General features: G+C 43.0%; 3 protein-coding genes across 9 annotated transcripts; 2 read left to right on the top strand and 1 right to left on the bottom strand.

The window, feature by feature from the left end:
- Positions 1-18887: 18887 nt before the first annotated feature.
- LOC115161328 (zinc finger protein 239) lies at positions 18888-26126 on the top strand. Its single transcript, XM_029712232.1, has 3 exons — positions 18888-19067; positions 19246-19330; positions 24661-26126. Exons 1-3 carry the CDS (start codon positions 19056-19058, stop codon positions 25614-25616), a joined length of 1053 nt encoding a protein of 350 aa, XP_029568092.1. The 5' UTR covers positions 18888-19055; the 3' UTR covers positions 25617-26126.
- A 9158-nt stretch (positions 26127-35284) lies between these two features.
- Positions 35285-55228, top strand: coasy (CoA synthase). Of its 6 annotated transcripts, none has more exons than XM_029712243.1 (10): positions 35285-35461; positions 37681-38440; positions 39310-39524; positions 40035-40166; positions 41280-41478; positions 41610-41674; positions 49754-49838; positions 50061-50158; positions 50527-50673; positions 52654-55228. In XM_029712243.1, exons 2-10 carry the CDS (start codon positions 37729-37731, stop codon positions 52723-52725), a joined length of 1725 nt encoding a protein of 574 aa, XP_029568103.1. In that variant the 5' UTR covers positions 35285-35461; positions 37681-37728; the 3' UTR covers positions 52726-55228. The 6 variants fall into 6 exon arrangements, with proteins under 6 accessions (XP_029568103.1, XP_029568119.1, XP_029568109.1 ...); XM_029712259.1 differs by having other exon boundaries at positions 41280-41472; XM_029712249.1 differs by having other exon boundaries at positions 41283-41478.
- A 2864-nt stretch (positions 55229-58092) lies between these two features.
- Positions 58093-76189, bottom strand: LOC115161360 (myosin light chain kinase, smooth muscle). Of its 2 annotated transcripts, none has more exons than XM_029712297.1 (15): positions 76041-76189; positions 75409-75615; positions 71341-71376; positions 70980-71110; positions 70587-70743; positions 69473-69784; positions 69176-69272; positions 68630-68833; positions 67989-68206; positions 61323-61446; positions 60937-61089; positions 60404-60533; positions 60005-60086; positions 59697-59837; positions 58093-59206 (listed from the first exon to the last, which is right to left on the bottom strand). In XM_029712297.1, coding segments are annotated over exons 1-15 (2193 nt in total). In that variant the 5' UTR covers positions 76042-76189; the 3' UTR covers positions 58093-59006. The 2 variants fall into 2 exon arrangements, with proteins under 2 accessions (XP_029568157.1, XP_029568166.1); XM_029712306.1 differs by having other exon boundaries at positions 75409-75596; positions 76041-76188.
- Positions 76190-104500: the final 28311 nt, after the last annotated feature.

Genomic DNA, 104500 nt, shown 5'->3' on the forward strand with positions numbered 1-104500 from the left:
AGGGCTGGTTGAATAAAAAAGAAATCAATACCTTAAACAAATCCATAAATGTATAATTTGTGTGCAATTTATATCTATAAGCTACATTGTTTTTCTTTCATTATTTATTTAGGCTATTAGTGTGTAAGCCTGTTTCGTTCCAGAACCTATTTGGCCGGATCCGGTACCTCTCATGACATGAAAAATAATTGTCACTTATTGCAATGTAGAAATGAGAATAAATCATTTTATTGGTGTGGCGAAATGCTTGTGTTCCTAGCTCCGACAGTGCAGTAGTATATAACAATACACATCTAAAAGTAAAAGAATGGAATTTATAAATATTAGGACGAGCAATGTCGGAGTGGCATTGACTAAATACAGTAGAATAGAATACAGTATATACATATGAGATGAGTAAAGTAGTATGTAAACATTATTAAAGTGACTAGTGTTCCATTATTTAAAGTGGCCAGTGATTCCACAGTATGAATATAGATAGGGCAGCAGCCTCTAAGGTGCAGGGTTGAGTAGCCGGCTAGTGATGGCTATTTAACAGTCTGATGGCCTTGAGATAGAAGCTGTTTTTCAGTCTCTCGGTCCCTGCTTTGATGCACCTGTACTGACCTCGCCTTCTGGATGATAGCGGGGTGAAAAGGCAGTGGCTCGGGTGGTTGTTGTCCTTGATGATCTTTATGGCCTTCCTGTGACATCGGGTGGTGTAGGTGTCCAGGAGGGCAGGTAGTTTACCCCCAGTGATGCGTTGTGCAGACCTCACTACCCCATGGATAGCCTTACGGTTGTGGGCGGAGCAGTTGCCGTACCAGGCGGTGATGCAGCCCGACAGGATGCTCTCGATTGTGCATCTGTAAAAGTTTGTCAGTGCTTTTGGTGACAAGCCGAATTTCTTCAGCCTCCTGAGGTTGAAGAGGTGCTGCTGCGCCTTCTTCACCACGCTGTCTGTGTGGGTGGACCAATTCAGTTTGTCCGTGATGTGTACGCCGAGGAACTTAAAACTTCCACCTTTTCCACTACTGTCCCGTTGATGTGGATGGGGGGGTGCTCCCTCTGCTGTTTCCTGAAGTCAACGATCATCTCCTTTGTTTTGTTGACGTTGAGTGTAAGGTTATTTTCCTGACACCATACTCTGAGGGCCCTCACCTACTCCCTGTAGGCCGTCTCATCGTTGTTGGTAATCAAGCCTACCACTGTAGTGTCGTCTGCAAACTTGATGATTGAGTTGGAGGCGTGCATAGCCACGCAGTTGTGGGTGAACAGGGAGTACAGGAGAGGGCTCAGAACCATCTGTGGGGCCCCAGTGTTGAGGGTCAGCGGGGTGGAGATGTTGTTACCTACCCTCACCACCTGGGGGTGGCCCGTCAGGAAGTCCAGTACCCAGTTGCACAGGGCGGGGTCGAGACCCAGGGTCTCGAGCTTAATGACGAGTTTGGAGGGTACTATGGTGTTAAATGCTGAGCTGTAGTCGATAAACAGCATTCTCACATATGTATTCCTCTTGTCCAGATGGGTTAGGGCAGTGTGGTTGCGATTGCGTCGTCTGTGGACCTATTGGGGCGGTAAGCAAATTGGAGTGGGTCTAGAGTGCCAGGTAGGGTGGAGGTGATATGGTCCTTGACTAGTCTCTCAAAGCACTTCATGATGACGGAAGTGAGTGCTACGGGGCGGTAGTCATTTAGCTCAGTGACCTTAACTTTCTTGGGAACAGGAACAATGGTGGCTCTCTTGAAGCATGTGGGAACAGCAGACTGGGATAAGGATTGATTGAATATGTCCGTAAACACACCAGCCAGCTGGTCTGCGCATGCTCTGAGGATGCGGCTGGGGATGCCGTCTGGGCCTGCAGCCTTGCAAGGGTTAACACGTTTAAATGTTTTACTCACGTCGACTGCAGTGAAGGAGAGTCCGCAGGTTTTGGTAGCGGGCCGTGCCAGTGGCACTGTATTGTCCCCAAAGCGAGCAAAGAAGTTGTTTAGTCTGTCTGGGAGCAAGACATCCTGGTCCGCGACAGGGCTGGTTTGCTTTTTGTAATCCGTGATTGACTGTAGACCCTGCCACATACCTCTTGTGTCTGAGCCGTTGAATTGCGACTCTACTTTGTCTCTATACTGACGCTTAGCTTGTTTGATTGCCTTGCGGAGGGAATAGCTACACTGTTTGTATTCGGTCATGTTTCCGGTCACCTTGCTCTGATTTTAAAAGCAGTGGTTCACACTTTCAGTTTTGCGGGAATGCTGCCATCAATCCATGGTTTCTGGTTTGGGAATGTTTTAATAGTTGCTGTGGGTACGACATCGCCGATGCACTTGCTAATAAACTCGCTCACCGAATCAGCGTATTCGTCAATGTTGTTGTTTGACGCAATGCGAAACATCCCAGTCCACGTGATTGAAGCAATCTTGAAGCGTGGAATCAGATTGGTCGGACCAGCGTTGAACAGACCCGAGCGCGGGAGCTTCCTGTTTTAGTTTCTGTCTATAGGCTGGGAGCAACAAAATGGAGTTGTGGTCAGCTTTTCCGAAAGGAGGGTGGGGGAGGGCCTCATATGCGTCGCGGAAGTTAAAATAACAATGATCCAGGGTTTTACCAGCCCTGGTTGCACAATTGATATGCTGATAGAATTTATGGGAGTCTTGTTTTCAGATTAGCCTTGTTAAAATCCCCAGCTACAATGAATGCAGCCTCAGGATATGTGGTTTCCAGTTTACATAGAATCAAATGAAGTTCGTTCAGGGCCATCGATGTGTTTGCTTGGGGGGGAATATATGCGGCTGTGATTATAATCGAAGAGAATTCTCTTGGTAGATAATGCGGTCGACATTTGATTGTGAGGAATTCTAAGTCAGGTGAACAAAAGGACTTGAGTTCCTGTATGTTGTTATGATCACACCACGTCTCGTTAATCATAAGGCATACACCCCGCCCTTCTTCTTACCAGAAAGATGCTTGTTTCTGTCGGCGCGATGCGTGAAGAAACCAGCTGGCTGTACTGACTCCGATAGCGTGTCTCGAGTGAGCCATGTTTCCGTGAAGCAAAGAACGTTAGTCTCATATGTCTCTCTGGAATGCTACCCTTGCTCGGATTTCATCTACCTTGCTGTCAAGACACTGGACATTGGCGAGTAGTATGCTTGGGAGCGATGTGCCCGTCTCCGGAGCCTGACCAGAAGACCGCTTCGTCTGCCCCTTTTACGGCGTCGTTGTTTTGGTTCGCCGGCTGGGATCTGATCCATTGTCCTGGGTGGTGGTCCAAACAGAGGTTCCGCTTCGGGAAAGTCGTATTCCTGGTCGTAATGATGGTGAGTTGACGTTGCTCTTATATCCAATAGTTCCTCCCGACTGTATGTAAAAAATCCTAAGATTACCTGGGGTACCAATGTAAGAAATAACACGTAAAAAAAAAAAATACTGCATAGTTTCCTAGGAACGCGAAGCGAGGTGGCCATCTCCGTCGGCGCCTAACACGTAACATCTGACCTGTTCAACAAAGGATAGGAAATATCTGACACAAACGGGTACAAACTGCCATTTGTAAAAGAACAGTGACACTGTGTGTATGTGTTCACAGAAACATGTATGGAGCCAGCACATGGAGACTTGCAAGATGATGTGATGAAGTCCAGACTGACAGATGGGCTTGATACTGATGCCTCCGAATAGAGACCTGGCACTCTGCATAAACATTTTACTAGAGACTTGTATTGTCTTTTTTTTTTAATTATTGAATGGAATGGTATCAGTTGTGGTGGTCATGAAATCATGCAAAAAGACTGCTGGTATCTTGTTAATTGGCCGTTAACACTTTTAGAATCCCCAAGCCTCCATGCACACGAGCTGCTGATGCGTGCCTTTTGGAACATCTACATATAAAAATATATATTTAATATTCACTACACGACAAAGTATGTGGACATCTGCTCATCGAACTTCTTATTCCAAAATCATGGCCATTAATATGGAGTTGGTCACCCCTTTGCTGCTATAACAGCCTCCACTTCTGGGAAGGCTTTCCACTAGATGTGGGGACTTGCTTCCATTCAGCCACAAGAGCATTAGTGAGGTCAGGCCACTGATGCTGTGCGATTAGGCCTGGCTCGCAGTCGGTGTTCAAATTCATCAAAAAGGTGTTGGATGGGGTTGAGGTCATGGCTCTGTGGCCAGTGAAGTTCTTCCACACCGATCTCAACAAACCATTTCTGTATGGACCTCACTTTGTGCACTGGGGAATTGTCATGCTGAAACAGGAAATGGCCTTCCTCAAACTGTTGCCACAAAGTTGGAAGAACAGAATCGTCTAGAATGTCATTGTACAGTATACTGTAGCGTTAAGATTCCCCTTCACTGGAACTAAGGGGCCTAGCCCGAACCATGAAAACAGCCCCAGACTGTTATTCCTCCTCCACCAAACTTTACAGTTGGCACTATGCATTCGGGTAGGTCGCGTTCGCCTGGCATCCGCCAAACGTGTTTCCACTACTCCAGAGTCCAATGGCGGTGAGCTTTACACCACTCCAGCCAGCGCTTGTCATTGCGCATGGTGCAACCGAGGACAGACTATTTTTATGCGCTACACGCTTCTGCACTCGGTGGTCCCGTTCTGTGAGCTTGTGTGGCATACCACTTCACGGCTGAGCCGTTGTTGCTCCTTCAGTAAGCAAAAATTTTTTGACATAAACTGTGCAAACACCAGGAAATCAGTTCCAAGTGATTTCAATTTGGGAAATCTGTTCAAGTATTTCCACGCATAAGAGAGACACGTGATCATATACAAATGTAAGCAAGGTTTGACATTATTACGTTTTAGTTAAATATTATCTGTTTGGGCATATTGCTGTCAATTTGCAGTCTACAATTTATTTGTAACTATGCTATGGCCCCCTGAGCATCATCTGAATTAAAAAAAATTTTAAAAAAATAATTCCTGTGGCTGAATCTAGTTGATGATCCCTGAAAGGGTTGTTTATTCTACATGGACCCCTTACTACATTTGAAAGTGATCGAAACACTTCAGCAATACATTCTTTTCATATTACTCTGTAGGCTACTGACTTATTCAAAGCTTCCTCCGGCATCTCACCATATTGAGGAGGTTTCTTTGTTGTGATTGAGTGGTGGGAAAACAGCTGCGGGCATGCTTCTGAAAGATGGGTGTGTCTTGGTGGTGGCAAGGACACACCCACGAAAACCCAGATCAAACCCCACCCCCAAGCCAACTCACGTTTGGCTTCTGTCATGGCCGCCAGCATTTCCCCTGAGGACAACGAGGGTCATGCACTTACGGTCTCCACGGAGGACGTGTGTAAGTCATTCAAACGTGTTAACCCTCGCAAAGCTTCCGGCTCAGACGGCATCCCTAGCCACACTCGGAGCATGTGCAGACCAGCTGGCTGTTGTGTTTGACATTTTAAGGCCGGTATCCCCACTTGCTTCGATGTTCACTATCATCCTGTGCCCAAGAAAGGGAAAGGAACTGAATGACTCCCGACCCGTAGCACTCGCTTCTGTCATCATGAAGTGCTTCTAGAGGCTAGTCAAAGAGCATATCACTTACTCCCTCCCCGACACATTCAACCTTCTTCAATTCACCTACCGCCCTGACAGATCCACGAACTACGCAATCGCTATTGCACTGTACACTGCCCCACCCACCTGGACAAAAGGAATGCATATGTGAGGATGCTCTTCATCGACTACAGCTCGGTCTTCAATACCATAGTGCTCACTACAAAGTCTCTGGGACTGAATTCCTCCATATGCAACTGGGTCCTGGACTTCCTGACGAGCCTCCACCAGGTAGAAGGTAGGCAACATTACCTCCGACACTGATTCTCAACACGGGTGCCCCACAAGGGTGCGTCCTCATCCCCTCCTGTACTTCTTGTATACCCACGACTGCGTGGCCTCACACAGTTCCAACTCCATCAAGTTTGCTGACGACACAACAGTAGTAGGCCTGATTACCTACAGGGAGGAGGTAGGCACTCTGACGGCATGGTGCCAGGTAAACAACCGATCCGTCAACGTCAGTAAAACAAAGTAACTGATTGTGGACTTCAGGAAAAACCAGACTGGGCACGCCTCCATCCTCATCAACGGGGCCGCTGTGGAGACGGTCAAAAACGTCATGTTCCACTGCGTTCAGAGGAGCTGAAATGGTAAAACCACACGGACACCGTGGTGAAGGCGGCACGACAGCAACCCTTCAACCTCCGGATGCTGAAGAAATCCGGCCTGTCCCCGAGGGCCCAACAGGAGCACCATCGAGAGCATACTGTCGGGCTGCATCACAGCCTGGTATGGCAACTCCACTGCCACGGAGTGCAAGGCGCTACAGAGGGTGGTACGCTCAGCCAAACACACCATTGGGTGCACACTGCCTGCCCTCCAGGACACCTACAACACCAGGTGTCGCGGTAAGGCCAAGAAGATTATCAGTGACCCCAGCCACGGCCTGTTCCCGTTTCCATCACTTAGACGCTGGCAGTTTCGGAGCATCATGGCAAAGACTGTAAGACTGGCCCATAGCTTCTACCCCCAGACCATCAGGCTGCTGAATAGCCACCACTTATCAGCTACCTGCTCCCCCCCGAAAAGAAACACAAAGATTATGATTGATCTAATAACATTCTAATTTTCCAGTGCCGAATAATCAAGGAGGAAATACAGAGAATGCTGTCATATATGGGCTGGGCAATATGGCTAAAATATCTTATCTGGTATTTTTCACATTTTTGGTGGTATTTTATGTTTTTTATTAATAAAAGTTCTACATTTGCTTTATCTGAGTAGTGTGTGACCCTATGGTGGCAACACAAATATATTCTAAATTATTTAAATGGGTCTTTCTTCATTTGGATTGTTTAATACTGTTCAATTCAACTTCAACCTAAAATAATTTCCTGCATTTCCATCAGTTTCTGCATTTCCTGCACTAATTTGAGATAATTTCCACACTGCCACGATATGGGCAAAAAAACGAGGCCTTATTTTTAACCAAATGTTGCAATTGCGATTTAGATCAAAACACTTGGGTGAACTTTTGGAATCATGGAAATTGAATGTCTATTCTAATTCTATAGTTAGAATATAAATAATAATGGGAACTTTGAATACAGTGTTTGGAATGAAAATGCCACGGACGAGTTATTGTGACAGGGTAGGAACCAAAGTGATGTTTCCTAGGGGACCCTATAATCTTTGGTAGCATTAAATCTGTATTCATGCTGCATCTATTCCTCTTTGATTTAGAAGTTACTGTTGCACAAAGAACATGCTGATTTAGGCCTCCAGCAGCACTGGTATCAGGCTGTATTAGCTAGCTATGTTTGCTCTGACTCAGTACTTTTAGTTGCTAGTTAGCTAGCCAGCTAACTAGTGATTAGCATTAGTGGCTAACACGATTTAGCTTAACTTGCCAAGAAAATACAAACTAGCTGCAGATGTAAGAAACACAAACTAATATTGTAATTATACAATGCTTGTGGATTTCTGTTAAGATCAAAGTGGAAACATCGTTGTCAACATGGTTGCATGTGCTGCACTGACCATGCAGACTGGACAACAACCGATGCGTTCCTTGAGTGACAGGGGGTGGGACTAAGTCTGTATGGAAAGCCGCATGGGGGGAGAGAGAGCGGAGAGGGATGGCTCAAGTAGCGGAGTAAACTACAAAGGGACGTTACACACGGCGTATCACATTTAACAAACCAAACATTCAAATACCGTTATAGAAGGTAAAGTAAAAACCCAAGCCGGTCCGTGCATCAATACCGGTATATAGTAAAATACGGTATACTACTCGACCGGTGTCAGTACTGTCTATTGGTGCAGTCAACTTTGTGTTGCAGCACATGGTATGGAGGTGTGTAAGACCCCACTCGTGGGCCATTTTTTTTTTCAGCTAAGTGTAAAGGTCTGTCCATTTTTCTTTAGTCCTGGTCAGTATTCCGTTTCGCTGTGAGGAAGGCGTGCCTCTGAGTTCAGAGGCCGTTTCCTAAAGTTCTGTTTCAGTTCAAGGCTGACAACTCTGTCATGCTTACACTCCTCTCTCCCTCTTGCAAGATGTCTCTCCTCAAAGTCAATTTAATTCTCCATTAGTCTGTGTAGTTGGGAAGCCGTAGCATGGCCCCGCCTGAACAGACCCTCTGTTTTTAGTCTATTCTTATTCGACAGGTATTTTCCCAGGCTCCTGTCTGTCGGTCTTTCGGCTGAGTTTATCTCCATTTACAACGGCCAGGAGGCAGTTTTTATTACGGTGGGTGTGACTCTTACGATGGCCTCAGATCATGGGGGATGGAGTTAAAAATCAATACTTAATCTTTTGTCTGTGTTATGAAAGTTATTGTGAGAGGGAGTTGGGTGTTTTCATGTCCAACATCATGGGATGTTGAACAAGGAAACCTTTATTAGACACACCACATGACCTCGGTCGTGGCTCCTGAGGGACAGATTTCAAACTTTTCCTTTGAGCTGGTGTGACTGCTTCCTTTTGTTGATACATCTTAGTGAACACTCTGTCAGCAATATCTCGGAAGAGCAGGAAGACAAGTCAGCTGTCTGTCTGATTCCATCTGCCTATAATTATTCCTGGTTGGCCAGAAACAACAGTCCCTTCCCTGATTCCTGAAAGGTTTATGACTTATGATATATGAGGGTTGGGCGAGGGTCTTTGGGGGTGAACATAGAGAGAGATCACCCCGTCTCATGACAATCACACTATGGGAATGTGTTCCCATGACCCCTAGAGTTATAACACCCCTCCCTACTCAAACTACTCCCAGACAGTTCCAGAACAATTCTTGCTTGAGAAATTGCTATTTGCTGTGAAGCGATTTAAAAAAAAAAATGGCTGATTTCGCCTCAAATAGGAAATGTGATGAAAATATGAGATTTGTGTCTTGAAGGGCTGCATTGATGTAGCTTTTGTGCACGTCGTCGCACGTGGGATGCATTCAAACGTTCACTCTTTATTTTTTTATTTTCATTTCACCTGTATTTAACCAGGTAGGCCAGTTGAGAACAAGTTCTCATTTACAACTGCGACCTGGCCAAGTTAAAGCAAAGCAGTGCGACAAAAACAACAGAGTTACACATCGGATAAACAAATGTACAGTCAATAACACAATAGAAAAAAAGTCTGTGTGTGCAAATATAGTAAGATTAGGGAGGTAATAAATAGGCCATAGTGGCGAAATAATTACAATTCAGCATTAACCCTGGAGTGATAGATGTGCAGATGATGATGTGCAAGTAGACATACTGGGGTGCAAAAATAGATAATTTGGGGAATGTTGGGTGGGCTATTTACAGATGAGCTGTGTACAGGTGCAATGAAAGGTAAGCTGCTCTGACAGCTGATTCTTAAAGTTAGTGATGGAGATATGTCCCTAGCTTCAGTGATTTTTGCAATTCGTTCCAGTCATTGGCAGCAGAGAACTGGAAGGAAAGACGGCCAAAGGAGGAGTTGGCTTTGAGGGTGACCAGTGAAACATACCTGCTGGAGGGCGTGCTAAGGGTGGGTGTTTCTATGGTGACCAGTGAGCTGAGATAAGGCGGGGCTTTACCTAGCAAATACTTATAGATGACCTGGAGCCAGCCAACGGCGACGAATATGAAGCGAGGGCCAGCCAACGAGAGCATACAGGTCGCAGTGGTGGGTAGTATATGGGGCTTTGGTGACAAAACGGATGGCACTGTGATTGACTACATCTAATTTGCTAAGTAGAGTGTTGGAGGCTATTTTGTAAATGACATCGCTGAAGTCAAGGATCGGTAGGATAGTCAGTTTTACGAGGGTCTATATACAGATTACACACAAAATATTATAATGTCAAAGTGGAAGAAAATGTTGGTAACTTCATTTTAAGGGGTCCTTATTAAAGTGTAATTACTATAATACACTAACAATATTTCTAACGTAGAACGTGTGGAATGGTCAGAGGCGATCTATAGAACACTAGTGATGTCATTAATGTTATAAAGGAAATACTTTAGTAATATGTAACTGGTGGTAATTCCAGTCTAAGTACAGGGGTGTAACAACAAATGCCTGTTACCATACTGGTGGACAAGTTTCCAATAGCATCCCAATGCACTGTATTTCAGCCTGCACAAACCACGTGATCAGTGTTAGCCAATTGAAAACTGACCACCTCATTGCCACAACTTAGCAATAAAGATCTGCAGTCTGATGCCCAGGCCCAATGGCAAAAACGGGTTAACAAATGGTTCACATAAAAAAAAACATACTTGTTGAATCATTTAATGGTGCATTTGACAATGGGTCAATTACTTTAACAATTTTTTTTATTACAATAATAAACAGTTATGGTTGAAATTGGGTAATTCATGCTTGCCAAATTGTAAGCCTATTAAGCTTGGCTGAATAATGGTTTATAAATACACTTAATGGTCAACACAAACGTATTCCATTATGTAACCTTGCAAGGGTTTCAATATTGAGGAACAGTCTCACTTTTGGATAGGATGCATTGGTGCAATTTATTTATCCGCAACACACTCAAAATAACGACGCCCGCGAACGTGCCCATATGTGTTGACACTGATGTCATGTAACAGTGCTCAAAAAACGAGGTTGAGAACAAGGTCAGTGTTCAAAATCCAGACATGAAAGATCGTTGCAAAAGAAACCATGTCAAAAACATCAACACAGGAGAGAACGTAAGTTTGTGCTTAACAAGTCACAAAAATAAACAGACATTGAATATCCCTTTGAGCATGGTGAAGATATACATTTTACTTGATGGTGTATCAATTGTCATGTCTGACCACGAGAATCCAAATAGCTCAGATCAGGTTTGCAATGAATAACTTCCACCAGACCCCCTCTCGGCCGTAGACGGGGAAGGAAAGAACTAGTGGGGATTAACAATTCACGTCCTGTTGTAAATCAAGGGTTAAGATCCAGGCCTGTGCTCTCCAAATTCAACAAAGGAATGTGCTTTGTCTCAACAGACCCTTTTTCCCACTGAAACTCTAACACTTTCAAAAGCGAATACTGGAACAATATTTCTAACGTAGAACGTGTGGAATGGTCAGAGGCGATCTATAGAACACTAGTGATGTCATTAATGTTATAAAGGAAATACTGTAACTTGAAAAGTATAACCACTACATAGATGAAGTTTCCATGCTATGGGTTGTGCATGCCTCCTTCTTTCCACTCCTCTCCTCTTTTGACCTCACCCTCTCACCTTCCCCCCCTACTCACAAGGCAGGCAATACGCTTGACCTCATCTTTACTAGATGCTGTTCTTCCACTAATCTAATTGCAACTCCCCTCCAAATCTCCGACCACTACCTTGTATCCTTTTCCCTCTCGCTCTCATCCAACACTTCTCACTCTGCCCCTACTCGGATGGTATTGCGCCGTCCCAACCTTCGCTCTCTCTCTCTCCCGCTACTCTCTCCTCTTCCATCCTATCATCTCTTCCCTCTGCTCAAACCTTCTCCAACCTTCTCCAACCTTCTCCAACCTATCTCCTGATTCTGCCTCCTCAACCCTCCTCTCCTCCCTTTCTGCATCCTTTGATTTTCTCTGTCCCCTATCCTCCAGGCCGGCTCGGTCCTCCCCTCCTGCTCCGTGGCTCGACGACTCACTGCGAGCTCACAGAACAGGGCTCCGGGCAGCCGAGCGGAAATGGAGGAAAACTCGCCTCCCTGCGGACCTGGCATCCTTTCACTCCCTCGTCTCTACATTCTCCTCTTCTGTCTCTGCTGCTAAAGCCACTTTCTACCACTCTAAATTCCAAGCATCTCCCTCTAACCCTAGGAAGCTCTTTGCCACCTTCTCCTCCCTCCTGAATCCTCCTCCCCCTCCCCCCCCCCTCCTCCCTCTCCCCCCCCCTCCTCCCTCTCTGCGGATGACTTCGTCAACCATTTTGAAAAGAAGGTTGACGATATCCGATCCTCGTTTGCTAAGTCAAACGACACCGCTGGTCCTGCTCACACTGCCCTACCCTGTGCTTTGACCTCTTTCTCCCCTCTCTCTCCAGATGAAATCTCGCGTCTTGTGACGGCCGGCCGCCCAACAACCTGCCCACTTGACCCTATCCCCTCCTCTCTTCTCCAGACCATTTCCGGAGACCTTCTCCCCTACCTCACCTCGCTCATCAACTCATCCTTGACCGCTGGCTACGTCCCTTCCTTCTTCAAGAGAGCGAGAGTTGCACCCCTTCTGAAAAAACCTACACTTGATCCCTCCCATGTCAACAACTACAGACCAGTATCCCTTTCTTTTCTCTCCAAAACTCTTGAACGTGCCGTCCTTGGCCAGCTCTCCTGCTATCTCTCTCAGAATGACCTTCTTGATCCTAATCAGTCAGGTTTCAAGACTGGGCATTCAACTGAGACTGCTCTTCTCTGTGTCACAGAGGCTCTCCGCACTACTAAAGCTAACTCTCTCTCCTCTGCTCTCATCCTTCTAGACCTATCTGCTGCCTTTGATACTGTGAACCATCAGATCCTCCTCTCCACCCTCTCCGAGTTGGGCATCTCCGGCGCGGCCCACGCTTGGATTGCGTCCTACCTGACAGGTCGCTCCTACCAGGTGGCGTGGCGAGAATCTGTCTCCGCACCACTCGCTCTCACCACTGGTGTCCCCCAGGGCTCTGTTCTAGGCCCTCTCCTATTCTCGCTATACACCAAGTCACTTGGCTCTGTCATATCCTCACATGGTCTCTCCTATCATTGCTATGCAGACGACACACAATTAATCTTCTCCTTTCCCCCTTCTGATAACCAGGCGGCGAATCGCATCTCTGCATGTCTGGCAGACATATCCGTGTGGATGACGGATCACCACCTCAAGCTGAACCTCGGCAAGACGGAGCTGCTCTTCCTCCCGGGGAAGGACTGCCCGTTCCATGATCTCGCCATCACGGTTGACAACTCCCTTGTGTCCTCCTCCCAGAGTGCTAAGAACCTTGGCGTGATCCTGGACAACACCCTGTCGTTCTCCACTAACATCAAGGCAGTGACCCAATCCTGTAGGTTCATGCTCTACAACATTCGCAGAGTACGACCCTGCCTCACACAGGAAGCGACGCAGGTCCTAATCCAGGCACTTGTCATCTCCCGTCTGGATTACTGCAACTCGCTGTTGGCTGGGCTCCCTGCCTGTGCCATTAAACCCCTACAACTCATCCAGAACGCCGCAGCCCGTCTGGTATTCAACCTTCCCAAGTTCTCTCACGTCACCCCGCTCCTCCGCTCTCTCCACTGGCTTCCAGTTGAAGCTCGCATCCGCTACAAGACCATGGTGCTTGCCTACGGAGCTGTGAGGGGAACGGCACCTCCATACCTTCAGGCTCTGATCAGGCCCTACACCCAAACAAGGGCACTGCGTTCATCCACCTCTGGCCTGCTGGCCCCCCTACCTCTGTGGAAGCACGGTTCCCGCTCAGCCCAGTCCAAACTGTTCGCTGCTCTGGCACCCCAATGGTGGAACAAGCTCCCTCACGACGCCAGGACAGCGGAGTCAATCACCACCTTCCGGAGACACCTGAAACCCCACCTCTTTAAGGAATACCTGGGATAGGATAAAGTAATCCTTCTAACCCCCCCCCCCCCTTAAAAGATTTAGATGCACTATTGTAAAGTGGTTGTTCCACTGGATATCATAAGGTGAATGCACCAATTTGTAAGTCGCTCTGGATAAGAGCGTCTGCTAAATGACTTAAATGTAAATGTAATATGAAACATTCTAAGTGTTTTTGTTAAGAGGGATGTGATTTTGAGAAGTTAAGAGAATTTCTTTCCCATAACTTTGCACAGTGAGTAATCACCGCCCCGAAGTGAGGTCAGGAATCGCCCCTTTCGAGCAAAATGATGCGTTACGAATTAACACAGTAGACCAGAAAAGTGTGAACCTGCAGCTGCGAGTTTAAAATGGTTTGAACTTTGAATCTCAACACAAGGTGGAGACTATAAACTCACCTCTCGGACAATCACTGGTACAGCTGATTAGCGGTCGTCAGTAAAGTATTTTCGAAAGGGAATTTAAGTAGGACCATCCTGTTACTCTGCTCAAACCGTCGTATTATGCTACTCTCATCACCCCACTGGGGAACCATCGATACGGCTGGCTAGCCTATCTTCAAAGAAGCATCTTCAAGAGCGAATGGAAGGAAAATCAACTCTGTAGTTCTATTCAGGACTGCATGACAAGTCACCGGATAACAGACAACTACGAAGAAGAACAACAGGAGAAGAGTTGTTGGAACCATTTCGGACAATCACAGCCTTACAAGCTGCCGCGAAAGGGCCCAACCCCCTTTCCAAGGCTGCCACATTCACCGAGAGATCCCCTGTCGAACCCCGGCATTTCACGTTAATACATTCATGATTTCTTGTTCAAAGCGGGAGGAGGTTCGTGTGCAAAGTATATGATTACTGTAGGTGAGTCATTTCTGAATGTGGCAATATTAAGTGTCTCTGTCCCTCGTTCTCTTCTTTAACAAGCATCCATGTTGTCATTCCGCTAGGGACCTGTTTTCACCGCATTAAGTCTCCAGTCAACCGGTCCAGAGTGTGCGTGTTTATCCTGTGTTCCCATTTTAATTAGCTAGTAAATAAATAATTCAACCAATTTGTGTAGTACTGAATCATAAGTAAGGCTCCGTTTTTTTCAGATGCAAGGAGTTTACGACTTCACAATAATGATATGATACGATGTTGTGATTAACAAGTTGACTGTTTATAGATGTGATGGGTAAAGACCTTTTTGAGTTTAATTCGGGAGATGGTAACTCATTAAAGAACCGCTCTCGTGGTGCCCCAGATCATGAGTTAATTGTTATGATTAATTTAAAATCGGGTGACAATTTAAAGAGTTATCTAATTAACTGTCTTTAGATTAATGTTAGTCACGACACAATACACCCAGTCACTACAAATATACAGGCGTACTTCCTAACTCTGTTGCCAGAGAGGAAGGAAAACACTCATGGATTTCACCATAAGGCCAATGGTGACTTTAAAACAGAGTTTAATGGCTGTGATAGGAGAAAACTGAGGATGGATCAACAACATTGTAGTTACTCCACAATACTAACCCAATTGACAGAGTGAAAAGAAGGAAGCCTGTACAGAATACAAATATTCCAAAACATGCATCATGTTTGCAACAAGGCAATAAAGTAATACTGCAAAACATTTGGCTTAGCAATTAACTTTTTGTCCTGAATACAAAAGTTTATGTTTGGGGCAAATCCAATCCAACACATTACTGAGTACCACTCTCCATATTTTCAAGCATAGTAGTGGCTGCGTCATGTTATGGGTGTGCTTGTAATTTCTAAAGACGGAGGTTTTTCAGGATGGAAAAAAAAGACGGAATGGAGCTAAGCACAGGCAAAATCCTAGAGGAAACCTCGTTGCCTGCTTTCCACCAGACACTGGGAAATTAATTCACTGTTCAGCAGGACAATAACCTAAAACACAAGGTCAAATCTACACTGGAGTTGCTTACCAAGAAGACAGTTAATGAGTGGCTGAGATACAGATTTGACTTAACTACAGTACTTAAATATATGTCAAGACCTGAAAAATGGTTGTCTAGCAATAATCAACAACCAATTTGACAGAGCTTGAAGAATTTTGAAAAGAGTAATGAGCAAATAAATGTTGCACAATCCAGATGTGGAAAGCTCTTAGACTTACCCAGAAAGACACAGCTGTAATAACTGCCAAAGGTTGACTCAGGGGTGTGAATACTTATGTAAATGAAATATTTCTGTATTTCATTTTCAATAAATTAGCAATTTTCAAAATACATTTTCACTTTGTCATTATGGGGTATTGTGTGTAGATGCGTGAAAAGAAATATGTAATCTATTTTGAATTCAGACTTTTTAACAAAATGTGGAATAAATCAAGGGGTATGAATACTTTCTGAAGGCACTGTATATGCCAAACTATAGAAATCTTGATAATGATAAGTTGGGGTAATGTAGAGTGTCTATGCTAAATTGTCATACATTCTACCACAGATTCCCACAAGGTCTCAGACTCCAGGATGGGAAAATGCTTACAAGAAAGAATCAAATGAAGTCAGAGAAGAGACAGAGTTGTCGATTTCCATTGTTACTTATGTTAAAGGGAAGAAAAAGACAATCCCATGTTTCTAAATTAGTTAGCTATCTCAGCTACTCCCCATACTATAGGCTACAGATTTGGGTCACCAGTAAAAGTTTGTATTATGTTATTGAGTAGGCTTAAATCTTTGTTTAATCTAACAATACAAATCCTTATTTTGTAAGAAATGTAAGTTATTTTTTACATGTTGCTATAAAGTTGACCAAAGTAGAAACTCCTCTTTTGGCTGTAGGTATTTTCACTTGGTAATGAGTAATATGTCATTATATAGTAATTGCTCATAGGCATAGCCGCGGGAAGTAGGGGTGCTGAGGGTGCTGTTGCACCACTGAAAAAACATAACATTTTATTAGAAAATATTTTCTCACAAGTTGTGCACTGAGCCTTTACTCTTCTTGTAATAGCAGACTGACATAGCGTCTGTAGTGCATGCAAAAACAATTGCAGCACCCCCAAACATCTTCCCGCACATCTTCCCGCACCCCCAAACATCTATGGTCATACGTAAATCTAAAGTTACACTTCACTTTAAATAGCTAAATACACAATAATTAAAACTAAGTATACACCTCAAGATGCACAGGATTTAGATAGTTAAAATGAAGTGTAACACCAAGTAATTACATTGTACTTATCCTCACTCGGATGACAAGGAGGTTCAGGTTGTCATAATGAGTAATGTACACATGAATTGTGTGTGTATATACAGTTCATTTGGAAAGTATTCAGACCCCTTGACTTATTCCACATTTTGTTTCGTTACAGCCTTATTCTAAAAAAAATATATATAAATTGAGGATAATCTACACACAATAACCCATAATGACAAAGCAAAAAGAGGTTAAGAAATGTTTGCAAATGTATTACAAAAAATATATATAATTTACATAAGCATTCAGACAGTTTACTCAGTACTTTGTTGAAGCACCTTTGGCAGCGAATACAGCATCGAGTCTTCTTGGGTATGACGCTACAAGCTTGGCACACCTGTATTTGGGGAGTTTCTCCCATTCTTCTCTGCAGATCCTCGCTAGCTCTGTCAGGTTGAATGGGGAGCATTGCTGCAAGGCGATATTCAGGTCTCTCCAGAGATGTTCGATTGGGTTCAAGTCCGGGCTCTGGCTGAGCCACTAAAGGACATTCAGATACTTGTCCTGAAGCCACTCCTGCATTGTCTTGGCTGTGTGCCTAGGTTTGTGGTCCTGTTGGAAGGTGAACCTTCGCCCCAGTCTGAGGTCCTGAGTGCTCTGGAGAAGGTTTTCGTCAAGGATCTTTCTGTACTTTGACCTGTTCATCTTTCCCTCGATTCTGACCAGTCTCCCCGTCCCTGCCGCTGAAAAACATCCCCTCAGCATGATGCTGCCACCACCATGGTGGCAGCATCATGCTGAGGGATGGTGACAGGTTTCCTCCAGACGTGACGCTTGGCATTCAGGCCAAACAGTTCAATATTGGTTTCATCAGACCAGAGAATCTCGTTTCTCATGGTCTGAGTCTTTGGGTGCTTCTGGCAAACTCCAAGCGGGTTGTCATGTGCCTTTTTTACTGAGGAGTGGCTTCTGTCTGGCCACTCTAACATAAAGGCCTGATTGGTGGAGTGCTGCAGAGATGGTTGTCCTTCTGGAAGTTTCTCTAATCTCCACAGAGGAACTCTGGAGCTCTGTCAGAGTGAGCATCGGGTTCTTTGTGACCTCCCTGACCAAGGCCCTTCTCCCCCAATTGCTCAGTTTGGCCAGCTCTAGGAAGAGGTGGTTACAAACTTCTTCCATTTAAGAATGGAGGCCACTCCAAAGCATCCATTATGTTTGCAATAGAGCCCCACAGTGGAGGTGTCATAATACCCATAAAACCTAGCGGTCAAACAGGGAAATGGTTCCAATCATTTTTCCACCATTCATTTTTCCCAAAGGAAAGATTTTAGAAACACTAAGGCTTTTAGAAAGACGAAGGCTGTGTTTTGTGTAGGCTTACCCTTGCGTGACGTTTTGATAACTATGTAAATCTCTCTCGGACAAGGTGACTTATCAATATATTTGGCTCTATTTCCTCTGATTCAAAAATCCTAATTAGCATCAAAGTAGACGTCAAATCCCTGCAAGCTCCTGCATGTTATCTCTAGCTGACACCTTTGCTAACGGGTACTGTCAATTTAAAACGTGCACAAGACAGTTCACAGAATTGTCCATTACATATTTTTTTTGCCAGTTTATTCATAGTTAATCCAGTTTTTTACCTTTACAAAACAGAGACCTTGAAGTGTTTCTAAAATCCTCAAATGGGAAAAATGAACGGTGGATAAACGATTGGAACCATTTCCCTATTTCATCTCCAATGTTTATTGAAAACAAACACATTTGCACAATGAGCACTTGTCTCAAATACATCATTACAGTTATTGGTTAGCTAGCTAGCCATTTTAAACCATATAGCATTGACATGAAATCAGTCAAAACACCTCAAGGCATGGTATCAAGAACGAGATTAAATGAGCCACTAACATTCCCCACATGGTAGCTTCTTGTCATTCTTGCTGGCCATCTAGAATTCTTCCGAGAACTTCACCACACCTACCACCTCACAATCTCCCTAAAATCAGCACGGACCCCTCCGGATGTAGCGCTCAACAGTGCGTCCCACTTGTAAAGCAGCTGCTTCATCTTGATGTTCTTCTTTATCAAAGGCAACCACGACGATTTCCTTTTTTTTCAAACAAGCGCGCTCTCTTTCTCCCGGATTCATCGATTTCCTGGAGCGTGACGTCCCGGCCATCTAGAATCACAACAACAAGCGGACTTCTGCCCCATGCAAGCGCTTTTACATCGTTAGTCAACGCTTTACCGGACACAGACTAGCCTACAGACTTTACATTTAACACAAAGTTTGCTCAAAATAATACCCTCTTACATAGGCTTCATTTTCTTTACTAGATTTTACGGGACGCGATGGAAGAAGAGGTAAGTTTGGTATGCCTGTTTCACCATTGCTTTGGTTAATGTCTGCTGCAACTTTGAGGCAGGAGACACACTTCACGTGGAGCGCTTGTAGGATTTTGAGCGCGATATAGGCTACTCGTGCTTTTTTTAAAAAATAAAATGCGTTCATACTTATTAATCTATACATTTATCTACACAGCCTCATGGCAGGACATCGGTGAATAAATACCAACCGACGGAGTTGAAAGTCAAAGAAGAAGACAATGGCGATTTCAGTTATCAAAGTAAGAGTGGTGGCTGGGGATTATTACTGGATAAGTGTGGTACAAAAAAATTTAATTTGCTATTTACTTTAGTTTATTCTGATGTGGAATATGAATTATGGGACTGGTTAATTGCATTTTGATTACATAGAGAAAACAAATCCGTGAATATTGGCATAATAAGTGGCCCCCACACACTATTGCAGGGGTAGGCAATCCTGTTCCTGGAATCTCACAGGTACTGCTGGATTTTGTTCCAACTAGGCCCTGACCAGGGGTGCGTTCAGTTCGCTTGAACGTTTGCTACGTTGCGGAACGTTTTCTACTGAAGGACACGTTTTCCCAAAACGTTCTTGAACAGACTTTGAGAAACGTTTGCTTCTTTCAGTGGGTGTGGCTTGAAGCAACGAGTGACGTATTTAAAGGACAGGGGTGCATTTTGAACTCGCAACCCAACCCTTCCCTGTTTTTCAACTGGTCGTTCAGTACAGCACGGCTTCTGTTCAGTTGAACATTCTATTACGTTTTTATGTACTGAACGCAGCCCTGACCAACTGAGCTAAAAATGAACACACCTGGTCTTCCAGGTCAGTTAAATCAAATACATGAAGTGCTTGCAGCACTCCAAGACCAGGGTTGCCTTCTTTCCCTCCCGTTGAAGTGAACATGTCCTTCTCTGAGAAGGGAATTCGAGAGCTACAGTACAAGGTTCTATCTGCAAAAAGATGATTCTGAGATAATTTGCTTTAAAGTTCCGAACCTTCATTGGTTTGAATTGGTGTCAGCAATTTATATCTTGTATTCTTTTGATCTTAACATGGATTGGGGGTCTTAAGAGTACTATATAGGTAGAGAACATTGAACAAAACAAGGCTATATCATTAACAAAATACTTGATTGATTAATTAATGTCACTAATTAGTAAGGAACTCCCCACACCTGGTGGTCTAGGGCTTAATTGAAAGGAAAATCTAAGAACCTGCAGACTCTGGGCCCTCCATGGAATGAGTTTGAGACCCCTGCCTTAGTCTCTCCCATTCAAGCATAACTTTCCTTTAAGATTCGTGACCCGATTCAGGAAACTAGGCGTATGTCGCAAGTCACGACTTCACAGGAGGGCCGTTTGAACTTAAAATGTATACGAAATGCATTCTCGAACATGTGAACTTTCATGTGCCTTAATATCAAACTTGTATGCCATCTGTAAATACAAATAAAATTGTTGAATTACAAGCTTAGTTGGTTTAGCCACAGAAAAAGTGGCTAAACGCGATACATTTTAAAAAAGCAGCGTTCGACACGACCTTCCCGCTAGCCATGATTGGCTGAGATAATGAGTGGGCTAGACATGCCGAGAGATGAGTTTGGATTGGTCTGCCATATAGCACGTATCTGTTTATTGGAGCTGGTCAGTATGGCTAGGTAATCGTGTTGAACGCTGCTTTTTGAAAATGTATCGCGTAGTAAAACTGCATAAATCTAATGTCAAGTTAAAGTTTACTGTTAGCCAGTTAACTTTAGCTGGAGAATGATAGCTAAGGAGATGGAGAAAATACCAGTCTGGATACATTGTCAAACTAAGAGCAACCATGTATGGCATCAGACAGGAGATGCGTCCAACCATGTATACTGACTGATAAGATAGTCTAGCTAGCTACATTTTCAGATATTACACGTTTCTAATTTTAACAGAAAGTGGTTTCATTTCAAGTGTACTGTTAGCTAACTAATGTTAGCCGGCAGGGTGGCTAGCTAACGTTATGTGTATGATCTTATTCTTTGTATCTCAGACACATTTGCTTGACTAGTTATAGACATAGAACCTGGTTGGTTAGCTAGCTGCAGATTCATGCAGGGTAGTAACGTCATGAGGTGTGATTATGGTCCATTGTTTAGCTAGCTAGATGTCTTAACAAAAGACTCCACACTAATTTTGACAAAGTATTTATATTTCAAGTTAGTGTACTGTTAGCTAGCTAGCTAACGTTAGCTGGCTGGCTTGCTAACTAACGTTACGTTATGCATTGGGTTCATTGTTTACCTAGCTAGCTATCTAGCTACATTTCTTAACAAAAGAAGCTCGTCTTAGTGTGCCAGAGCGCAGAATAACTGATTAATTTTTGAATGCTCAACACCCGTTGAATAGTTGAATATATCCGGTGTCAGTAAACATCCGAAACAAAGTGTAATTCATTGTTGCCAGCAGCACATTTAGTCACTAATGCTCTGGATAATATGAAAACAGCCTAACCAGCTCTGCTAGGGTGAGTAAAATGGTCAGAGTGGGGTGTTCTCTCATTATGCATCTGGAAGTAGCTAGCCAATTAGCTTGGGTGCTTGACTGTAGTTGAGGTCAGAGCTTTCAGAACAAGCCTACTTATTGGCCAGAGCATCCAGTGTGCTCTGAACGCAAAACGCTCTGAATTTACAAACGGACAATCTGACTGCACAGTTGCAGTCACTAACGGTCTGGATAACATAACAGCCTAACCAGCTCTGCTAGGGTAAGTAATGTTCAATGAGCTGTTCTCTCTCTCTTAGATGTCTGGAAGTAGATGGCAAGTTAGTACAGAACGGTTAGATCAACCTTTAAAGAGATGGGTGGGGCTAAGGCTTAAGAGGGTGTGAATAATGTTGAATGGGTGTAAACAAAGAAGGGTTCTCTAATAGTAGTACCAAAACATTGAAAGATGGTTTTCTCAAGAGTGAGTTTATAAGTTGATCAACATTCAAAGCCAAATTACTTATCTATTGTTTCCTGAAATGCAGTGTATGATATATCAGAGGTGTGGACGCGTCACATGACTTGGACTCGAGTCACGTATGATGATTTTAGACTCAACTTGACAAAATTGACTCAACTTGACAAAAGACTTGCAACTCGACTTTGACTTTAACACCAATGACTCGTGACTTAACTTGGACTTGAGCCTTTTGACTTGAACTGACTTGATACCCTCCCCAAGCCCAAATATAAAAAATGATGCTATTAAAAAAAGTGTGCAGCGCATCAATTCTTCATTTAAAGGATTACAGTTTGAATCAGACAGCAGCCAATCAAATTGTGCCAGCGGAGATAAAGTTGCGCGTGGTAGTGCAGAGGAACGTCGGCAGGTGAATTCAGACGGAGCCCTTGGAAAGATGATATTCCCAAATTATTATTTTCGGATATAAAGACTACGCTGTAGTCAACAAAAAACATATTGCAATTTGGAAAACATGCGAGAAGAAAATTACAGACTGCGGAGCAACAACTTCCAACTTTGCTTGACATTTGAAGCTGCACAAAGAACAGTAAGTCGTGGCTAATATAGCCGACAGCTATATCTAACTTTGCTAGTGTAGCATGTAGGCTAATAACGTTAAATCAATGAGCCCCCACACAGTCAGTCAGTGCGGGAACGTGATCATTGCACCCAAGATTGAGCTACAACTGGCTAGGCAGTTGGTGGCCTAAATCCTGCCTGATGTTACGGCTGTTCCTAAAACCATTGACATACATTAGCTTACTGTAACCACACACCGAGAGAGTGTGTGTGTGTGTGGGTTAAGGTTGGGCGATTGTGTACAAGCCAGCCTCGATAGTCGATCGCTATGGCGGTGGGGGACGGGGGGTGGACGGTGCTACTGCTGCCTCAATTATTTTTGACAGACTTTTATCGAATTAGATCTTTTGCAAATGCAAAGCGTTATAGGGCCCAGAGATAAGAGAAAAAACGAAACTGTTTGTGCATCACACACACGTAGTCTCCAAGTTAAGGTTTTATCTCCCATCTTTGGGATCTGTATTTTTTTCTCAGACATTCAGGCCAGTGTTCAAATTGTAGGCCTACTTGAAGTTCAGTAGCAGTTGTTTTGATGTACCTTTTAAGATCTGCCCCTTTTTTCCAATTTTCGCCTAAAATGACATACCCAAATCTAATTGTCTGTAGCTCAGGCCCTGAAGCAAGGATATGCATATTTTTGCTACTATTTGAAAGGAAACACTTTGAAGTTTGTGGAAATGTGAAAGGAATGTAGGAGAATATAACACAATAGATCTGGTAAAAGATAATACAAAGAAAAAAACAACCGTTCTTTTGTATTTTTTTTGTACCTATGAACTGCAAGAGAGGCCATAATGTATTTTTCCAGCCCAGGTGCAATTTAGATTTTGGCCACTTGATGGCAGCAGTGTGTAAAGTTTGACTGATCCAATTAACCATTTTATTTCTGTTCTAAATGTTGTATCAAATGTGCCTAATTTGTTTATTAATAACTTTTCATGTTCAAAAATTGTGCACTCCTCAAACAATAGCATGGAATTATTTCACTGTAATAGCTACTGTAAATTGGACAGTGCAGTTAGATTAACAACAATTTAAGCTTCCTGCCAGATATATCATATGTCTATGTCCTGGGAAATGTTCTTGTTACTTACAACCTCATGCTAATTAAACTAGCCTACGTTAGCACAACCATCCCATTGAAGGGACACCGATCCCGTAGAAGTTATTAAATTATTGTAACTTTATGGCAGGTTTGTTTTAGGTGTCTAGAGTATATCTGGAGAGAGAGGGCACTAGAATATTAGTTTTGTTTCATTGATGTTTCTCTCATGGCTACCCATATATTTTCATGAAAATAGGAAGTTTATTTGGAAAGTAATAAATATATATATTTTTAAAAGCATTCATGATTTGCGTAAATTTAATATACTAACTATTACTCTTGTTAAAAATATGAAATTCTATTCAATTTGGTGAAGAGCACATGACTTAAGGACTCAACTCAATGTTCAGGAGTTGAGACTTGACTTGGGATTTGTCGGTTTTGACTTGGGACTTGAGTGCTAAGACTTGAGACGTACTTGTGACTTATAAAAAGGGTGCGACGCAATGGTGGAGGCATGCAGAGGCCAAATTGAGTTCCGAACCACATCGCCATGTGCATCCCAAATTTTGTAACAATGCGGAGGTTCTGTATAGCTCTGCATTGACATGTTTGGTTGATGGTAGGTGGGGGGGGGGGGGGAGTTCCTGTATAAACACAAACTCACTTCCATGACAACAGCTCTGCTTCGCGAAGCACAAGAAGTGTGAGCGTAAATACTGCACGGCCAATGCAGACGTTGGATTGACTATGCAGCGCCTTTTACCCGGCAAGGTCCAGAGTAATGCTGGTTTTCTGTTCTACCAGATAATGAATTGTTCCCACCTGTTGTCCCAGGTCTAAATCAGTCCCCTACACTAACTTAAACCTAGGAATAGGGAGTCTAGAGCCCTGATTTGGATTGGTCACATGACAATTTATCATGTGGAGATTTACTAAGCTCTATTTGTCTAACTCAAGATCTTGTTTGTTTTTGCCAGGGCCAGGAGGGAGCCCAAACTCACACTCCGACAGTGGGAAGACTTCCTCGGAGTCAGGGGAATCAGACAGAGAGCTGCCCAAATCAGACAGACCGTACAACTGCTCTCTGTGCGGAAAGGGATTTTCCCAATTGGGACATCTGAAATTACACAATAAAACACATACAGGAGAGAAACGCTATGGCTGTATTCAATGCGGGAAGAGTTTTGCAAGGTCAGACTATTTAAAAAAACATGCGAAAATTCACAGTGTAGAGAAACCATACAAATGCTCTGTGTGCGGGAAGTTATTTGCTAGGTCAGACATCTTAACCATACACAAGAGAGTTCACACTTCAGAGAGGGTGCAGCACCCCACCAAAGAGAAACTCTATCCCTGCTCTCAGTGCGGAAAGCGGTTCTCTCAATTGGGAAACCTCAAATCGCACGAGAGCACTGTGCATGCAGGAAAGAAGCCTTTCAACTGTCCTGAATGCGGAAAGGGGTTCTCACATTTTGGCAACATGCAAAAACACCAGCGGGTGCACACCGGAGAGAAACCCTTCAAGTGCCCTGATTGTGGGACAGGCTTTTCCAGATCACATCACCTCAAAACACATCAGCAAATTCATAAAGGGGAGAAGCCTCACTTATGCACTGAATGTGGGAAGGGTTTTGCTAGGGCAGACTCTTTAACGGCACATCAGCGAGTGCACAGGCTAGACAACAAGCCTTACGGCTGTTCTGACTGTGGCAAAGCCTTCTCTTCATTCGGAAACTTAACACAGCATCAGAGAATTCACACCGGAGAGAAACCATATCAGTGCTCTCAGTGCGAGAGAAGCTTTGCTTTTTCAACAGATTTGAAAAATCACCAGAGGAGACACACTGGAATGAAACCATACTATTGCTCGGACTGTGGGAGAAGTTTCACAACGGCATCTTCCCTAAAATCACACCATAAAATACACAAATGATAAAAGTCATGATCTCCGTGTGGTAGAAGTGTCTACATTGTCAAACACTAGCAAAATGCTGCTGATGGGGAAACCTTGAGGAGGCTCACATTTTGCTTAGGAATACTAGAGGCACAATTTTGTCAAATGGTTTAACCCTTGGTTAAAAACAGCATGGAAATTGATGCCATCTGCAATGTTTTGTTTTTAATACAGTGACTGGTTAATTGGATGGTTATTTTTACAATGAAACTACCTGAATTGTATTAGTTTGTTTTTTTTTACCCAGAAATCTCTTAAAATGTTTGAATGTGTTTACTAGATAGCTCCAGTTGTGTGTGAATTTTTTTCTATGTATGTTGATAATGACAAGCAAAAAAACATGACTAGGGAACAAGAATCTCCTGCAAATTATGTTAACTTTTTGTTGTATAAACCTGCATTTGTCATAAGAGGGTCAGGACACATTACATTGCAATCACAAAACATATGCAATGTCATAAGCTATACTGACAAACGTTTGCAAACTCATTTGAAGCATTTATGCTTTTATTTAGTCCTCTGACTGTAGCTCAGTTGGTAGAGATAAGAGCGTCTGCTAAATGGCATACTGACTGGCTGCATCACTGCTTGGTATGGCAATAGCACCCCCCTCGATCACATGGCGCTACAAAGGGCTGTGCAGACAGCTAAGGACATCACTGGGGCTGAGCTCCCTGCCATCCAGGACCTCTATCAGGCGGTTGACTTGACAGCTCATGCAGTTTCAGTGTTCTGATTACAGAGATCTGATCATGGAATTCCGAACACCATGTTTCTACACCTACACAGTTGCACGTTAAAAAAAACTGGCATACTCTGAAATAGACAAGGTCAAATCATGACATCGGTGATCTTCAGGTCGGAAAGTTGGAAAGTCTAGAAAGAAGCCCGAGTTCCCGAGTTGGAATTCCGAGTTTGATGACTGTTCAAATCGATTTTTCCCAATCGGAGCTCGGGTGGCTGGTCTCAGACGATCCCGCAGGCGAAGAAGCCGGATGTGGAGGGCCTGGGCTGGTGTGGTTTAACGTGGTCTGCGGTTGTGAGGCCGGCTGTACGTACTACCAAATTCTCGTTGGAGGCGTCTTAATGTAAAGAAATTGACATTCAATTATCTGGCAACAGCTCTGGTGGATGTTCCTGCAGTCAGCATGCCAATTGCATGCTCCCTCAACTTTTTATTTATTTTTAGTGTGTAGATCAGCTTTAATATTGCAGATTGTGGCTTTGACCAACACAATTGTCTGCATTATTTCCAATCCCCCATATTTTTTTTGTAAATATATACAGTGCCAGTCAAAAGTTTGGACACACCTACAAATCTTTTGGGTTTTAATTTATTTGTACTATTTTCTACATTGTAGAATAATAGTGAAGACATCCAAACTAACGCATATAGAATCATGTAGTAACCAAAAAAGTGTTTAACAAATCAAAATATATTTGAGAATCTTCATAGTAGGCACCCTTTGCCTTGATGACAGCTTTGCACACTCTTGGCATTCTCTCAACCAGCTTCATAAGGTACTCATCTGGAATGCATTTAAATTAACAGGTATGCCTTGTTAGAAGTTAATTTGTGGAATTTCTTTCCTTAATGGGTTTGAGCCAATCAGTTGTCAGATGACCTGGCCTCAACCCAATTGAGATGGTTTGGAATGAGTTGGACCGCAGAGAGAAGGAAAAGCAGCCAACAAGTGCTCAGCATGTCGGAACTCCTTCAAGACTGTTGGAAAAGCATTCCAGGTGAAGCTGGTTGAGAGAAAGCCAGGAGTGTGCAAAGCTGTCAAGGCAAGGGGTGGCTCCTTTGAAGAATCTAAATTATATTTGGATTTGTTTAACACTATTAATCTACAATTTAGAAAATAGTAAAAATAAAGAAAATCCCTTGAATGAGTAGCTGTGTCCAAACTTTTGCCTGGTACTGTAAAAAACAAGTCACTAGGTGTAGGCAAGGCCATAAGCAAATAGGTAAACTGGTATTATGACTAAAGAGTTAATCATGGTGATTTTTCCCCAAATAGACTGGTATTTTCCTTTCCATGGTAACAAGAGCTTATCTATTTTTGCCAACTTTCTATTAAAATGTATTGTAATGAGAAGAATATTTTTTCTTTTCGGGATATGAATACTAAGTGTCCACTTCACCGTCAGAATATTTGATTGGTAAACTACACGGAAATGTAAAAGTTTTTTGGGGATGCAATACGTAATATCATAATTTGGTTGTAATCCAGAGGTTAGAAAAAGTATCTAGGTCATCTATGAGGTTGTGGAGGGATCCAAATTGTGGATTTGAAAGAAAATATGAATCTGCGTACAATGACGTCTTTTGTTTTCAAACCATTGATTTCTAGGCCTTTGATATTATTGTTGGATCTGATTTTAATAGCTAGCAATTCGATGACCGTAATAATAATTAGATATACCGATAGTGGATAACCTTGTTTTACTCCTCTTGACAGTTCAAGACTTTCTGAGAAGTAGCCATGATTTACTATTTTACACCTAGAGTTACTATACATAGTTGCAGTCGAAAGTTTACATACACCTTAGCCAAATATATTTCAACTCAGTTTTTCACAATTCCTGACATTTAATCCTAGTAAAAATTCCCTGTTTTAGGTCAGTTAGGATCACCCCTTTATTTTAATAATGTGAAATGTCAGAATAATAGTAGAGAGAATGATTTATTTCAGCTTTTCTTTCATCACATTCCCAGTGGGTCAGAAGTTTACATGCACTCAGTTAATATTTGGTAGCATTGCCTTTAAATTGTTTAACTTGGGTCAAACGTTTCTGATAGCCTTCCACAAGCTTCCCACAATAAATTGGGTGAATTTTGGCCCATTCCTCCTGACAGAGCTGGTGTAACTGAGTCAGGTTTGTAGGCCTCCTTGCTCGCACACACTTTTTCAGTTCTGCCCCCAAATTGTCTATAGGGTTGAGGTCAGGGCTTTGATGGCCACTCCAGTACCTTGACTTGTTGTCCTTAAGCCATTTTGCCACAACTTTGGAAGTATGCTTGGAGTCATTGTCTATTTGGAAGACCCATTTGCGACCAAGCTTTAACTTCCTGACTGGTGTCTTGAGATGTTGCTTCAATATATCCACATCATTTTCCTATCTAATGATGCCATCTATTTTGTGAAGTGCACCAGTCCCTCCTGCAGCAAAGCACCCCCACAACATGATGCTGCCACCCCCGTGCTTCACGGTTGGAATGGTGTTATTTGGCTTGCAAGCCTCCCCCTTTTTCCTCCAAACATAACGATGGTCATTATGGCCAAACAGTTCTATTTTTGTTTCATCAGACCAGAGGACATTTCTCCAAAAAGTACTATCTTTGTCCCCATGTGCAGTTGCAAACCGTAGTCTGGCTTTTTATAGTGGTTTTGGAGCAGTGGCTTCTTCCTTGCTGAGCGGCCTTTCAGGTTATGTCGATATAGGACTCGTTTTACTGTGGATATAGATAATTTTGTATCAGTTTCCTCCAGCATCTTCACAAGGTCCTTTCCTGCTGTTCTGGGATTGATTTGCACTTTTCGCACCAAAGTACGTTCATCTCTAGGAGACAGAACGCGTCTCCTTCCTGAGCGGTATGACGGCTGCGTGGTCCCATGGTGTTTATACTTGCATACTATTGTTTGTACAGATTAACGTGGTACCTTCAGGCGTTTCGAAATTGCTCCCAAGGATGAACCAGACTTGTGGAGGTCTACAATTGTTTTCTGAGGTATTGGCTGATTTCTTTTGATTTTCCCATGATGTCAAGCAAAGAGGCACTGCGTTTGAAGGTAGGCCTTGAAATACATCCACAGGTACACTTCCAATAGGCTAATTGACATCATTTGAGTCAATCAGAAGCTTCTAAATCCATGACATAATTTTCTGGAATTTTCCAAGCTGTTTAAAGGCACAGTCAACTTAGTGTATGTAAACTTCCGACTTCTACTGTAAATTTGACCCATTTGTATAAGAGATTCTCTAATATTGAAATATTCCATTCGTACTTTATCAAAAGCCTTTTCAAAGTCAGCTATGAATACCAGGCCTGATTTTTCATAGTGTTCTGTTGTTTCCAGTGCTTGTCTTATATTATCTTGATCTTATATATTATCTTGATACACTTGATCTTTCTTGAATAAGTTCCTCCATTTCTTTTTGTATTTCCTTTAACGTATTCTGTACCTCTATGGTACAGAGTCTAAAATTGCATGGCCTCTAAAGGCACATTTAAAAGAGTCCCATACAATAAGGGGATCTGCTGTACCTATGATATGTAGGGAAAAGTCAGTTATGAATTATTCTGTCCTGGTTAAAAACAAGTTGTCATCAAATAGGCTTTGATTAAATTTCCAATATCCTCGCCCACGTGGAAATTCTGTAAGAGTGATATATTATGCTAATGTAACCGATGTGAAATGGCTAGTTAGCGGTGGTGCGCGCTAATAGCATTTCAATCAGTGACGTCACTCGCTCTGAGACTTGAAGTAGGGTTTCCCCTTGCGTTGCAAGGGCCGCGGCTTTTGTGGCGCGATGGGTAACGATGCTTTGTGGGGTGTCAGTTGTTGATGTGTGCAAGGGTCTCTGGTTCGAGCCCGGGTTGGGGCGAAGAGAGTGACGGAACCTACACTGTACACTAATGATTTGATGGCCTGACCGCCAATTGCACGCTCCCTCAAAACTTAAGACATCTGTGGCATTGTGTTTTGTGAGAACTGCACATTTTAGTGTGGCCTTTTATTTTCCCTAGCACAAGGTGCACCTGTGTAATGATCATGCTGTTTAATCAGCTTATTTTTATGCCACATGTTGGGTGGATGGATTATCTTGGCAAAGGAGAGATGCTCACTAACAGGGATGTAAACAAATATGTGCACAACATTTGAGAGAAACCTTTTGTGCATATGGGAAATTAATGGGATCTTTTATTTCTGCTCATGAAACATGGGACTAACACTTTACATGTTGCGTTTATAGTTTTGTTCAGTATATGTTTAAGAATGTTGAAACTAGTTTTCATTTGGAAGGTAAATAAAGTGTTTTTATCAAAGCAATCACCTTTGCATGTGAAAACACAGAATTCTACTCATTACTCCACGTGCTTAACCTATGTCACTTTTGTATTCCGAACAGAGCACCGGGCTCACGAGGCAGCCCAGTTCCAACACTAGTGCAATCAACTTTGACTAGGGCCAGGCCTTAGCCATTAATAGAATCCCCTCTATGCTAGGTGTAGCTAACAGTGTTCAGCCAATTAGGTGATCCTTAACAAAGAGTCATGCTCTGGTCCATTTGTACAATGTGCAGTGTTGTACCTGCTGGCTCAAGGGCCGAATAAATGTGCTAGCCGACGTAGCCTACGATGTGCGTCCAGATGATAGTGGACCCGTCAAAAGACAGGTAAATGGCGACCACTAGCGGCTGTCCAGGCTGTGTTGTTTGGTCCTCCCTTTAGGATTTGTAAAAGCTGTTTATTAGGCTACAGATTACATACATTATGGTGAACTTCACAGGGAGGTGAAAGTGCATGGTGATGATCTTGATGCTCATTTCCAATAAATGTATTTCTATAACCATATTGCACTTTGCTAAGATTTTTTTTCTTCACAAGCAGGAAGCACAGGATATACTGCGAACACCCGACAAGGCCGACATACCCGTTATTGGCAAGAGAAAGAGACGCAGGTACAGAGGACACAGAGCCGGATGCCTCATAAAAATCAGGAGAAGGCGAGTGGGAAACCTGCCATTACCGTCAATATTACTCGGCAATTTACAATCATTGGACAATAAATTAGATGAGGTACGATCACGAATATCCTACCAACGGGACATAAACTGTAACATCTTATGTTTCACGGAATCGTGGCTGAATGATGACATGGATATTCAGCTAGCAAGATATACGCTGCACCGGCTAGATAGAACAGCACACACCGGTAAGACGAGGGGGGGCGGTCTGTGCATATTTGTAAACAGCTAGTGCACGAAATCTAAGGAAGTCTCTAGATTTTGGAGTATAGTAAGTAGAGAGTATCTTATGATAAACTGCAGACCACACTATTTGCCAAGAGAGTTTATCTATACTTTTCGTGGCTGTTTATTTACCACCACAGACGGACACTGGCACTAAGACCGCACTCAGTCAGCTGTAATAAGGAAATAAGCAAACAGGAAACCGCTCACCCAGAGGCGGCGCTCCTAGTGGCCGAAGACTTTAATGCAGGGAAACTTAAATCAGTTTTACCTCATTTCGATCAACATGTTAAATGTGCAACCAGAGGTAAAACAATTCTAGATCACCTGTACTCCACACACACAGATGCGTACAAAGCTCTCCTTCGCCCTCCATTTCGTAAATCTGACCACAATTCTATCCTCCTAATTCCTGCTTACAAACAAAAATTAGAGCAGGAAACACCAGTGACTCAGTCTATAAAAAAGTGGTCAGATGAAGCAGATGCTAAGCTACAGGACTATTTTGCTAGCACCGACTGGAATATGTTCCGGGATTCTTCCGATTGCATTGAGGAGTACACCACAAGTCACTGGCTTTATCAATAATTGCATCGAGGATGTTGTCCCCACAGTAACTGTACGTACATACCCCAACCGGAAGCCATGGATTACAGGCAACATTCGCACTGAGCTAAAGGGTAGAGCTGCCGCTTTCAAGGTGCGTGACTCTAACCCGGAAGCGTATAAGAAATCCTGCTATGCCCTCCGACAAACCAACAAACAGGCAAAGCACCAATACAGGGCTAAGATTGAATTGTACTACACCGGCTCCGATGCTCGTCTTATGTGACAGGGCTTGCAAACTATTACAGACTACAAAGGGACGCACAGCCACGAGCTGCCCAGTGACAAGCCTACCAGACAAGCTAAATCACTTTTATGCTCACTTCGAGGCAAGCAACACTGAGGCATGCATGAGAGCATCAGCTGTTCCGGATGACAGTGTGATCACGCTCTCCGTAGCCGACGTGAGTAAGACCTTTTAAACGGGTCAACATTCACAAGGCCGCGGGGCCAGACGGATTACCAGGACATGTGCTGACCAACTGGCAGTCTTCACTGACATTTTCAGCATGTCCCTGTCTGAGTCTGTAATACCAACATATTTCAAGCAGACCACCATAGTCCCTGTGTCCAAGAACACTAAGGCAACCTGCCTAAATGACTACAGACCCATAGCACTCACGTCCGTAGCCATGAAGTGCTTTGAAAGGCTGGTAATGGCTCACATCAACACCATTATCCCAGAACCCTAGACCCACTCCAATTTGCATACCGCCCAAACAGATCCACAGATGATGCAATCTCTACTGCACTCCACACTGCACTTTCCCACTGGACAAAAGGAACACCTACGTGTAAATGCTATTCATTGACTACAGCTCAGCGTTCAACACCATAGTACCCTCAAAGCTCATCACTAAGCTAAGGATCCTGGGACTAAACACCTCTCTCTGCAACTGGATCCTGGACTTACTGACGGGCTGCCCCCAGGTGGTGAGGGTAGGTAGCAACACGTCTGCCACGCTGATCCTCAACACTGGAGCCCCTCAGGGGTGCGTGCTCAGTCCCCTCCTGTACTCCCTGTTCACCCACGACTGCGTGGCCAGGTATGACTCCAATTTTGCAGACAACACAACAGTGGTAGGTCTGATCACTGACAACGCTGAGACAGCCTATAGGGAGGAGGTCGGAGACCTGGCCCGGGTAGTGCCAGAATAACAACCTATCCCTCAACGTAACCAAGACTAAGGAGATGATTGTGGACTACAGGAAAAGGAGGACCAAGCACGCCCCCATTCTCATCGACAGGGCTGTAGTGGAGCAGGTTGAGAACGTCAAGTTCCTTGGTGTCCACATCACCAACAAACTAACATGGTCCAAACACACTAACACAGTTGTGAAGAGGGCACGACAAAGCCTATTCCCCCTCAGGAAACTAAAAAGATTTGGCATGGGTCCTCAGATCTTCAAAAGTTTCTACAGCTGCAACATCGAGAGCATCCTGACTGGTTGCATCACTGCCTGGTACGGCAACTGCTCGGCCTCCGACCGCAAGGCACTACAGAGTGTACGGTGTCAGAGGAAGGCCCTAAAAATTGTCAAAGATCCCACCCACCCCAGTCATAGACTGTTCTCACTACTACCGCATGGCAAGTGGTACCGGAGCGCCAAGTCTAGGACTAAAAGGCTTCTCAACAGCTTTTACCCCCAAGCCATAAGACTCCTGAACACGTAATCAAATGGCTACCCGGACTATTTGCATTGTGTCGTCCCCCCCTCTTTTACACTGCTGCTACTCTCTGTTTATCATTTATGCATAGCCACTTTAACTATACATTTCATGTACATTCTACCTCAATTAGCCCGACTAACCGGTGCCCCTGCAGATTGGCTACCCGGACTATATGCATTGTGTCCTGCCACCGACCACCCGCCAACCCCTCTTTTATGCAACTGCTACTCTCTGTTTATCATATATGCATAGTCACTTTAACCATACCTACATGTACATACTACCTCAATTAGCCCGACTAACCGGTGCCTGTATATAGCCTCGCCACTGTATATAGCCTCGCTACTGTTATTATTCACTGTCTTTCTACTGTTTTTTTATTTCCTTACTTATCTATTGTTCACCTAATACCAATTGTTTTTACTTAAACATTGCACTGATGGTTAGTAAGCATTTCACTGTAAGGTGTTGTATTCGGCGCACGTAACAAACTTTGATTTGATCGGTTATCTTTGTACAATGGATAAAGGCCATGATTTCTTATCTGCAGCAGAAATAAGGACTGAGACACAGGTGAGACGGGTGCGTATAAAGCTTCTCAGAGCGGTAGTGCTGATCTAGGCTCAGGTTCTACCTTTTTTCAATATGACTTAAAAGGTCAAACTGATCCTAGATCTGCACTCCTACCCAATTTGTAAGTTGCTCTGGATAAGAGCGTCTGCTAAATGACGTAAATGTACTCTTAGATGCTTTGTGATTATGAGCCTGGTGCAATTTATAAATGTTGAACTAAAGTTTGGACACTGATCTGTTTTTAAAAAAACATTATAGTTTGATGGTGGGATTCGCAACATGACTGGGTTTGAGGTTCATTACAAAGTGCATTGCTGAGATGCCAAGCTGGTTTTACAGGTGGTCAGTCTACTGTGCATTTCCTGTCTGTGATTGTATTCTTTCTTTCTCCAGAGTTGTGCAGCGGTTTAAGGCACTGCATCTCAGTGCTAGAGGTGTCACTACAGACCCTGGTTCGATTCCAGGCTGTATCACCACCAGCCGTGATTGGGAGTCCCATCGGGCGGCGCAGAATTGGCCCAGCGTCGTCCAGGTTAGGGTTTGGCCGAAGTAGGCCGTCATTGTAAATAAGAATTTGTTCTTGACTGACTTGCCTGGTTAAATGACACTCTCTTGTGTGATGCAATAAGATAGGTAGCCTACAAATAAATAAATAAATTGTATAATGAACCAGATTTATTCTATCAATAGCACCAACATATCAACGTCCCAACATATCAATAGTGACCTCTGTCGGCTGATTATGAAATGGAAATGAATAGCTAGATATTTTCGCTGACTACATTACCCAGATGTCCCCAAATCAATTTATCAACCAATGAATGTTGTCCATGTGCAACCGGTAGCTAGCTAGGTCAAATGACCTGTCTCTTTATCGAAAGAATAATAACAATATTGGACAGTGGTACAACAATGTAGTTAGCCATTGGGAATAGCCAGTTACAGACGAGATTTAAACTTAACTCACGTTACCTTGCTACAGCATTTGCACAAGGTAAAGTAACTATTGTCACTCTTCATGTTGTTATTTCTACGCACGAACGCAAGTGTCCGTGCTAGCTAGCTTACTAGCTACGTTAGCTTGCTCGGTTTTAGTCAGCGACATACTTCAATGATAGCTATGGGTTGTGTATGTCATGGTAGTACATTCAATGTGTAGAATTCTGACAATATTCCGGGGTGTACGTCGTTGCCAAGTAAAACTGAACTCAAATGGAAACTAGCTAGCTACGCCACAACGCGGAGTTGAGGTTGACTTGTTGGCTCTCCGGGGTGTTGCAAATGTCTTGATCATAACCAGCTAACGTTAACGTAGCTAGCTAGTTCACGTTAGCTACTTGCCTATCCAGCTAGCTGCAAGTACCAGAAACTAACTAACAAAAACAAGTAAAGCTAAGTAGCAAAGCTAACTAAACACATTTCCTCGAATTTTCCCTTTTCTTTAGCGAAGGTCAATGTGTCTTATAGTTAACTTAGCTAGCTATAGTAATAAGAAATCATTCGTCTTCATCCGTTTGTTTAGTCGTTATTGATTTACCAGACGCAGCTACCTACGGTTTAGTCTTTGGTAAAAGGCCAGGGTGACAGCTTTCCTTTAACTAGGTCGTTATCAATAAAACGTCATAAGGTGCAGACCCCCCCCAGCTCCGCTAAAAGCATTGACAACTGCCTGCGGTTTTCAAGGGATTGTTAAATACATGTCAACTATTTGGTTGCAATATCATCACCTCTTCAAGAACATAGCCAGAACTACACATTTCTTATTATTCCATGCAAAACAATTGCGAACATTTAGCGCTATCAGAGTTATACCGCAATTAACTTTTTTCATGGTCAGTACACGTAAATTCATCATGTCATTTCAGATACGTGAGTGTAGCCTCACGATATCTCTCAATATTGGCCACAATTAATTGGATATTTGAGTGATATAAAAGTGAACTATACCTGACGGGTATGAGCGGTTTAGGTTCATTTCCCATCCTTTATTAAGAGAAATACATTAGGTCTACTTACCCATATGTTTAACCAATTGCGCAACGTTTCTACCAGTAGACATAATTGCAAAGTAGTTTCTACTTTGCAATTATATCTACTGGTAGAACATTTTCAGTTGGTTGAAAATATTGGTAAGTAGACCTAAAAGTAATTTTTTTCTCCAACGTAACGTTAAGCCTACCCAGCTTAGTTACCCACCATGATCCCCTTTTCATTGTTTTTAAGAGTGTTTAATCAAGATTGCAGCTGACAAACATGATAGGCTATGTGTCAAATTTTCTTGCTAGCATATTAGGGATAGCTTGTTACATTAACGTTATCTTTCAGGGGATAAACTAGATGGCTATATTTGCTCGCCATCTATAGTGCTGAAGACAGTAGTCCGATTTACAACTTTACCAAGAGGTGGAGGATTTACCCATGTAAAGCTCTTTCCAAAAGCTTAATCTCTGATGAAGCAAACTAAATGACACGCTAAGTACAGTACATGCCAATAGGTGAGGGTAGCTTATCCAATCTGAAAATAGATGCTCAATTGATGTTTACTGATTATATAGTTAAATTATAGGAAATGTGTATTTCTGACTATGCTCTTCAAGAGGTGATGATATTAAAGCCAAATAGATCACATTTGTTTAGCAATCCCTTGAAAACGGCATGTAGTTGTCAAATCTTCATTGACCTATCAAAGGCTTTCTATACTGTTGATCACTCCCCGCTAATTCAGAGGCTTTTCTCAAATGGCCTAGACCAGGCTGCATGTAACTGGTTTAAAAATTACTTGACAGATAGAACTCAATGTGTATCTACTGATGGTGTTAAATCAGGTTTCCTGAATATTACGAAAGGTGTCCCACAGGGGTCGATTCTAAGTATATGTTGTATATGTTCTCAAGAGCGCATAGAAATAACAATGATTTAAGCATATGTACTTTGAAAGGTGTCCATATTAGTACCAACGTATATACTTTGAAAGGTGTCCATTCCTGCTTACAGATATCTGGATAGATGAAAAAATAACTCCTTGATAAAATAAAGGTTAAATAAATACAAATGTCAGCGGCGCTGGGGGTCTCCTTGCTCCCCAGCAGCCAAATTGAACGCTCTGCACGGTATTGTGACGTTTTATTGATAACGAACTTTAGCTTAGGTAACTAATTGGTTTTCTCAATGTTTTTTTGTAATGGTGTGACTCTGCCTTTTGCTCTACCCCAGACATTGTGCCAAGTGTGTGTCCCTGCTCCTGTGACACATCTGGCCAACATGTCCATGTTCAGCACGGGCATCCTGGTGCTCACCTCTCCCCTCCACACCCTCCCCCTGCGCATTGCCCCTGTACTCAGCTCAGCTGCCCAGGTGGTGGAGCGCACCCTCTACGTCCATCTCCATCCAGGCCTGAACCTGGGTACAGGCGGGGGCCAGCCCAGGCCCGTCTTCATCCCGCCCGTGGTGGATCTGTCCAGCCTTATCACCGGGCTCTACAGCAATGCTGCCAATGTGTGCGGCCACCTGGACGTACGAGTGCTCCTCACCAACGTCCGCGCCCAGCCCAACAACGCCTCCAGCCCAGAGACAGGTGGGACAGGGGTAGCATGTAACCCCTTCCCTTCCCCACAGTCCCTCTCCCACTCCCCCGAGGTGGTGCTAACAGACTTCGCCCTGCAGGACCCAGGCCAGTCCCCGCTGGTGGCCCAGTGTCTGCAGAGGTACACGGGCCGCTGTTACGTCTGCACTCCCGGCTTGGCCTCGGTGCTGCTCCACCCGCAGCTGCAGAAGCTGGAGGAAGAGGTAGAGAAGGAGGGCCAAAAGGACGACTGGGATAGTAGCTCGGAGCGCATGGAGACTTACAGTGAGGTGGTGGTAGGTGGAACGTTCGACCGCCTCCACGGGGCGCACAAGACGCTGCTGAACATCTCTTGCCTCTTGGCGAACAAGCGGTTCCTTATCGGGGTGTGTGACCAAGAACTTCTAAAAAGTAAGTGGAATGATGAGAAAGGACAATGGTTGCTGTGTAAACAGGTTTCTTTGGGCATTATTAGGTCTCCTTGTCTTCTATCCATACACAAGGTATTGTGTTCCTTACCCCATAATGGGCTATATAATCTGATCTGGATTGCCATTGTTAAAAGGACTTTGGAATTCACTGTGCTTCAGGGTTTTTTTCTGGATCAAAAAGGGTTTCAGGTGGTGGGCAGGGGGTGCGGACCATCGGCGGTGCAAAATTTGAGGTCCCCCATCTTGACAATGTAGAGACATTTTTGAATTTAAGGCAATTTCTTGTTATTCAAATTCTTGGAGCTGAGAGAAAATAGTGCCGTTTTAAAGTTAATTTCCTATGCATTTTGCCATGGCTAATGCTGTGTTTTGCTCAAACATAATAACAAAATCAATACTGTTAAATTCATTGTTTTTGGTATTTTAAATTCTCCCTGATTGTCTAGTTTTTATTTTGGGGTTGTTAATTCTCAAAGATGATATTATTGAAAAACATAGAGGTCCATTATCTTTTCTACATGTTTTATGTCGTTTAAGTTAACACTGAAAGCGTTTTTCCATCACAAATGTATAAAGTTTGTTTTATTATTATATATTTCTGTACACTGTTTGGATTTAGGAGACCCGAAAAAAATGCTTAGGCGGCCTGCCCAAGGATTATAATGGTAGAAAATTCCCTGCACTCAACCTTGACATTGAAGAATGTGGATTTACGAATATGTTTGCACAATAGCGGAATAAAACGTTTGATGTCCCCTACCCTGCCATTTTCCTTGCCTCTTATTCTTCGTTCTCTTCTTCCTCTTTCTCCACCTTCTCTTTTTCTTCTCTTTCTCTGCCTATCCTCAGAGAAGGTGCTAAAGGAGCTAATCGAGCCATATGCCCTGCGGGTGCAGCGGCTCCGAGAGTTCCTGCAGGACGTCAAGCCCTCGCTGCAGTACGAGATCGTGCCCCTTTCGGACCCCTTTGGACCCTCCGTTATTGATGCCCAGCTGCAATGCATTGTGGTCAGCGAGGAGACCCGCAGGGGAGGCGAGGCTGTGAACAAGAAGCGCCTCGAAAACGTAAGTGCTTTGGGTTTAATCGTCTTCTCGCGCCAAACTGCGCATGTGCAGGCTGTCAAAACAAAAGCACTCCTTCGATATAATTTAAAACATTTTAGTTTGTCACTTTGAGGTTGGAGTAATAACAACTAAAGATATTTGAACTAAAGATATTGGCTCAAATCCAGGTTGTGACTTTAGATTTCAAGACAATTAACTAAGGAAGAATTCTTCACTTCTCTAATTGACTTCTCAAACCCCAAATTCAGGCCTGGTCTTTTTCGCAAGCGTTCCCGGAAGTCTCGTGATGTTGCGTCTCTGGGTTTAGAAACATACAGTACAATTTGAACAAGCTTCAATGGTGTCTAATAGCTGGCAAAGACAGTCATAGTGTTGTGAGTGGGCCTCTTGATACAGCACAGGCTGAGGGATGGCTGGCTATGTATTGTTTGTGTTACGTCTGGCTGAACATAGCCTATATATTCTCTTTGTTATGTCTGGTGTCTTGTCATCAACTGTCTGCCCTATTAGGGTCTTCCAGGACTGGTGCTGCACGAGATCCAGCTGCTGAAGGATGCCCACCACACTGAGATGGAGGAGGAGAAGATCAGCTCCTCCAGCCTCCGCTCACGCCTCCTGGGGACCCTCCTCACAGACCCGAAAGTACACACATTCCCCCTCTTCCCTTCCAGCCTGCTCATGGGTGTCACACATACCATACTAATTTCTACTTGGTATTTGAGACAGAAGGGGATTTTGTGTACCCCTGAGTAGTTTCAGTCGCTGACACCGGCAAAAGATGGGGCTAATTTTAGTATTTTTGATCTCTATGCAAATAACAGGGACTGTGTCCCAAATGGCACCTTATTCCCCATATCTGGGTTACCCAACCGGCAGGCTGAATTTCACCCTCAGGTGGTTTTATTTGGCCCCCCAATTTTCATTGTTGGACATAAAAGACCAAAAACACCAGGAAATCAGCCTCCAAGTGATTTTAATTTTGGAAATCTGTTCCCACGTATTTCCATGCATAATAGAGAGACATGTCATCGTAGACAAATGTAAGCAAGATTTGAAATGATTGTTTTTGTCAAATATTATGTTTTAGTCATATTATCTGTTTGTGCTGCTTGCTGTCTATTTGCAGTTTACTAATTATCTGTAATCATGTTCCAGCCCCCCGATTATCCACTCAAGAAAAAAATTGACCAGCGGCTTAATTTAGTTGGTGATTCCTGCCCTACATAGTGCACTTCTTTTGACTAGGGCTCTGGTCAAAAGTAGTGCACCATATAAGAAAAAAGGGGGCCATTAGGGACGCAGACAGGGCTTTTTCAGATCAACTGATAGTTACTCCAGCAAGGTTACCAGGGTAGAGAAGGCTATATTCAGGGACTCTGTTTCTCCTCAAGCAGAATAAACATACTATTCATCCAGCCTCGCTAACCGTAAATGATCTTTCAGTGGCAATGGCAGTCACACAATAGACTACTATTCACTAATTGCCAGCGAGTGCTTTGTCAAGCACGTTGTTGGGATGCATCAGGTATCACAAGACCTGATTTTTCAGTTTCAGTTTCTCTTTATCTCATTGTAGTCTAATTGGACCTGAGCCTTAAGTTAGTATATGATTGAATTATGTGTATAGTCAGTATCGTAGCTATATGTCAGACATTTAGTTTGATTATGTACCACTTACACACAAGCCCCCTTATGACTGCCAATGCATTTTGATGCCCCGTTCACCTTTACCCCTCTTGCCTATCCCCTGTGAAGCAGGACAAGTCCCATCTCCCCCTGGTGCCCTACGTGATTGGCCTGACCGGGGGCAGTGGCAGCGGGAAGAGCTCCATTGCCCGGCAGTTGGAGACCCTGGGTGCGGTCAGCATCAACAGCGACCAGCTGGGCCACGAGACCTACCGGCCGGGGGAGGTTGCCTACAACAGGGTACTGGAGGAGTTTGGATCAGGTGCGGGTGGGTCTTCCGTCCACATAGCTGACAGAAGCTGTCGTAATATTCTGTATAGTGGAGAATTGATTTAACAGATACAATGTAAGGCTTTACCCAAAGCATCTGTTTCAATGAATGACTCTTATCATTTGCAGATCTTATTAATGAGGACAAAACTATCAACAGACGCGCACTAGGCAGGAAGGTTTTTGGAAACAAGGTAATGTTTGTGTATGGCATGTGTGAAATACAGCCCGATAATATTCGAGAGAACATAATATTTTATAGAAATGGGAAGGGATGTAAAAAATGTAATGTTGGTTTATTTAGTTGTATTTAGCGTTTTCTTTTCAAATATCAATGGAATGGACTATATCAGCAGAGATATAGTGCCTTCAGAAAGTATTCACACCCCTTGACTTGTTAAAGCTTAAATTTGTCACTTGCCAAGGCTACTCCATTATGTCAAAGTGGAATTATGTTTTTATACATTTTTATAAATTAATTAAAGATGAAAAGCTGAAATGTCTTGAGTCAATAAGTATTCCACCGTTTTGTTATGGCAAGCCTAAATAAGTTCAGGAGCAAACATTTGCTTAACAGGTCACAAAAGTTGCATGGACTCACTCTCTGTGCAATAAGTGTTTAACATGATTTTTGACTGACTACCTCATCTCTGTAAGGTCCCTCAGTCAAGCAGTGAATTTCAAACACTGATTCAACCACAAATACCAGGGAGGTTTTCCGATACCTCGCAAAGGGCACCAATTGGTAGATGGGTAAAAATAAATAATATGCCTTTAAGCATGGTGAAGTTATTTAATTACACTTTGGATGTAGTATCAATACATTCAGCCACTACAAAGATACAGGTGTCCTTCCAAACTCAGTTGCTGGAGAAGAAACTGCTCAGGGATTTCACCATGACTTTGGTGACTTTAAAACAGTTATTTTAATGGCTATGGTAGGAGAAAATTGAGGATGGATCAACTACATTCTCGTTAGTACACAATACTAACCTAAATGACAGAGTGAAAAGAAGGAAGTCTGTACAGAATACAAATATTCCAAAACATGCATCCTGTTTGAAATAAGGCACTAAAGTAAAACTGCAAAAAATTAGCAAAGAAATTAACTGGGGCAAGTCCAACACCAACTGAGTACCATATTTTCAAGCTTGGTGGTGGCTGCATCGTGTTATGGGTATGCTTGTCATCGGCAAGAGCTAGGGAGTTTTTTTTTTATGATTAAAAAGAAATGGAATAGGCCTCCCGAGTGGCGCAGGGGTCTAAGGCACCGCAGTGCCAGTGCTAGCTGTGCCACTAGTGATTCTGGGTTGGAGTCCAGGCTCTGTTGCAGCTGGCCGCAACCCGGGAGACACATTTGGCCCAGCGTCGTCCGGGTTAGGGGAGGGTTTGGCCGGCAGGCATGTCCTTGTCCCATCACGCACTAGTGACTCTTGTGGCGGGCGGGGCGCAGTACATGCTGACACGGTCGCCAGGTGCACGGTGTTTCCTCCGACACATTGGTGCGGCTGGCTTCCGGGTTAAGTGGGCATTGTGTCAAGAAGCAGTGTGGTTGGGTTGTGTTTCGGAGGAAGCACGGCTCTTGACCTTCGCCTCTCCTGAGTCCATACAGTAGTTGCAGCGTTGAGACAAGACTGTAACTACCAATTGGATACCACAAAATTGGGGAGAAAACCGGGTAAAGAAAAAAATAAGAAATGGAATAAAGGTAAGCACAGGCAAAATTCTAGAGGAAAACCTGGTTGTCTGCTTTCCAACAGACACCGGGAGACAAATTCACCTTTCAGCAGGACAATAGCCGAAAACACAAGGCCAAATATACTCTGGAGTTGCTTACCAAGATGATATTGAATGTTCCTAAGTGGCCTAGTTACAGTTTTGAATTAAATGGCAACACTTGAAAATGGCTGTCTAGCAATGATCAACAACCAACTTGACGAAATTAAAAGAATAATGTGCAAATATTGTCCCCAAATACATTTCTCAACCGATGAATGTTGTCCATGTCCAACTGCTAGCCATCTAGGATTTCTTTATCGATAGAATAATAACAATATAGCACAGTGGTACTACAATAGTGTGGTTAGCCATTGGAAGTACCCAGTTACAGACGAGATTAGCAAGGTAACGTCAGTTAAGTGGCAAAGTATTTTTACAAGGTAAAGTAGCTAGCTATTGTCACTCTTCGTGTTTGTTGTTATTTCCACGCACGAACGCTAGTGTCCGTCCTAGCTAGCTTACAGCAACCTACCTTGCTAGTTAGCAAGCTTGCTCATGGCTCAGTTTATTTTGTCAACTAGGGATATACTTCAATGATAGCTATGGTTTGTGTATGTTATGGTAGTCATTTCAATGTGTAGTCTGACTACTCCGGGGTATACGTCGTTAGCCAAGTAAAACTCAACTCCACATCAACGCGGAGTTGAGCTGTACTTGTTGGCTATCCGGCGTGTTGCAAATGTGATTTATCATAGCTTACTATCTAACGTTAGGCCAGATAAAATTGTTTCACTGTTTAACGGATTTTCCCCCCAGAAAAGTGAAGCGAGCGAGCGAGGGAGGGGGAAAAATCATTAGGTGGATAAGGAATAACAGTACTTTACCACATTGTCCTAGGCTATATGGACATTAACAATTGGCAAAATATTCCATTTGACAGATTTTCAGATTATTATTAATATAGAAATTAACATTATTCACATAGGATGTATAATAAACGAATGCAATATTCTATCATATTCAAAAATTATTGAAAAGTTGTGAATGTATGATCAGTTCATTAATCTACTTAATTGTTAAGCCTAACAAATTCAAGAATGATTGACAATAAATAATTGTAATCAAATTAAAATGTTGATGTATAATAATGAGTTCATTACCTGAATGCGTCTCTATAACCTAGGCGTTAACAAAATATTCATACAAATATGATTAGGCCTCTCATAGACTAGAGGTCTTGTAGAAAGAGGGTCAATCAAGTTAGGTCTGCCAAATTAATTTAGCATTACAAAAAAATACAGAAATCCAGCCATAGAGTATAACCTTTAATCATTAAAATTAAAAATGTTTAACATGCACAATTAGAAGCATCAATCTAATTTCGAGCCCAGTAACTTTGCTCACCGCATCCTCCTTCGATTGTCTCACCTGGCTGCCACGAAAAGCCCCACCTGCTGATCTACACGAAGTATGTGCGTGTCACTGGGGATGTACTTTGCTGGACATGCTAGCTGTTCTCGGCGGCGCATCATCACTTCAAACGCATTCCGTCGTGGTATCGGTTGGCCTACTACTACTGGTAGTACCGGTAAAATGTAAGTTATGAATCGCAAATCACCGTAGAGCTGACACTGCGATTTCATCAATAATTCTGATTTAGTATTTTGGACAAGCAAATTTATCAGCTTGCATTGCGTCTTTGCTGATGAATGCCCTGCTCTCTAGCCAATCAATTGGTTAAATTACGTTGTTTCGTCTATTCATCGCTTCTAATAGATCTGTAAATGATGCAATAACCATTCATTTCACCAACTTTTTGTTTATAATGAGGGACGTCCCACGTTTAACCTGGACACACAAATAGTAGGAATTTTCGCTGGCTTCAGCCATGACGACATGAGAGAAATGAAACATCTGCAGGTGCGAGCGTTTGTGTGTCACTTTCCAATCCGACGCTCGAACAGATCTGAGCACTTGATCTGAGACTGGTCTCTTGGGCATCAATTTGGGAGAGCGGACAATGCATTATAAACTAAGAGCCGCATATATTGGGTGTGTGGAGAAAAGTGAGGCGGGGCATCCGTGAAATAGTAATTAAACTTTGTCCGGCCTTAGCTAGTTGGCTGCAATTAACTAGCTAACAAAGAAGTAACTTCGGCTAGCTAGTTAAACACATTTCCTCGAATTGTCCTACTTATATAACTATAAGACACCTTCATCTTTGCTAACGTTAGCTAGCAAATAAGAAACCAAACTCTGTCTTCATCCGTTTAGTTGTTATTGATTTACCAGATGTAGCTAGAGGTCGACCGATTTATGATTTTTCAACGCCGATACCAATTATTGGAGGACGAAAAAAAGCAGATACCAATTAATCGGGCGATTTTTAAAAATAAAAATATTTATAAAAATATATATTACATTTTTTTGCTTTATTTATTTGTAATAATGACAATTACAACAATACTGAATGAACACTTATTTTAACTTAATAAAATACATTAATGCAATCAATTTAGCCTCAAATAAATAAATAATGAAACATGTTCAATTTGGTTTAAATAATGCAAAAACAAAGTGTTGAAGAAAGTAAAAGTGCAATATGTGCCATGTAAAAAAGCTAACATTTAAGTTCCTTGCTCAGAACAAATGAAATCTGGTGGTTCCTTTTAACATGAGTCTTCAATATTCCCAGGTAAGAAGTTTTAGGTTGTAGTTATTATAGGAATTATAGGACTATTTCTCTCTATACCATTTGTATTTCATATACCTTTGACTATTGGATGTTCTTATAGGCACTTTAGTATTGCCAGTGTAATAGTATAGCTTCCATTTTTACATTTGACATTTTAGTCATTTAGCAGACGCTCTTATCCAGAGCGACTTACAGTAGTGAATGCATACATTTCTTTTTTTTCGTCCCTCTCCTCGCCGCTATCTGGGCTCGAACCAGGAACACATCGACAACAGCCACCCTCGAAGCATCGTTACCCATCGCTCCACAAAAGCCGCGGCCCTTGCAGAGCAAGGGGAACAACTACTCCAAGTCTCAGAGCGAGTGACGTTTGAAACGCTATTAGCGCGCACCCCGCTAACTAGCTAGTCATTTCACATCGGTTACACCAGCCTAATCTCAGGAGTTGATAGGCTTGAAGTCATAAACAGCTCAACGCTTGAAGCACAGCGAAGAGCTGCTGGCAAACGCACAAAAGTGCTGTTTGAATTAATGCTTACGAGCCTGCTGCTGCCTACCATCGCTCAGTCAGACTGCTCTATCAAATATCAAATCATATAATTAAGTCTAACATAATAACACACAGAAATACAAGCCTTAGGTCATTAATATGGTCGAATCCAGAAACTATAATTTCGAAAACAAAACGTTTATTCTTTCAGTGAAATACGGAACCGTTCCGTATTTTATCTAACGGATGGCATCCCTAAGTGTAAATATTGCTGTTATATTTTACAACCTTCAATGTTATGTCATAATTATGTACAATTCTGGCAAATGAATTACGGTCTTTGTTAGGAATAAATGGACTTCACACAGTTCACAACGAGCCAGGCGGCCCAAACTGCTGCATATACCCTGACTGCTTGCACGGAACGCAAGAGAAGTGACAATTTCCCTAGTTATAAGAAATTCATGTTAGCAGGCAATATTAACTAAATATGCAGGTTTAAAAATATACTTGTGTATTGATTTTAAAGAAAGACATTGATGTTTATGGTTAGGTACACATTGGTGCAACGACTGCTTTTTTTGCGAAATACGCTTGTTAAATCATCACCCGTTTGGCGAAGTAGGCAGTGATTCGCTGAGAGAATAACAGGCACCACATCGAATATATGCAACGCAGGACACACTAGATAAACTAGTAATATCATCAACCATGTGTAGTTAACTAGTGATTGTTAAGATTGATTGATTGTTTTTTATAAGAGAAGTTTAATGCTAGCTAGCAACTTGCCTTGGCTTCTTGCTGCCCTCGCGTAACAGGTAGTCAGCCTGCCACGCAGGCTTCTCCTGGAGTGCAATGTAAGGCAGGTGGTTAGTGTTGGACTAGTAACCAGAAGGTTGCAAAAACGAGTCCCCGAGCTGACAAGGTAAAAATCTGTCGCTCTGCCCCTGAACATGGCAGTTAACCCACCGTTCCTAGGCCGTCATTGAAAATAAGAATGTGTTCTTAACTGACTTGCCTAGTTAAATAAAGGTGTAAAAAAAAAAAAAAAAAGATCCGCCACATTCGGTGTCCAAAAATATCGATTACCGATTGTTATGAAAACTTGAAATCGTCCCTAATTAATTGGCCGTTCCGATTAATCGGTCGACCTCTAGTAGCTACCTACTGTACCGTTAAGTCCTTTGTAAGTTCCAGGGGGACAGCTTTCCCTTCAGTAGTTTATCAGTAAAACGTCACCAAGGTGCAGAGCATTCGCTTTACCTTCTGGGGGGCAAGGATACCCCAGCTCCGCTAAAAACATTGACTGCGATTTTCATGGGATTGTAAATAAATGTTAACTATTTGGTTGTTATGTCATCACCTCTTGAAGAGCATAGTCAGAACTTCATATTTCTGATTATTCCATGCAAAACAATTGCGCACAATTAGCACTGTCATCAGTTAAACAGCAATTAACTGATTTTTATGATCAGTAAACATCAATTGATGATGTAATTTGAGATATGTAGGGTAGCCTCACGATATCGCTCAGTATTGGTCACCTGGATATTTGAGTGATGTAAAATAAAAGTGAACTACATTGTATTCAGACCCCTTGACTTTTTCCACATGTTACATTTACAGCCTTATTTTAAAATGGATTAAATATTTTTTTCCCCTCACCAATCTACACACAATACCCCATAATGACAAAGCATAAACAGGTTTTTAGATAAAATAAAACTTAAATATCACATTTACATAAGTATTTAGACCCTTTGGCAGTAATTACAGCCTTGAGTCTTCTTGGATATGACGCCATGAGCTTGGCACACCTGTATTTGGGGAGTTTCTCCCATTTATTCTCTGCAGATCCTCTCAAGCTCTGTCAGGTTGGATGGGTAGCGTCACTACACAGCTATTTTCAGGTCCCTCCAGAGATTGGTTGGGTTTTGAGTCCGGCTCAGCTGGGCCACTAAAGGACATTCAGAGACTTGTCCCGAAGCCACTCCTGCGTTGTCTTTGCTGTGTACTTAGGGTCGTTGTCCTGTTGGAATGTGAACCTTCGCCCCAATCTGAGGTCCTGAGCGCTCTGGAGCAGGTTTTCGTGAAGCATTTCTCTGTACTTTGCTCTGTTAATCTTTCTTGCGATCCTGACTAGTTTCCCAGTCCCTGCCTCCGAAAAACATCCCCACAGCATGATGCTGCCACCACCATGCTTCGCTGTAGGGATGGTGCCAGGTTTCCTCCAAATGTGACGCTTGGCAGTTAAGCCAAAGAGTTTAATCTTGGTTTCATCAGACCATATTATCTTGTTTCACATGGACTGAGAGTCTTTAGGTGCCTTTTGGTAAACTCCAAGCCGGCTGTCATGTGCCTTTTACTGAGGAGTAGCTTCCGTCTGGCCACTCTACCATAAAGACCTGATTGGTGGAGTGCTGCAGAGATGGTTGTCCTTCTGTAAGGTTCTCCCATCTTAAGAGGTACTCTGGAGCTCTGTCAGAGTGACCATCAGGTACTTGTTAAACCCCCCCCCCCCCAAACTTCTTCCATTTAAGAATGATGGATGCCACTGTGTTCTTGGGGACCTTCAATACTGCAGAAATATTTTGGTACCCTTCCCCAGTACCCTCTACGAACAATTCCTTCGACTTCATGGCTTGGTTTTTGCTCTGACATGCATTTTCAACTGTGGCACTTTATATAGACAGGTGTGTGCCTTTCCAAATCATGTCTAATCAATAGAATTGACCACAGGTGGACTCCTCTAATCAAGTTGTAGAAACATCTCAAGGATGATCAATGGAAACAGGATGCACCTGAGCTCAGTTTCGAGTCTCATAGCATAGGGTCTGAATACTTATGTAAATAAGGTATTTCTGTGTTTTATGTTTAATAAATTAGCAAACATTTCTAAAAACCTGTTTTCACTTTGTCATTATGGGGTATTGTGTGTAGATTGATTTTTATTTATGTAACACATTTTAGAATAAGGCTGTAACGTAACAAAATGTTGAAAAAGTCAAGGGGTCTGAATACTTTTCAAATGCACTGTATTTGATCCATTTTGAATTCCGGCTGCAACACGCATGTGGAAGAAGTCAAGGGGTATGCATACTTTCTAAAGGCACTTTGTGGGCTTCTTTCCCAAAACATTGTTATCGGGCCTGAAAATGTGTTGTCAGTTTGGCTCTGTGACTTAATGGCATCGGCTTCTGTTAATCATTATATCAACTGATATCCTCACACTATGCTTGTATGCTTTTATGATATGTTATATGTACTTGTTTTGCCTTGTAACAATTTTTATTTTATGCACATTAAGATTACTCTTGTGTAATGAAAGCGCTTTACAAATGTAATAAATGAGTATTACTATTGTTGCAGGAGAGGTTGAAAGCCCTCACCGACATTGTGTGGCCGGAGATAGCTCTACTCGTCAAGGAAAGGATCCAACAGGCCAGAGAGGAAGGTATGTTGCTGATTGATACGTGTCAGTGTTTGTGTGCTTTCACCTGTGTGTACAGACAGTGGACTTGTGTTCCCCTGTAGCTCAGTTGGTAGAGCATGGCACTTGCAACGCCAGAATAGTGGGTTCTGAACATAAAATGTAAATACGCATGACTGTAAGTCGCTTTGAATAAAAGTGTCTACTAAATGGCATGTATTATTAGTATTCTATTATTCCCCCTAGGTAAACAGGTGTGTGTGGTGGACGCGGCTGTGCTGCTGGAGGCCGGCTGGACGGACATCGTGCACGAGGTCTGGGTCACCGTCATTCCTGAGGAAGAGGTAACCCACATCTGTGCTTTGAACGTCTGAGAATAACCTCATAGATAACTGCGCAAAGGGCACTCTTTCATTTTGATGCCTTACACAACATGGAATTTAGGCATTGGGTTTATCTTAACTCCTCAACACAACCTTCTCCTCAATGTCGAAGTGAAAACATGCCAGAACATTTTCAATTGAAAATAATAAACAAAATGGTACTTAAACAGTGGTAGTTCAATTACATTAACATTTTAGTCATTTAGCAGATGCTCTTATCACAGTAACCATATGTCGACCCTTGCATAACGTCTAATGCTAAAAGACAAAACACTGATGCAGACACTTTTTCTTTATTTTTTATCCACCCCGACGCTCCTACCTCCCAGGCTGTGTCTCGGATCATGGCGAGGGACGGCGTCAGCCAAGAGGACGCTGTGCGGCGGCTGCAGAGCCAGTGGCCCAACACGCAGCAGGTGGAGCAGGCCAACGTGGTGCTCTGCACTCTGTGGGAGCCCGAGATCACCCAGAAACAGGTAAGGAGGGTAGCTGGGAGACCAGGTTCTTGTTCATTAGGAACCAAAAGGAAGAAAACAAGGAGAGGACTGGTCCATTTTCCCATCGCAAAACATTTTGTTACGGTATTCCCTAATGAACATGACCCAGGGCGAAGCCAGACACACTGACGGGGGAAAATGGCTTGATAAAGCACATTTAAAAAGTCCAGAAACCTTTACCTTCCACACATAAAGGCTTCTTGCATTTTTATAGGAACAATCATTTTTATGTATCTTAGGCTGCGTCCAGATTCTCCACCCTTCTTCTAAAGTAGGCACGCCACTTGCACACTTCCAATCATGGATTAAAAAGTATTGGATTGGTGTAAACATTGGCTGCAGAGAGTTTCCACTAAAACTTACCGTATGCTTCCCAGTCAAAACAGCTTGAATTATGACAGTTCTGTGATTTTTTTTTTGTTGTTGGTGTTGGCAGTTTTTTTTTCTCCCCCAGCTGTTCGAGCACACATGTATTTCTTGAGGCAAGCCCAAGTTCGATACCCTATGTCTACGTCCCTTCGTCGGTGATTGGTCGACAGTAGGGTTTCTTCAATTAAGTGTTAGTTGTCATTCAACAACAGACGACTAGTTTTCATGCACATTTTTTCACTTTAGAAATACTGCACTTAGATGTAAAATTGCGACTAAGACCTCAGTAAAAAAATGAATGACAGAGTTCTTGATTTATCTTTAGATTGATTCTGACTATTTTGAGGAAGTGTTACTGTATGTTGTTTCTACGGCGTCTTGAGGGGAAAAACACATTTTGCCGCTCTTTTCTTGTTTTTCAAGCGAATGTCTTTTTAAGGCTGTATGCGAGGCACTGACGCTTGCTTCACGTAGCCGAGTTTTGCTAGGAGAAAACTGAACCTAGTATGCGGACGCCTTTAGGGGTGAGTACTCGGACAAAACGAGTAAAGTAACGGATGTATATTTTGTTGTTATTTTCTATGATTAGGGAAAAAATGTGGTTTTTGTTTTTCAGCAGCCAGCACGCATCTCTCTCATTTCACTCAGTGCAAAGTACTGTGTGCTCTAAATAACTGTTTAGTTCTGCTGTCTGTAAAGACATTGGCTGTCTAGGTTGTTCCTGCTTCTACGATTTGGATAGAGCAAAGTTGTATCTCCATTCACTTGATCTTCATCAAATGGTCGCTCTTCCATGTTATGCTCTTAGATTGCTGCTGACTGCTGCTACTATGATAAATCAGCAGGCTATCTATGTGGATAATATCTAACAAGCGGAGGGAGGGTAGGAAAAAAGATGAAAGGCTGACGCACGTTCTCAGGGGTTAAAGTTCTCTGTCACTGCAACAGATCTGTCAATGATTTTGTGTTATAAATTATTGAAAAAGATTGGAATTGGTCAAACTTGCAGTTTAATGTACAAAATGATCCTCTTTCCTTAAAAGCATGATGGTCATGACATTTTTACATGGGAGGGTAACTTGGCCCTGCAGACAATCGATCTGAGATCGAGATGGGACATTTTATTTTTGTGTTTTTTAAATAATTTTTTGCTTTAACACCTGCGTTCTGACTGAGTGACAGCAAACGCATCTACCCGCTGCAAGTTTGAGAACACACGCAAGTTCGCTGCTCCTGATCTGCAGCTTCCTTGATTTATATGAAAGTGCAGGGAGACGATTAGGTATTGCCGACCTCTATTTAGGCGTTTCAAAACAGTTTTTCCAATTACGAGTATCATCCCTGTGAATTTACGGATACAAATCAGAGTATGGCAAGATCGGCACACCCCTAGTTTCCACCATTGTTAAATCCATGACAGGAAGTGTGGAAGTGCACACTTTGGGAAAAATTAAGAATCTGGACGCAGCTTACACATTAATATTTAACCAAGTATTTTCATTATATGGCTTTCAGGGAGGATATAGATACCAGTCAATGCATTGTATAAACAAACCCTTTCTCACATCTTCCTCTGCATTTAAATCCCAGGTACGGAAGGCCTGGGATCTTCTTCAGAAGCGGATCCAACAGAGTCGGGAAGGAGCCGAGCCACCGTCCTGAGTCAGACCTCCGCGCACACACACACACACACACACCACAACAACAACAGTGAACTGCACACATACCAACTGTAAGCCCTGCAAGGGACGAGGGTGGCTTCAAAACTGCCAGGGTGCAATCAGGTTGGGGACGCGTCTGCCTTAAAAAGAGCGCCACAGCGGTTGCTTTGGTGTGCCTGCAAAAGAAGCTGGAGCCGTACTTGTGAACATTAGAAACAGTTTAAATTTAAACAGTTTCTCTGTCTCAATGCGCATCAGCCAATTAAAATGAATAGAAAGTTACATTGTAGCTGGTCCCATCAGATAACCTGGCACACGTTAGCCCTATGCTAACCTCACCAGATGACAGTGATTATTTCCTGGAACAAAATCCCTCATCAGCCTATCAAAGATCTTTAGACTTTATTTCCACCAACCAATAGACATGTTGGTTGTTTAGCAACAAAACCGACAAGTACGCAATTATGGGGCAAAGCAGACAGGGTTGGCTTAGATTGTTGACAACATGTAAACTAATTTTGTCTCCAATATTTATTGAAGACATTAATACATTTGCACAACGTTGATCCATATTAGCATAGAAGTGACATCAGTCAACACCTCAAAACAAGACATTGTATCAAGAACAAGATAAAACTAGCTGAAACAAGCCACCTACAATTCCCCACATGGCAGCTTCTTGTCATTGTTGCTAGATATCTGGCCATCCAGAATCACAACAACACCGACTTCTGCCCCATTGAAGTGTGTGCGTTGTTTTCGTGACGTTGGAAGATAACCCGTCTTTGGCATATCTTAAAATAGGCCAACCCAGTCACTAAAGGGATATTTTAAACCTACAAATTTAAGGTTTACTTTTGTTCCCATTGGTCTGTAACAAGTTGTGTGCCAAAATTGCAGTGACGCATCCTTGACTAGGCTACTAGTACTAACGTTAGACAAAATGTTCACGGTTTCACATATGACAAAATCCCAAATTTTACCTGTCCATTTCACACACATTCATGTGCTTTCACAGCAGTAAAGATGTAGGAGGATTATACAACATGTACGTTTATATTCATATATCGTAAAAAAAAAGAAGACAAAAAGTAAAGACGCTATGACTAATTGGTGGTGTGATCCTCTAAGGCTGTAAGCCCAGAGACTGCAAGGTATGAAGGCCAGGAGTTCGAATCCCACTCAGGGCAAGGTTTTTATTTAAGGAAAAAAACGATCCACTATTGGTCCTCTAGTCAAATAATGCATATGTGACAAAGTAGATGATTTATAAAAATGAATATAAAATATAATCGGAGGTTAGCTTTTCAAACTGCGTGCCCGGGGACAGGGAGCGCAGCCTCGGGAGCGCACAGTGTAGGCTACCTGTGATTTTATTATCTGGTAACTTTTTTATTTCGCTGTGTAAATTCACTGGATATATTCACTGCAGTATTAAGCCTAGCATTGAGCTAATGAATTATGGCCTAATATGCATACACTTATAACTTAGGTTACACATTTCGAGCCTGTCTGTGTTCATGATTTTGTTGCGCAATTACGCACCTGGCAAACGGTGTTTGCTGTTGAATTGGTACATTTTTAAATACACGTTTTTATATTTTTCAATGTATGTACAGTGAAGTATTATTTGCGGTTGTCACTATGACAAACACTCTGAAAGCACTGAATTTTCTTATGACCTTATTAATATGTCTACAGCGTGCAGTAGAATGTGTTGATCAGACGATTGACAGGTGTGCTGTAGAACGATAAACAATTAACCTTTCCTCTAGTGTGGATGCTAGCTAACATGAGATCGAGTCCGGACTCGCGATACATCTTGAAAATAACAACATTGCCGCAATGCTGCCATCTGTAGGATGATAACGAGAGACTTTGTTAAGGACGCTCTTATGGAAAAGTATTCGTTCACGTCCATCTAGGTCAACATTTGCAATTGGCTGATGCAGAACTTGTTCCAGGAAGTAATCACTGTCGTCTGGTGTACCAGGTTATCTGATGCGACCAGCTACAATGTAATGTTCTGTCGTCTACGATTTTAATTGGCTGATGTACATTTTGATACGGAGAATCTGTTTCTAATGTTCGTAAGTATGGCCCCAGTGTGTCTGTCTGACTTTTCACACACTCGTTTAAAAATAGTTGTTTCTTTGTCATTTAGGTGGATATAGTGGGAGACGAAACATGGCCAGAGAATTAGGACTCGATTTCAATCCATATCGCAGAAGATCTGCAGTGTAACGCAATTTAAATTTAAAGGTCATTTCTGATTATGCCAAAATGTTCAGCATTTACCGTGAATGCAGTCTCTGCGAACGCAGGAAAAAACATTGCCTTTAAATTTAAATTGCGCTATACCGCAGATCTTCCGTGATATGGATTGAATCGAGCTCTTAATGTTACTACGTAGTGAATAAGTTTGTGAAGATTTGCTGTTTTTAGATTTTAACGAACAAATAAAAGTCCCTCACGACCTGGTTTTATATGGATGTTCAAATGGATCATCGGACATCAGACAATCCTTGGTATAATATACTCTAAAGACCAAACTGTACTGTAAATACAAATATTTCAGACATGAGAATGCATAAATCGAGTCAAATAGTGGTGGGCATTTTGACTACGGTTTCTTTTGTAGAGCTTAGGGTCAATCAAGTATTTGTTAATATAGCTTTAAGTAAAAAAAGTTTAAGAGTATAGTGAAAAATAATGTTTGGGATGTTTATAAGGAATTGTGGAATTAAAATGTACGAGTAATTCTGTGCTGTTTCTAGATTGAGAAAAGATAGATTAAACATGATACAGATTTAACAACATGACACTCTTGTTGACTATACAGGACAAACAGATCTGGGACCAGTTTAGGAGTGCGTAGATACAGTGCCTTCAAAGTATTCATACCCCTCGACTTATTCCAGATCTTGTGTTAGCTGGTTGAGAGAATGCCTAGTGTGCAAAGCTGTCTTCAAGGCAAAGTGTTGCTACTTTGAAGAATCTCAAGTATTAAAAAAAATCTTGATTTAACACACATGGAATTATGTAGTAACCAAAAAATTGTAATTTCATAGTTGTGATGTCGTCACTATTATTCTACAATGTAGAAAATATTACAAATAAAAAAAAACTTGAATGAGTAGGTGTCCAAACTTTTGACTGTTACTGTAAGTATTCACACCCCTGAGTCAATACATGTTAGAATCACCTTTGGCAGAGATTATAGCTGTGAGTTTTTCTGGGTAAATCTCGAAGCACTTTTCACACCTGGATTATCCAACATTTCCCCGTTTATTCTTTTCAAAGTTCTTCAAGCTCTGTCAAATTGGTTGTTGGTCATTGCTAGACAGCCATTTTCATATCTTGCCACAGATTTTCAAGCAGATATAAGTCAAAGCTGTAATTTGGCCACTCAGGAACATTCACTTTCTTCTTGGTAAGCCACTCCAGTATAGATTTGGCCTTACATTTTAGATTATTACTGCTGAAAGGTGAATTTATCTCCCAGTGTATTGTGGAAAGCAGACTGAACCAGGTTTTACTCTAGGATTTTGTCTGCTTAGCCCCATTCAGTTTCTTTTTTATCCTGAAAAACTCCCCAGTTTTTTATTATTACAAGCATACCCATAACATGATACAGACAACACAATGCTTGAAAATATGGAAAGTGGTACTCATATGTTGGGCAAATCCAATACTACTAACACTTTGTATTTAGGACAAAAAGTCAATTGCATTGTCACATTATTTTTTTTCACTATTACTTTAGTAACTTGTTGCATGTTTTGGAATATTTTTATTCTGTACAGGCTTCCTTTTTTTCACTGTCAATTAGGTTAGTATTTTGGAGTAACTACAATGTTGTTGATCCATCCTCAGTTTTCTATCTTGCAGCCATTATTTTGTAACTGTTTTAAAGTCACTATTGGCCTCGTGGTGAAATCCCTGAGTGGTTTCCTTCCTCTCCGGCAACTTACACGGAACCCAAACCGTGTGCGCCATCGTGCGCTATCGTGCATAAATGTCCCCCTTTTGTCCCCCTACACCAAGTGCGATCACGACACGCAGGTTAAAATATCAAAACAAACTCTGAACCAATGACATTAATTTGGGGACAGGTCGAAAAGCATTAAACATGTATGGAAATTTAGCTAGTTAGCTTGCACTTGCTAGCTAATTTGTCCTATTTAGATAGCTTGCTGTTGCTAGCTAATTTGTCCTTGGATATAAACATTGAGGAGTTATTTTACCTGAAATGCACAAGGTCCTCTACTCCGACAATTAATCCACGCATAAAATGGCCAAACTAATCGTTTCTAGTCATCTCTCCTCCTTCCAGGCTTTTTCATCTTTGAACTTATATGGTGATTGCATCTACACTTTCATAGTATTACCACGACGACCGGTAAAACAGTTCGTCTTTCAATCACCCATGTGGATATAACCAATGAGGAGATGGCACGTGGGTACCTGCTTCTATAAACCAATGAGGAGATGGGAGAGGCAGGACTTACAGCGCGATCTGCGTCAGAAATAGAAGTTCTATTTTAGCCCTTGGCATCGCAGACGCTCGTTGGCGCACGCGAGCAGTGTGGGTGCAATAATTGAATAACATGGATTTCTACATTTATTTTGCGACGCTCGCGCATGCGACGTGTCCGGTCTGGTCAGCATGTATTAGTTAGGAAGGACACCTGTATCTTTGTAGTGACTGGGTGTATTGATACACCATCCAAAGTTTAATACACTGTCCAAATTGTCTGCTTTTCTTTTTAACCCATCTACCAATAGTTGCCATTTGCCAGGCATTGGAAAACCTTCCTGATCTTTGTGGTTGAATCTGTTTGAAATACACTGCTTGACTGAGGAACCGTACAAAGATAACGTAGTCATTCAAAAATCATGTTAAACACTATAATTGCACACAGTGAGAGTCCATGTGACTTGTTAAGCAAAGTTTTATTCCTGAACTTATTTAGGCTTGCTATAACAAAGGGGTTGAATACTTAAGACATTTCAGCTTTTCATTAGTTTGTTAACATTTATAAAAACAGAATTCCACTGACATTATGGGGTATTGTGTGTAGTCCAGTGACAAAAATAATCTACATTTAATCCATTTTTAAATTCGGGCTGTAACAAAATGTGGAAACAGTCAAAGGGTTGGGTAAAGGATTGTACTTTGTTGGTATTGAAAGTTAGTGTATCAAATAAAATGAATGGAAAGTGGTGTGGTTTGAACTTTCTACACCCTTCGTATGCTTCTAGCTGTGAGAGGCACCAATGAGGAACAGTTTACTGTCTGGAAGTCATGAGAAAATCAACATGCAATGGTGAATTTACCCATCCTTGTGCACTTGTCATTTCTTAGTTTGCCCTTACTGTTACTTTTTTAGACCTCAGTTCAGCCCATTGTGTATTCTATTGTTTTTGAGCCACCCTTGACATCCATGGACAGTTTAACAATGACCATATCTCAAGTCTAAAGTGGCCTTCTCATCCCTCCTACATCTTGCAATGACCAGAAGTCATAGGAGATGGGAAAGAAACATGCCCGACAGTGGTCAATCTATCCCAGGGTCAAAAAAACAGAAAAAGTAACAACAAAGAAATGGCATGAAAACAGATCTCTGTACAGTGTCCTAATGAACATCCTGGAATTTGCTTTCACTGGTTCAGTTCTTCCACCTCAGAGCAGTTCACAACAATTACACATTTTAGACCAAGGTCACCTTCTAGATTGCATTGTAGTTCAATTGCTAATTAAACTATATTTTGCAGTAGCTTGGTAGTAGTTAAGCTAAATTAAAATCGTGTTAGTGGTTTCAGCAGTTAATTACTTTTTTTGCCATTTAGCTAACTACTACACTATTTATTTTTGCTAAAATATGGGTGAAGTAGGCAATTTCCTTTCTTTTTTGACATCAGACCTGTCTAATTCTCAGTTGACACGTTTGTTTTTTGTGCTTAATAGGACAAATTACACAATCATAACAAGAGTGATCGGTTCTTGCAATTTGTAGCTTAACTTCTTCCAGTGTGAAGTAATTGGTAGTTTACCAAACTATCTTTTCAGAGTAGCTTCCCCAACATTGATTGTAGGCTACATCCCGATTCCGCACCCTTCTCCCAAAGTGTACACTTCCCGTTTATGGATTCAAAACATTGGATTGGTGTTATCATCGGCTACTAGGGAGTTTCCACCATTGTTAAATCCATAACGGAAAGTGCACACTTTGGGGAAATAGGTGGAGATTAGGGATGTAGTTGTTTTGTGTTTTCAGGCTACAGTTCCACGGTAAGTTTGGCCGAGCACAGTGCCTCCCCTAGGTCGTTGGTGGCTCTGCACTTGTAAACCCCAGAGTCGGCAGGTCCCAGGTCAGTCAGGACCAGCTCACACATGCCGTCGTACCCCATGGTGACCCTCGAAGATGACTCCACGGGCTCCTCATCCTTAAACCACACCACCTCCGGCTCGGGGTAGCCTGTGACGGGGAGAGACCAGGGTTAAAATGGTGAGTGAAAGGGCGAGAAGGGTTGAAATGACAAGCCACACGGCGAGACAATGGTTCAACGGGTGAGTGACGGAAATAGGGTTAAAATGGTGAGTGACGGGTTCAAATGACGAGCGACGGAAAACTAAGGTTACAATAACAAGCAACATGAGACCAGGGTTAACATTAAACTGTTTTAGGTCACAAGGGTCACCCTGAGCACAGAGTGCTCTCATTGATCGTGTGTAGCAAATGTGGTTGAGGTCAAATCTAATTGAAGTCGCTCAAATTGGAATGATTTGAATTGAAAATTCCAAAATGGAAACACTTTTGAAAATATCTTCTCCTTTTCCATTTATTGAGAAGTCATTGGAAATAGATTACATTTTTTTCAATTATTGAATCTGTTTACTTCCTGAATTGACTTCAATTCGAATTGGCCCCAACCACTGCTCTTGATTAAGCTTCCAACCAAACGTACCCTGGACGCGACAGGCCAGGCGGGCGGTAGATCCCCGGGGCTGGCTGGTGTCCCTTAGGACCTGCTGGAAGCGGGGTTCGCTCTGCAGCTCCTGATCCAGGTTCTGGATGGCCTGCTCTGCCGCCGGGCTCCAGCTAGCCTCTGGGTGGGGTGAGGAGAGAGGGAAAATAATACTATCATCTTCCAACAAAGGTTAATAAACAGGAGCACACTACCAGGGAGAGTACCACTTTTCAGAAGGTGATTTAACATTAAAAAGGCAAAACACTGACATTGAGCCCTAGATGGTCAATGGATGTGTCTCTTACCCTCCCCAGGGCTGCCAGGAGAGTCAGGTCCGTTGGTAAGGTTGGCCATCCTCTGCAGTGCCAGGACAGCCTTGCCTGTTGTCTATAGTTATGGAGAGAGGTAAAACACCACATACATCACTGAGAACCAGGCGTCTGCCATATGAATCAATGAGACGCTATTAACAGACCCCTTGTTGGTTCTTTCACTGAGTTAGCCTGCTGGCCCAGTATGTTTGCTTTAACTCACTCCTCTGTTCATAGTCGTGCCAAAAATGTTTGTATGGCTGGACATGATAACAATTGAAGAGTTGGCTTCAGCACATACCGTATGGGGCCAGGGATGTGTTCATTAGGGCAGAAAACGTTTGAAATGGAATGAGACGTAGAATTGAATTGTGTAAGGTAATATGGATATACCTTCCATCTGCGCTTGGCCAAGAAACGTCGAATCTTGTCCTTCTTGAGGGACTTGGTGGGCCGGCGGACCAGAAGGGTAAAAGAGGCCATCCAGGGGTGGGCCAGGGCCTCGTCACACAACAGCCTGCACCTGAAGACGGGGTCAGGGTTTGGGGAGGGGCAAGAGCACACCATTATACCATTTCTCGCTTGGTTTCACACTCAGTTGCAAGCACAACACAGAATAACCTGCTCCAACTCCAGTAGTATATTGTTAGCCATTTCTTTGGATTTATACTCCACTAGATTTACTCCATAGAGGCTCTGTGACTTCACCGCAGGTCTCCACAGAATTTGGGTGCGTGTCAGAGGTCGTAGCTAAGCAAGTGTCAGTAATGTTTCGCTAAGGAGAACATTTTAGTGGAGTTTAAATCTAACCTGACAGACTAAACGTGCAGGCACGCATGTACACGTGTCCCCAGTGCATAAGACAATATGGATGCCAGCAAGCAGCAATCCAGTCAGCCAACATCTAGACAGTAGGCGACACAAACCTTGTGTCTTTCTTGAGCAGAGAGGTGATGAAGTCTTTAGCCTGGTCCGAGATGTCCTCGAAGCTTTCCTGGTCAAACTCATAGTGGGCGGCCGTCACCAGGCTCAGGGTCTCTGCGTCACTGTTACCTTGGAAGGGCAACTCACCGCTCAGCCTGGGAGGCAGCAGAGAAGCAGGGTCACATTGCCCATTGTATGTGTTTATTGAACCATTCCTATGGGGCACCATTTGTTATATTTCTATAGCCAGCAGATGGCAGTAAAGGCAAGCTTTGCCGCAAAAGAACTTACGCTTGACCATGTTCAATAAGGCACAATGTTGCAAACTGAACACGGGACCCTGGTGTACTTGAATAGAAGCAAGTCGGTGGGCCTGTTCATAACTCACAAGATGAAACAGATGACTCCGATGCTCCACATGTCAGTGGCCAGCCCTACCGGCTCGTAGCTGATCACCTCTGGGGCCACAAAATCAGGCGTCCCATGCATCACCATCAGTGGAATACCAGGCTCTGTATTGGAGAGGAAAACAGTTGAGAAACATGCTGGTCAAGGTTATTACATTGATACCGGCCATATTCCATGTTCTCTTTATTGCAGTCTCAGGAGACTGCTGTGTCATGTTAATGTGGTATTGTGAGATCTGGTCAATTGCGCAGCAAGCCTGTAATAAAGATGACCTGTAACATGCCCATTGTGTTTAAGGTTTTTCATCCATCTCTGTACAGAGCGGATCAAATCCCAATGGAATAAACTCAAAGTGAATAACACATCTAAATACAGTATACTTTACAGTAAAACAAAATACATAGACAATAATACATAAAAGGATGGCAGCATGCATCTCAAGAGTTATGCTCTCCCAATGTCCAGTAGTGAAATCCAAAAATAAAAATGGATAGTGGATATCAGAATGCAAAAAACGAAAAAGGGTAGTTGGTACTGGATAGCAGGTAGGGTAGTGCCCATGCATGCATCTGCTGACAAGCGATGCTAGCCAGTGTAGCTGCAGGATATGTGGACTACCCTTTCCTGTTTACTAACCTCTGCCCCTCTGCTGATAGTGTGTGCCCAGCAGAGTATGTGAGCGAGGAGCGGAGGGTGCCCAATTTGACTGGAGCGTGGAGCGAGATGACCGAAGGCTGGTGCATAGGCCTTCTCTCCCGCTCTGGTAACCTCAGTTCACAACTGAGCTCAGGGCATGCCCGCCCCAGCATGCATTTGTAGTCTACTTGTGTGCTGCTAATAGCCGCTTGCTTTAGCTACTGTCATGGAGTTTCATATTGAAATTGATAAAAACACACAGATGCTAAATCAAGGTGACTTACTAAGATCAAGAGCAAGAGAGTCTGTGCCCAAACAGTTCGAGCTTCCACTTTTAAAAATCCACCTTTACAGAAATAAGTCTCACAGTTGCCGCTTGTTATAGAACCCCCTAAGCCCCAGCTGTGCCCTGGACACCATATGTGAATTGTTTTCCCCCCCATCTATCTTCAGAGTTCATACTGTTAGGTAACCTAAACTGGGATATGCTTAACACCCCGACCGCCCTACAATCTAAGATAGATGCCCTCAATCTCACACAAATTATCCAAGGAACCTACCAGGTACAACCCTAAATCCGTAAACATGGGCACCCTCATAGATATCAACCTGACCAACTTGCCCTCCAAATACACCTCTGCTGTCTTCAACCAGGATCTCAGCGATCACTGCCTCATTGCCTGTGTCCGTAATGGGTCCACGGTCAAACGATCACCCCTCATCACTGTCAACCGCTCCCTAAAATACTTCAGCGAGCATGCCTTTCTAATGGACCTAGCCCGGGTATCCTGGAAGGATATTGACATCATCCCGTCAGTAGAGGATGCCTGGTTATTCTTTAAAAGTGCTTTCCTCTCCATCTTAAATAAGCATGCCCCATTCAAAAAATGTAGAACTAAGAACAGATATAGCCCCTGTTTCACTCCTGACTTGACTGCCCTTGACCAGCACAAAAACATCCTGTTGCGTATTACATTAGCATCGAATAGCCCCTGCGATATGCAACTTTTCAGGGAAGTCAGGAACCAATATACACAGTCAGTTAGGAAAGCAAAGGCTAACAATTTCAAACAGAAATTTGCATCCTGTAGCACTAATTCCAAAATGTTTTGGGACACTGTAAAGTCCATGGAGAGTAAGAGCATCTCCTCCCAGCTGCCCACTGCATTGAGGCTAGGAAACACTGTCACCACCAATAAATCCGCGATAATCGAGAATTTCAATATGCATTTTTCTACGTCCGGCCATGCTTTCCACCTAGCTACCCCTACCCCGGCCAACAGCTCTGCACCCCCTGCAGCAACATGCCCAAGTCGTCGTTGTCCCCCCCCCCCCCCACTTCTCCAACTAAATCCAGATAGATGATGTTCTGAAAGAGCTGCAAAATCTGGACCCCTACAAATCAGCTGGGCTAGACAATGTGGACCCTCTTTCTAAAATGATCCGCCACAATTGTTGCAACCCCTATTACTAGCCTGTTCAACCTCTCTTTCGTATTGTCTGAGATCCCTAAAGATTGGAAAGCTGCCGCGGTCATCCCCCTCTTCAAATGGGTAGACACTCTAGACCCAAACTGTTACAGACCTATATCCATCCTGCCCTGCCTTTCTAAAGTTTACAAACAGATCACCGATCATTTCGAATCCCACCGTACCTTCTCCGCTATGCAATCTGGTTTCCAAGCTGGTCATGGGTGCACCTCAGCCATGCTCAATGGTCCTAAACGATATCATAACCGCCATCGATAAGACAGTACTGTGCAGCCGTCTTCATCAACCTGGCCAAGGCTTTCGACTCTGTTAATCACTGCATTCTTATCGGCAGACTCAATAGCCTTGGTTTCTCAAATGACTGCCTCGCCTGATTCACCAACGACTTCTCAGATAGAGTTCAGTGCGTCAAATCGGAGGGCCAGTTGTCCGGACCTCTGGCAGTCTCTATAGGGGTGCCACACGGTTCAATTCTCGGGCCGACTCTTTTCTCTGTATATATCAATGATGTCGCTCTTGCTGCTGGTGATTCTCTGATCCAACTCTACGCAGACAACACCATTCTGTATACTTCTGGCCCTTTGGACACTGTTAACAAACCTCCAAACGAGCTTCACTGCCATACAACACTCCTTCCGCGGCCTCCAACTGCTCTTAAATGCTAGTAAAACTAAATGCATGCTCTTCAACCGATCACTGCCTGCTCCCGCCCGCCCGACTAGCATCACTACTTTGGATGGTTCTGACTTAGAATATGTGACAACTACAAATACCTACAGTTGCAGTCGGAAGTTTACATACACTTAGGTTGGAGTCATTAAAACTCGTTTTTCAACCACTCCCACATTTCTTGTTAAACTATAGTTTTGGCAAGTCGGTTAGGACATCTACTTTGTGCATGACACAAAGTAGATGCTGTTTAAAGGCACAGTCAGGCACAGTCAACTTGGTGTATGTAAACAGTACATTATAAGGGAAATGATCTGTCTGTAAACAATTGTTGGAAAAATGACTTATGTCATACACAAAGTAGATGTCCTAACCGACTTGCCCAAACTGTAGTTTGTTAACAAGAAATGTGTGGAGTGGTTGAAAAACAAGTTTTAATGACTCCAACCTAAGTGTATGTAAACTTCTGACTTCAACTGTAAATAATCATTATGGAATCTGAAAAGACACTTATCCCAAAAGTGTAGTGGTGTACATGGTGTACTTACTACGTGCACATGCAAAAAGAAATGAACGATTTGGGTAGATAACTGCATAATAGTAGCAAAGTATTTCTAAACTAAGAATCTGATCTCTTAAACGTTTCTTTCATTTTCATTCTATTATCTATACAATAGGCCATCATTTATTTTGTCCCAATTGGCCTGGCCTATCCCCACGTTCAATGAGATTTCCGTTTTGATTGGGTTATTTGGCCTAAAAACCTTTAGGCTTGCCTATATATATATTAAACAACTGCATCTCTGCCCAGCCTGGCAAGAATGGCCAAAAGGGTGTTTAGCATCCCGAGTGGACCTGCAAGTGTAGAGAGGATATTCTCTGCTCCTGGCTGGCTCTCCATGCACCATTGCATGAGCCTGAAGCCACAGTCTGGCCAAACTCGTGTTTCTAAAAATGAATTCTAAAAATGAATTCAAATGCACAAATAAGGTCATTTTTCGGTGAATTTGTATTTAATTCTAAGTAAGTCGCAGCCTATATGCGCAATTTATAGACTATAATGATTTAATACAACGAAATGGGGTTTAATGCTGCGCACTTTATGTCCCTTCCACGATATTGAGTCGCACTCGCAAATGATTCACAATGTATTTCCTTGTAGGCTATAGCCTTCAAATAATTTAAATAATATACCATAAATAATTCATTTATCGTTCCTTCTTAATCTCCCTGTCTGGCTTCTGACCTATTTATAGTGTTTATAGGCTGTTTTATATTACATGTAGCCTATTTGAAATTATGTTCGCTTCCTACATTCACATTTTCATGTTTATTCAAATACTTTTCATTCATATCCATATGGTTTGGTTTCAATACTTAAAAAACGATTGGTAGGTCCGTTAGCATTCATTCCATTCCAGCCATTACAATGAGTCTGTCATATAGCTCCTCCCACCAGCCTCCTCTGCGTGTGTCCATTACATGGGCAAGCTGTTGTCAAAAAATTCCTGTCCAGCGATTTTACATATCTAGATACAGTGCATTCGGAAAGCATTCAGACCTCTTCACTTTTTCCACATTTTGTTTCATTACAGCCTTATTCTAAAATGGTTTAAATAAAACTACTGTTCCTCAATCCACACACAATACCCCATAATGAAAACAGAGTGAGAACAAAGTGAAAACAGGTTTTGGGGAATGTTTGCAAATTTATTACAAATAAAAACAGAAAAACTTAATTTACATAAGTCCTTAGACCCTTTGCTATGAGACTCGAAATTGAGCTCAGGTGCATCCTGTTTCCATTGATCATCCTTGAGCTGTTTCTACAAATCCATCTGTGGTAAATTGAATTGATTGGACGTGATTTGGAGAGGCACACACCTGTCTATGTACACCTGTCACACCTGTCACAGTTGACAGTGCGTGTCAGAGCAAAAACCAAGTCACGAGGTCGAAGGAATTGACCGTAGAGCTCAGAGACAGGATTGTGTTGCTGCACAGATCTGGGGAAGGGTACCAAAAATGTTTGCAACATTGAAGGTCTCCAAGAACACAGTGGCTCCATTCTTAAATGGAATAAGTTTAGAACCACCAAGACTCTTCTCTGTGCAGTTTCCTTCCTCTCTGGCAACTGAGTTAGGAAGGACGCCTGTATGTTTGTAGTGACTGGGTGTATTGATACACCATCCAAAGTGGAATTAATAACTTCACCATGCTCAAAGGGATATTCAATGTCATATTTTTTATATTTTTCCCCATCTACCAATAAGTGCCCTTCTTTGCGAGGCATTGGAAAACCTGCTTAAATCTGTGTTTGAAATTCGCTGCTCGACTGAGGGACCTTATAGATAATTGAATGTGTAGTGTACAGAGATGAGGTAGTCTTTAAAAAAAGTCCTGTTGAACACTTATTGCACACAGAGTGAGTCCATGCAACCTATTATGTGACTTGTTAAGCAAATTTTTACTCCTGCACTTACTTAGGCTTGCCATAAGAAAGGGGTTGAATACTTATTGACTCAAGACATTTCAGCTTTTCATTTTTAATGACACTGAACAAATATAAACACAACATGGAACAATTTTAAAGATTTTACTGAGTTACAGTTCATATAAGAAAATCAGTCAATTGAAATACATTTATTAGGCCCTAATCTATGGATTTCACATGACTGGGAATATAGATATGCATCTGATGGTCACATATGTTAAAAATGTAGGGGCGTGGATCAGAAAACCAGTCAGTATCTGGTGTGGCCTGTGGAATGTTGTCCCACTTCTCTTCAATGGCTGTGTTAGGTTGCTGGATATCGATGCGAACTGGAACACGCTGTCGTACATGTTGATCCAGAGCATCCCAAACATGCTCAATTGGTGACATGTCTGGTAAGTATGCAGGCCATGGAAGAACTATGACATTTTCAGCATGCGACAAATCTTTGCGACATGGGGCTATGCATTATCATGCTGAAACATGGGGTGATGGCGATGGATGAATGGCACGACAATTGGCCTCAGGATCTCGTTACGGTATCTCTGTGCATACAAATTTACATTTATAAATGGTAGAGAAATGAACATTCAATTCTCTGGCAACAGCTCTAGTGGACATTCCTTCAGTTAGCATGCCAGTTGCACGCTCCCTCAAATCTTGATACATCTGTGGCATTGTGTTGTGTGGCAAAACTGCACATTTTAGAGTGACCTTTTATTGTCCTCACTGCAAGGTGCACCTGTGTAATGATCATGTTGTTTAATCAACTTTGTGATATGCCACACCTGTCAGGTGGGTGGAACATCTTGGCAAAGGAGAAACGCTCACTAACAGGGATGTTAACAAATTGCGCACAATATAAGAAATAAGCTTTTTGTGCATATGGAACCTTTCTGGGATGTTTTATTTCAGCTCATGAAACATGGGACCAACACTGTACATGTGGCGTTTATATTTTGGTTCAGTGTCATTTTTTAAAACATAATTCCACATGATGGGGTATTGTATGTAGGCCAGTGCCAAAAAACACCAAGTAATCAATTTTAAATTCAGACTGTAACACAACAAAATATGGAAAAAGTCAAGGGGTGTGATACTTTCTGAAGGCACTGTAGGTCTGTTCTACGCAAAATGTATTTTGACCTGATTTTGAACGTCCCACAACATTGTCCCCTACTGCACATGGCCCTTGTATCTGCAGGACACTATGAAGACCCTTTTTACACTACTGAGTTGAGCTCAGCCAAGCGGTACTGTGCAAACAAAATATCTGAGCCAGGAAAGTAGCAAAATAACGTTCGGGTCAGCACGATAGTTTGAAAATACTATTAGTCTCTACTCCAAACCCACTCACCCAGCTTGGCTGCCAGGCCAAAGTCGATGATCTTAATCCGCGTGCCCGTGGTGTCCACACACACAATGTTTTCTGGCTTGAGGTCCAAGTGGACAATGTTCTGCCGGTGGATGTACTGCATGCCCTCCAGGAGCTGTTGCATGTAGCGTGCGCTGGTAGGCTCCGTGTGCTCAAAGTTGTCGTCCACGATGCGCTCAAACAGTTCCCCGCCGGCAATGCTAGAGATGTATAAGGAAGACCAAGGTCCTCATGTCAAACCAATCCATAGATCCTATAGCTCTAGAGGATTGGATAGGCCTCAATGATACAAGCCCATTATTAGACTGATCCCTTGCATATGCACGTTCAATGTAAACAATGTAGATCTCTCAACAGCCGTGTAGCCTGGTCCCAGATCTGTTTGTGTGGTTTTGCCAAGTCCAAACTTGGCAATGACAAAAACCATAGGAGATCTAGGTACCAGGCTACATGCAGTGGCCCTCAATCCTATCTCCAGGAAAGTGCAGAAGAGAAGAGAAACACACTATAAACATGCACATATATTGACATGCACACATTATATTGTAATGGAAACTCAGTAAAGACATCAATGCAATTGTACTCCTAGAATAATCTTAATGATTGGAACTGGCTGTGCTTACTACTCCATCACCATGATGATTTCGGAGCGGGTGTCATAGGCCCCGAGGCACTGCACCAGCTTGGGGTGGTGGAGACAGTTCATCAGCTCGATCTCTCTGCGCGCCACAGCCTTCGCCTTGGAGCTATGGGCCCGGTAGAACTTCCCTGCACACACCTGACCTGTCTCCTTGTGACTCAGCCTGAACACCTGGCCAAACTTCCCCCTGTTGAGGTTCCAATAGGCAGTTAGCAGGGTTGTGTTCATTAGGACACACAGTAGCAAAACGTTTTAAAATGTGTCGCTACAGAAAATGAAAATCGACAAGTTCATGGTCATATTAACTAGACACCAAACAGAAGAAAACGTAACAAAACTGGTAGGGAATACCTGAACTTGTCCAATGAGAACACTCATTGTCGCTTTTCGTTTGCTATGATGAGCACAAATTAATACAACCCAGATAGTACTTCAGTTTTGGACAGTTTTGTTCCGTTTCATGCCAACTGAACACAACCCAGTTCAGCAATGAGTCAATATACTGAGTGAGTGACCATCTAATGCTTACACTCCCAGCTTCTCATGCACATTGTAATGATCCTTGACTTTGTGCGTGGTGTCAATGGTGACAGTCACATACGATTGGGATTCCTCTTTTGGCTCACCTTCAAAAGCACAGAATCAAGATTAGTCAACAAGAACTACTGTACAGTATATGTGTAGTTGAATTCAACAGAATGTAGATACGAGACATTTAAAGGATAAACCAATAGACAGACAACCAATCAGATCAACAACTGTTTTAAGAGCTAAACTTGTAGTAATCATCAAAGTCACTGTTTGGAGAAAATCAATTTCCACCAACCTCTGGTGTCCATCTTGACACAGTCTGACACCTCACTCGGCTCACTGACACCTGCCAAATTGTAGGCCCGAACGCGAAAGCGGTACTCCCCCAGGGGCTCCAGGACCGAGCGGATCCGGTACGAGGTGTTCTTGCAATGGGTCGTCACCTCAGTCCAGTCCTCAGGCTTCTCAGTGCCTTCTCGTCTCACCTCCACCGTGTAGCCTGTGACGGCAGTGCCCCCGTCATAGCTGGGCCCCGACCATGACAGGACCAGGGAGCAGGAGGAGAGCTGGGAGACCATGGGACTAGATGCCGGAGGGTGAGGCCGGTCTGAGAAGACAGGGAGACAAACACAGAGCCTGTGAGATTACATTTGCTTCCTTTTGAAAGCACTGATCTGACATGACTGGTGTGGTGGATTTGGATTCCTAAGGAAGGATGCCATTTGAAAGCATTGGAACAGGATCCAAGGTAGATGTGGTATAGAATTGGAACAGGGCCCAAGTTAGATGTGGTTTCCTAATACTTTACTTAACTCATTAGTTCAGTCATGTTAGAGCAGTAATGATACCTCAATGTAGGAAAGGAAGGAAGGAAGCCATTTAAAACTTTTGGAAGAGGACCCATGGTCAACTTTAGATGGAAGCAACTGAGCTCCGAGAGACCAAATGCATAACCTCTTTTGACGTAGTCGAGGTCAGCAGCTGTGAACTTTTCCTGCTTCACCCTGAACAAGACTATTCAAGATGAAGACACATTCCCTGAACTGTAGGGTTCGTTGACATTGAGTTTACTAGCAGGACTATTCTTGGAATTGTTACGTGTGAGTAACCATCTCGTCTTGTTCTGTGTCTTTCCAGGAGCAGAATCGAGGCTCATTGGTATTATGTTGTGGTAATGCAATCTATTAGCAATAATTGTCAATTGGGATGAGGCAGGGTCGTATTCATTAGTGTACACTGTAGCAAAATGTTTTGCAACAAAAAACTAAAACAGAGAGGGACTAGCTGGATATCAGCTAGTCCCTCTCTGTTTAAGTACGTTTTCTTTCATTTGGTGCCTAATGAATATGACCCTAGTTTATTGAACGGTTGAAACTTTAGTGATCATGAACACGCCCCAGGATACTCACCGATAACACTGAGGGTGACTGTGTGCTGAGCCAAGCCCCTGCGATTCCGCACCAATATAGTGTATGTACCCACATCGTCCGGACAAGCCTGAGATATCTCCACACTGCTGTCAGTGTCACTGCTCTCTACACGAGTCCTCGGCCTGCCTGCAACCACCTGCGTAGAGGGAGAAGAGACAGAATAAACCTATTCTTGGACTAAAATGCATTTGAGATTGGTGTTTAATCCAGGACTAGACTTAATCTGAGTCCGGTAAACTAGTCCCAGATGTTTTGAGAAGTAAAACATTTAACTTAATCTGTGAAAAGTTGTACATTTATTTAAAGTATCAACAATAGATATGATAAAGCCATACAGCCTTATTTCTGACCCCTGGCCAATTCAACCCAGACCTGCTCTCTGTTGTAGATCCAGCAGGAAGCCACAGGAACACTGCAGCTCCTGAAGGCACAGTGGAGTCTGGCCTGCCCTCCCACCCGCACTTCCAACTGCTCTTGGGGGTCAAGAAACTCCAGCAGGGGACCTGGAAGAGGCAGAGACAACGAGTGGTTAACATTACATCACTGAGCTCAACTCTTTTTGCAAAGCATGCAACCTGCCAGTTTGAAGCATATTTCAAGTTGGGTAAAGTTTGACTTGTTCTTGGTACTTTAAGTGTTCAATGAAACACATGCGAATAGGAGGGCCTTTGTCTTGATACTTGTTATTCTAAATCTGACTGGAAGCCAAGCAGTTGTCAATGGATCAACTCACCCTTTTCAGTGGAGACTCTTCTCTTTGAGTTGATATCTGAAAAGTGTCACATTACATGGGTGATTGACTATGGGAAGATAGCAATTCATATTATAACTTTTGGGGGGGGGGGGTGGAAGATCGCAATTGCCTACTTCTCACATCCTCTCTCCTGTCTCATCGTCTCCTTCTTTGGGATTTGGTTGGCGGATCGCATCCAACTTTTAGGTGCACACATCTAGGGCTGTTACGGTGACTTATTACTGTCACACTGGTGGTCATGACGGCAGTCAAATTCAACGTGACCATTTAATCCCGATAATTAGGCTTCTCCAAGCTCTGATGCTGCTGATGGTCATTAGTAGCCTACCAATCTTGCTAACTTCCTTGTACTGCCTGGTACTCAGCACTCTATTGTCACTCTAATCACTCTGACATCAATGCAAATGTAATTGAAAATCTCATCAAACACACGCTGCGAAGCAATTCAATAGGGTATGCAATTGTGTGAGAAAACAGACAGAAGGCCTCTATTAAAAATAGGAGGATCCCATCAGCTTTTTATAAGCTAGGCCTACTATATTTATTTCACAACTTTCCTAATATTAAGCACATTGCTTCTCTTTACAACAGGAGTATAGCCTACCTGGCTGGCATGAAAAGGAACCACGGGAAAAGCATCCTCTATTCACTATTTAAGTGCATAGATGAAGTAAAAATGTTTCTCCTGCCCCTGTTTCGAGACAGGTGCATGATAATGGTCCATTCTAAATCAAAACTAAAAAAAGTTAAAGTATTTACTAAAATAAACTGAAGTAAAAAAAAATAATTAAAAAACACGTAGGTGTTCCTTCTGTCCAGGTGGGAAAGGGCAGTGTGGAGTGCAATAGAGATTGCATCATCTGTGGATCTGTTGGGGCGGTATGCAAATTGGAGTGGGTCTAGAGTTTCTGGGATAATGGTGTTGATGTGAGCCATGACCAGCCTTTCAAAGCACTTCATGGCTACAGACGTGAGTGCTACGTGTCGGTAGTCATTTAGGCAGGTTACCTTGGTGTTCTTGTGCACAGAGACTATGGTGGTCTGCTCGAAACATGTTGGTATTACAGCCTTTGTCAGGGACAGGTTGAAAATGTCAGTGAAGACACTTACCAGTTGGTCAGCGCATGCTCGGAGCACACGTCCTGGTAATCCGTCTGGCCCTGCGGCCTTGTGAATGTTGACCTGTTTGAAGGTCTTACATCGGCTACAGAGAGCGTGATCACACAGTCTTCTGGAACAGCTGATGCTCTCATGCATGCTTCAGTGTTGCTAGCCTCGAAGCGAGCATAGAAGTTATTTAGCTCGTCTGGTAGGCTTGTGTCACTGGGCAGCTCGCGGCTGTGCTTACCTTTGTAGTCCATAAAAGTTTGCAAGCCCTGCCACATCCGACAAGCGTCGGAGCCGGTGTAGTACAATTCAATCTTAGCCCTGTATTGACGCTTTGCCTGTTTGATGGTTTGTTTGAGGGCATAGCGTGATTTCTTATAAGCGTCCAGATTAGTGTCCCGCTTGTCAGCTCGGGGATTCAATCTTGAAACCTTTCGGTTACAAGTCCAACGCTCTAACCACTAGGCTACCTGCCGCCCCGTATCACATCTAAAGTGGCTAATCAACTTCTTAAAATGAAGGACATTAATCCATTTTACAACGGGTGTAGAGCCTAACTGGCATACATACACAACGCATGAGTTTCAAGTTTGGGGAAGATCATTTTCACCATAAAAATGCACCTTTATAATAAAAGCATTACATGCATAATCACATTTGAGAATGGTGTTTACCTGGTAATGGAACATTTGTGCTTATAGCCTACTGCCCTGTGCGCATTGCTGTGCTTATAATGTGAAAAAATAGCCTAATAGTTTATCAACATTTTAAGCTAAACGTTCTTATCTGTTGCCTCAGCCTCATTGCTTAAAAGGTTTTTTGATGCTAGTGATTGTATTAATTTGGGATCTATCCAGTGGTGATTTTAACATGTCCATTTTGATGGGGCCAACTCCCCCAAAAATTGTGATGAATGCCATCAAAGCCACTACACAACACAACACTAAACAATACATTAATTGCACTATAAAGGTGACAAACGGTGCCCACAAACTGTTAGGGTCTACATAAAGTCCCAACAGCAGTCTGAACACCTTGCCACTGCTACACCTGGCTATCAGCTGAGCCTTGTCTGGCAGCGAAACAATTCATTCAGCCTCATTTACTGCCTTTAAAAAACATAGCTGATATGGCTGACTTGCTTAAACAAATGTGGTTTTTACTGAAAATTGAGATGTACAAACTATGGCATAAGGGGATGACGAGTGGATAAGAGGCAATCCGTAATTTTGATTAAGACATTAATGAGCGAGCTAGGACAGACATGGTCAATAGAACTATTTGTTCAGCACTTTTTAAATGTACAACGACAGAATTCTGAACGTGGGCCGTTCTTACAGTGTTCTCCCTGTACACCAAGTCAGGACCGTAGGATAAATAAAGGGGCCATATAAGCAGACAATGAAAGCTTTTAAAATATTTGATGATGACATTTCTCTAAAATAGGCTATAGGCTAAATGTGCACCACCAAGTCGGGAACAGTAGGCGAAGTTAAGAGGTGAAAATATACCTGTCACGCTGGTATAAAGGATTTGGAGACAGGTGCAGGAATACATAATCTGGGTTTTTAATACACCCAAAACAAACACATATACAAAACACTGGGATGTACCCAAACAAAAGAGCGAGGGTAAACCTCGTAGAACGACACGGGAGGAGACCCGTAATACACAATGCACAAAACATGCAGCACAGGCTGAGACACCGCATACAGTAGGTAGTCACACGACCAATGGTCAGAAGAGTAGGCTAAATTATGAGGGGAAAAGGGATCAAATTATTAGGGTGACTAATTTGGCTACTAACTGCTTACTACACAACATACACTTTGTATTACTTTCTTAGCTACAGTATACATATCTCCCTGGCATATTACATCATTTATGCAGCAGCATACAATACATTTTTGTACAACCTTGTTGTGCTGTGGTCACTTGAACAGGAAGGTGGCGCAGCGGTCCTTCGTGGGTAAATTTTGTCATCAAACTTCGTCATCAAATTCTGGGATTCTCTTGATTTATGGAGCTTTCAAGACAACTGGGAACTCAGAAAAAACAAGGTTGAATCCTGACTTCGGTGATCTTCAGGTCGGAGCTCTAGAAAGAGCCCCGAGTTCCTGACTTGGATGCCCGTTCAAAACGTATTTTCCCAGTCGGAGCTTGTTTTTTCCCCCCAAGTTCACAGTTGTCTTGAACTCACTGAAGTCAGAGATTTCCCAGTTCCGAGTTTCCAGTCGTTTTGAACGCGACAGAAGTCATGCTGGATTGACAGCATGGACGGTGTTGTTTTTTATTTTTGATAAATATTAGAAAATGTCTCTAATTTTTCTTTGTTTGTTGGGTAGATCAGCTGGGGAAAAAAACAAACAAATGTAATCCTTTTTAGATTTAAATATAAGGCAGCTTTGCTGGCTTGAACCTCTGAAGAGGTGGTATTTATTTTACGTCACCAATGTTTTGGCAATAGGCTCATGCATTCAACATGTAATAATTATAACTGGAATTATTCTAAAATGTTATGTGGTTCAGTTGTATAGATACACAAATGCCTTTGAACATGTTGATATTGTCAAATCAACAAAACAAAAAAGAGCCTTCTGGGATAATGACAACAAACATCCATAACTAGTCGAGGGGCTTGCTTACCTCAAGAGTCAGGCAAACGCCTCTGAATCATATGCTAATTAGGTCTCGGATGATCAGTGAGGGTCAGTTGCTTGTTCTTCAGGGCAAAGAGTTCAATCACTGAGATTCACATAGGACCAATGCCCAAAAACGTCCACATAACTACAAAACGGTGACTAAAATAATTACACCCATTGCTACGATAAAGCACTATGCTATTTTTAAAGAAGGTCTGAGCGTCGTTCTTCAAGAGCCAGAAATATTTGCTTGATGACAACAGTAAACTATTTAAAATAGTTCAAACGGATTCCTTACCTGTTGATATGGTTCCCTGCTTTCTGCTACCCCCCTGAGCAGTGTCCCTGTCCTCCAGCTCATTCTTGATCCCCTTCAACACAAACTGAGGGGCGGCAGGCTTAAAATCCATCCGAAAAGTGGACACGAAAGTCTTCTTGGGGCCCATGCTGCCCTTGTCCATCTTTGCCAGGTGAAAATGGACAAATCTGAAGAGGCAACCATTCACTGTTAAGCAGACACGACAAGGTTTCCGATTCGTTGTCTGTCAACGACCCCTTTTTCGCCCTCTCCTCTTATTGGCTGTCTCCTTTTATTTCTTCTTGATTTCTCTCTCTCTCACACTCTTATCTCTTTCACTTTCCATCTCTCTGCGATGTGTGAAACTCTCATGTGTTCCCTTTGGTTCACAATTCACACCTCATCTGGCATTGCTTTCACACTGCCTACAGCCACTAGCTAGCTCTCTGCCCCACCACAGGAAACCACTACATTTATCAGGTTCAATTATATGGCAAGCCAGTGGCCCGCCTCCCCCTCTCACAACACAACAGACAGAGAGAGAACATACTCACACACACACACACACACACAACAAAAACAAAGAGAGATACAGAGACATGGAGAGAATTGAACAGAGAGAGTTCACCTACTTGGTTATGTCCTTCACCAAACACAGTCACCAAACGCCTCTGCCAAGCACACCTAGCCAACTGTCACAATAAATCACATACACACACCACAAACAAAAAACAGCCTCGTCGAGCTCCTCTGTGGCATGTTGTTTGGCAATCTCTACGCCACTAACGACATCACAGGAATCTCGGAGAGCAAGTAGGACAGCTTTTTATATTTGTGTAACCCACTGTGTCAAACCACACTACAAATAGTAATCTCCCCTCTAGCTGAATGAATCTTACAGTAAGGGATTTCCCACAGAGATAGAATGTTGTGGATAGAATTGAGGTATAGGTGGTATACGTTCACTTGAATATGTTCACTTGCTTTTGGAAATCCCATGCAGGCTTGCTGTTTCTGAGAGTGTCTTGCTGTGTCTGTCATTCAAGGCGTGTTCGGTGGTTCCAGGGTTTACAGCAGTTTCGCCAGATTGGGCAGTTTTACAAACATTAGTTTTGTCATTGGGCTGGCAAAAATGTTACTTTTTTGTGCATTGGGCAGGAAAGTGTCAATAGTATCTGGCAACACTGGTACACAGTTGTCGTACAGTATGTCCCTCTGCCTGCTAGCTGGGGTTATTGCTAGACCTATCTTCTCTCATGCATATGTAAAGGACTGTGTGAAGAAGCTGACTCGCCACTCTCATCATTGGAAGGCACATTGTTTACTTCCCCTTATAAATGGTTTTGAGCGTTCATATTTTATATTTAGTTTATGTGACAAAACAAGCAAGTATAGTGTAGAGAATCATTGCACAATCAAAACCGCTCTGAAATATCTTTTACATAGCCAAAAATATGTTATTTTCAGCTCTTTGAAGCTGGTGTACAAAATCGAAAGTAAAAGCCAAAACTAAATTAAAGAGCTGGGAGCATAGAAATACCACCAATAGAAGAGAGCTAATGATTTTTAGACGTTAAATGAGAATTACAGATCTATAACACACATTTCAATGTGAATTTCGTCAGGTTGCCTGAAAACATATTGCCACTTTAATGTTTGGTCAAGTCACATTTTGGTCATTTCAGTTTCATATTTGAATGCAGTAATTTAGGTCTAACCATTTGCAATCCTCCAAGTCCATGTGATGTGCAGGTGCAAACGGACACTCGCTCTAGTCCCATGTATGTCATTCGTGTGTAATGGGAGCATGCGCAGGTGCGTGGCTCATTAGTAATACGCCTACATTTTTCAGCCTGTTGACCTACAGAACTATTATGAAGCATATATTCACTTATTAAAAGTGTTCCTGTTTTGAGATTAAGCCAGGAATGTTTAAAATGTCTACTTAGCCGGGATATGTACATTTGGGTGACTAGAGCTCCATGGGGTATGGTCCATAGGGAGGGGTCATCTGTATATATGTACCTATTTCAACAGTGTTCTTTAGTTATCCTCTAAATCAAATTAAATCAAATTTATTTATATAGCCCTTCGTACATCAGCTGAAATCTCAAAGTGCTGTACAGAAACCCAGCCTAAAACCCCAAACAGCAAGCAATGCATGTGAAAGAAGCACGGTGGCTGGGAAAAACTCCCTAGGAAAAACTCCTGAGAAAGGCCAAAAACCTAGGAAGAAACCTAGAGAGGAACCAGGCTATGAGGGGTGGCCAGTCCTCTTCTGGCTGTGCCGGGTGGATATTATAACAGAACATGGTCAAGATGTTAAAATGTTCGTAAATGACCAGCATGGTCAAATAATAATAATCATAGTAATTGTCGAGGGTGCAACAAGCACGTCCGGTGAACAGGTCAGGGTTCCGTAGCCGCAGGCAGAACAGTTGAAACTGGAGCAGCAGCATGGCCAGGTGGACTGGGGACAGCAAGGAGTCATCATGCCAGGTAGTCCTGAGGCATGGTCCTAGGGCTCAGGTCCTCCGAGAGAAAGAAAGAAAGAGAGAAAGAGAGAATTAGAGAGAGCATATTTACATTCACACAGGACACCGGATAAGACAAGAGAATACTCCAAATGTAACAGACTGACCCTAGCCCCCCGACACATAAACTACTGCAGCATAAATACTGGAGGCTGAGACAGGAGGGATCAGAAGACACTGTGGCCCCATCCGATGATACCCCCGGACAGGGCCAAACAGGCAGGATATAACCCCACCCACTTTGCCAAAGCACAGCCCCCACACCACTAGAGGGATATCTACAACCACCAACTTACCGTCCGAAGACAAGGCCGAGTATAGCCCACAAAGATCTCCGCCACGGCACAACCCAAGGGGGGGGCGCCAACCCAGACAGGAAGACCACGTCAGTGGCTCAACCTACTCAAGTGACGCACCCCTCCCATGGACGGCATGGAAGAACACCAGTAAGTCAGTGACTCAGCCCCTGTAAAAGGGTTAGAGGCAGAGAATCCCAGTGGGAAGAGGGGAACCGACAAGGCAGAGACAGCAAGGGCGGTTCGTTGCTCCAGCCTTTCCGTTCACCTTCACACTCCTGGGCCAGACTATACTTAATCATAGGACCTACTGAAGAGATAAGTCTTCAGTAAAGACTTAAAGGTTGAGACTGAGTCTGCGTCTCTCACATGGGTAGGCAGACCATTCCATAAAAATGGAGCTCTATAGGAGAAAGCCCTACCTCCAGCCGTTTGCTTAGAAATTCTAGGGACAATTAGGAGGCCTGCGTCTTGTGACCGTAGCGTACGTGTAGGTATGTACGGCAGGACCAAATCGGAAAGATAGGTAGGAGCAAGCCCATGTAATGCTTTGTAGGTTAGCAGTAAAACCTTGAAATCAGCCCTTGCCTTAACAGGAAGCCAGTGTAGGGAGGCTAGCACTGGAGTAATATGATCAAATTTTTTGGTTCTAGTCAGGATTCTAGCAGCCGTATTTAGCACTAACTGAAGTTTGTTTAGTGCTTTATCCGGGTAGCCGGAAAGTAGAGCATTGCAGTAGTCAAGCCTAGAAGTAACAAAAGCATGGATTAATTTTTCTGCGTCATTTTTGGACAGAAAGTTTCTGATTTTTGCAATGTTACGTAGATGGAAAAAAGCTGTCCTTGAAGCAGTCTTGATATGTTCTTCAAAAGAGAGATCAGGGTCCAGAGTAACGCCGAGGTCCTTCACAGTTTTATTTGAGACGACTGTACAACCATCCAGATTAATTGTCAGATTCAACAGAAGATCTCTTTGTTTCTTGGGACCTAGGACAAGCATCTCTGTTTTGTCCGAGTTTAAAAGTAGAACATTTGCAGCCATCCACTTCCTTATGTCTGAAACACAGGCTTCTAGCGAGGGCAATTTTGGGGCTTCACCATGTTTCATTGAAATGTACAGCTGTGTGTCGTCCGCATAGCAGTGAAATTTAACATTATGTTTTCGAATGACATCCCCAAGAGGTAAAATATATAGTGAAAACAATAGTGGTCCTAGAACGGAACCTTGAGGAACACCGAAATTTACAATTGATTTGTCAGAGGACGAACCATTCACAGAGACAAACTGATATCTTTCCGACAGATAAGATCTAAACCAGGCCAGAACTTGTCCATGTAGACCAATTTGGGTTTCCAATCTCTCCAAAAGAATGTGGTGATCGATGGTATCAAAAGCGGCACTAAGATCTAGGAGCATGAGGACAGATGCAGAGCCTCGGTCTGACGTCATTAAAAGGTCATTTACCACCTTCACAAGTGCAGTCTCAGTGCTATGATGGGGTCTAAAACCAGACTGAAGCGTTTCGTATACATTGTTTAGCTCATGTATGTGAGCTGTTGGGGAGGCTGTCCATAGCCTGAAGGTACAGTATACCCCAACTTGCTGTAGTTGGTTTGGCAGGGCAGGCCTGATTGAGCTTTAGGTTTTGATATCAGATTATCAAAACAAATTGTATGAGAGTCTGATTCATGTCAGGCCCGCTCATTAGGCAGGATTAGGCGGCCGCCTGTGGCAGCAGATTGACGAGGGCGGCTTTTTCTGAGCTAAACTGACCAAGATGCACCTCCAACAACATGTAAAACCTCACAATTCTGCCCTAAATAAATGGCAATTTCTCTCAACCAGTGGCATAAGGGATTTTTTGTTAGGTGAGTGTTGATGCCGCCCAGTGATAAGCAGTGCCCACTTTGTCAAAGGCAGGGATGCCTCTCCAGGGTGCTGTCAGAGGGACGCATCTCTGCGGCGCTCCACCAACGTTCCGTCAAAAAATAATCTAACATAAATCATATAGCAGATAGAGGATATGGTAGAAAGAGTATGTGGCTTTTTCTGTAGCCTACAGGCTGGAGATAAAATGGATGACAATGTAATGTATAAGGGCACAAGGCGAGAGACCCAGATACAGACACAGGAGGCAGATAGTTGGAGTCTTAGATGTTAATTAATCCAAAAAGGGGTAAGCAAGAGAATGGACATGTAACAGGCAAAAGGTCAAAACCAGTTCAGAGTCCAGTAGGTACCGAAGGGCAGGCAGGCTCGAGGTCAGGGCAGGAGGGAATGGAGTCCAGAAAACAGGCAAGGGTCAAAACCGGCAGGACTAGCAAAGGGAAGAGAAAAAGGAGTACAGGAAAAAACATGCTGGTTGACTTGACAAACATACACAACGAACTGGCACAGAGAGACAGGAAACACAGGGATAAATACATTGGGGAAAATAAGTGACACCTGGAAGGGGTGGAGACAATCACAAGGACAGGTGAAACAGATCAGGGTGTGACAGTAATGGGACGGATACGTTTTAAATCATGCAGGTTTCTCCGATCAAATAGCCTAACCTAAGACACTTTTTACCTCATGCAGGTTTCACCGATCAAATAGCCTAACCTAAATTGCGCCCAATCAAATAAAAAATGCATTGTTAGGTTAACAATGTATCCTAAAACAGGACAGGTCAAAGTAAAATGGACAATATGGAATGGACAATCACAACTGTTGTCACCCCATTGTCATGATTAGTGGTTTCAAGTTTGTATCCTTCAGTTTTTGACAAGCTGATCATAGCGAAGAAGAAAATACTTCTGCATTTCCTGCTGTGTAAACATATTGCAAATAGACTCTAGTGATGGGCATTCTCGCTCTTTTGGCTCCCAAACGTCTCTTTAAAAAATATATGTTTTGTATTTTTTCAAGTCAAACAGTTTGCGATAGTTTGACTATGATTGGTGTTAAAACAATTCTAATTAAATTATGAAAAAGAATGCTATTAAACATTTGCATTTAAAGTATAACTTTTTTTATATATATTAACAAAGTGCATATAATTCTAACCATTCAAAACAAATACAATCTGAAACGCATAATAGAATATTGCGCCATATCAAAAGAAAAATAAATAACAATTTGCAAAACTGCAGCATCCCACAAATTGAAATAAATGTAAAAAAGAAGGATGCTATTACACATGTGCATTTAAAGTATAACGTTTTTTAATGTATATAAACGTATGTATATAAATGTATATAAAGTGCATATAAATGTAACAATTCAAAACGCATACAATCTGAACAACATAATAATTGAATATTGCACCATATCAAATAAAAATAAATAACAATGTGCAAAACTGCAGCATCCCACTTTTAACATTAAACTGGTCCCTCTTTTCTCTCTCTTCTTTATTGCCATGTTATAACCAGCAGCACACAGCAATGCTGACCATATTTTGCTTTTTATGAGGGATTTGCATTCAGAAATGCAAGCTGCCTCACTTTCGAGGGGCTGATGTGGTTTCTTCTCTCATCAACTCTGTCACATGTCCTGTGGTTACATTTGCTTCTCTCTGGCGGCTGGCTATGATTCGCTGCAGACCCTTACACAGGAGTATAATTTTTAAGGCTGTCACATAGCTGAAAACAGAGAACAGTAACTTATTAGTTCAGGTTCATGTTTTGTCTACTAATACTACATTATCATCTACTGCTCATATACGTATATAATACTGGATTAAATAATGATGTAGTAATAACTGCTTACTGTACCTCTCTCCACTGATCTCCACGGTGACCTGCTCAAAGGGTTCCAGGACTCTGCACACCTCCACCACCTCCCATTCCTCTTGGGTCAGAGCATCAACAGGTGCATTGACAATGGCCAGGGTAGAGATGACGGCATCCTTTGACTCAAGAAACAGCTGCAACATATAAAATGTTGAATTCCACCTTGTAGTGCAGTTTTGTTTAGGCCTCAGCTCAGGCATCCCCATCTGGCGTTGTGTAGACTTTAGTTTTTCAGCACCTACTGTGCTCCTGTGGAAGTATTCCACAGCTGCTTTCACTTTGTCCACAGTGGGCTTCATCGCCTTCAGAGCATCTCTTACAATCAGGTTGATTGTGTGGGCAAGACATGGATGATGGGTCCATTTTAACATTTTCATGGCTTTGGTTATGTTAGCTGCATTGTCGCTAACACAACAGACCACTTTTCCATCTACTTGCCATTCTCTGGCCACTCTCAACAGTTCCTCTGCCAAGTTCTCTGAGGTGTGTCTGTCGCTGAACTCAAAGCAGTCCAGAAGACAACTAGACATCAAAAAATCTTCAATGAAGTGACAATGGGGGTCACTAGGTCAAATATGTGATACTGCAGGTATAGGCTCATTTTTACTGGATACCTCATAGTATCAATCTCTTTATAAACTTTGTTCTCTCCAACCAGCAGTCAGTGAATTATTTGAATGTATTTGGAAAAAAAAGTGAACCTCTACAATGATCGGTAATAGTAACCATAGTTACTCATGGAATAATGTTGTCAACAACTTTTAAATAAAATATGGCGGGTTGGAATTTACAGTAATAACAAAATCATCATGCATTATTACAAATGGATTAAAGAGCAACGAGAGGACAAGACGGAAAAATAGCATGACACTGGGTTACACACTTAAAGAGTTGGTGAGGCTGGTGGTAAAGTTTAGAAGCATCTGAAATGGTTTAGCAGGCAAACCACGTGGGCTAGTGAAGAAGCATGGTGATTGATGGGCCATGAGAAGGCTGTGTGAGTTAAATCCTTTCAAGATCGCCACGCTTGTTACTCTTTGATCTCTTGTGAAGGAAAGTTAGTACACCATGAAATCAGGAACGATCGAACTGTTTTGAAAGCCACGATGTGTTTTCAGTGTCACTAAATTGATTAAAACTACAGTAGGCAAAAGGTTGCAATGACGTCTTCCTGGTCAAGTTGTATACTGATTGTTAGAGGATATTTTGTCTGACTTTTTAGCAACCAGAAAATATTTCTTCATCTGGTTTTAACCTGGATATCTGACGAGAACTTAGTATGACATCTTGATATTATCACAAAAAATATTCTCAAAAGCTGGAGAAAGGATTCAGCATGGCCTATCCATAATGTAGAATTGGAAATCCTATGGTTATTTGGAATTGATTTATTAATTTATTGAGAAAAAGATGCACCGAGTACAAACCAGGGGATTCCACTTGTTTCCAATGGATGGAACACACACAATACAGCCAAAATAATGATTCTAACCTGATCTATTCTATGGACCTCATTGGTTGCGTTTACACAGGATGCCCAAATCTGATGTTTGGACTAATTATTGTTAAAAGATCTGATTGGTCATCAAAAGACCAATAATTGGGCAAAAGATCAGAATTGGGCTGCCTGTGAAAATGCAGCAATAGAGATCATGGTAATTGTCAGAATTACATAAAGGGGATAAAATCAGCATTCAAAGCCCCACGCCTTCCTGGTTCAAAACACTAATCGTTATCAGAAGGAAATTGCTCAGTTTTGACAAATTCCAAGGAATTCCAAACAGGAAAAGCACAGATGGGGAAGCTCAATCTTTTCTAACTCTGAGTGTGTATTCCAAATATGTTAACGATTCTTCATCCTGTTCCCACACGTTCCATATACATGTTTCAGTGGGACAGGGACCTTGAAAAAATCCTCCTGAAATTCCTCAACAAGCAGGTAAAGGGTGAAACTGTACCTAGACACTGATCTTGGGTCAGTTTAGCATTTTCCCCCACTAATGGTTAAGGTTAAGTTGGGGGAGGGGAAGCAGATCCTAGATCTGTATCTAGTGGAATCTTCACCCCGGAGCCAACAAGCATCACTGTTTCTGAGAGTGAGGCTATTGCCATTAAAAAGACGCTGAAAAGACATCACGTTAAAAAAAAGGTCACGCTAATTTTCAGTTCTAAGTGAAAGTTGAAAATACATCTTTTACGTATGTTGAAAAGGTGACATTTAAAAACATGTATTTGTCTGACATTGAAGACAAGTTAATTTTCAGTTCTAAGTGAAAGTTGAAAAGTCATCATATATGAAGGTTGAAAATAAGTATTTTTTTGGTCGTTATTTCTACGGCTACATTTCAACCATACATCATTTCACTTACATGTACATTGAAAAGTCATTATGTTACATTCATACATTTTATTTTCAAATAAAATATCAAATTGGAGTAAAATAGAGAACAGTTATTATTGCTACCATCTGTCACTTGCACTTACCTTAGCCTTTTCAAAAGCTTTAGAATTGGCAGTGAACATGTTCGAAGTTTTCTGACACCACCAACTGAACTCTTTAACTTCTCAGTAAGGGTTAATGTAAAAATGAACACTTGCAAAGCACCCTGGGTATTATTCAAATGAGCTCTGCCCCCAAAACAAGACCAAATTTGGCAGGTCTGGATTAACCTAATGTAGCATGGGTAAAAGAAACGCCTGAAACTAAATTACCCACATTCTCGTCAAATGTCGGGGATGGTTCTCTTCTGCACTGTTCAACCAATCCAGTAAATGTGGAGGAGGAGTTAAGATGGAGTGTCACCCTGTTAATATTCAGGATGGAAACAACTTCAGAAAGCAAGATAACAAGCATGCCATAGCTAGCTGCTGGCCAGATATTAGCTAGCGTTATCTAGCATTAATGGAATCTCTGCCAAAGACGACATCAACAAAATTGGTATGTGGTGTCTGTTGACTTTGTTTCAAGAATTCCATCTCAAAGAAAAACAGGCAATATTATATTATATTATATCAAGTTATATCTTTCATCTTTTCACACATCCAAAAGCGGAAGTCGATTCATAGTCTCTCTTCCGTTTCCCCTGAAAACCATATGTCTCCAATTTTTGCCAAATTCTGAGGCTGGGTCCGGACTGGACCAAATTTGAACCAATCATAGTCTATGTTTGGGCTAAATAAAGACAGGTCCAGATGGACCAAAAATCTAAGTCTGTAGACATTGAAATCAAGGCCATGGCAGAAGGAATAAAAATTAACCAATAGTCAATGTCCATGGATGTCCTGCGTCAATCAGTGCTCACTGGGGTATATCATTTGTCCAAATCAATTTTTGGGCCAAACCTAGGCCGGTCCAGACCAGAATCAAGGCTAGGGCGGACGAAACAAATATCAACCAATAATGCTCACTGGGGGTACGTCATTGTCTTTTTGTCTATCAAAAGTAGGCTATAACTCAAGTCAACTATTGTCTGATGAGTTCCATTTGTGAAAAGACAGAACGTTAGGCCAGAGTTTCCCAAACCTGGTCCTCGGGACCCGAAGGGGTGCATGTTTTGGTTTTTGACCTAACACTACACAGTTGATTGAAATGCTCAAAGCTTGATGATTAGTTGATTATTTGAATCAACTGTGTAGTGCTAGGGCAAAAACCAAAACGTGCACCCTTTGGGGTCCCGAGGACTGAGTTTGGGAAACCCTGCTTTAGGCGATAGTAGGATAGCGCCCTCCTCTTCGGAAGTGATTTAGTTTTATCACGGCCACTTCATTCGAGACACAGGTCCTTTTAAGTCAACATTTGGGAAAGGACAGAAGTGGAATTTGTGATTTTAGGTCATGAGTCATTGACAAGTTGCCAACCATTACACAAACCACTCTCAAACCAAACATGAAGCTTAAACTCTTTTAAGGAATGAGCCAGTGAAAAATTGTTGGATCGTGAGGTCTGATTTAAGATGTTTAGGTTAAAGGGTCTTATGATAATCCATAATTTGAAGACTGTGAGAACTAAAAATGCTTCTATTCTAGTTTGATTTCCGAAGAATAGGATATGTTAGACTTGTGAGAGAGCCAGTATCCACAATAATCCTTTTTATCTTGTCATTGTGTCATGCCTGAATTCCATTGTCAGGCAAATTAGTACATGTAGATATGTTACGTACAGTCAGGTCCAAAATAATTGCAACCTTGATATAGATGAGCAAAAAAGACTGTATAAAATAAACAATACAAATACTGAACCCTATTGTATGAAGAATTTTTTTTGAATCATATTATTTTATACTAATACAACTGCTCAGAGAAAGACATTTGTAAAAAAACACATTTAAAAAAGATAGGGGTCAAAATTATTGGCACCCCTGTTATCAATACTCCGTGGCCCTCGGCACTGAGCCTTTTTCTAAAATGTTTTATGAGATTGGTGAACACGTTTGGTGGGATCTTAGACTATCCCTCCATTCAGCATCTTTCCAGAACATTGATATCCTCTCTCTGCGCTTATGTCTGTCTGCCTTCTTCAATTGTATTAATTTATTTTATACAGTCTTTTTTGCTCATCAAGGCAACCTGCCTAAATGGCAACCTGCCTAAATGACTACAGACCCGTAGCACTCATGTCCGTAGCCATGAAGTGCTTTGAAAGGCTGGTATTGGCTCACATCAACACCATTATCCCAGAAACCCTAGACCCACTCCAATTTGCATACCGCCCAAACAAATCCACAGATGATTCCATCTCTATTGCACTCCACACTGCCCTTTCCCACCTGGACAAAAGGAACACTTATGTGAGAATGCTATTCATTGACTACAGCTCAGCGTTCAACACCATAGTACCCTCAAAGCTCATCACTAAGCTAAGGATTCTGGGACTAAACACCTCCCTCTGCAACTGGATCCTGGACTTCCTGACGGGCCGCCCCCAGGTGGTGAGGGTAGGTAGCAACACATCTGCCACGCTGATCCTCAACACTGGAGCCCCCCCAGGGGTGCGTGCTCAGTCCCCTCCTGTACTCCCTGTTCACCCACGACTGCATGGCCAGGCACGACTCCAACACCATCATTAAGTTTTCAGACGACACAACAGTGTCACGGACAACGACGAGACCGCCTATAGGGAGGAGGTCAGAGACCTAGCCGGGTGGTACCAGAATAACAACCTATCCCTCAACGCAAACAAGGCTAAAGAGATGATTGTGGACTACAGGAAAATGAGGACCGAGCACGCCCCCATTCTCATCAATGGGGCTGTAGTGGAGCAGGTTGAGAGCTTCAAGTTCCTTGGTGTCAAACCCACTGCTAGCTAGCCAACCTTTACCGACTAGCAGCACTGTAGAAACTAATACATTACAACGGAACGATTTGACTAGTGTAGTGTTAGCTAGCTACATAGTTGTCTTTGTCATAGTTTGATAATTGTGTAGTTTAGAGTAATTATCGAGGTTAGCTAGCCAGCTATTTTTCGTCCCCCGCGACGCCATTTTCCAAACCTAGCCAACTATTACCGACGAGCAGCATTGTAGAAACTAAATACATTACAAAGGAACGTCTTGATTAGTGTTATGTTAGCTAGCTACATAGTTGCCTTTGTATCATGATAAAGGTGTAGTACTGAAACTATCGAGGTTACCTAGCCAGCTACACTTTCAAACAAAGTCAACAACGCAGCCACTGCTAGCTAGCCTACTTCACCAGCCAGCAGTACTGTATCATTTTAGTCATTTTAGTCAATAAGATTTTTGCAATGTAAGCTTAACTTTCTGAACATTCGAGACGTGTAGTCCACTTGTCATTCCAATCTCCTTTGCATTAGCGTAGCCTCTTCTGTAGCTTGTCAACTATGTGTCTGTCTATCCCTGTTCTCTCCCCTCTGCACAGGCCATACAAACGCTTCACACCGCGTGGCCGCTGCCACTCTAACCTGGTGGTCCCAGCGCGCACGACCCACGTGGAGTTCCAGGTCTCCGGCAGCCTCTGGAACTGCCGGTCTGCGGCCAACAAGGCAGAGTTCATCTCAGCCTATGCTACCCTCCAGTCCCTCGACTTCTTGGCGCTGACGGAAACATGGATTACCACAGATAACACTGCTACTCCTACTGCTCTCTCCTCGTCTGTGCACGTGTTCTCGCATACCCCTAGAGCATCTGGCCAGCGGGGTGGTGGCACTGGAATCCTCATCTCTCCCAAGTGGACATTCTCTCTTTCTCCCCTGACCCATCTGTCTATCGCCTCCTTTGAATTCCATGCTGTCACAGTTACCAGCCCTTTCAAGCTTAACATCCTTATCATACCATTTATCGCCTTCCAGGTTCCCTTGGAGAGTTCATCAATGAGCTTGACGCCTTGATAAGTTCCTTTCCTGAGGATGGCTCACCTCTCACAGTTCTGGGTGACTTTAACCTCCCCACGTCTACCTTTGACTCATTCCTCTCTGCCTCCTTCTTTCCACTCCTCTCCTCTTTTGACCTCACCCTCTCACCTTCCCCCCCTACTCACAAGGCAGGCAATACGCTTGACCTCATCTTTACTAGATGCTGTTCTTCCACTAATCTCATTGCAACTCCCCACCAAGTCTCCGACCACTACCTTGTATCCTTTTCCCTCTCGCTCTCCTCCAACACTTCTCACTCTGCCCCTACTCGGATGGTATTGCGCCGTCGCAACCTTCGCTCTCTCTCTCCCGCTACTCTCTCCTCTTCCATCCTATCATCTCTTCCCTCTGCTCAAACCTTCTCCAACCTATCTCCTGATTCTGCCTCCTCAACCCTCCTCTCCTCCCTTTCTGCATCCTTTGACTCTCTATGTCCCCTATCCTCCCGGCTGGCTCGGTCCTCCCCTCCTGCTCCGTGGCTCGACGACTCATTGCAAGCTCACAGAACAGGGCTCCGGGCAGCCGAGCGGAAATGGAGGAAAACTCGCCTCCCTGCGGACCTGGCATCCTTTCACTCCCTCCTCTCTACATTTTCCTCTTCTGTTTCTGCTGCTAAAGCCACTTTCTACCACTCTAAATTCCAAGCATCTGCCTCTAACCCTAGGAAGCTCTTTGCCACCTTCTCCTCCCTCCTGAATCCTCCTCCCCCCCTCCCTCTCTGCGGATGACTTCGTCAACCATTTTGAAAAGAAGGTCGACAACATCCGATCCTCGTTTGTTAAGTCAAACGACACCGCTGGTCCTGCTCACACTGCCCTACCCTGTTCTTTGACCTCTTTCTCCCCTCTCTCTCCAGATGAAATCTCGCGTCTTGTGACGGCCGGCCGCCCAACAACCTGCCCGCTTGACCCTATCCCCTCCTCTCTTCTCCAGACCATTTCCGGAGACCTTCTCCCTTACCTCACCTCGCTCATCAACTCATCCTTGACCGCTGGCTACGTCCCTTCCGTCTTCAAGAGCGAGAGTTGCACCCCTTCTGAAAAAACCTACACTCGATCCCTCTGATGTCAACAACTACAGACCAGTATCCCTTCTTTCTTTTCTTTCCAAAACTCTTGAACGTGCCGTCCTTGGCCAGCTCTCTTGCTATCTCTCTCAGAATGACATTCTTGATCCAAATCAGTCAGGTTTCAAGACTGGTCATTCAACTGAGACTGCTCTTCTCTGTGTCACAGAGCCTCTCCGCACTGCTAAAGCTAACTCTCTCTCATCTGCTCTCATCCTTCTAGACCTATCTGCTGCCTTTGATACTGTGAACCACCAGATCCTCCTCTCCACCCTCTCCGAGTTGGGCATCTCCGGCGCGGCCCACGCTTGGATTGCGTCCTACCTGACAGGTCGCTCCCACCAGGTGGCGTGGCGAGAATCCGTCTCCGCACCACGTGCTCTCACCACTGGTGGCCCCCAGGGCTCAGTTCTAGGCCCTCTCCTATTCTCGCTATACACCAAGTCACTTGGCTCTGTCATATCCTCACATGGTCTCTCCTATCATTGCTATGCAGACAACACTCAATTCATCTTCTCCTTTCCCCCTTCTGATAACCAGGTGGCGAATCGCATCTCTGCATGTCTGGCAGACATATCAGTGTGGATGACGGATCACCACCTCAAGCTGAACCTCGGCAAGACGGAGCTGCTTTTCCTCCCGGGGAAGGACTGCCCGTTCCATGATCTCACCATCACGGTTGACAACTCCATTGTGTCCTCCTCCCAGAGTGCTAAGAACCTTGGCGTGACCCTGGACAACACCCTGTCGTTCTCCACTAACATCAAGGCGGTGACCCGATCCTGTAGGTTCATGCTCTATAACATTCGAAGAGTACGACCCTGCCTCACACAGGAAGCGGCGCAGGTCCTAATCCAGGCACTTGTCATCTCCCGTCTGGATTACTGCAACTCGCTGTTGGCTGGGCTCCCTGCCTGTGCCGCAGCCCGTCTGGTGTTCAACCTTCCCAAGTTCTCTCACGTCACCCCGCTCCTCCGCTCTCTCCACTGGCTTCCAGTTGAAGCTCGCATCCGCTACAAGACCATGGTGCTTGCCTACGGAGCCGTGAGGGGAACGGCACCTCCATACCTTCAGGCTCTGATCAGTCCCTACACCCAAACGAGGGCACTGCGCTCATCCACCTCTGGCCTGCTGGCCCCCCTACCTCTGAGGAAGCACAGTTCCCGCTCAGCCCAGTCAAAACTGTTCGCTGCTCTGGCACCCCTATGGTGGAACAAGCTCCCTCACGACGCCAGGACAGCGGAGTCAATCACCACCTTCCGGAGACACCTGAAACCCCACCTCTTTAAGGAATACCTAGGATAGGATAAAGTAATCCTTCTAACCCCCCCCCCCCCAAAGATTTAGATGCACTATTGTAAAGTGGTTGTTCCACTGGATATCATAAGGTGAATGCACCAATTTGTAAGTCGCTCTGGATAAGAGCATCTGCTAAATGACTTAAATGTAAATGTAAATGTGTCCACATCACCAACAAACTAGAATGGTCCAAACACACCAACACAGTCGTGAAGAGGGCACGACAAAGCCTATTCCCCCTCAGGAAACGAAAAAGATTTGGCATGGGTCCTGAGATCCTCAAAAGGTTCTACAGCTGCAACATCGAGAGCATCCTGACTGGTTGCACCACTGCCTGGTACGGCAATTGCTCAGCCTCCAACCGCAAGGCACTACAGAGGGTAGTGCGTACGGCCCAGTACATCACTGGGGCTAAGCTGCCTGCCATCCAGGACCTCTACACCAGGTGGTGTCAGAGGAAGGCCCTAAAAATTGTAAAAAACCTCAGCCACAGACTGTTTTCTCTGCTACCGCATGGCAAGCATTACCGGAGTGCCAAGTCTAGGACAAAAAGGCTTCTCAACAGTTTTTACCCTGAACAGGTAATCAAATGGCTACCCCAACCCTTCTTTTACACTGCTGCTACTCTCTGTTTATCATATATATACGCATAGTCACTTTAACTATACATTCATGTACACATGCACATACTACCTCATGTGGCCCGACCAACCAGTGCTCCCGCACATTGGCTAACCGGACTATCTGCATTGTGTCCCGCCACCCACCAACCCCTCTTTACGCTACTGCTACTCTCTGTTCATCATATATGCATAGTCACTTTAACCATATCTACATGTACATACTACCTCAATCAGCCTGACTAACCGGTGTCTGTATGTAGCCTCGCTACTGTTTTTCACTGTCTTTTTACTGTTGTTTAAATTTCTTTACTTACCTATTGTTCACCTAATACCTTTTTTGCACTATTGGTTAGAGCCTCTAAGTAAGCATTTCACTGTAAGGTGAAACATTTTTGATTTGATTTGATCTTTATCAAGGGTAACAATCATTTTGGACCTGATGGTATGTTATCTTATACTCACACACGCATGAACACACATTCACACTAGAGGTCGACCGATTGTGATTTTTCAACGCCGATACCGATACCGATTATTGGAGGACCAAAAACCATTATTTGTAATAATGACAATTACAACAATACTGAATGAACACTTATTTTAACTTAATATAATACATCAATAAAATCAATTTAGCCTCAAATAAATAATGAAACATTTCAATTTGGTTTAAATAATGCAAAACAAAGTGTTGGAGAAGAAAGTAAAAGTGCAATATGTGCCATGTAAGAAGGCTAACGTTTAAGTGCCTTGCTCAGAATATGGGAACATATGAAAGCTGGTGGTTCCTTTTAACATGAGTCTTCAATATTCCCAGGTAAGAAGTTTTAGGTTGTAGTTATTATAGGAATTATAGGACTATTTCTCTCTATACCATTTGTATTTCATATACCTTTGACTATTGGATGTTCTTATAGGCACTTTAGTATTGCCAGTGTAACAGTATAGCTTCCGTCCCTCTCCTCGCTCCTACCTGGGCTCGAACCAGGAACACATTGACAACAGCCACCCTTGAAGCAGCGTTACCCATGTAGAGCAAGGGGAACAACTACTCCAAGTCTCAGAGCGAGTGACGTTTGAAACGCTATTAGCGCGTACCCCGCTAACTAGCTAGCCATTTCACATCGGTTACACCAGCCTAATCTTGGGAGTTGATAGGCTTGAAGGGGTGGGTATAATTTGTGGAATGTTCCAACAGGAATCTGTTCCAAAAAATGTAAAGTAAAAGGTTGCCAACCAACAACGCATACAAAGTAGCAACGCATACAAACCTAGCTAACTAGCTGTCGAATAGGCATCAACTCACCACGTAGCTTATTCTTAATGTTTGGCCATAGGCAACCAGAGTGAGGACAGACATTTTTCGGATAAACGTGATGAGTGAAAAACGCAATGAAATAGACCACTCCCTACCCGGTATCTTATTCTGCCGCTATACAACTCTGTATGTGTTGTTTTTTGGCAACCTTGTTATTTACAAAGTTTTTGGAATAGATTCCTGTTGGAACGTTCCACAAATTATACCCACACGGCTTGAAGTCATAAACAGCTTGAAGCATAGCGAAGAGCTGCTGGCAAAACGAACGAAAGTGCTGTTTGAATGAATGCTTACAAGCCTGCTGGTGCTTACCACCGCTCAGTCAGACTGCTCTATCAAATATCAAATTATAGACTTAATTATAACATAATAACACACAAATATGAGCCTTAGGTCATTAATATGGTCGAATCCGGAAACTATCATCTCGAAAACAAAAGTTTTTTCTTTCAGTGAAATACGGAACCGTTCCGTATTTTATCTAATGGGTCCCTATGTCTAAATATTCCTGTTACATTGCACAACCTTCAATGTTATGTCATAATTACGTAAAAGTCTGGCAAATTAGTTTGCAACGAGCCAGGCAAACTGTTGCATATACCCTGACTGCGTGCAATGAACACAAGATAAGTGACACAATTTCATGTTAGCAGGCAATATTAACTAAATATGCAGGTTTAAAAATATATACTTGTGTATTGGTTTTAAAGAAAGGCATTGATATTTATGGTTAGGTACATTGGTGCAACGACAGTGCTTTTTTCGCAAATGCACTTGTTAAATCAACACCCGTTTGTGGAAGTAGGCTGTGATTCAATGAGAAGTTAACAGGCACCGCATTAATTATATGCAACGCAGGACACGTTAGATAAACTAGTAATATCATCAACCATGTGTAGTTAACTAATGATATTGTTAAGATTGATAGTTTTTTAAAAGATAAGTTTAATGCTAGCTAGCAACTTACCTTGGCTTCTTGCTGCCCTCGCGTAACAGGTAGTCAGCCTGCCATGCAGGCTCCTCGTGGAGTGCAATGTAAGGCAGGTGGTTAGAGCGTTGGACTAGTAACCGGAAGGTTGCAAAAACAAATCCCCGAATCCCCCCTGAACAAGGCAGTTAACCCCCTTTCCTAGGCCGTCATTGAAAATAAGAATGTGTTCTTAATCTAACTGGCCTAGTTAAATAAAGGTGTAAAAATAAATAAATAAATATATTTAAAAAATATATATATTAAAAATAAAAAATTAATTAATTAAAAATAATGAATCGGCAAATCGGTGGCCAAAAATACCGATTACCGATTGTTATGAAAACTTGAAATCGGCCCTAATTAATCGGCCATTCCCATTAATCAGTCGACCTCTAATTCACACACAGATATGTAATGGCTCATGTAAAATAATACAATTGTGAAAAGTACTTCTGGAAAAAGGTTTAAAAATCTTGTCACCCAATTCAAAAAGCAATGAGTAGTCACATTGAAATATACATTTCAGCAATTGATGCAGTGCTCATCAGTCAGTCATAAGTACTATTGTATGTACTCATTGTACTGTAAGTCAATTTGGAGAAAAGTGTTGACTAAATGGCATATACACTATATATGTATATATATATATACAAAAATATTAATCGTTCTCTGGAGTGATGAATCACGCTTCACCATCTGGCAGTCCGACGGACAAATCTGGGTTAGGCCAATGCCAGGATAACACTACCTGCCCGAATGTGCAGTTGAAGTCGGAAGTTTACATACACCTTAGCCAAATACATTTAAACTCAGTTTTTCACAATTCCTGACATTTAATCTTAGTAAAAATTCCCTGTCTTAGGTCAGTTGGGATCACCACTTTATTTTAAGAATGTGAAATGTCAGAATAATCGTAGAGAGAATAATTTATTGGAGAAAAGTGTTGACTAAATGGCATATACACTATATATGTATATATATATATATATACAAAAATATGTGGACACCCCTTCAAATTAGTGGATTCTGATATTTCAGCCACACCCATTGCTGACAGGTGTATAAATCGAGCACACAGCCATGCAATCTCCATAAACAAACATTTGCAGTAGAATGGCCTTACTGTAGCGCTCAGTGACTTTCAACGTGGCACCGTCATAGTATGCCACCTTTCCAACAAGTCAGTTTGTCAAATGTCCGCCCTGCTAGAGCTGCCCCGGTCAACTGTAAGTGCTGTTATTGTGAAGTGGAAATGTCTACGAGCAACAACGGCTCAGCCGCGAAGTGGTAGGCCACAAAAGCTCACAGAACAGGACCACCAAGTGCTGAAGCGCATAGCTCGTAAAAATCATCTGTCCTCGGTTGCAACACTCGCTACCGAGTTCCAAACTGCCTCTGGAAGCAACATCAGCACAAGAACTGTTCGTCGGGAGCTTCATGAAATGCATTTCCATGGCCGGGCAGCCACACACAAGCCTAAGATCACCATGCGCAATGCCAAGCATCTGCTGGTGTGGTGTTAAGCTCGCCGCCATTGGACTCTGGAGCGGTGGAAACGCGTTCTCTGGAGTGATGAATCACGCTTCACCATCTGGCAGTCCGACGGACAAATCTGGGTTAGGCCAATGCCAGGATAACACTACCTGCCCGAATGTGCAGTTGAAGTCGGAAGTTTACATACACCTTAGCCAAATACATTTAAACTCAGTTTTTCACAATTCCTGACATTTAATCTTAGTAAAAATTCCCTGTCTTAGGTCAGTTGGGATCACCACTTTATTTTAAGAATGTGAAATGTCAGAATAATCGTAGAGAGAATAATTTATTTCAGCTTTTATTTCTTTCATCACATTTCCAGTGGGTCAGAAGTTTACATACACTCAATTAGTATTTGGTAGCATTACCTTTAAATTGTTTAACTTGGGTCAAACGTTTCAGGTAGCCTTCCACAAGCTTCCCACAATAAGTTGGGTGAATTTTGGCACATTCCTCCTGACAAAGCTGGTGTTACTGAGTCAGGTTCATAGGCCTCCTTACTCGCACACGCTTTTTCAGTTCTGCCCACAAATTTTCTATAGGGTTGAGGTCAGGGCGTTGTGATGGCCACTCCAAGAACCTTGACTTTGTTGTCAATTTTGTAAGCCATTTTGCCACAACTTTGGAAGTATGCTTTGGGTCATTGTCCATTTGGAAGACCCATTTGCGACCAAGCTTTAACTTCCTGACTGGTGTCTTGAGATGTTGCTTCAATATATCCACTTCATTTTCCATCCTCATGATGACATCTATTTTGTGAAGTGCACCAGTCCCTCCTGCAGCAAAGCACCCCAACAACATGATGCTGCCATTATGGCCAAAGTTATTTTTGTTTCATCAGACCAGAGGACATTTCTCCAAAAAGTACGATCTCTGTCCCCATGTGCAATTGCAAACCGAAGTCTGGCTTTTTTATGGCGGTTTTGGAGCAGTGGCTTCTTCCTTGCTGAGCGGCCTTTCAGGTTATGTCGATATAGGACTCGTTTTACTGTAGATATAGATACTTTTGTACTGGTTTCCTCCAACATCTTCAAGGTCCTTTGCTGTTGTTCTGGGATTGATTTGCACTTCTCGCACCAAAGTACGTTAATCTCTAGGAGACAGAATGCGTCTCCTTCCTGAGTTATATGATGGCAGCGTGGTCCGATGGTGTTTATATTTGCGTACTATTGTTTGTACAGATGAACGTGGTACCTTCAAGTGTTTGGAAATTGCTCCCAAGGATGAACCAGACTTGTGGAGGTCTACAATAATTTTTCTGAGGTCTTGTCTGATTTCTTTTCATTTACCCATGATGTCAAGGAAAGAGGCACTGAGTTTGGAGGTAGGCCTTGAAATACATCCACAGGTACGCCTCCAATTGACTCTAATGATGTCAATTAGCCTATCAGAAGCTTCTAAAGCCATAACATCATTTTCTGGAATTTTCCAAGCTGTTTAAAGGCACAGTCAACTTAGTGTATGTAAACTTCTGACCCACTGGAATTGTGAAATAGTGAATGATAACTCAAATAATCTGTCTATAAACAATTGTTGGAAAAATGACTTGTGTCATGCACAAAGTAGATGTCCTAACCGACTTGCCAAGACTATATTTTGTTAACAAGAAATTTGTGGAGTGGTTGAAAAACGAGTTTTAATGACTACAACCTAAGTGTATGTAAACTTCCGACTTCAACTGTATAGTGCCAACTGTAGAGTTTATTGGAGGAGGAATATGGGTCTTGGGCTGTTTTTCATGGTTCGGGCTAGGCCCCTTAGTACCAGTGAAGGGAAATCTTAACACTATAGCATACAATTACATTCTAGACGATTCTGTGTTTCCAACTTTGTGGCAACAGTTTGGGGAAGACCCTTTCCTGTTTCAGCATGACAATGCCCCCGTGCACAAAGCGAGGTCCATACAGAAATGGTTTGTCGAGGTTGGTGTGGAAGAATTTCACTGAGCCCTGACCTCAACCCCGTCCAACACCTTTGGGATGAATTGGAATACCGACTGCGAGCAAGGCCTAATCGCGCAACATCAGTGCCAACTCCATATTAATGCCCATGATTTTGGAATGAGATGTTCGACGAGCAGGTGTCCACATACTTTTAGTCATGTAGTGTATTAAGAATACAATGAAGTGGCCTCCCGAGTGGCACAGCGGTCTAAGGCACTGCATCGCAGTGATGCAGCATCACTACAGCCTGAGGTCATTACCGGTTGTAACTAGGAGTCCCATAGTGCAGCGTTGTCCGTATTAGGGGAAGGTTTGGCCACGGGGGCTTTACTTGGCTCATCGCTCTCTAGCAAGTCCTTGTGGTGGGCCAGGTGCCTGCAGGCCTACTTCCGGTTGTCAGTTGAACAGTATTTCCTCCGACACATTGGTGCGGCTGGCTTCCGGGTTAAGCGAGCGGGTGTTAAGAGGCGCGGTTTGGTGTGTCATGTTTCAGAGGACGCATGACTCAACCTTCGCCTCTCCCGAGCCCCTTGGGGAGTTTCAGCGATGAGACAAGATCGTAATCACGAAATTGGGGAGAAAAAGATGGGTAACATTTTTTGAAAGAATTGGATGTAGTACAAAATCTACATATTTCTTGCTTTTAATTGGAAATCATCCATACTCCCTCCATACTCCCTGCTCTCTAATACTGGTGTGGCAGCAGAGGCAAGTTGTGCCTCTCTTCCAGCAGGTCGCGGGGCTGCAGCATGTTGCGGCAGCCACTCCAGCTCCAGCTGTAGGTGGAGAATGTGTCAGAGAAGGCATTGTGGCCCAGAGAGCTGTGGTAGCTCTGCAGCGAGCCCCAGGAGTCCCAGGCGTCCCGCTGCTTGTACTGGCTCAGCGTCTCCAGGTAGGTGTTCAAGCCCTCTTTAGACTGGGGTGAGAGAGGGACGGAGGGAGGGAGGGAGGGAGCGAGGGAGCGAAGGAGATAGATAAATATATAGAGAGATAAAGAGAAATAGAGGGATACAGAGATGGAGGAGAGAGAGAGGGAAGTAGAGAGTAACTCACTTTAATCAGGCCTTTCCAAGCAGAGATATTGTTTGTACAGTAGCCCTACGTTGTAGTCACATGTATTACATAGCACATAGCACATTGTTACATAAAAATGGCAGGGATGGAGAGAAGAGAGAGGCATCTTTGCTGAGAAGATGTGGAATAGATGGAAGGGGGAGACAGAGACAGGAGGAAAGAGGGGAAGACTCAAACATGGCCATTTCTAACTGAAATACTGCAAAGGTATTGACTAAAATGGCAAATGCATGATATTGTTGTTATAGTGTGAGCTGGAGCACCTTGCGGCGTATTTGGTTGATGTTGTCATAGGTGAGACGTTCTCTGTCCTTCACTTGCAGGTCCACCTTGATCTTGACCGGAGTGATCATGTCCTTAGTCTCCTTTCCTGGGTACTTGATTGATAACTGTGAGAGGGAGGGAGGGACGGAAGGAAGTGGAGAGAGAGAGAGACAGAGTAACCCACAATCTCCTCCCTATAGGCTGTGTCATTGTCATCGGTGATTAGGCCTACCAGCATCGTGTCGTCGGCAAACTTAATGATGGTGTTGGAGTCTTGCGCGGCCACAGAGTAGTGGGTGAACAGGGAGTACAGGAGGGGACTAAGCACGCACCCCTGAAGGGCCCCCGTGTTGAGGGTCAGCATGGCGAATGTGTTGTTGCCTACCCTCACCACCTGGGGGCGGCCCGTCATGAAGTCCAGGATCCAGTTGCAGTTGGGAGGTGTTCAGTCCCAAGGACCTTAGCTTAGTGATGAGCTTCGACGGCACTATGGTGTTGAACGCTGAGCTGTAGTCAATGAACAGCATTCTCACGTAGGGACTATGTTGGTCTGCTGAAACATGTAGGTATTACAGACTGGGTCAGGGAGAGGTTGAAAATGTCAATGAAGTCACTTGTCAGCTGGTTAGCGCATGCTCTTAGTATGCGTCCTGCTAATCCGTCTGGCCCTGCGGCCTTGTGAATGTTAACCTGTTTAAAGGTCTTACTCACATCGGCTAAGGAGAGCATGATTCCACATTTGTCCGGAACAGCTGGTGCTCTTATGCGTGGTTCACTGTTGCTTGCCTCGAAGCGAGCATAGAAGGCATTTAGCTCGTCTAGTAGGCTTGTGTCACTGGGTAGCTCGTGCTTGGGTTTCCCTTTGTAATCCGTGATAGTTTGCAAGCCCTGCCACATCTGACAAGCGTCAGACCGGTGTAGTAGGATTGGCTCTTAGTCCTGTGGTGACCCTTTGCCTGTTTGATGGTTCGTCGGAGGGTGTAGCGGGATTTCTTATAAGCATCTGGGTTAGTGTCCCACTTCTTGAAAATGGCAGCTCAAGCCTTTAGCTCAGTGCAGATGTCGACTGTAATCCATGGCTTCTGGTTGGGATATGTATGTCCGGTCTCTGTGGGGACAATGTCGTCAATGCACTTAATTAAGCCGATGACTAATGTGGTAAACTCCTCAATGCCATTGGATGAATCCCAGAACATATTCCAGCAAAACAGTCCTGTAGAGTAGCATCCGCTTCATCGGACCACTTCCTAATTGAGCGTGTCACTGGTACTTCCTGTTTGTTCTTGCTTGTAAGCAGGAATCAGGAGCATAGAGTTATGGTCAGATTTGCCAAATAGAGGGCGAAGGAGAGCGTTGTATGTGTCTCTATGTGGAGTAAATGTGATCAAGAGTTTTTTTCCCCTCTAGCTGCATAGGTGACATGCTGGTAGAAACAAGGTAAAACGGATTACAGTTTTCCTGCATTAAAATCACCGGCCACTAGAAGTGCTACCTCTGGATGAGTATTTTCTTGTTGGCTTATGGTCCTATATAGCTCATTGAGTGCGGTCTTAGTGCCAGCATCGGTTTGTGGTGGTAAATAGACAGCTACGAAAAATATAGATGAAAACTCTCTTGGTAAATAGTATGGTCTACACAGCGTATCATAAGGTATTCTAACTCAGGGGAGCAGATATTCGAGACTTCCTTAATATTAGAGATTGCACACCAGCTGTTGTTAACAGAGACACGCCCTTGAGTTTATGAGACGCTGCCGTTCTGTCCTGCTGATGCATAGAAAAAAACTGTTGAATTTACATAAATCATGTCCTCGTTCAGCCACGACTCCGTGAAGAATAGGATATTACAGTTCTTCAGGTCCTGTTGATAGGATAGTCTCGAACGGAGCTCGTCTAGTTTGTTCTTCAGTCATTGTACATTCACCAATAGAACAGAGGGTAGAGGAGGTTTATTTAATCACTGCCGTAGTTTCGTCAGGGTGCCCCCACGTCGGCTTTTATATCGCCGTCTTTTCATATTTGGGGAAAATAAACTTCCCCTGCTATTATCCTTTTATTTTTAGATTCATAAATAGGGATAATAATTCATGAATTGCTGATTCAGAACTGAATTACGATAAGAAGCCAGGGAAGACAACATCTAGATAAAGTTTGGTTACATAAATGAAAAAAGGTGTATACTTGACAATATTCAACACAGCATGCAATACAGCGGTGATCCAGATGCATTTTCAGTCAATTCAGGTCGTTATTGTAAAATATAATTGATTTATTCTCGATGACTTACCTGGCTAAATAAAGGCGCAAGTAAATCAAGTAAACCGAATTGGCTGAATTTACTGAATTTAAATGGAATTGTCTCCAACCCTTCAGTCGTTTTAGCTCATACCTGTCTGATGCGCTCCTCGATCTCCACGGTCTTCCAGGTCTTGGCAGAGGGGACACTTCCCTGTGTCGCCACCCGCTTGCCCACCATGACCTTTGACTTGACGTTCAGGCTGGGCCGCTTAGAGTATGGGCTGGTACTGGGAGCTGAGAGAGTCACACACACAACGCAGTGACTCTGATTAAATTCAATTCAGTAATCCAATGTTGCCAAAGGTCACTTAGAAATGCGTTTGTTTTTTAAAGAAATGCAAAATTTTACACTGTATTTCAGATCAATTAGATATTATTTTAATGGACAAAAAAATGTGCTTTTCTTTCAAAAACAAGGAAATGTCTAAGTGACCCCAAACTTTTGAACGGTAGTGTACAGTGTAAAATGTAAAGATAGGTAAGGAGCACGGAGGTTGCTGAGGGGAGGACGGCTCATAATAATGGTGGAACGGAGAAAATTGAATGGCTTGAAACACATGGAAACCATGTGTTTGATGTAGTTGATTCCGCTCCAGCCATTACCACAAGCCCGTCCTCCCCAATTAAGGTGCCACCAACCTCCTGTGCTAAAGCGGGGAAGTAATATACACAAAATTAAACCAGGAACTGAAATTATGTAGTTTAGATGTGTTTCTCAAACACTGGTCAAATGTTGTTGTTCAGATGTTACACAGACATTGCCCATACGTTGCTCACCGTTGGGTTTGATGTACTTCATCAGCTGCTTGGGCTGCAGGCCCACCAGATGGGCCCCCTTGGCGTAGTAGGTGATCACGTGACCCCTGCTCTTGTCCTGATGCGGCGCCACCCGCAACACATGACGCAGCGACTTCTTATGGTAATACCTGGGTGGAGACAGAGAGACTCAAAGAACGAGAACTTAAGCTGACAACATTTTATTTTGGGGCTTTGTTCTTCATATTTTGTCATGAGCAACAGTTTACTCAAATGATTTACTCTAATATTTATTCTCATAATAAACCTCACAATTCTTGGGACCTCCCGAGGGGCGCAGCTGTGTAAGGCACTACATCGCGGTGCTTGAGGCGTCACTACAGATCCCAGGCTGTGTCACAACCGGCGTGACCGGGAGTCCCATAGGGCGGCGCAAAATTGTCCCAGCGTTGTATGGGTTAGGGGAGGGTTTGGCCAGGGGGGCTTTACTTGCCTCATCACGCTCTAGCGACTCCTTGTGGCGGGCCGGGCGCCTGCAGGCTGACTTTGGTCATCAGTTGAACGGTGTTTCCTCCGACACATTGGTGTGGCTGGCTTCCGGGTTAAGTGGGTGGGTGTTAAGGAGGGTGGTTTGGCGGGTCATGTTTCGGAGGACACATGACTCGACCTTCGCATCTCCTGAGCCTGTTGAGGAGTTGCAGCGAAGAGACAAGATAGTAATTGGATCGTAATTGGATATCACGAAATTGGGGAGAAAAGGGGGCTATATCTTTTTAAAATATATTTAAAAAAATAACAAATAAATCGTGCATACATGTAGTGCCTGACCAGAAGTACTGCTAGTGTATATTTTCAGAGAAGGAACGTATGTATTTTACCGAACTATCTCCCCAGTGGCACTGCTGGGAATGAGGCCCGCATTCAGCATCTGATTCAAGGCTTTGTAGAATACAGAGTCTGACTGATCCACACTCTGAGATGGGTCAGGGGACTCTGCTACAAGGAGAGAGAGGGAGAGAAAGAGAGAATGGAGAGAGAGAGAGAGAGGGAGAGAAAGAGAGAATGGAGAGAGAGAGGGGGAGGTTTGATGGAGAGGGAAAGGGGAAGAACAGAGGGTGACAATGGAGAGGGATAGAAAGGGAGGGATTGAGGGAGGAGGAGTAGAGGGAGCAGTTGGCACCTGTTTCATGGCTTGAAAAAATAATGTAATTGTGAACATGTGCATGCCATCTAAAATCTGTCAAAACACACTTTTCTCTCTTACAGGCTTTTTACCTTTTATACACCTGGCGAACTTCTGACTGTCTGTCATCACACACAGAAAGTCTTGAAAACCTACCTCACCATCTCCTAGAAACAAATCACATTTTAATTATTGTTCCTTAAAATAAAATTACAGATAGCTTTCATATGTTCTACTAGGGATGGGCATTTGAAAGAACGTCTGTGTTGGAGTACTCTCATCGAAATAATTTTGAGTAATCATGTTAGCATGAAACGGGGCTGATGGCAAAAAAGTATCCTATTGGATCTTCCAATTAAGCCTGTGGTTATTCTGATACACAACTGAAAACGTAATTTAACATAATTACTGCACTTGACATACTCCACACACATTTAAAAGTTTGAAATGTTCTCTGTGCTTATACATTTTACCTGATAAATAGCTGCATTTGTACATTTTGAGTATTTGTTAATAAGCAATTGAGTACAAACCTTGAATCGACTACTCACACCCACCCCATATTCTACCCGTCTTTGATTTCACAAACATCTGAAAGGCTAGTTTGGAGTTAATTTTTAGTTCCTAAATACATTTAAAATGTATTGGAAGCAGGTTATAAAGGCATTTCACATTCAGTGGAACATGTTAGAATTGCAAACGGAATGTTTTCATCTTGTGAAATTTCCAATAGCGTAATTCCTTGATCCTGCATTGGGATACATTGCATGTGTATGTCCTTGTGAGTGACTTCACCGTCATAGTCGGCCCTATGTAGGGCAGCCTCAGTCTGCTCGGGGCTGAGTCTCATGTTTACTGTGTCCAACAGGGAGGAGAGACCCACTACGTTGATGCAGCCATGACTATCGGTGGCAAACAGCTCAAAGACAGCCTGGAATGCTATGGGATAGGATAGAATAGGAAAGGATTAACTCGATTGTCCCCGAGGAGAAAACAAACTCCTTCTGGTTGAAAATGGCTGGTTTGTACACTGATGAAGGTCCTATGACCAAGACTTAAGCTTGAGATCCCTTAAATACACCATTTTTCAAATTGTATTATTTTTCTCTTTGTGCTACTGGAATTAACCGTCTTTTCATTTTAAATTCTTTGACAGGCATGCATAGCGATTGACACTCATTTAAAGTTTTAGAAATGATTGTGTTTGTCTTTTTTCATTACTGGTGTCACAAGGTAATGTCATGTCACCTTCAACTTGAGTGTCCGACAGTGGCTCCTCTGCAACCATGGTTGCCAAGTCCTTGAGCTGACCCACACCCCTGTTGGTCAGAGCCATGGTGTGACATTGATAAGAAGGGACATTGTCATCAAACAGTTCTAAAATTCTAAAACCTCTTTATATTCAATAATACTGACTCAGCACTGTTGGCATACTTGCTCAATTAATCTCTTCTAGATTCCTCGCCTCCTCTCTCCTCATCTCCTTGTCAAAACGCCTTGAAGGAGAAGGTGTGAGAGGAGGTACCTTGGACCTTCTCCTTCAATACAATTGACAAGGAGGTGAGGAAATAGGATGTGAAAATTGCAGAAAGACAAATTGAGGTAAGAGATGTAGTTTCAAAATCTTGGAAAGATAAAACAGACTGCACTTTACACTGAGTGTACAAAACATTAAGGACACCGTCCTAATATTTTGTTCCCCCCTAGAAACTCCAGAAAGTTGAGTGAAATTCAGTCTCGTGCTTTTCTATGCGGGCTGATATTTCTTCAGCGCTGCAGCTTAGAGG

Source organism: Salmo trutta, chromosome 2 (genome assembly GCF_901001165.1).
Source record: "Salmo trutta chromosome 2, fSalTru1.1, whole genome shotgun sequence".
Taxonomy (NCBI): Eukaryota; Metazoa; Chordata; class Actinopteri; order Salmoniformes; family Salmonidae; genus Salmo; species Salmo trutta.

Coding starts and splice junctions, on each gene's coding strand:
- LOC115161328 (XM_029712232.1), top strand. Junction 19,331..24,660: donor TGGCGATTTCAGTTATCAAA/GTAAGAGTGGTG, acceptor TGTTTTTGCCAG/GGCCAGGAGGGAGCCCAAAC.
- coasy (XM_029712243.1), top strand. CDS start 37,729: ATGTCCATGTTCAGCACGGGCATCCTGGTGCTCACCTCTCCCCTCCAC. Junction 41,675..49,753: donor GGAAGGTTTTTGGAAACAAG/GTAATGTTTGTG, acceptor CTATTGTTGCAG/GAGAGGTTGAAAGCCCTCAC. Junction 49,839..50,060: donor CCAACAGGCCAGAGAGGAAG/GTATGTTGCTGA, acceptor TATTCCCCCTAG/GTAAACAGGTGTGTGTGGTG.
- LOC115161360 (XM_029712297.1), bottom strand. Junction 71,377..75,408: donor GCAGGGAACCATATCAACAG/GTAAGGAATCCG, acceptor GACACTTTTCAG/ATATCAACTCAAAGAGAAGA. Junction 69,273..69,472: donor TGTCAAGATGGACACCAGAG/GTTGGTGGAAAT, acceptor GTGCTTTTGAAG/GTGAGCCAAAAGAGGAATCC.